This window comes from Athene noctua, chromosome 17 (assembly GCF_965140245.1).
Source record: "Athene noctua chromosome 17, bAthNoc1.hap1.1, whole genome shotgun sequence".
Taxonomy (NCBI): domain Eukaryota; kingdom Metazoa; phylum Chordata; class Aves; order Strigiformes; family Strigidae; genus Athene; species Athene noctua.
This window is the reverse complement of record NC_134053.1, coordinates 10,798,312-10,908,535: the sequence shown is the minus strand read 5'-3', so window position 1 is coordinate 10,908,535 and position 110,224 is coordinate 10,798,312. Positions and strand designations below refer to the sequence as shown.

Genomic DNA, 110,224 nt, shown 5'->3' with positions numbered 1-110,224 from the left:
TAGAGCACAAACGAGACTGTCTCTTTGATGCTAAGAATTAATTTACTTTTCTGTAAAGTCATACAAGTTTGAAACAACATAATGTGTGTTGTGTTCAGTTTTGGGCCCCTCACTACAAAAAGGACATTGAATGACTCAAGTGTGTCCAAAGAAGGACAACGAAGCTGGTGCAGGGTCTGGAGCACATGTTGTATGAGGAGTGGCCGAGGGAACTGGGGGTGTTTAGTCTGGAGAAGAGGAGGCTGAGGGGAGACCTCATCGCCCTCTACAGCTCCCTGAAAGGAGGGTGCAGAGAGCTGGGGATGAGTCTCTTTAACCAAGTAGTAAGTGATAGGACATGAGGGAATGGCCTCAAGCTGCACCAGGGAAGGTTTATACTAGATATTAGGAAGCATTTCTTTCCAGAAGGGGCTGTTGGGTGTTGGAATGGGCTGCCCAGGGAGGTGGAGTCCCCATCCCTGGAGGGGTTTAAGAGGAGTCAACATAGTGCTGAGGGATCTGGTGTAGTTGGGAACTTTCAATGGTAGGTTAATTGCAGGACTGGATGATCTTCAAGGTCTTTTCCAACCTAGAGAATTCTATGATTCTGTGATTCTGTAATGTGCATCTGACAGAGGAAAGAAATGCCATCTTAGCTGCTAATATCTGCCTTGCTTAGATGATACTGGGGGAGACACAAGCAGGCAATAATGTGTAGCTACCAGCATAGGACATTCCTTCTCAAATGCAGCCTGTTGCACATGTTTTCTTATGTTCTCTTTCACCCACTTCTTTTTGGTATACTTTATACATATTGTAACTTTTACTCTTTGCTCTTGTACTTTTAATTTAGGATTCCTACTTTTGGTAGGTTGTCTTCCTCCTCTAATGCCCTTAATGCATAATGTCTTTTGCATTTATGTTGATTAGTTACTGTACTGCTTCTGTGCTCTTACTATACTGTGCTGAGGCCCCCTTTATTAGATGTGCAGTTTCATAATTAGTGCTAACAAGTAGTTAGCAGATATCTTACAGATATCCTTTAGTCATAATTGTGGTCAGGACAGTAAATCTGACAACATCAGGGCATCTAGTCATTTATCTTGCAATTTTAGTGACACACGTGACACACGTATGCAAAGCCGTGCTAAGCCTTCCTTAATACAGGTCAGTTAGACCAGATCGGTGTTTTCTGTGTCTAGCTGACAGAAATTCACTGATATAGTTTTTAATTGTTTATATCTGCCTCAGTTAGAGTCAGTATTTGAGACATATCTTACTTATCAGCTGATGTCTCTGGAAGAATAGGTACATGAAGTGTTCCTGAAACTTCTGAATGACTGTCCTCTGTGTCTATCACATGTATATTTGAACCATACCTTTTTGCTGTTTCATCCCTTGACCAGACTGTTACCAGAATACAGCTTTTGCTCCACTGAGCACAGGCAAAGGTTGACCTGTGCTCCAAAGAGCTGTTCCGCTTCATTGTCACATTAATGTTCCATAGGGCATCTGCTTGCTTCCTGGTGAGGATCTTATGGGGAAGGCTCTCCTAATAACATCTAATGGATAACTGAGATCAGAGAAGTGGTTCACTGGAGAGTCATTCCAGCAGTGCTACACAATGCCACTCTGCTTACTTTTCCAAAGGCTTGGGGTACTGTTGTAATGGAATGAAGGATGTTTTCAGAATGACTGCTTAGGAAAGGAGAGTTCTGTCTTGCAAAAATTTGAGATTTTCTTTCTATATTGGTAGTTGTCTGCAAATGACTGGTAGTTTTAAATCATGTTACATGTATATGGAACACTACAAAATTATTGAGCTTTTCTGACTTTAAGGACACTTCATGTTTCGTAGATTATCTTCTAGTGAGAAGTCTTAAATGTACCTCAATACTAAAGACAGGAATAATGAAAAACCCCAATCATGGAAGGGTATGCACACCAATAACTTTTTTTCTAGTCAGCTGTCCCTAAGGGACATCCTGATGCTGGGAAAGAAACATTTGTGGAGGCCAGAAGTTTTATTACAAGGCAATCTGCCATTTTTATTATGTTTAACATTTCCAATTAAAAATAAGCAGCGCTTAAGATGAACAATTGAATTCATATTTTGAATAGCCTTATTTGAGTTGAAGTAAATATGCCAGTGAAAGCAGTATCAGAGATAAAAACACTTATTTTACTGTGCAAGTCTAGAGTTTGGATTGTAATTTGTATAGTGTGCTCCACTGTGAGCCTTAGCTTTGTTCAGATTCTTCCTCATAGTATTGCTTTGCTGTTAGGATTGTGTGAGCCTCTCATTAATAGAGATAAATGTGCAGAATATTAGACACTTATTAAAAGAAAAGTCCCATGAATTTGTATATTTCAAAAAAAGTTTCTGATTAAATTAATCCCTGTGGTACTTCACAAGATCACGCTATCCTATAAGGCTCACAAACTCTTTTTACCTTTAACTATGTATAGCAGGAAGAATTAGGAACTCAGTATCAGATTGCCTTGAGGAGCATTCACAGTCTGAGTGCCTGCAGTATGTGAACTCAAGCACAGATGTTGATTATACATCAGTGTAGAAAATTATATTGCATCCATTCCTACAACAGAGATCATTTGGAATGGTATAGCACACTAAATCTGGGAGTTAGAAAACTTACATATGATATGTTTTAACATATTCTCTCACTTTGTTTCCTTATCTTTGTGCATACTACATGCTTGTAAAAACTGGCAAAACTCCTATGAGAGTCTGTAAATGAAACCATAAATTGTTGTTGGAAATGCTTAAATGAACGCCTTATAAGTTCCTTGTTAGAATTACATTTCCCACTTTTACTGTAAATCTTATCTAGCTGTATGAATCTGACAAAATATTCAAGGCATAAAATGTTTAGTCATCTCTACAGCTGTCAATCAGCATCTACACTTGCAATGAAGTGTCTGTATTGATTACACATCCCTGAAATATGTGTATATGTGATCACTTCTTAGTCATGGTAGAGAAATACACCCGAGGCAGGAGCCCTGCATGTATCTAAGTGCTGGCAGTCTGTTGTACATACAGCAAGGTACTGTACAGATGTCTTTAAGAGAAACTGTAAAACAACAGGTATTCTGTTATAGCCAGGAGTTTCAGTCTGGGGCAGTTCTTCTGGAGTAAATTGGGTCCAGGTAGCCGAAAGGCAAGTAGCAGCTAAATTGCTGTGGGATTCACAGCCTATGAGATATCTGTGGGAATTCTAACCCTGGAAGAAGAGCTTCAGACTCAAGATAGCACAGAGCATCTAAAATGACTCCAGGCGCCTGTGTTTTATGGCAACTAGTTTCCACTCATGAGTCCTTTAGCTGTATTGCCACTGAAGGGCACTATCCCTTGAGAAGAGTTGTATAGGAACTTTTTTTCCCATACTTTTTCATGAACAAGTCTGAGCTTAGAATCAAATGGTTGAATTTTTTAGCAAAAAAAAAAAAAAAAGTTGAAGCAAGGGTGGCTCATGACATGGAAAACTTCAATCCAAAGGGGTTGAAGTCTGTAAAACTAGATACAACACAAGGACAACATGGCGTTATGCATGGGAACTGGGCAAGGTTTGATTATTCAGTTGAGTCTAGAGAAACAAAGAATTACTCTCCTATTCCACTAAATTTTTTCTTTAATCTGTTATGGATTGAACCCTAGCCAGAGATAGCAAGCCAAGAACTTCACTATTCCCATTTCAGGGTTGTAAAAACACACTCAGAAATCATAGAGAGAGAGGGGATCACAGGTCTTCCCTTTCTCTGTGGTCAGCAGAGTGTTTATAAATTCTACATGTAGTTTCAGTGTGTATTAGATGCTCTGTTAAGAGGAGATTTACACATCAGCAAATTAAGCCAAAATGCTCATGATTCACACTAGTCTATCCTGTTAATATCAGCATCATCCCTTTTCTAAGCTGCCCAGAGTGGAGTGCTTGAGAAAGGTGCTGGTTTGGCAAAATGGGAACCTTGTAAGTGACAGATGTGAAACCTGACAGTCCATTTGGACCAACTTGCTAGTCAGAAAATGACAAATGTCCTTTTTTCCTTCCTTCCTTTAAGAAAGCCTGACTCCCCTAACAGCCAGTTAAAGCCTGGTGCAGAAGGTGTAATCCTCTGTGACATGAATTGGAGTTGTTGGAATACACTTCTTTTTAAAGTTTAGCTTATTGAATTCTTCTGTGATTTCCACAATTGATTTCCCTTTTGTTTCTGGAAGGAACAGGTGGATAATTATCCCTGAAGTGAAAAGTACCCCCATAAAGATGAGGAAGCAGAAGTGCTTGAGTCTTTCCTGCAGGGAAGAGCAAAGTGAGAAAGAAAGCAAGATGAGCGTATCTTTTCTTTTGTCACTTTCTTGGACAGTTTTTGTCTTTGGGTCCCAAAGTACTTTGAATTTGTTAAGGAGTTCTTTACATTTTGACCTTTGACAATAATTTTAGTCTGAATAAGCATCTTTGGCAAATCAGAGCCCTTCAGTTGCAAAAGTGGACTGGGGAGAGCAGGTGACAAGGCCACTGTAAACTGACATGGCGTTGTCATCTCCTGGTCTTCTTCCTGCTCCCGTGGCCAGCTCAGGCTTAGTGCCCCTGGGGAATGTCCCACAGAAAGTCACTCACCACAATGAACGGGAAAGTTGTTCCGATCACAAAGACACCCAGCCAGCTGAGAACTGAGCTGATCACAAAGGCAGGTGGTCTGCATGAGAGTTTGAAAATTTCAGCCCTAATGGAAACTGTGGCACCAGCTGAAAGGAAGGAAGAATTATTACTTGCTGATGTGTTTGGTTTGAACATTTAGATTGAGTATTACTGTTACACAGTCAGGAGATAGATGCTACTGTCATGGGCTGGCATTCAAAAGGCTTGAGTATGTTAGTGTTTATTAGAAAAGGTTTGTGGCATCTTATAAACTGCTAGATATCAGCTTATTAAAACAGTAAATTATTCAAATACATTTATTGGGGAGATTAAAGAATTAAGTAGTTAACACTTCAGAAAGTGTGACATCTCATGAAAGGAGCTGTGTAAGGTTGGAATAACAATTATTATTACTAACAAGAATTTCCAGCATGATATTGCTAGATCACCAATGAGTGATCTTCTTGGATTCACCTCCTGGGCATTTCTGTTATGTTTTGAAGTCAGAGAACTTTGACAGCTTTGATTTAGGAAAATAAATCAGCCCTTCCATATGTGAAGGCAAATATTTTAAAAATGAGTAGGCTTTAAAAAAAGTAATTAAAGAAGAGCAAGTAGTATATGCTAGGAAAAGAATTACTCCAAAGTAGGTCTTCTGAACTGCTGTCTATGTGGGATGAAATGTAACATTATACAACACTGAATTTAAAAGGACTCTTGCTTTAGTTTTTCTTTCTTTTTTTCTTAGTATTTAAAAAAAAATCTTCTACCCATCTGCTTTTGCTCTATTTTTGCTGTATTTTTCCAGTGAGTACTTTTTCCTCTCTTCCTTTCCTCTTGTTAGCAAAACCCAAACCTTATGACACTGAAGTTTCTGGCCAGTGATTGGACCCACAATGTTTAAATGACTACAAGATTAAGTAAAATTAATTTACTTATGCTAAGTGTTATGCAATGTTATGCAGTATTTTCCTAGTCATATTAATAAACTCACATGATTAGATTCCTTTATTTCTTTTGAATGAAGTGCTCACCTGGCCCAACTCCAAAAACAACTGCAAACAAGACAATCAGACAAAGGCTGCAGTATGGCATCCAGAAATACCAGTCCTGGGAAAAAAAACATAATAAACTTTTGGGTGAAATCTGTTGATAACCATAGGTTAGAAATGCTGCTTGTTTTGCAACACCATCACCTCAAGAAAAAATATACAGTGTGGGTGAACTGGCAGAGAAGTGTAAGTGTTTTTTTCTGTGGAGGAAGCAGTGAGGTTTTTGTTAGGTGAGTGGAGAAGCAGGTTTGCTAGTGTAGAGCAGCTGTCAAGTTTAGAACCCTTCAATTAAAGGAAGTCTGAATAGTACTTTTGAACCCTGTCCTCCTTTCTTCTTGATCCCATGGTGCTTCCTCCAACCCTTAGAGAAATGGGAAGGCCAAATCATACCTTTCCTCACTTTAGTTAAGTGGTAGGTTCAATAACTGATACTGAAAAGGAACTTTCCTAGATCTTAGTCAAGAAGATACAAGACTAGATGCTTTAGAAGAAAAGATTTCGCCCTCCTGTGTTTGAGATCCTTCATGAAGGAAACAAAAGTGGAAGTCTGCTGCCACCTTGCTTCAAGGCTAATTTTACAGTTGTGCCTATAGTAATAGTTCTTGGATGAATACTGGTAACCCAGGAGACTTGCTTCTGAAGAAGCTACAGCAACGACACATTGTTATAGAAGTGAACTGGTCTCCAGCCTGTGACAGATATATGCATTCCCAGTATGTTCTGCAGCAAAATTATTTTCAAATTAAGCGATGCAGGAGTCTGGGTTTTTGTTGTGACTTGTTAAAAACTTCATGAATAGAAAGGGTCCTTTTCCTAGGACTGTATTTTGATCTATGCTGGCCAGTGTTCAGTGCTTGCAGTCTGATGAAATCAGGACTCAGTCCTATTCTCCCAGTGCTTTATGTGCTCCTTGCTGAGCTCATGGGATCATGTTGAAAGGAAGGCAGGAATACAGGAGAGTGCTTGCTGAGAGAGGGTTTAATCCTATGTATAGACAAGCTTGATCTTTAGGATATTCCCCTCTCAGAAGGTAAGCTGTTAACACAGAGGTTATTTTGGTACTTCTAAGCCTCTCTTTCCTTTCTCAGCAGCATGGTCATGCCTGTGAGCAGAGGTTATCAATAGAATAGATAGAGAAATCTGCCATGAAAAGGATTTCCTTACCTGAAGGGAGAGAGTCACAGTGATACAGGCTAGCAGTGAACCCATGATCCAATAGCCTCCTCTTAGGAGCACTTTCCTGCCCAGTCGCTCAATGATGGAGATCTGAAGGACAGAAATCACACTGGTGTCAGTGCCAGAAGAGCAAATTCTGACCCATTCCCATAGTAATGGGACTTACACAGACTACAGTAGCTATGAGTTCAGAGAGTCCAACAGAGAGGGTCATATAGTAGATCATTCTTTCATCAAAGCCGGCTGCCTGGAGGACTTCAAAAGTATAAAAATAAATCTGGAAAAAAACCCCATAAAACAGTAAGAGAAAAAAATAACTGATTTCTTACCCATACCTGTGTGATACTCTCCTGGATAGGAGCTGCTAGGCAAGAAACATGCAGCTCATCTTTGGAGTGAGCTAGAATTTTGCACTCTTTTTCATAGTATTCACTTTACTGGCAGACAAAAACATAGTAAAATGTAATTAACTAATGAATTAGATAAAAGATAAAATGCTGGGATAAAAGGACATCCAGCTGCTGCAATGTAATTAGGTTTGCAGAGTCCTGCTTCAGATGCTTTCAGAAACAGCCAGGTATATCATCACTTCTGGAGCCTGTCCCAAAACATCATTGTAGGATACAGTGTTCTTTCTCAAGAAAGAAGAGTGTGGGTTATGGCATTGTGAGGAGGTAAAACAAGCATCTTTTCAAGTATCTCTGCTACTGTTTGGAGTTATGCTGAGATGATTAAGATTTCAGTTTAAGCTGTTAGACTCAGCTGTGTATTTCCTTTACAGATGTTGCTGCATACTGATGTTAGAGGTAGAAAAATCATGCAGGCAATGGCAAAGCTGTGGCTTCAGAACACTTTCAGAAAAGTGTTGCTTGAGAAAGAGTGGAGAACTGCAGAAGCTGCCAGAACAGTAAGCATACTTGTTGACTAGCTTTAAAGGTAGAGTGAGCATACTGCCATCCCAACATCCTAGGATGATAATAGCTGGGGGTCAAATAGCAGCAGTTGCAGAGAGCAGTAATGTAAAACTACATTGCAGCTTTTGCCAATATAAGGTGGATTCATTTGTAAGAGTGCATTCTGGGGCCTTGTAACAGCTTCCAAAAATGTCTGTTAAATAAGACTAACTACTGAGGAAGGTAACTCTGACAAGGACCAAGAGGTGGGCAAAGGGATGTCACTTGAAGAGCCTGGACAAGCTTTGCAAACTGCTGCTGCTGCCTCTGTAGGAGGGCTGGCAGACAGCAAGTTGTGACCTGAGAAGCCTGAGAAAAAATGAGGGAGCTCCTGGGAGCCATGATGTCTCCTTTAAGGTTGTCAATAAGTGTTCTGAGACTGTAAGGGGGAAATACACTCAACTGCATTGATGCCACATAGCTGAACTGTGGCGGTCAGAATAACTATCATGTACAGCTGCCAACGGAAAGCTGGTTCTTTCATTAGCTCCAGGACACTCAAGATCTTGGTGTTTTTCATTGTTGCCTTCTCTTTCATGATGTCATCAATCTCTGCTTGGTGATGGCCTTCACCCCAAAGCTGCCTTATGGCTGTGGAGGAGAAGGAGAGCGAGACCTGCCATGTTAATTCGTCGCTGTTGTTTGTTGCCTAAGGAGTTTGTTGAGTAGGTGATGCAAGTGGCTGTGGTGTGAGGCAGAGATGTCCTAGAGTGTGTTCCAGAGCCCTGGTCCCCTCCAGCACAGAGGGACCTATTCTGACAGAGGGGCCTAGTGAGGTGCACAACGACGTCCTCCCTGCCCATGAGTCCACTTTTCTCCCTCCTCTCAGGGTATGAGCAGGGTACACAGACAACAACTAGAGCTGAGGGGTGCCCTATGGAGCCCTGTAGTGCAAACAGCCATTTATCATTTACCACCAGACTGACTGCTGAGATGGTGTCAGCTGAATGCAAAAGTTTTTTTTTAACAGAACTGTAGAGAGACGTAGTTTCATGTTCTATGTGGGGACTACAACAAAAATGTACTCAGTAGGTATTCACAGAGTCATCTTAGAAACGAGCATGGGGAAACTTTGTCCTGTTTATTTTTGTCCATATGGGGAGAACAAACATCACAAGCCAATTGAAAGTGAGGAACAGGAACCTGGAGTCCTCGGTTACCTTTTTTGCAGCCTTCCTGGTCTCCTTTATGCATGAGGAGATAAGGTGGGGACTCGGGGAAGAAGGGCAGAGTGACCAGCTGGACCAGCGCTGGAAGTCCACAGGAAGCCATAAGCATGGGCCACAGGGACTGGCTGCCCAGCAGCTCCCTGGTGGGGATAAAATGGGTGTGTAGAGTAAAAGGTCTTTGTGTTGGTTCTGAGGAGAGAAAGGAATAGATGGAAAAGCAGAGGAGGAAGCTAAAGGTAGAGGGTATTCAGAAATTAATTGGATGGGAAATCAATTGTATTATACCTTTGTCCTGAAATTTGCCCAATGACTTTTCCCAATGACCAGAAGAAAGAGGAAGTAGAGTTTGCAAATCCACGTAGCTTCCTAGGGGAAATTTCCCCAACATATTGATGATGTAGAGGAACACAAAGACCTTGAGGTGAGGAGAGAATTATGGGAGGGAAGAAAGAAGACATTCATAACCATTGGAAATAAAAATGTGTGTAAATAATTAAACATTATGGAATATAGCTGCCTCATGCACTAAATTATTTCTTATACCTCAATCCATGTATGAGATTTTTCAGTATTAGATCTTCTAACCCTGTTTACAAAAGTGGTTCCTGTCCTTTTTGCACAGTGGAGTTTCCTTATCTTAAGAAATGTACAGTTTTCCCTTTGGAGGGAATCATAGTATCTCTTGTCAGCCATAGAATATTTTAAAGGACACAGAGTATGCAAGTGCTGAATAGCTAAACACCCTGTAGTAATATTTAATTTGCTTGTAGTTAACTCACATAATCTCAGCCTTTTCTGACATGATGCTATAGAAGACCTGTATGGTAGGTCCATAGAAGATTAAAGCATACAGTGCTATATTCAATGTTGATTTGTACGTGATTTGGGGAGAGACACAACTACTTCTTTTCCACTGTCCAGAAATAATTTAGATTATTTCAGGCAGAACTGATGTTTCCAGCTATTAGTGAAGTACTTAATAACTCAGATATTCTGAAAACCAGTCTGGGAACAAGAGCTTTTTCCTGATGTAGTGGTTACAGCCCCTTTTATCTGTTTTGAAAGCAACATGCTCTTCTCCTGGCTTTATGTGATGGCAAAGCAATGGAGATACAAAATCTCTTTAGCAAAAATTAGGTCTTTGCATGAGTCACGATACATTTTCTAAATCATAGCAGGGCGAGTGCGTGGGTAGTTCTCAAAATACAACTGTTGTTCTTCAATAAAACTGTATGTCAGAGAAGTAATGTACAAAATCTGGCTATTTGAAAAATAGATGTTAATTTCTAATGAAGTAAGTTAAAATAGGCATCCCGGTAAATATCCAAACTGAATGGAAATGCAACTTTTTGTGTAGGAGTCAAATACAAGGCATACTGATACCAGCACAGGATGTTTTCAGTGCATGCGGTCTGCTTGCCAGGAGTCATTTTGTTTGCTTATGTCCAGCTCTTTGTACTAACCTGAAGGACTTACTGCTTTGAAACAGGCTGAATGCCCCTGTAGAACATACTTGAAATATGTTCAGAGTCAAAATTAAATGGCCTTGAACAGCCTGTTTCTTTGGAGCCTTATAAGAATACTAGCTTTAAACCTTATACCATATAATTTCCAGTATTGTTAACCAAAATTAATATAATATTAAACATATTTTTCCATCAGAATAAAAACTTGTTTCATATTGCATCAAAACATTCCTGACAGCCCTGAATATTTATGCCCTTGGAAAAGCTGAATTTCATTTAGTATCAGTGAAATTAGTGGTAATTATGTTCTTTATTGCTGGGTGTTATGGAAGAACTTCTGACAAGGGATCACTGACTTTAATATTTTATTTTCTAAGTGGAGGGTTATTATTTACTTTGAATAAAGATATACAATTTTGGGAGAGGCTGTTGACCTATGTGAGAAATCACTTACCTGCACTTATTCCACACATGAAGCGTCCAATTAGAATCATCTCAAAGGACTGGGCTATTTTACTGCAGCCCATGATGGATGCTGCCACTATCATGAGCAGATTGTTGCACAGGAGACATTTCTTTCTGTAAGTGCAAGAAAGTAAAAAGAGTTTTTGTAAATCGGAAAGGAAACGGCACTTAGGTTCCTGGCATGTAGGATGTGTTGGGTGAAATTGTCTTGCCAGTTTTGTGAAATTATACATATGTGGTCCAGGCCAAAAGTAGCCCTTCCACACTGTTGGGACTGGGTACTCTGGACTCACAGTGAGCCTTGGCACATGGCTGGACCTGGGAGTTTGGGAATACTCTGGGTTTCATAGTGGAGAAAAGTCTTAAAGCTTTTCTGCACTTGAAAAACCATCATGAAACACATTGATGTAGCATAGGTGCATCTCAAAGCTGCTATACTTTGAGTAGCACCTCCAAGAAACCCATTCTGTCTTCATCTGGGGGCCAAGACTAACCCAGCCTGAGTATCTGCATCTGTTGTGGCAGGCTGGCAGCACAGTTGATTAGCCTGTGCCACAGGACAAGAACAAGAGCAGCAAAATCTGTTGACCACTACTGCTAAACTGGCTGTATTACAGCCATGACTAAGCCTAAGTCTGTCTCACATTTAAAACCTCAACTGTCACTTCCTTAAGGTAAGATTCAATTGACAAATTGTCATTAAACATACATACTTGCCATACTTGACAGTCAGGTATCTACTTCCTGAAGAACCCAAGAGACCTCCTATACCAAAGATGGACACAGTGATGGACCATAGGAACAAGAGGTTATCCTGATGGATGGGGTAGCCATATCTCTCCAGCCAAGTTTCATTAATGAAAGCCTTAACATGCTGAGAAAGAAAAAAGAATTTTCAGTAGCAATAACTGTGACTCCAGTGCATGGATTTTATTATATTTAGAACATAATTTTGTTGCTTCAGGTAAAGTCGCTGGTTCATACAGACTCTAAAAGTGTGCATTACTTAATAGACATAGTGTAATAGAGTATGGTGTGTTCATTTTGCCATTAGAAGGAGTTCATTCTTTGTTTTTTTGTCCTTGAGACCTGAGGAACAGAGGCATGGACTTGTAGTGAAGATTACAGTCAAGCAAGACCACTGAAGTAGGCACATGTGCTGTAGGTTTATAGGGGAGACAGGTGCCACCCCAGTCAGTGTGTATCTTCTGAGGAACAGTTCTATAAACAACGACTTGCAGGTCTCTCTTTTCTTCTGTTTTCAACACTTTGACATGTTCTGCTTTACATGATAATATAGTAATGGGAAAGAATTGTGAGAGGGGAATACTGTGATTAAACCCTTGCTGACTTCCAGAAAGGAGCATCCTCAAGCAAGAATGTAGACTCAGTGGCATTGTTAACGAGTGTGCCTTGTGCGTCTTTGCCTACCTGAGACATGTAGGTGATGGAAGAAATTTGAAAGCCAATTTGGAATGTTCCACCAATCCCCAGGACAGTGATCATTTGAAAGAGTTCCCGGTACTGTACCTGCAGAGGTAAAACAGAATCTTCTTAAGCTTGTAGCCACATCAGGCTGTTCTTGGATTATGTCTTTCATTCTCCAGAAACATCTCAGTTGTTCAAGAGATTTGCAGATAGGCATGTTCCCTTTGCTTGCCCTGGTGTGAAGTGTATATCCTCCTGTGATTTCCCTACATCCAACTCAAGGAAATGAATCTTTTATCTGTGAAAACCACTACATTTCCCTCACCTCCTTGATAATTAGTCAACAGTGTAGCAAGCTGTTGACTAATCGAGGGCTAATATAGGTGAGAGTGATTTTGAGGAGGGAGGTCTTACTTTCTGCTATCTGGACAGTGGCCAGGCTATCTGCAGCTCAGACCTGTGAGCACAGGAGTGACCAAGTCCTCTGTACCCAGACCTTTCCCATCTTATCTGAGAGAGCATCTGCTGTACTAGCTACCCTTCACAGGCCCTTGAATAGTGGGCAGTGATCCCCCAACTCAGGTTTTGTGGCAAAGCCTCCTGAAATTGTGCACAGAAGCTAAAATTTAAAAAATAAATCTGATGTTGCTTGTAGCATGTGCTTCCACTCAGGTTTCTGTCAGTGTGGCAGCCCTTGGAAATCCACGGGGTTTTTACCTAGATGGAGAGGAGGGAACAGCAAGGAAAAGTCTCGGGGCAGAATTTCCCCTCCACACCGGTTCCGCTCAAGCTGTGCTGTAGGAGGAAAGTGTCTTTTCTAGCTCTTGCTACCATCATCAGTTCTGAACTCTTGCCTCTCCTCCTTGTCTCAAGCAGCATGGTCATCTTAATCTCTTGGGAGCTTTGGGAAGAGGCATCCCACTCTTTTTCTAGTTGGCTACAGATCCAAAAATACACAACCAGCAGAGTACTTAGGTTTACACTACAGCAGCTTTTGCAGCAGGACATAGTGAATATGCAGTGAATGAATGAAAAATTGCCAGCCTTTCAGAGGTTCCCTGCCATATTCCTCTTTCCTGGGTGAGAGGTTAAGTGTGCCCAGCAGGAGCTGGGAGCTCTTTCTCTAAGAGACATTGTCCTAACTGCAGGTGCCTCACTAATGTGTGAGAGTTCGAGACTCAGCCATAGTCAGGATATAAATGCTGCAAGCTCCCACAGACATCCCTGTCAAGATGCCACAGCTGCCAACATCCAGTCCTGTTCCCTGCCTTTCACAACCTCTGCCTGCCATCTCTTGCACTACAGAATTCTCGATATATTTAACAAAACTATTTTTTAGCAAGTAAGTAAAGCAAATTATGTTTGAGGGTAGGCGAATATTTTCCAGTAAATGAAAATATTTAAGAAACATTAACATATTGATAAAAATATGACAAAGATGGATGCCTGAGCATATGAAGTGCAGACATCTGTAATATCTCAAAATGGTGGGCAGAACCAGTTCTGAGGTGCTTTTCATGAATAGAAAACTTGTTTTTACTGAGATACTGACCTTGTTTTCTTTGAAACACTAGTAGTGCACAAAAAAGTCACAGATGTAACTACCCGACCAAGTACTTACCAGGTCTGATAGGAAGCTGGTCATCTCCGGCTAGGGGCTGGTTGTTCAGTGTGTGATGTGTCTTTGTCATCACAGGCTTCTGTGTCTGTCTCCTGCCTGCTGGTATGGCGGTGGGCATTTGGCTTCAGGGACCAGAGTTAAATTTTTACTATTTCATCTTCACTCACTTATATTTACTTTGACTGGCCAAAGTTAACACTGCTGGATTAAATATTTCAGGAAATAATTGCATCTAGTCCAGTGTGCAGGGGGAAAGTTTCAAAGCAGAGGAAGTTTGCACCTAGGGGGTAGCGAGGGCTTTGGAAAGGGAAAGGAGAACAGTTCAGGAAAAAAAATCTAAACTGTTTCCTAGGAACAGTAATTTTGCTTTACTTTTATGATACAGACCAATGAGTATATCTGCCATAATCTGCACAAAGCCAAAAGCAGCTGGTACAAGGTTTTGGTACTGTTATTCATTATTAAGTAAAGTGTGTGGTGTTATGTTTCAGATCAATTGATATAGAATTTATAGATGAAAAACAGGCAAATTTCAAAGCCTAATTCTACTGTTCTGGCTTTCTGTATCAGACTGTATTAAACTGTACTGAGGAAGGGTATTTCTTGTCTGTTGTTTATGGGGATGTTTGTCAGCCAGGTGTGGTGAAAAGGTGGTAAGAGATACTGTGCCCTGGCAGAGGCTTTTGAAGTAGAACATCTGGTCCTGAAGACTCTGCTTGAAATAGCCAGCAACTGTGACCCACTTACGAGAGTAATCAAAGAAGGAAAATATTCACTAATGATTTAGGATGGGACAAGTGGGATCTTAATCCCTCAGGTTTCAGCTTTGACACGGAACAACTCCAAATCAGTGTTGCAGCCATTGAAAAGTCACCTTTGGTTCCCAGAGGCTCTTCTCTTGTGAGGTGAAGCTCTAACTGTAGCTTTATGTGGCTTCTGCTAGAAACAGCACTTGGAAGAAAGAGGTTTGCCTGGGGTTTTAGTGTGTGGTTGATGCCCTGTTCTGTCCTGCTTTCAGAATCTTCTGCTTGCTCTTACTCATGCCAAGGGACTTTCCCCCACCCCCAAGGATTGGGGTGGGGGCAGATGGGGTAATGGGGTTGTACTAAAGCGCTCAGTAAATGCCCAAGCTCACCCTTGGGACTTGTACTTTCAGTTTATAAAACACATAATGCAATTATTTACAGAGGAGTTTACTGCAAATACTGTGAGTCTAAAGAAATGAGAAAAAATACATGTTAATAATAAAACCTTGGTTAGTTGTGTAATTCCAACTATTGCCTATATAACTTCATGGCAAATGCTGTTTATTCTGGCTTGCAATAGCGTTTAGAATGATTTAGCATTTTGGTAACTATTTTTCTTGAACACCCACAGTTGTAACATTTTGATCATACAAAAATACAAATTGCATAGATATTGACTATTTATTGTTTCAAAATGTTAACGTTTCCTTTATATTACATATTTTTCATCAAATCATATCAAAGTGTAGGGGAGGTTGTGTCATGAGGATTCCTACATTGCTTGAAAATAATTACTGAGGATCTTAAATGAGTAGCAAATTCCACCAGCTCACAGTGAAATTTCTCTTACATTTTTGAGGTTTTCTGGTGATTCTGAGCTCCACATGGCTATATAACATGGTACTGTTTCACTTTATCAGCAATTTTAGGAGGGTTTTATCCTAGGAGTTTACTCCTTGTTTTTGTCAAGTCAATAGAATTGACCATTTCTGTTAAAAATTTCACCTATATTCTAGGAAAAGCTCTGTTACACTATGAAAGTTGTGCATGGTTTCAAGTTTAAGAAATTATTACAGAGATAAGGAGATCTTTTAATGTGATCTATATAGAGCTGTAAGAAATGCTTGCTGTGAAATGGACAAACACATGAAACTCACTTTCATGAAGTGCGTCATAAATTTGTCTAAAGCAGTCGGAACTGGGCTTCATTCTAAGCCACCTTGATCTACACCATATAGCACATTGTGAATGACTGAAGCCATCTGCAGTTTAATTTCACACTGAGAGGAACTTGGTGGTCTCTTCTAGGTTTGATTTGAGTCTTTGAGTTTGTTATAATCCAAAACTCCAAACTGAATTCTGAATAGGAAAATCTCAGAGACTGGAACTAAAGAAGACATTTAGGTACAAAACATTTCCTAAGTGAAATCTGTAACTTTAGCATACCACATATGTTATGGTGACTTATTGATTATTGACTGCTCTCAGGTTTTTAAGGTGATATGAGAGTGACATTCATTCATGAAGGTTCCACTTGTGTCTGTGAAGGAATATTAATCTCTTTTGCAATAAGGGAAAACAAATAATTTGCCTTTGTTTTGTTTTGTAGTCTGCAAGCATCAGTCCTTTATGACCTTACTTAACATATGGTCATTCTGCTGACCAGTTAGAAGCTAGTGTAGGTGATATGTTCTTCAAGAGAAGTATTTCCTGTAAAGGAATGAGGTCTCTTCCTAAAATGTAAAGTGCCAAATTCTTCCATTATTTCCATAAGCAACTTCTCCTTTCTCTCTGAAAGGAAGAGGTAGCTGAAGATGCCTGAGCTGATGAGGATCCCAGTAAAGATAAGGAAGCAGAGAAGAGGTTTTTCTGGAAATAAATTAGAGAAAGATTTATCTTTTCTTCTGCTTTTACAGCACTTTGAACATGATGACAAAATGATAACAATGATGGAAAAGTTTCACTTGGTAGCTGTCTAGATCCAGTTTGTTTTGTCACTGTGACATGAAAGACACCCGTCTTTAGGTGTGAAACAGTAATGGAATAAAATAGTTAAAAATTTCTTCTAACTGAAGGGGGAGAGTAACTGTGAGGATAGAACAGTGCCAAGGCCATGAAAGTACAGCCCTTGCACAGCAGTGTCTTCCTGCAAAACTGCTCAATGGTAAAGATCTGGAAGGGCAGGAAAGGCACTCACTTCACTGTAAGCCCAGCTAAAGCCTGAGTAACAACCCAATACAGTGCCACTTACACACAGCTGAGTGGGAAGGAACACACAGAGACCAATCCCTAGTGATACAGTGGAAGAAAAAACTTGCATTGGAAACCATGGATTGCACGTGTGATACCACCTCTAACATCAGGACTGGTAAGCAAGTAAATGGGGTATATTTCCACCAGTGACCTGTCCTTTTTGCTGACTGTTGAGAAAATACTTCAAGAATGAGTTAGAAATAGAAAGCTTCTTTTAAAAAGCTTTTCACATGCTTTTAACAGAAAAAAACCTGCTATCATTTTAGTTTCAGTCCTGATCATCATCTGATGCAAGTCAGCTGTGGTCCAAAAACCCAAGAGATACACATATCATCACATACAGAAGTGAAAATAGAGGTGTTAATGATGGGTGAATTTCCTGAGGAAGATGAGGGAATTCACATGAAGCTTTTTCCTTTCTCTTTTCACTATAGGTACAGCTATTCTAGCCCCAGTATGTCCAGGCAGGCCCAAGAAAAGAGACAAAAAACCAGTATGAGGAGACTCTAGCAGACAGTCACTTGAAGAGGCTGTGCTCTGCCTTCTAGCCAGTTTTATTAGCTCTGCTGACAACAGCAACTGCTACTGAAGCCATAACATTTACAGAACACAATCTCCCTTGAACAGATGCAAGCATAACTCTGGCACACTAATGGCGATGCCACTGCTTGTGTTCACTTCTGTTGCATGTCAGCTGCAGCCTCATAACAGTGATTTTGGCCCTGATGCATGGACCTGTACTGAAATAAGTAAGACTACATGGCACCTGAATTTCCAACTTCTTCTTGAAGGTGTCAGTGATGGCAATGACACTGAAGCAGCAGTACAAAGATGAGAAAGATAGAAGATAAAAGTCTAGCTTACTTGTTTTATTTCTCCTTTTGAGTAAAAGATAGGCAGGGTGCATAGTCAAAATAATTTGAGATGTTGCTTGCAAAAATGTGAGAAAGAGAGGCCTTGGCATGGGGTTAAAACAACATGCAAACGTTAATATTGGTGGTTTAATCATCTACTGCTTGGTTTATCAGTAACTGCAAGAGATGCAGCGATAGTAAGCATTTGGGAGAAAAGGCCTCCTGAGGTTTGGCACATTGGATTTGTGCAGCCCCTGGGAGGATGAATGCTTAGATGGAAAGGTTCCTTGAGCCATGAAATAGTGAAGGTGCCCAGCAAGACTACCCGTGAAGGACTGACTTGCAGGAGACACTGGAGCTACATCAGCGTGAGCATGGCTGGACTTCATAAGAGAGGGACAGAGGGATCCAAGGCTCATGCATTTAAACCTGAGGTGGTGCTGTGTGACACAGATGAACAGTCCCTCTGCGATGTTCCAGCTGTGTTTCTGCTGAGACCGGTTCCTACAAAAGGACCAGCAAAGACAAAATGACACTGACCAAAATTACAACAGGAAATTCTCTCTTCTGTATGTGCAGAAAGGTTGGGACTCCTGAGAATAAGATAGGAAAAAGAGAAAGAGGAGAGTAAAATCCAAGAGAAGGAACTGACAATCGAAAGGGGAAGTTACCACAGCAGAATACACTATTGATCTCATACAGTGCCAATAGTGAACACCGATCCTGACATGTATTTTTCCATATGTCTGTTTAGTTAGCTACTCCATGGCTTTAATGTTTGTTCAGTGCAGTTCAGAAGTACTACCACTTGCAATTGCACCATGTTGTGAAATCTGTGCAACCTGGAAAAAGAACAGCATGAAAAAAGATCAATGTTACATCTGTGTTCCCTTTGGTCTCATGCTGCTCTTATTTTCAAATAGGCAATGCAGGCATTAGAAATTCCCCTTTACAATGCTGTTAGGGAAGCTGCAAGCTCTATAGAAGCACTGCCACAGAGTGGTGGGGGAAGAGGTCATGGTGGTAAAAAGAAGCATAAGATTTCATCCCAGATGCAGGCAGCATCTTGTCAGTCTTTTCGGAATCAATGAAGTGTGGGGACACAGGAGCTCTTGTGGGCAGGTTAACATACACAAGCCAGTCTGCCCCCAACGTCACTGAAGAATAAATATCCATAATTCAGAACTCCTTGGTTCATTTATATAGCACTTTGCTAGCTCAGTGAAGTTCTCTCTTTTTTTGGTAGGTAGATAGATAGTGAATCAAGAGTTGTAGATACCTGGGCAAAAGCATCCAAAGTCAAATCAGCAGCCAGCTGATGGCCAGGAGTAAATCTCATGACTGCCTGACTCCCACCCAGATACAACTTTTTTATAGTGTCTGCAAGCTTAAACGGCAGAATTTTTTTATGGACACCTAAGTGTTGTATTACTGTGTGGAGAGGGGAAGATGCCCAACTGCATTAATGCCAGAGAATTGCAGAGTTATGATCACAGTAACCAAAATTCACAGCTGCCAGTGCAGAGTCTGGTCTTCCATCACTTTGAGCACACTCAGGACTTTGATGTTTTCCATTGCTGCTTTTTGGTTTTGCAGGTTGTCCACTCCTGCCTGGTGCTCTCCCTCACCCCACAGTTTCTTCATAGCTGTGCAGAACAAAGAGGAAAGCTTGATACAACTGTACTATTCGTGCATCATAATATTTGTACATGCAGTTTTATTTAGATTATTAACTACTTATTCCCCTATAGTTTCAGACATCATGATATTAACAGGCATGGTATGAGAGGTATGTTTATATCCTGTGTTTGCAGTCTTGCAGAAAATAAGATCCTATCTCACAGTTGTCAGTATATGAACCTTAATTAGTACTATACAGTTGTTAGAACATCAGTATAGTCTCTGATCTCTCTTTCCCTGTCTGATCACATGGCTCTTGTACCTTGGAAGTGCATTCCTTGAACCTGAACAGAGAAACTATGGTCACAATCACTGACAACTTTTTGCACTGATAACATAGCATATTGATTCATTAAAGGGCTTTGTGTTTGCATGCATGTGTGTTTTCATGTAGCATTACAAAGACATGCTGTATCTGGACAGATTTCTTGGAAAGAATTTGTGGTAAATTGATGAGGTAGTTCATGCAGTTTGCTGACAAGATGAGATAGTTCCCAGCAGGTTATCTGCTATTTCAGTTAGGTTATTGCGGTACCTAAATTACCTCATTAAAAATTACCTTACATGATATCTCCTGAAAATTTTGACTGCCCGTGTTAACATCTGTTAAGTGCAGAGACAGACGTGCTTGTTACCTGGCCATGCCCACTCAAAGGCAGCTATAGCCTAGCTCTTATTCTTTTCTTCTGCAGAGGAGGGGGGTGGAAGGAGCTGGGAACGGAAAATCAATGGAAACAATTTGCAACTTATTTTGGGAAACATCCTTTACATTTTGACCCCACTACCAATGACTCCTGAAGAAGCTGTATCTGCTTAAACTTTTCTTACCATGGCCAAGTAGTTCATAGAGATTTGAAAGCCTGTTCTGAGGGATCTGCAAACTCACAACAGAAAAAGCATTACGAACAACCACTGGTACTGAACCTGCAAGGAATAGTACAAGTTCATCACAAAAGAAATGTGATATCATAGTCCCTGCATTTCTAGGATATCATCTTGTTTGATGATGCTTAAATAATCTTAGCAGAACATGCAAAGCATCAATGTAAAAAAAGATCATCCAGATAAAGTTTCCGGATTATCAGTTTTGCTACTCTTCACATTAATCAATTAACCAATCCACAAAAACTTTATTTTCAAATGCACAATTTCATATCACTATCAGGCTACTAGCTAGAAAAGCTTAACTGTATCACAACTGTACGTGGGTAGTTCTGGGAGAAGGTGAAAACAGTATGGAAATGCCTCACCATTTAAATACTAGAGGACTTTAAAACTTTTTTTTTAAAAGCAGTTTCTCTACCCAGCTAGAACTTCCTTCAAAGCTTTTGTGATGATTTAGTCCATAAAGTTAATTAACAAGTCTTTGTTTTGTTTTAAATGTTAGCTCTAATTTTTACAGTAACAAAATTAGAAGGATTTTTCACTGTCGACTCTATTACGTTGAAAAGTTTGGTACATATGTATTGTATTTTCTTTAGGAATGGTAATTGCAACAGATAACCTCTCAATTCTTCTGAAAGCTTAATATTAACAGGTGATACTGCCAGCTGTAGTACTCACCACTTCTGAGAGTTTCCATCTTATATTGAAAGGGTGACTGATCCCAGGCAGACAGAACTCTGTTAGACTGAGGAGGTGTTTTCTGTCATGCCTTTTCTGCACCTTCTGCTTAAGTAATTATCTGATTCTGAGACTGAGGTTAATATTTACTTTGTATGATTTCTGTTGACTGATGTTTTTTACAGCAATTGGACAGCACCTAAAAGAGATGGATTAAATATTTCAGTGACTCAAGAGGAGAGATCCCTCTGAATGAGAACATTTTGTAGCACAAGTGCTCCCTGCTTTGATACAGGGAGTGAAACCAGATCAAATATAAAATCTAAGTCAGATTTCAGTTGCTGGAACACACACTGACACTTTAATATCAGAGCTTCTTCTGTGGCTATTCCTTTAGAAGTAGCAAGCACGTTATTTGACATTTAAAAATAGATGATTCCCTAACCCTCAATACTGATTCAGTGCTCCGGCACAATTATAATCAATGTGAATGGTTAAACTGCAGAAAGATAGGGCTTATGGTCATACTAAACAGGAGGCATGGTACACCTTTTGTAACTGTGACAGAAAATGGAAAAAGGATTGTCCTGTATGAAGGTAGAAGAGTTTGGGGAGGGAAGTGATTAAATGCTGCAGTGGTCAGCAGGACTAACAGCTCTTTAATAGCAGCAGTACATGGGTGCTGTGAGGCACAGCAGTGGTAAAGTGTAGTATTGTATGCTGATGTGCACTAGTAGAGTGCAGTGTGTCCTAGGCCAGTACACAGCTATCAGACATTGGCTATCACAGCTTCTGTTTTGGTTTGGGTTGTTTTTTTAGCAGTTAATTATTTATAAAATATGCTGAATTTTCAAAGTGCCTACTTTCTCAGTAGCCTCTCAAAGTGCCTTACTCCCTGTCTCAGTCCAGGGCTCTGGTCCTCTAGCTCTCAGCACTGCCTTTATGTTTGTTAACCCTTGTGCCATCCATGAGGTACCCAGAATAAGGCTGAGAAGACTGCTTACACCACAAAAATTGCTCTAGGTTTTGCTGCAACTGGTATGCATGGAATGTGCAGTCAGTTTTCCCCAGACTGTGCAGTTGAGAGTGCTTCTGTACCAAATTCCCAGGGATCAGGGGTGATCCTTGACAGTCATTATAGAGACAATCAGGACATACAGCTACTGTCAGCTCAAGAAAATAGAAAAAAATTGAGTTGTCTTTGTTATTCTACCTGATATTTGTTCATGTGCAGTGTTCAAGATCAATACTGGGTCCTTTACAGTGTGATATCATGACATGAAAATTGTTTGCAAGAACTATGTTTATGTTTCATCTTCTCTTCATCCTGCTCTTAATCTTGAGCAGAGTTTTCTTACAAAGTAACAAACATAGAGACAAATCCTGCTTCTTTAAAATGATAGCAAAGGAGAAAGACTTGAAATAAAATTGATGTGTTATAACTGAAAATGTTTTCCATGTGCCAGTTCTGAGTTACTAATGGCTTCCTGCTACAGAGCTGTTCTAGGAAGGAGCCATTGTCTCACACCATGAAAAGCAAAGGTGAATATAAAATATGACTACCTGAATTAATGACAAACATTATATTTTGGATTACATTTTATTGAGAAAAGTCCATGCTAGGTTTAGCTTCCAGTTTGATTTTGAGACAGGGCTTTTTGTTGATGGAAGTTGCTTATGGTGGCCTATCAGAGCTTGGTGCAGAATGTCTTTTCTTTGGCAGCATTCTTCTCCACAGTCTGATGATGTTTCTTCTTAAATCGGCATGTTTTGAATTCTTCTGTGATTTCAGAGGTTGACTTCCCTTTTGTTTCTGGGAGGAACAGGTAGATGAGAACCGCTGAAATGACCAGGACAGCAATAAAGATGAGGAAGCAAAAAGGACCAAGAAGCATCTGGAGATAAAAATAGAATAAGATGAGTGATTTCCCTGACAACACTTGCCCCTATAGATTCTTGAAAATTGTGATTTGTCCTTGTGAAATGAGGAGTAAGTTGATTTTACATAAAGTGTATTTATTTATCTTTTCAATCTGTTCTTGAGGCAGCAGATGATGTCTGAAGTCCAGGGAAATGTTTTACATAAATGCCTCCATATGCCAGTAGCAATAAGGGATTCACAGCTTTGATCATCTACAAGGCATTTCATCCTACTCCCTGTCCAGAACAACCTAGAAAACTAGTTTAAATTCACAGAGTCAAAGAGAAGATTTTAATCAAATTACATACGACAGCAAAGGGAAAAATCATTCCAGTGAAAGTGAGGCCTAGCCACATGATGATTCCACCAATTACAAAAGCGGACGACCTTGTTGAGAGGGTGAAGATTTCATTCATGACAGATGCGATGGCTCCAGCTGAGGAAAAAACATAAAAAAGGAATAGAAACATTGTAGTTAATAATTTTCCTCAAAGTGCGTGAACTGATATCACAAACACAGCCCCAGTATCAGGCTACTATGAGATCATCTAAATTTGGGCAGCACAGTCATCTCTCTCTGAATTGCCCTATAGAACTATGGTCCATGGAGAGAGATGGACACCCACGAAGTCCAGTTTCTATTCAGCTGTGTAAAATATGGGGACAAATGGCCCTAACGGCCTATTTCTCTCCATTGCCCATAGGAGACACCTGGGTTCTGCTACTGTGGGAATTCTTTTAGGTTTTCAAGACATTCATGGTCCTTAAATACAGCCCTTACAATAATAAATGCTCTCATTTGACTTTGAAGACTATAATAATTGAAAGTAGTGTTTAGTCAGGGAACCTTCAGAGTAAATAGTGGTCTTAGGTGAGTGAGGTCCTAATAGAGAGCTATAAGTTTGCTTGTCTGGTGTTACCGATGTAGGTGATTCAGGGTGACATTAAGAGAGGATGAGAAAGGACAGAGAAATGCTAAAAGATAGATTATGCATGCTGTCAGGTATCATTCTTTAACAGAGTAGGATTTTACAGGTGAGTTGAGAAAACTCTGATATTTAGAAGAGGCTACCTCTGCCCTTAAGCAAAGACAGACGTGGACCAGATAAGCCTTTACGCACTGTACAGCATTCACACCCTCCAAAAACAAGTCTTAATAAATCGATTAACAAGTATTTTTTGTCTTGAATTTATAATCCAGTGAGAGAAAAGAGGGTCCTGATTCCTCAGGGTCTGAATCATTTCAAGCAATTTGTTAAAGTAAGTGTTTCTTGGGTCATTAATTCACCAAAAATTGGGGCTTCCCCAATTTCCATCCAAACTAAGCTGTTGATTTTTGAAGATATATTCACACAGTCTGGTTTTACTTCCATACATCCATGGTCTGTGCTTATCCTTGTGGTCCAAGGTGTCCTGTTGTTGCTTTTATTGTTCTACTCACCTGGTCCTATTCCATAGGCAATGATGAATAAAAAGATGAGACTAACACTGCAGTAACGCATCCAGAGGAACTGATCCTAGACAAAGGCAAAAGGAGGGAAGAAAATGAAATTTCATGTTATAGATGTAGCATGGCTGATGAAAAAATATAGGAGAAGCAATATTTATGAAAAAGCCCATGACACTGGGGTCTGTAGTAGAATTTCACCAGAACTACTTATCTTTCTGTACTGATTACAGTGGAAGGCCAGAAGCAGCCTGCAGTGTCATATCTACAGAGGTGAGCTGAACTGCACCCTGGTCTGAAAAACAGCTAACACATTCCAAGATAATTATAGCATGGGGAAAATTGTTACTGATTTGACTTAATTATCTTATTGAATTAGACAGCTTCAGAGAAATGTTTAAATCTCTTGTGAACCAGAAGTTATCTGTGGAAGAGAAAAAAGCTGAAAGATTGTGGGTGGGACCAAGATCTCAATGCAGTGCAAACCACTGGCACTACTGAAGCCGTGGCACTGGGTTCCTCACTACTTTACACCATTCTGACTGGAAGTAACTAGAGAGCTGCACTATGTAGCTGGATCACTTGTATCAAGGGTGGAAATCGGTGGTTGTTGGAAGGGCCACTACACACCACTTCCGCTGCAGGAGGCATGGGATAGCGAATGGGAAAGGTGACAGCAAGGGTGGTCATCTAGGTATTTAAAGGACAATGAAACAAGACACAGGTGCGGTTTGGAGAGGTCAGGCAGGCAGATTGCTGGAGGAAAGCTATGCCAGGCCAATGGTTTTACAAAATATTTCTCACTGACTTTTTGAATGCCTGATTAAAAGAGATGAACTACAAGGCAGGACAAAAGAAGCCTTGCAGAGGGGCTATGAGTTTGTATTCAGAAGATATTCTGATCTGTTATTTTGGACATGAAAGATAAGGCTGACTATCTGCTGTCCTGCGCAAAGAATTCTGATGCAGGTCTACTCCTAGAGAGACATATGCTTACACTTAGTAGAAGGCTTGTTTCAAGCAACACCAGTATCAGTGCCATCAGCAGATAACCGCCCCATAGGAGTATCCGGCGTCCAAAACGATCGATAATGGAGCTCTGAAGAATTAAAAAAAGTTACGTATCACTGGAAGCATGGCAAAATCCAGCTATCAGCTGTCCAACAGATAAAGCATTATTCTTGGGTTCTTTTTGCTTTAGAGAACACAAATCTTATTGGTAACAGTCTGTTATTTTACTGAATTTCCTCTCGCCTCTCTATGAATTACCATTGCTGCCCAGCACTGCAGCTACTTTTTCATAAACGCTGTAATCAATGGAAGCATGTTATGACTGCATACAAATATATAGATATACACAAATATATGGAAATAAGTATAGATGTTTATGTTTGGATGACATTTCATTTATATTTGTATGAATAAGAGAGGGATTTTTATAAGAAATTATGGAAAATGAAGATGGGATGAAAGATGTAAAAGGTGAGACAAAATTTGGAGTGGATGGTAACAACCACTCTACAGATTTATGCAGTACCACAGAAAATTTATTTAGTTCATAAGAGGAGAAGATTCTTTTTTAAGGAAGAATAGACTCAACTCACATGTACTTTAACTCTTAAAGCCTCAGAAGGGTCTGACTTACACAGAAGATGATAGAGATGAGCTCGGAGATTGCAACTCCTAGAGATACATATGGGATTATGCTTTCCTTCAGGTTGGCTGTCTGAAAAATTTCTGAGGTGTAAAAGGTGATCTGGGAAATAAGAAACATTTTCAAAATGAAGCATATCAATAGACATGATATGTGCTTATCCATCATCTTTTAGAACTAGATTTGTCATCACTGCAAAAGCATCAATACATTACTGGGGCTTAGTGGAGGTGACATACCTGCTTTAGATGTGAAAAATCAAAAGGTTAATGTAGATGAAGAAAGGGAAATTGAATCTCCAGTGGGGAAAAAAAAAAAAAAAAGAAGTTGAAAGGAGCATGCTCCCTGTAAGACATGAGAAAAAAGATGTTGTTTTGACAAGGAGGAAAAGGAAAGGGACAAGATAGCCACCTTTATGTGGAGACAACTGAAAGGAAATTACTTAGTGGATGAATCTCCTTTATCAAATGGAATGAAAATTGGATGGCAGTTGCTGGCCATCTGCTACTGCAGAAGTCAAAAAAAGTGGAGCTGGAAGTCTAGATAAACAGGTCTGTGGGTTGTCACAAGCCTTAGGGTCTTTATAACCCTTTTTCCTACAGAGTCTTTGGTAATACCACCAGGGGAATGAATGCAACAGTGCTCCTGCAGGAACTTATGCTGAGTTGGACCTTTTGTATTCCCACCTGAGCAGCTCCCTTAAAGGCATGAAGAATACTAGTGATGATACCACAGATCTTCACAGGCAGTGAGCTCTATGTGAGGAGGAATAATGTAGATCCAGGAGGAAAGTGCTAAGTTGGAATTGTGGCACTCCGGTTACTTAATGGTAGATATAAGCATGGAAATAGGGTATACTCAACTGCACTCAAGCCACAGAGCTGTAGACTCAGTAAAAGGAGGAGCATAGTACTCAGCTGTGGATACACGGATGGTTCTTTCAGCACCTCTAGGACATTCATGATCTTGGTGCCTTTTGTTACAGCCTTTTCCTTCATCAAGTCATCAAATTCTGTATGATAATTCCCTTCTCCCCAGAGTTGCTTCATGGCTACAGAAGAGACAGAATGAAGTATACTCCTCCATCATCTGTTCCACTCAGACTTCTATATTTTTAAATTTTTAATGACATTAAACCTTTGCAATTCAGTCCGAGTTTTGATTCATCAGCCACTGAGCAAAGAACTGAAACATCGCTTACTGGAACATGCTAAGACTTCCCTGGAAAATGGCTTTCAATTTGCTGTAGTTTTTAGGGGTGGATCTTAAGTATTTCTGATGACTTTGCTTAGTCTGGAGGACTTTAATCATGTAGTTGTGAAGAAATCTGTAGTTGACTAATAGAAAACCCGATTCCCTCTATAAGCTTCATTTTCCCAAGAGTTTAACAAATTAAGGATCTAAAGTTTCATTTTACCTTGCAAGCAACCAGCTTTGTCTCCTTTTTGCAGCAAGAGATAGGGAGGGGACTCAGGAAAGGATGGCAAAAAGAGCAGTTGAATTAATGCCACCAACCCAGAGAAGGACAATAGCACATTCCACATGTCTTCAGTTCCTAAAAGGTCCCTGTGAAAGCACGTTAGAGTGTATTTATACTCCAGTACAATTACAGTCTATAACTAGTTTGGTATTTTCTAGATCCTAGACTAGCTAAAGAGACACAATATACATATAGACCTTGAAAAGATAAATTGAAATAGATATTTTGTCTAGGGAAAGCAAAATAGACTAATATTTTATTTTTACTGCAAGACTGAGATTTTTCTTGTAATTTGAATATTTTTCTAAAGATCAGTGAAGTTTGAATATTCCCACAACAGCCCCCTGAACAAATACTTCAATTCTGCATGAGGTTATCAAGAAATTATCAGAAATTATCAAAAGTTTGCTAAGAGTGTTTACATACAATCTTTACTTATTAACTTCAGCAGAGAGACCGCCCCTCCAGAGATGGATTCACCCTTTCTCAAGAGAAGGGCCTTTCTCTCCCTGGTGAATGACATGGAAACCTCAGTGACTGCTATGGGCTAGATGCATCCTTTTTGACAGCTGTAGCTGAGCAAAGTAAAACCCCACCCTTAGTGTATGTCTGTTTCTAGGACTGGGAGAACAATACTTTCCTGCCATACAGAAGACAAATAAATAGAGAAAAGGATGAGAAGGAGTAGCACCAGTACCGTAATCCAAGAATTCTTGCTACAGCTTTTCCTAGTGCAAGAAACACAGAGGAGGTCACATTTACAAATCCGCGCAACTTCTTAGGTGAGATCTCTCCAGCATACTGAACATGAGCATTCATGTTTATTCCTAAAGTGAAGAAGACACAGGAGAGCTAAAGCTACAGAAAGCAAGAGAGATGGTCCCTTTTCATTTCACCTTCACTAAAGGTAGCTCTCTGCTCTGTCTTCCGAACTGTTTGCTATATATCCTCCACAATAATAGGCTGAAAATGTACCTTTTACTTCAAGTGAGATGCTTAGCTAATCCATCAGATCTCTCTCTCAACAAGACCTCTTGAAGGCAAAGGAGAGCTCATCTTACCTTTTCCCAATCTGTTCCTTGTTCCACTGGGGTTACTGTGCATGCCCGGGTACTCCCAGCAGGAAGATTTCTGTATCCACCCCAAAGAAGTCACACTAACATGGAGTAGTGGGGAGTCCTACCAGCACCGATGCCCTCAAGGAAGCGCCCAATCAGGATCATCTCAAAAGACTTGGCTCTCCTACTGAAGCCAGTATGCAGTGTGGCTATTATTAGGACCACGTCGTTGAACAGCAGACATTTCTTCCTGCAACAGCAAACAACACATGGGTATGATCCATGTTTTATTGTTTCATCTTTGACTAACGTCTGCCTGTTCTCTGGATACAGGAGCAGCCATGGTCATGTTTAAATCCATTTTTTGTAGGACAACCATATCAGATTATGAGAAGGCATGATGTCTTTGCGGGGGCATGGAAAGAGAGAAGCTAGATTCCCCTTTTCCGTGCTAACACTATGTGAGCATACCATGAGGCTGAAGGAAATTTCTGCAGGGTAAATGCTTCTTTTCACTTCTTTCCTGTGGGCAAGGCTCCCATCTCAAACATGTCACGTGTCCCCAGAACAAGGCTTCCCTGAGAACTTGCTTCAATGCCTACCTCAAGCTAGAGTTCTGGCTTTGTCCTTCATGGCCACCCTCAAAGAGAGGGTTCTGAATGTGGCCTGAGGGCCTTCTGCTTATCTTGCTGAAACTGATTATTCTTATAGAGGAATAAACCTGCACCAATTTTTAAAGTCTGTGATCAATTAAAAAACGAAAAATAATAAAAAAGCTTTTGCCTACAGAATATCTATCCCCTTCTCCACTACTGCAGTGTTTTGGGGCCCAGTAAAGAAATTTCAGAAATTTATTTGTTACTGAAATTTCAGCAAAAATACAGGAATTGTGTGGCACCAAAACTCCTGTGACAAGGGAGTCAGAAATTGTTGCATATTTTTGTCTTTAATGCACCTAGGTGTAGTTATACACACTGAGTAAATTCTGCACCAGAAGGGGGCATGAGAATTCTGACATTCATTATATTAGGTGAGTAATATTTAATTGCTTCCCTTGTTGCAGCCCTGATTAGCAAGCTGTTGGGAAATATACTTACTTTCCATATTTTGCAGTCAGGTACCCACTACACAGACACCCTATCATTCCACCAACACAGTACACAGACACGATGAAGGACCAAAATAATGTGAGTGTCTCCTGATGCAGCACAGAACCATATCGCTCCAGCCATGTTTCGTTGATAAACTTCTGAATGTACTGGGACAGAAAAAGAGATTTTCATTCCACTGAGGCACTAATCACAATTGTTCTTCATAATGTTTACAACTTAAAAAAATGAGATTAACAGTCATTGCTAAAAGCATGACTATGGGACTTGTTTGCAAATGAGGATTGATATTTCCTCCCATACATTCTGATAGTGTAAGAGAATCTTTTAAAAATTAATTATACTCTTTAGTCTGTTGAATCCTGGCTCTCCTACACCAAACTACTGGGACCTTTTATTGATTTTAGTGAAGGGCAAATGTTCTTGTTGCAGGTAGTGGATATGAAGAGGAAAGGGCTGAACAAATGTTTGAAACTCAGCTCATTTTAAAATCTTTTTTCTTCATGGCATAATCTTTAAGGAGAGTGTTTCAATGTATTGTTTCCACACAATTCTGTGGGATGTCGTCTTTGGACCATAGCTCCTAACAATCATGAAAACTCATTTTGTCCTTTGGCAGTGGACAGTATGGCATTGGAAAGAGCTGGGAATAAACTCACATAGCAACACCTAACATTTTTTAGAGCAAAGTGTCAGGCCTAGTACCATGAAGAGCAGTTACAGATATGATTTTATGAAGGCTTTGCTTACCACGGAAGTATAATTGATCACAGACACTTGAAAACCAGATAGGTGGGTTCCACCAATTCCGAGCACCATGATCATTAGCAATAGCTTCCGGTATTGAACCTGCCAAAGATGAAACACATACTAAGTTCCTGATACCAGCATGGCTTTCAGACCATGAGATAATTTATGAGATCTTATATCTTCACATCTCTATGATTAAGTAGCATTTAAAATGTGAAAACTAATTTTGCATTTTTCAATAATTAAGCAAGATTGCTGTGAAATTGTTAAGATACAAACCTGCACATTCCTTTATGTTCCTCTCCTGGTTATTAGCAGCCTGAAAAGATGCAGTCTCTAATTCTGTTAGTTCTGCTAGCTACAGAAATAAAAAAATGTAAACATAAAAGCCTTATTTGGATAGTTTGTGTTTGCTTTTGTACTAGTAAGAAGCTACAGCTTTCCTGAATTCCCCTTTCCCTTCAACTTTGCCTCCTAAAAAACATTGTTCACCAGTTTCCAGAGATTAATCAAGTCTGTCCTCTTAAAACTTATTTTTTCACATTTCACTTTTATTATCCCCATAGAAAACTGCATTTTCAGAGTCCCTGCTTGACTGACTCCTATTTGAAATGCTGTGTTTCCAGGATGTACACTGGATTTTAGACTACTCTTCACAAGCACGTATGTTTTCAGGCATTTGGTCAGGTCACACTCTAAACAGAGCAGTATCCTCAAGTATCCTTGAGAATGTAGGGCAGTAGAATGGGAAGGTTTTTTCTGGTTTGTTTTTTTCATTGCTACTATTTTCTTCATCTTCCTTAAAATGTCTATTCTTTCGTGGTTTCCCAGGTCCTCTTTTAAAACCACTCACTCTTTTGTATTTCTAATACGTTTTCTGGAGATGCTGTGTAGTCAGTCTTACTGCTGAATCAGTGTTGTCCCAAGCATGTGCTCTGTTGCTCATTTTTGTTACAAGAAAGACTGTTTGACTCCCTTTGCTGTAATCATTAAAGATCATGCTGCTGTTAGTGACTAGGGCTAGAAGACAAGAAGTTGGATACTCACCAGGTCTGAGAGGAAACCAGCCATTTCCCCTTGAAAACCTGCCTGCTCTGAGAGCCCTTGTCAAGTCTGTCAGATGAGAGATATGTTTTCTATGCTTAGATTATAAGAAGTTGGGATCATAGCACAGAAGTTAAATTCTAACTATGTAGCTTTTAGTGAATTGTGTCCTCCTGCAACACTGGCCAAGGCCTCTTCTTGCTGGTTTAATTATTCTAAGACCCAGATATGCCAGGCTGATTACAACATTGGTAAATGTTTATCCTTCTTGTATTGGGAGCACCCCCCTTACTCGCACTGCTAAAACAGCTGTGTGTTCCTGTGTGTGAGGAGTCAGGCGGTGCTGCCATCTTTCCTTCAGGGAAGAGAGTCCCTCTTCACCTTTCTGACAAGCAGCTTAAGCAGAGTGTGTTTTCCTCCTCTCCAGTCTACTACAGAGATAACTCATTTAGTATTGTAATTGAGCTGTAATGCCTCTACTTTCATGCTATAAGATTTTCAGTTGCTTGAAGTGATTTGAACACTTCCCAGTTGCAGGACATGAATTATCTGAATATTGGCATATTGGGTCCTTGCTAACACGCAGTTCTTTATAGAGGGTCACGTTGTTTCCAGAACCACCCAGAAGCCTCACTCTTACCCCTCTGTAACAATGGTGATAGCCTACTGTGTGCCAGAGTGGGAGGCTTATTCTGTTCTGGCTTGAGAATTGATTGTAACAAGTACTTTTCGCCTTAAAAAAAAAATTGATTTCGAATCAGCTAAAGACTATTTACAAAGAGTGTAAATTAATTCTTGCTTCCTTCGGGCTTTATGTATTACATGGAACATTTCGTACTACACTGAATACAACATAGTTCACGCTATGCTAACAAAGATTTAACTGTCTATGGTTAGTGCTGAAAGCAGAGGCGGGAGGGTGGGGTTACAGTTCTGAAGGTAAGTTTTCTCAGGAGCAGGGTGGAAGCACTGACATTCCTCCTACAGCTTGTTCTCCAGGTTACAGCGACTGACAACAGCCCCACGCTGCCCCCGGGCGTGTGCCCAGCAGCACAGGCAGCCTTGCTGAGTCACGCCCTGACCTTTCTCCTGCTGGATGTCCCAGTAATACTCTCTCCAAACCCTCTGTCCGGTGTCTTGTTGCACATCAGTACAGTGAAATAATTCAAGTTGAATTCTTTCCACCTGTTCCGTTTTCATCATTCCTGAAATCTTCATCACCTCCACATCAAATGAGGTTGTGCATTTCATTCCCTCCCCTCTCAGCACAGACTCCTCAAATGTTATTGCTTCCTCTTCTAAAACACCTCAGAATCTACCTTTCTGTTCAATTATTACTGCAAAAATCCCTGTCTTTATTTAGATTTTCTCTTGCTTCTTAAAAATTCCTTCTCTCCATCTCCAGTCGTTTCAACACTGGCCACTGCACTCCCCACAGGCAAAGATTTTGCTGTCACAGAGAAGACTGCAGCCAGATTGTACACCCTGTCCTCTCTCAGCTCCATCACCCACTTTATCTTCTTGGATCAGACCAGAACTGTGTCCAGCAGGGTATCCCAGAGCTGTCAGTCACAAACAGCAGTTGTAGGCAAAAGCGTAAGAACAGAGCAAGTGTGCAGGGATCTGTCCCCATGCAGCTTCCAGGTCTCAGTGATGAACAACCCTGGGACTTTGTTGGTCAGGGTGGTGTCTTTAAATGTGCTCCTTCCACACATTTACTGAGAACCTCTTTGAACTATTGTAAACCTTTGTTGTTCCTAACTCCTGTGGTGGAAAGGTCTAACGAGATACTTGAACAATCCAGTGTTTCTTCTTGCTTTCTGTCAGGACACATAAAAGCTACTTTTGAAATAATTACCCCACTCTTTTGCTGTTTCTGTCATTTTATCTTTCCTTTTAACTTCTGTTTCCTGTAACAAATCTGAATGTCATCTCTGTTTCCAGACCTTTTAATGTTGTACCATCCCTTGCAAGTCTATTTTCATTTTTCTTTTCCCTCTCAAAGGACTAACAGCAAAGTGTTTTGCTAGACTCAGACAGCAGGGTTTAGGCACCTTAGAGTGGGGACATGGGCAGGGAGGAGATGAGCTTCAATGAACTAGAGGGGAAAGGATTTGTTCTTTGAGCTGAAGATGGGAAGCTTGGCTGCTGGAAGGAAGAACACACATGGCAGCTCTGGGTCTTTCTGGAGAGTTTTTTAAAGACTCTTGTCTGTGGCCAGATTTTAACATCTGGTTGGTCAAACAGTCCCTGCAGAGCCCTGTTCCTCTTCCTCCTGCTGCCTGTGTTTCTCCCAGAATACTCATAGTGCTGTCTCATTTCTATCTGGCCTCACACTTTTGTTTACTGCTGTAATATGGAGAAAGAAATATTTAAATGCCTAGTACAGTTCTTATTTATTTTCCTAAAGAAGAAGACAGGACAAGTCTTTCCACCTAGGATGCAAACACTACAAGAAACGTGCTTATTCCAGACTCAGTACTCACCTCACCCCATACCCTTGGCTTGGAGGGATTTTGTTTTCAAAGATGCCATGTGTTGCACTTGTGTGATCCTGGAAATCAAACAGATAAACGGCAGATTCACATGCACTTCTTTAACCTTTATTCCCAATCCATGCCAGTTTACAGCAGTGTTAATGATTTACCATGTTTTCCCTCTTGCAGACAGTATTTACCAGTAGGAGGGAAGAAGGGAAGAAGTCAGGCATGCTGAACAAGATCACACTGTAGGAAGACATGTATAAGGAAATGAGTTTTTAGTGTCTTGTAAGGACTTAAACTCTTCTTTTCAACTGGACTGAAGCTCCTTCTCTGAGAAAGCTCAGCAGCACTGACTTGTTAATAGGAGCAGATAATTTCAACATGAAAGCTCTGTCTTTTTCTCTCTGTTTCACAAGTATACTGTACATCTGAACCTTCCACACTCACTTCCTCCAATAACTGTAGGGTCCTGGTTTTGGTAAGAAAAATAGTGGATCCTGTGTTTTCAGTTTACACAGCTGCTAACTTTCAGGGACTGGCAAATATTTTATTTCTTTATACACTGTGTTTAATTCTTTTCTTCAGAGGACTTAATTCAGCTCATATTTCAGCAGTTGGAGAGAACCACCAAGTTCATCCTGCACTCTGCACTGCAGGTGATTATTTTTAAAATACACATTTGTGCTGTTTGTGAAGCAATGAATTCTCTCTTGTTTAGTGAGGCTTCTGGGCACTACAGTAATAAAAGAACAAAATATGGAGTGAGGAGTTTGTTATTAAAGTCTAGTAACAGTCATCACTGAGCAGTTACTCTGCTGTAGGGCTGTCTGTTTCTTCTTTCCACGGTAATTCAGGTGGCTGAACTCCTCCATGACCTGCAGCATGGTCTTTCCTTTGGTCTCTGGCACCACCAGGAAGACAAAGATTGCCATGGATAAACAGTATGTCAGGAAAATGATGAAACAGAAACTACCAAGACCTTCCTATAGGAAAAGAAAGAGACAAAATGTTTTCATATAAATAGATCTAGATTTCTTTCTCTTACGATATGGAGTTTTTGGTTTTGTATTTACTAGAAAACTTGGTCAGAGAATCAGCTGATGTAAATACTGCTTGCTACCACCTGGGGAATTCCATCGAGTGATAAGATGAACTAATTCTCCTTTCCTGTTTTAAGGAGGAAAGTTGTATGCTCAGCAGAGACTGAATGTCATTGCTTGACAATTCAGAGAAGTGCTGAGCTTCAGTTACTCTTCCTTTTTGCTCTGTTCTCAGTCAGTGCTAGACTGGGGAACGTACGTAGCATGTTCACTCTGTCCCTCCTTTGAACAGTCCAAAACTGCAAAGGCTTTAGTTTCCTGCTACTTACTACTGCTGGATGAGATCTCTGGGACCACCCATTTTCCAAATTAACCCCAAAAGAGATGCACATACAGGACAAGAGGGGGAAAGAAGGGAGCTCTCATTACATTCAAATGCCATCTGACAGCATTGGTGCCTATGTCACCACTTCTGTCTTTGCCAGTGTCACACTCTAGCTGTGTGTAGAGTTAGCAGCATTTTGTGGTTCTGCTATGCTTTCGTTAGATATCTGGGTAAAAAGAAAGAGGCCATTAGAACTGCAATTAGTTTGGGCTCTGTCCTTTGCATGAAAGTATTGAAAAAGAGAAGTATGTTCTAGGTTCAAGAAGGGCCTAAACTCCTCTGAACTGAACCAAAACAGCCTACTTTGCTTACCACAATGAAAGGGAACAAAAGTCCAAGCACAAAGAGTTGGATCCAGTTTGTAGCACCGTTAAAAACATAAGCAGCTGGTCTGTATGACTGAATAAATATTTCTGTGGGCAAGGGGCATAATACTCCAGCTGAAAAAAAATGTTGGAGAAAAAAGAAAGATTAGAAATTTTGCAAGATGCTTCTGTAACTCACACTTCATATTGCCACAGAAGTTAATGGTTTAACTGACCTGGAAGTGTCTGAGGTGATGCTTGGCTCTTCAGGAGGAAGGCATGTAGGAATGCAATATGAAAATAAGTTTTACCTCCTACCAGTGCTGAATCAGGAGTAGGGATTCACACTAACTGTGGAACAGCTATGCCTGGGACCTCTCCTAAAGGCTGCAGTGAGGAAGGAACGAGTATATGAAACCAATCAAGTAGAAAATACCAACCTGGTCCAATGCCAAAGCCCATAATGAAAATAAAGATGAGTGCAACAGAGCAGTATGGAACCCAGGAAAAGGAATCCTATGGTAGGAAATGAAAAGCAAAATCAGAAATTACAATTTTATTTATCCAGCTCCATTAGAAACATTCATCACTGCTAAGTATGTCAATATTTAATATTGACGTACATCTGTTTGCTCTACTTCCAGAAACTTCTTCACAAGGAGATAGTCTTCACAGTGATCATGGTCATATTAAACGATTGGTTTTAATCTGTATGTACGTGGCTGTAAACAAGTCTCTGTTAGTATGATGGTTAGCCCCAAAAATATTTCTACCTCCACTAAAAAGTGATTTGCAGGGAGAGAAGTAGTAATGATATCTGCCATGCAGTAAAACATGAAGACAGGACACAGCTCTAATGCGTAAGTGGGATCCTACCTGTAGTGAAAGCGTGACTGTGAGGAGCCCTAGAGCCAAGGCCATGACTGTGTAGCTTTTCCACAGCAGTGTCTTCCTCCCTGCACGCTCAATTAGGAAACCCTGCAAACAAGAGGACATGCTGTCAGCTCCGAAGGACAGACCTTAAAGGCGGGCAACAGTGAGCTGCCAGGCAGGGGATCTCTGAAGAGTCGGGGACTGGGATGTGCTACTTCCTCTGAGAGGGTGAGTAAAGGTGTCTGGGGGGACTGAGAAGGACCAGGAGCTGCAGGGAGGGGGGAAAGGTGGAAAGGTGCAGGGCTGCAGGGAGCATTGCCTAGGCAGAGGAGGCCTGAGGTGGCACTCTGCAGGCAAAGGATAGCCAGGGAGGACAGCCAAGTGGAAATGCTTGCACTGTTAATTGCCATGAATCCTACAGCTGTGAGTCCTCCTGACAAGTGGACACAGTGATTGTCATCTGCCCTTCCTACAGGGGGGAACTGGGACTCCCAAGGCTGGCTCAGGCTGGGTTGTGATTTTGAGGGAAAGACTCTCCTGGCCTCCTATAAATTGGATATAAACACCCTCGTTTGCAGGGTGTGTGGAGATGATTTTGTGTAATCAGTGCAAAGTACTACAGTTGTCTTCTCAAAGCAGTTTGATTCCTGAAGTTCCATTATACAGTAGTTCTAAAGATTGAAACAAAGCACATGTTATAGCAGAAGAAAATTCAGCTGAAGAGCTGCTTACACACACAACTGTGGTGAGGATCTCGGTGATCCCAACTCCCAGGGAGACATAGTGGGTTTGAGCAGGGGGGATTCCGGCCTTTATAAAGACATTGTATGCATAAAAGTAAACCTGGAAAGAATAGAAATGTGTGAAGGCTGTACCTATGTAGTCATGTTTACACTAGCTTCTGTCTTTCTTTGACAGAAAATACCTAATCAGGACTTAACAAGAGAGAAAATCTAGATTTCAGTAACAAATCCTCAATGTTTTCACAAGGCTTATTTGTGCGAACAGCTTTTACTAGCAGATCTGTCTTGAACTCAGCCACAAATACAGCCTTTTTCATCTTTTTATTGCTTTCTTTTAATACTGCCTTTGTCTTATGTTACAGGTTGTAATTCTGACATCTTTCACATGTTTTTTGTGTCTTGTACTTTGGGTAAGAAGCATACAGAAATGTGGACAGTACATACTAAGCAAATAGTTTAAATTATCTTTCTACATCATCTTTAAGCCTTTGCAGTGATTTTGATAGTCACTGTTTTTCCAGATGTAAGCACTCCTAAAGCATAAGAAATTCCGCTATTAATATGCTCAATTTCTACTGGTCCTTCATGGTATAGTTACTTACGCACTAGTTGGTGTAGAAAGCGGTCTTATGAATCTTGAAGTCTTTCTGAATTTGTAAAATTAATCTCAGTTTAGAAACATTTATGCTCTTACTATAAGCTCATTTTATACAGTAACTATTCCAGTTCTCAATACTATCTACTGAAACATAGAGGTATTTCCAGAGAATAGATATATTAGAGAGTATATATCAGTAACTGTCACATATATTACTGGGATGTTGTAATTGTCTATAATCTGAGAAAGTGCAAAATTAAAGGATTTAGAAAGAAACCCAAAGATGTGAGAGTATGGAACTGCACTGTCCTTGTACATTACAAACCTGGCTCAGTTTGTACTGAAATGGCTGAACAATTTTGGGCAGTGCATTCTGGAGTTCAGAGACCCAGAGGCGGTTGTGCTGTTCTTTACTTGTTCTGTATTTGAGATTTTCTTTTATCCCCTTCCATTCTCATGTCATAACAGGGTAATCCATAGAGATGCCTTCAGATGACATTTGCTAAAACACCCATCTTGAGTTATTCCAGGTCCCAAACCTCCATGGGAAAAGATTATAATGAACAGTAACAACAGATCCCTCCTTACAGCCACTGTTGGAGTCAGCATTTTACTACTTGTTGCAGAGCTTACTTTTTGCCAAGAAACTGTAAGCAATCTAGAAAGCAGAGAAAAGTAGCACACATACCACATTGACGCCGATTAACTGCATGCATGAGGAGACAAGGAAGAGAGTGATGAACTGCCAGCGGACAGCTTTGTCACGGAAAAGATCACAAACACTCTTAGCCTTCTCCCCACGGATGGCTTCTTGCTCTGCCATCATGTCATCTATTTCGGCCATATGGTCACCATCCCCCCAGAGCTGCTTCACAGCTGGAAGGAGAGGAAGAGAGAAGATGACTCCTGGTCCAAGCTCACCAGTACAGATACGATTTCAGAGGATTACTTCCTGCCTTGCAGAGTGTCTTATTTGAGCTTCAGGCTTTTTGCTCGTGTGAACTTCCTAGAGATCTGGGTTCAGGTTAGACACAGATCCAGTTCATTGCTATCTATTTTTACCCATAAATCTTAATCACAACCTCACCTTTGGCCAACAGCTGCTTACAGCATTTCAGTGTAAATCACATCTAAATTCTTAGCAACCCTTTCCTGAATACCCTCCTGCTGAAGGTGCGGTTCTAGTGCACACACCAAAAGACAGACAAGGAGAAATAACTCCTACATTAAAAAATGTCTACATCCAAAGAGTTCTCTCTTTTGATTGTTAAAACCCCAAAATGGCTGTTTCTCTATGTAAGTAGATGCTGTGTTGGAAGTGTGGGAAGAGCAAAACAGCAAAAAAACCTGCAAAATGCACATTTCCTTAACACATGGTGCCCAGAACAAACACAGGACAGGGTGGAGATCCAATGATTTGTGCTGCCATGGCACCAATCAGGAACGTGAAGCAAGGTGGAGGCCACGCAGTCCTGTTCTTCCACTTTTCTCAAGGAACATTTGACATGACTATGCAGATTTATCTCCTGCTCTTCCCCTTCTCTCAAGGACCATTTTGCAGTAGTCTGCAGACCTTATCTCTCATCTTCCCTCTTTTTCTACAAAAAACAGCACACACCTTGCACCAAGGAATGTGCTATGTCGTTACTCAAGAACCAATAGCTTGACCACAGTCCCACCCACTGACACATACACGCTTAGATAAATACTACCCCGAATTTGTATCTAACTCAGAGGGATGATAATCCAATACCAAATCAGAGGGACAGATTGACGGGTTTGTGCTCCTCGCCCCCCCGCCCCCAGGAAGGGATGCGTTTTGGTAAAATTTGAGCCCTCAGCTACACTGAGTGATTCCCCAGGAATTAAGTGTGTGTGATTGCAATAATTTTTTGTGCGTAGTGCTATATAGCCAACCTGCAGTTTGTGCATTTATCACAGGCAATCTCAAAGAATCTGTAGATGTTGCATAAGAATAAATCGTGCTATTTGTGAACCTGACTGCTTCTCTTGAATGCAAGCAGACCTACAGCATACAGGCTGTTTGTGTGTCTGGTGTCAGGCCTATAGTTACGACCATAATTGACAAACCTATTAAGAGATAAATCCAGCCGCCCCCAGCCCGCTCTAATCTCTGAGGACCATGTAGAACACAAGGGGATTCATCTCTTACCAGATTAATTCATTACCTTAAATGCAACATGCTGTTAGGGTTATAGAGGAACTGGCATGCTTATGGATATGACTGTAAAGAGTATCCCTTTCTTACACAGAGCTAGAAGGCAGCGCGTCCATGCCCTGGCTATTCAGGGCAGAATCTGATTGATGGAAATACAAGCTCTGTGTGATCATGTCTCCTGAAGGATCCTGGCAGAGGGCAAGGGAAATACTAGTGTCAAGAGAGCACTAATATCAGATCAGAAGAGGCTGTTTTTCATTGAAACTGAAGGTGGTTTCAGAGCCAAAAGACCAAGAGTCTTTTTCCCAACTGTTTCTCTCTTCCAAGTTCCTGTTGGTCTTTATTTTCCACTTTTTACTAAAATGAATGCTTTGTGGCCCATTTCCTTACCTTTGATGCACCCCTCCTTGTCCTTTTTGTCAATTAGCAGGTAGCGGGGAGAGTCTGGGAAGAAGGGGAGGGTGAGAAGCTGAATGAGGGCGGGAAGCGCGTTGGCTGCCATGAGAAGAGGCCAGAGAGCATCTACTCCAAGAACTTCTCTGAAATAAAAGCAGCAGAGGAGAGGACCTGAGCAACCACGTGCACTGGCCATGTGAGCACACACAGACACAGGGTGGTCACTCGGCCCTGCTGCATCTGTCCGAGCAGCTCTCAGCCAGGACTCTCCAGCATTTCTCAGCCCAGAAGAATGAAAATCTCAATGGGAGCCAGAAGGGGAGAATCTGCAGCACACGAATTACACAGTGTTGCCACGTGTTGCTCAGCGGTGAGTGCAAGAGAAACTGCATCCTCCTGCAACAACTGGGGGCACGCATGGACAGACAGTGTCCTGGCATGGGCGCTAAAGAAAGAACCTGCAGTGGCTGATCCCTCGACTTCTGATACATACAGTCTCAGTTTACAATTCCGACAGAATCCACAGGTTATCAGCCTGTTACTGACTGCCCCAAACAGCAGCTGCTGGGTTTCCTACAGCTTTGATAATACTGTGGCCAGAATGACGTGTGCCCTGGGAATGGGACAGACCATCTTTGGCACAGGACAGGCAGAAGAAGTCAGTACTGGGGGGAATGAATCCACCATAGGTTTTTGGTTTTGCATGTGTGTTTCACGAGGGAGTGCGCTGGTTTGGATTTTCAAGGAAGTTTGGATAGATCTGATATTCCCTGCTCCCTTTAAAAAAATAAAAAGTAAAGGTCAATTGTTACAAAAGATGGATTTCTTTCAGACCCATTGAAATCCGTTAAAGGTTTTTATGATCCGTATTTTGATCTGTCTTTGTTAGGAAGCAACATCATTCTTAAGGATTAAATATTTAATGTGATTTCTGTTTCCATTCACTTAAGTCAGGAATTTGGGCTGAGCTAGTTCAGCCTGGCTGCCTAGGGTATCCTGAAAACACGTCTAAAAATAGTTGCTGATTTGCCTATCCATAGGCTTGCATTGACATATGGATATATTTTGATAACAGAATAAATTAAATAGGTCTCAGAACCCCTTACCTGAGACCCAGAGCAAATCCTACAAATTTTCCAACGGCAGTGGCAGTAGAAGCTGTTATGGAAATCAGCCCACGGAGGTTCCGTGGGGCACATTCTCCAGCATACATGAGATGGATATTCAGAGCTAAACCTGCAGTGACAAATGACTGTTAGGGCAATTCAGACTCCCCTAGGTCTGGTGTTTTGGAGGGGACCATTATGGGCAAAGTATATAGGGTTAGGGTCTGAGACAAGTTTTTAACCATGCCGAGTGTGTGTCTGCCTGACATGAAGCATGTTCCCAGTACCGCAGCCTTGCATATTGGCTAAATATTTCACTAAGCACGTATGTTCCCATGAGAAATCTGTTCCTCAGCAGGCTGGCCTTCTCTTACAGTTTCCTACAGCCACATGTACAGGATTGCTGTTGCTCCCTTTGATCTCAGATTACGTATTTCAGTGTCTACTCAGGATACTATGTGCCTTATTTTGTGCTCAAAACCAACAAGTTAACAAATGCTACATATTCCATTTGCTCAGTAGATTAATTAATATTTATCCTCTCTCTTGAACTTTTTTGCTGCTTAGAATTATCTTTATCCAACTGCTCAGGGGTTGAAAACACTAACAGAATGTAACCTTCTGAGACATCTGGAAATTAGAATTGTCCAGCTTGAAAACCATTCCCTTGTCTGCAATATGGAAGGCAGTATCAGCTGCAATGAGCAGCAACAGGAACAACAGAGGTCAGCTTTCTATTGAGTGAGCATGCTCCCCTGAAATACTGCATGTTTTGGCTTTTTCACAGGTTGGCAGTCCTTTTCATATGGATTGAATGTAAAGACAAAAGAATGAGAAATGGAGATGTCACACAATTAATTTAATTATGTTTGTGTTTTCTTATTTAGTTAAAAAGGCATTCACCAATCATGCTGTCTGCAAAATTTAGTAAAAATCTGTGATCTGTATACTCACTCTGGTAAATCCTTGTGACCCTCAGTCACTGCTCTCCCACCTATTTAATACTATAGGTAGGAATGCTAATTTACCTCCACACACTCCAGAAAATAATCTTCCAGCGATGATCATCTCAAAGGATCCACACAGCCGGCTGAGTCCCATCAGAGCTGCACTCAGCAGAGCAGGGATATTGGCAGAGAGCATGGCTCTCTTCCTGGAATTCATTTAAATTGATGTGAGCATAAATATTGTCCATGTGTCATTCACAGCCTGACAGAAATGGCATGAATTGTTAACCATGGTTAAGGACTCCGTGATGGCTTCTGAGATCAGCTGCAGTGAAGAAATATGCTATGGGAAATAGGAATGGGAAAACTTTGTCACAGACTGATAAGCTAGTTGAAGCTTTTGATGCCTCTAGTGGTGCCAGTATTTACACTGAAGAACAAGCTTTGTGGGTGGTTGTCTGTGAAATGCATGAACTCCTCATGTGATTTCTCTGGAATGGATTTGCTTTGTAATTTATAAGGGAGAAGGTACGATTTTCTTTGTGATCATTGTCAGATTTTGCCATTCTGTTTCTTTGCTGAACTGATCCTTCATCTGAAGCAGCTCTGGGCTGCTCACAGTACCACTTTACAAACAGTGTTTCTCCCAAGACACAGTCACTTATTTTTGCAGTTGTGGGTGTAAACAGAAAGACTAATGCAACCATTATTCCTACCTTCCAAATCTAACAGACAAATATCCAGCAGACAAGGACCCCAGAAGCCCACCGATGCTGTAAATGGACACAACAAAGGACCACATCAAAGTAACCATATCTTCTCTGGGAGAAGAGCTGTATCTCTTTGGCCAGGTCTCCCGGATAAAACTCTTGATGTACTTTAAACGAAAAAAAGAAAACCAAAGGACTCAGTCAACATGTATAATTGCACCTCTTTTTCACTTCTCTTACCTACTTACTGGCCTTTTTGATATGTGTCTATCAACACCTTGGTTGAAATCTTATCCCCAGTGAAATCAAAGGGAATTTTACCACCAGCATCCCTGAAGTTAATGTTTTAGCAGCAAGGTGCAATGAAAAAATCAATGAATAAATATATCAATATTAAATATCAACTGTGAGTGACACTAAGATAATGGCAGGTTGGTCTTCTGTTTATGTGTGAAACCTTGATTGTTTTGCTACCCAATCTTCCCTGACATTCCCACTTCTCTGTCCGTCTCTCTTGTCCACGTGCTGCATCCTGTCTGATGGATGCCTTGGGTGAAATCCAGGTTTGACTTCAGCTGAATTCAGTGGGATCAGGATTTGTCCCTTGATGTGGCCCATTGTGGGATCTCTCTGACATCTTGTTCATAACCTCCATGGCACCCTCACTCCTGATGAGGGTCCACAATGTGGTAATAGCATGAGCTCAATGTCATTGGCATCATTCAGGATAGCAAACACCTCCCCCAATTTTCCTTTTCCAGCTGCAGTATCAGCGCTGACCTCAGCTGCAGAGCTACAGTCCTTCCCTCTCCTATTTCACCTTACAGACAGTCACGTGGACCTAGTGTGTGTGGCACATGGTGCAAAGGACTCCCTGAGCACTTGAAAGAGGAGAATATCCTGTGAGTAATCCAACTCAGTAAGGGGAAAATGGCTGATTTTATAGATATTCCTCATTCTCCCCTTTCCTATTTCTGTCACACCAGACAGAAGTTAAACCCCCATGAAACACAACAGCAATAGCAGCTACTCTTAGAACCAAGAAAGTAAACCTAGTTTTGAGAGAAAAAGTGAAAATGTTAGTGATTGCATATAGAGGCAGAAATGCATGAGAATATTGAAATCCATGCTGGTAGCTCAATTTTTCGAGCTGTCCATGCTTACCTCAGCAGGAGAATTGATAATGGAGACCTGCAACCCATACTGGAAAGCTCCACCAATGCCCAGGATAAAAGCCAGGAGGAAGAGATTGTAGCTCATTTTCTGGCAGGAAATAAAAACAGCAAAAGAAAGCTGGTGCAACTATTCAGACGTGCCCCCCAACTGTCCTGTTCTACCTCCAGGAACTCTAACAGCTTGAGCAATGCCACACGCCTGCCTCCTCTGAGACCAAGGAGTCCGCACAGAGTGCAGTAGAAGACCACAGCTACTAAAGCACAGGACAGTGAAAAATCTGAGGAGAGAGAAAGCTCATAGCTGTCTCCCCGATCCCAGTTACACACTTCAGTGCTTCTGTCTTCAGCTTTGGCTGTCTTAATCTGCACTATCATAGAATAACTAGTTGTGGAGCATGGTGCAATGCGAAGCATTATGTGCACGATTTCCATCTATTTGTCCTTCCTCCTCCTTTCCCACTTGTTAAAAGGAAGATTTTTCTCAGTGACTTTGCTGAGACTAGGTAAGCATTTGGGGATTCATTCCAGGTTCATAGTTTATTCACCCTTTCTTAGAACTATATGTGATAGGAGGCTTAAGAATACCCCCACAATATGGTACTGTGATACATGCACACCACCTCCCTCCCACTCCCACCGCTCTCTGTTATTGAGTGTCCTAGTGATAGTCTGTCCAGCATGATGCTGCACTTCTATCTCTAGAACAGATCATAGTCAAAAGCAACGCTGAACAATGACTGCCAAACATTTATAAGCTGATTTCTAATCAGATGAGTGCCATTGATTGAATGGGCATCAAATTTATCCATGCTGCAACATCGCTGGCTTCAAAGGAGTCAGCTCTGAATAAATTTGGTATTTGTCGCATTCATATGTTAAATGACAAAAATCTCTTGTTTGACAAAGCACTAAGAAGAAATGAGATTCACAGTCTCTACTACTAGACATTCCTACTATCCTTTGTGCTCCAAAAAAATGACACACATCAGCATGAAACTTCCCATCAGCAAGAAAATCAGTAAGCCCTCTTCTAAGTGCAAATTTTGTATCACACCTACAGCCAATTTCTTAGTCTCCTCCCCACTCTGTACTATAACACCACTGCTTGATTTTTGTGTTGCATCTCTTGGGTGACTTTTCCAGTCTAACAAATTCAGGAAGATTTCTTTAACTTAATATTCTTTTTTAAAAACACTTTTGTTTTACCTTTTCTAGACATCTGTTCTAATACTTCCTTGACTGGAAAGGTTTGTTTTCCATCCTTTTGTGTTTACGTCTTTCAGATACTTTGTTATTCATAACTCTTTTATTGTTGAGGACTTTCTCAGTCTTCCAGCCCTCCTCCATCTATCAAATTATGTAGCTCTTTTTTGTTGCTGTGCTCTGAACTCCCTTGGTTTGTCTTTCCCTGTTATGTATCAGATATTAAATATAAATGTGCTCTTAAATCCAGTTTTCTTTACTTTTTAAAATAAGTTCTTGCAAGATATTTGATATCTTTCAGATATGACCTCATACTATTATTTTAACCACATCTAATTTAGATTTATTTTTTATTTCTGTACTTAACTTATGCAACACATCTTTTAGAATAGCAGAAGGGAAAAAAATATGTACTGCAAAATTCTATTTGGGGGGAAAAAAAGATAAACTTATACCAACTTGTATGCAAAGGTGGTCATCTCCACTTGCAGACTAGGTCTTTCCTGATGCTTTCTTTTGTCACTTTGGAAAAAGCCACTCTATATATAGAGAAGGAGGAGCCTGAGATAATAGTTCAACACGTCACTTAATTCTTTCTAAGTGTTCACACTCCCTTTGGTTTGTCCTGAAGTTCTTGTTATTTGGTTTGTCATTATTGTATTGGTTACTGATGAAACTGCAGATAATTTTGGCAAGCTGTGTATTCATGCCAGGTCACTAGGGAAGAGAGGCTCCAGCAGCAGCTGACAGACAATAAGAGCTGCAGGAGATGGAAGCCAAAGTCCAGGGACTGGTGCAAACTAGAGTGGACTGGCTTGGACTCCCCAAGTCATAGGTTGGGTAATCAGTTATCACATTTAAAGGAAAAGTTCCTGACTGCTACTTTCAGTACAGCAAAGCCTTCTGAAGCCTGACTTGACCAAACCTGACTGAGTCTGTGTATTCAACTCTTTAATTATGGGATCAGCTGGAACTTTAAGAATAATGGTCACTGCCTGAAAGTTCAAGCCTGTGTCCTTATAATACATGGTAGATACTAGGAAAGTTGAATGTCAATTTTAAATACTAACTGTAAAATAAATACACCTTTACTTTTATCCATAATTCTCAAAGCCTCTCTGAGCAGTCTCCAAGATAGTTCTGTTAAAAGGCTTTTACAAGTTATTCAAACAGCTTAGGGGGAAATTCCTTCTCCTGGTGAGTGGCTGCACTTGGCGGTTCCCCAGACTAGGATGCTGCATGTTTTCCATGGCTGGAAGAATCTCAACCCCAGCTGGGTTGGAGGTGGGATGTGACTTGTGCAGACGAGCATTGTTTGAAGACAGTGGCAGTAAATATTTTTCTCTGGTGTTGATGGTTATTAATCAATCCAACAGTGCATGGTGATTTGATTTGTAAACAATAATATGAACTGTGAGTCTCTGAGGATCACTTTTCAAGATGTATTTTTGCCTAACGCTTCACATGATAAGAAAATGGACCTGAACAAGTGTAATGTATTTTTTCAGTTGCAGGTATTTTAATTCAGTAACAATTAACCAACTTGTTAAATGCTTCAATTAAAATATAACTAATTAGACCAATTAAAATGTAACCATCGTTTGTCTTTGCTTAATCAGTCTAAAGACACTTGATTTCAGGCCATAGTCAGAAAAAAAATGCTAGAAGTTGGAATTAGTGTTCTCTGACACATGTGCTCGCAGGACTGGCTCTGAAACTCAACAAGTAAACGTGTGTCATTTCTGAACAGGCGTGTTTCATACTGCCAGGTGCAGATGGCCTCCGTCCTTCCAGGGCTCTGGGGAGAGGCACAACAATACTGACTCATGGAGGTAGCCACAAAGGTGGCCAAGGTGAGGAGCTCAGGACAGTGGAGGACTTCTCACAGTTTTAATCAATTCTTTTCTGACCTGTACATCCCAGCAGGGTGTGTCAGGCCTCTCCCTCTGCCCAGGCAGCCTCTTTAGTCCATCCCCTGCTTCCTAGCTTACATCTTCTCTATTGCCTTGTCTTCTTTGCTTCACTTCTGTCTCCTGTCCTTTCTTGGATCTTCATCAAAGGAATGAGAATATTTTGATACCATCATGATGCTACCAGCACTTTTGCTTTGACTGTGTTTTTTACTCTTTCCATGTGCCCCTCACTGCTCTCTCCAAACTGTAGAAGTGAAAAGAATCTCTGCAGGTCCCAGCTCCATGGAGTCCTGCTCTTGATTGTCTTGTCTCAAAATCCTGAGTATTTCAAAATCTCAATGTTGTCCAAGAGCAGAGATACCTGCTCTTGCCCATGTCTGTATACAAATGACTTCTGAAATAGCAGCAACCACAAATGAACAAAAGTTTAGTTTTATTTTTCCTGTTATAAACCTTAGGTAGTGAAAGATAGTTCTTGCACAGACTCCTCTTCTGAGAAATAGATCTGCTGCTCCACTCATGCCCTGCATGACAGTAATACACTCCAGAAATGTTTACAGTCTTGTCGTTCAAAAATGCTGGATTTTTTTTAAAATGTAGTTTAAAAATATACTGAAAGAAACTTTAACTACTTATTTTTAAAATGTATGTGTTCTTATTTGCTGCAACCATCAGCAGTGCTGTGACTTTCATACAAAAAAACCCCCAAATCAAACCAAAACAAGAGAGATGGCTTGATTGTGATTTTGAGAAGAAACTGGAAGAAACTTCACCAGTCAACCCAATGCCTTTGAAAGGCAATATTAAATAAGGAGTGTTGCCCTGTTCTGTACCAGGTTAGCTAGAATCACTATTACATCTGGGTCTTTTCCCCTGTGCTCTGGGGAGACAACAACAACATGCTGCAGAGAATGTTCTGCTGTGATCTAGATCTCCACATCCAAAATAAGCTGCGGCCATAGGAGCTCCTCACCACACTCTAAACTTAACAGAGCGCAGGTGTAAAACCCTACAAAATGCACTGGCAGTGTCCATGAGAGCAGTACACACTGGACTAGACAATTACTGGAAAGACAACAAACAAGCCATGAAGAAAACTAGTCCCAAAACAATGCCCAAAAGTCAGTTGTATAATAAGCCACTTAACAAGCACTAGAAGCTTTCTTCCTAATCCCTCTGTCACATGTTTTTATAGCTGAAAATAATTAACTGCTCACTATTGCTCAACAAGTAGAGATCTATTTGAAATCACTTAATAACAGAAACAAAGGGAGCACCAAGACAAAGTACTGAGAATTATATCTGGTGTCTGAAAACAGAATTTAACCATATTAATTTCTGTGTTAGAGCACCCAGACTCAGGGGCAAGGAAAGACAGGCTTCTGAGACGGAAGTTTCTGTTTGGGTGGAGGAGAAATATAGAAGAACTCGGGAAGAGATCTGCTAAAGCATTCCATGGTGTTGTTTGATAATAAGAGAATAAGGCATCATTCTGTTACTCTCCAATACAGATTCTAAAATATGTATGTGTTAGCACTAAAAACTGAAAACAGATTATTAAACTTTCTTTGGGATTTATCAGTTCAAGTGTATCTTTTCCAGGTGGATCTAAGAACCTAAGAGTAATATATTGTCCCTAACTCTACTTCTCTCTTTGTGTCCCTGAAAGAGAGTGTAGTCACTGCTGAATGTCCCCCAGCTACCATCCTCCTTTCTTCTTCTACAACATGGTGGATTTGATCTCTTCAGGGCCTTTATAAAAAACTGCATGGGTCTGAGCTTTGAAGTTCCGTTTCTTGAACTCCTCTGAAATTTCCAGGAAGGACTTTCCCTTTGTCTCAGGAAGGAAAAACCCAACGTAGAGTGCAGTGCAGATGCAGACCACAAGGAATGGGATGTAGCAGAAATGTGCTAGACTTTTCTGAGGAGGAGGGAAAAACCAAGACAGTGTTGGTGGCATTCTGTGCAATGACAAATAGGCCACTAATCCCTGTTCCTGCATGGACTAACTCCACCTGGGGAGTATTTCTGTGCACCCTGGTGAGGGTCTCACATGCATTGATGCAACAGCTCCCCAGCATTGTTTGGGAGGTCTGACATAGCAAGACAAGTATCTTAAAATGTCTTTTTCTGTCTTTCTCTCTATATATAATTGTATAGAATGGGGACCCACAGCAGGAAATAAGACAGATTGAATATTGTGGAGTTCTGCTCCCTTTTACTTCAGAAACTTAGGGAATGGTGCCAGGGTCTGGCCAAGGGAAATAACATCACATCTCTAGTCCCAGCTGTTCCCAGCTGAGGAGAGAGAAGGAATATTGGTCATACATGCCCGAAATTAATCTGCTTCCAGCCTCACATCAAAAATGACCATAGGGAACATGGAGGAAGTTTGGTTTAGAGGAGTTCTTTCCTCATAAAGACACTTTTCATGGCAGTGCTGTCTTGTTGTGTGTCTGCACCTTGTGATATTCTAGGCCCTATCTCTTTCCCTGGTAACTATCAGAGCCTCTTGCTTGTACAAAACACTGAAGAGCCTCAGGTGATTGCTTTGCCTTGGGGACCCACCACAATGAATGGGAAGGCTGTTCCGACCAGAAATAGGTTGAACCAGAGCAGAGAGCCACAGATCATGTAAGCAGCTGGCCGGGACATTTGATCAAAAACCTCTGTGGGCAGAACTCCTGTTACACCAGCTGGAAAAAGAAATGGCAAAAAAGTGAATAATACTGTTGGCATTATATTAAAAACAAGAAAACACATACTAACATGCAAACCCAACAGGAAGTATATGAGAACAGTAAATTATTATTCAGTGAATTATTCTCGCTAGTCGACAATGCCAGAACAAGTGGTAATAGAGATTAGGTGCAATGGGAAAGTTTTAGGTTAATTATTAAGGACTGGCTAATTATTCAAACACTCTCACGTTAGAATGAACTGCCGGGAAAGATTTTGTAATCCACATTATTCTCAACAGGACCCAACTGTGAGAATGGCTTATAATTAATTCAACCCCATGGCACTGTAGGGACTAGGACAAGAAATTACTGCTAACTCATATGGCATGTGACACTAGCAGCTTGGTTCTTTTCTTACCTGCCTTCCTTCAAGTTCATGTAAGCGAACAGAGCCTCACATCTACTCACACACTGAACAAACACCTGCACACAGAGAGCCTGTGTACTGCCCCCACAACCACAGAAACTAATGGATTCTGCCAAGAAAATGCATGGCAGTAGGGTAACAAATAGATGTGGAAATTGTGCTTCCAGGTATCTGCAACTAAATAATCATACGATGTAGCTGTCTAGGGTTAAAGTGAAGCATTAGAAATGCTGGTCTACATTTAAACCCAATAGGTTGGGCATTTATGACAAGAATCACCTCCAAGTGCCATCACAAGATGGCTGAAAGGAGCAGTGACACAAAGAACAGCACAAACTGTGCCTGCACAGCACTGACTTACCGGGGCATGCAAGCCCCCATGAAACAGCTGAAAACTGCTGGCAGGAATTGCCTCATTCTTTCGAGTGTGCTGTGGCTGAAGAGGGTCTGAGAGCTTTCCATAAGCTGCCTGCACACACCTCCAAGCCCCTGCAGTAGCCAAAAGTTTCAGTGAAAACACTGAGGGAACTGACCTGGTCCGATTCCAAAGCTCAGGATATAGGCGAAAATGCAGGCCATGCTGAGATAAGGCATCCAGCTAATCTGAGTCTACAGCCACAGAGACCAATGGAAAACCAGTGAGGCCACTTACACTTATTTGCTGCCACTAAACATCCCAGTCAATAAAAGGCAAAAGCCCAACTCCATTCCACTTAAATGAAGTAAAGTTTGTTACCTGCTGGCTCAGAGCAACCATGAAGACAATGGCCCATCCTGCCATGAAGATATATCCCCCCAGGAGCAGCGGCCTCCGACCAGCGTAGTCTATAATGATGTTCTGCGCAAAGTAACACAATGGAATAAAGCAAGATACTTAACTTGTGTTTTTATTTCTGCCTGCTCCCTCTTCCCATTTCAATACTCCATACTCCATGCCTAGTTTGCTCTACAACTACTTTAAGGATGTTGTCCACTTAGCAAAAAAAAAAAAAAAAGAAGTTAAAGGGAAGAGTTTGCTGGCAGGAGTCAGTCAAGAGGGGTGTTCAGGGGAGATATGAATGTCCTGGCTGCAGCCTAAACTCTGCTGCTGTCCGTACTGACATGAAACAAGAGAGTCACACGTTTCAGAGATTTCAGACAGTGATGATGATGCAGTGTCTGACAAAATACTTTTGCATTAACCTGTCTGGACATGACTGCCGAGAGACTGCCTGGCTGATGTGCATAAAGGGCTTCCTTGGCATGAAAAGCAACATAAATTCAAAATTTGTAATTAACAGCCTCCTCACTGTCAACAGAGTCTGCATGTCAGCAGAGTGCATTGAGAGTCTCACACAAGTGACAGATGTGATGAGTTCACAGCTCCCCGTGCCGATTACAACATATGGGATTTTATCCTGAGGAATTCCAGCCTCTTGGAACACATAAGCTGCATAAAAATACATCTGGGGAGAGAAGAGAGAAGAAAGCAATCAGGGAAAATGTCTGAAAATACATCCCATCATTTCTGCTGAAGGCCCATGCAGAGAAGGACTGATGTGCTGTCATACAGGCTATTTTGACAGCATCCCTCCGAGTCTTGCGATAATGCATAGGCATACTTTGGGAGCCAAGCATCTGAGGTTGGAAGATCTCCACAGGCAGAGCAGACCACTATTCATTCTGCAGCAGGAATGTTAAACCCAAGAGCTTGCACCCACGTCTCGTAACACAGCGCTGCCGCTGATTGCTGTGGCTGCCAGGCTGCTTACCGAGTCATTCCCGCAGAGCTGCATGGCGCTGCTCAGCACAACGATACTCATCAGCTGCCACCTCAAAGCTGGAGTTTGGAGGAGCTCCCAAGGGTTCTTCGCTCTCTGACCTTTAACAGCTGCCTGTTCAGCCAGCATCTCCTCCAGCTCTGCACTCAGGTCACTGTGGCCTCTGAGCTTCTGCAGGGCTGTAAGGACAAGGGAACCTCTTATTCCCTGACCTTTACCCGTGGTTTGCCTGCTCTGCAGGGTGAAGGACTGAGCAGCAAGTGATGGCTGCAGAAAGCTGTAGGACAGAGTCTGTGATCATGGTGTTACCCTCACAGAGATGGCCAGTTGTGGTGCAGCCACTTGAAGGATTTGGGAGGAGTGCAAATCCCTCACCATTGTTTGACAAGATATTTCCAATCAGTGCCATTTCAGCAGCCATGTTTCTAACTCATGTTATGAGTCTCATGATCTCATGTGACTTCCCTGGGAAATGCAGGCAATTAAGATGTTCTTGGCACACAGCACATATCTCCTGGAAACTAATTCCAGATGCTCTGTATATGGGGATTTGTATGCTACAAATCTAAGCAAATCCCTTAATATGAATTGGCTTCAGATTTGGTCATGAGCTCTTCAACCAGCATTTATTTCACTTCATAGTTGGAAAACATATTCACCATCGTAAACACAACTGCCACCTTTTGACCCTAGTACCATTGTATCAGAAAAGTCTTTTGTAGGAAGATGCCTTTCAGTTTTGTCAATATATCAAAAATATTTAAGATTACAGAATGTTCTTTAGTTTGGAAGGAGGAATTGATCATATTTGGAACTTGATATGACACTTCCTACATGTAAAAGTTGTAGCACCATTCTCAAAACACTGGGGCCCAAGTCTGTGCACAAAGGTAGGATGCAGAGAAACATACATTCATCTGCGTTCAGAATTACTGTGGCTGTTCACACAAATACATACCCAACCACCACCTGGGCACTGTTTAAGGGTGCAGCAGCTTAATTACAATTACAAACACTGATGGCACTACATATTTTGTACAGACCAAATATGGTCTTCTGGTTGAGAAAAAAATTATCCATGGCACTAGTGACATAGCCATGGTATTGGACTTAAAGCATTTATTTTCATCTAAGGAGGCTGGCACAGTCACCAAACAGAATATTTGAATCTCGTTTGGACTGAGCATGCTGGACTGTATGTTAAGAACAGGCAATCAACCTTCTTGCTGTTTTCTGTCCAGTCAGTAGATCTCACATGCTCAGTGAGAGGCTAACAGTCATCCTAAACTCACCAGAGATGCAAGATTCTTCATCTCCACGGTCAATCAAGAGGTATCTGGGACTTTCAGGGAACCAAGGCAGAGCTGTGAGCTGGATGAGGGCAGGCACCACATTGCTAGCTAAAAGGAATGGCCAGCTCTCCTCCCCTCCTAGTAGCTCCCTAGAGTAAAAAAAAACCCCATAATTTATACATTTTACAACCTGGTGAAAGCCCATCATCCTCAGCTCTAAGTGGGCACTGGAAAAGAAAGAAAAGAGAGGAATAGTAAAGGGAAAAAAAAAACAAAACAAAACGGGGGGGGGGGGGGGGGGAGGAAAGGAGAAGAAAGATTTAATAAGTATAAACTGGGCTTCTTGCTTTACATTACCTGAGTCCAACAATCTGCCCCAGCACCAACCCCAGGGCTGTAAACGATGCAGAGGTCAAGGCCACAGCTCCTCTGAGCTTCTTTGGGGCACTTTCTGCCAGATACATGGGCTGAATGTTCATGCTTACACCTGAGCAAGGCAGACAAATGCTGACCTCAGTTTGCAGACGGAGGAGACGAGGACAAATGCAGTCAGTCACCTCTTGAGGTTGTCAGCTGGACTCTTCTGTTGCAGGCCATGTGGTGTCTGATCTACCAGTGCTTATTATTCACCCAAATCTTCAATTTCACTCTTATTCATTGTATAAGCTACTAAACATACATTTCCATACTTAAAAGTAGTAGTGGATAATGGAACTGTAACCTGCCAGGGCCTCAGTCCTATGGTCTTTTCAGCACCAAATCCAAGGTTATAAGTGATGCTTCCCTCTAGTCCCTCATTGTTTTGGGAAAATCATATTTTAAACCACTTGTATCAATCATTATTTCCTTGGATGAACGTCTATAAAAGCCTTAATGTTGGTGCTCATGCTGATTAGTGACTGATAACATTCATACAAGCAAATAGGGACCGATTTTCAGCTCAATTTCTCCCAGGGCTCCCCTCCCTGTGTGCAGAGTGCACACAGATACTCACATGTGTATTACACAAAAAACCCCTGCCTGTGTATGCTTTTTTTTTAAAAAAAAAAAGTCCTTAGAAGCAAAATATAAAATCTGTATATACAAATTCCTCATTCATATACATGTGTATGGTCAGACTAGAGGATTAATTGCTTTAATGTCTTGGATCATTCCTATTTAACTATCTTCTTTTTCTAATTGATACTTGTTATCATGTTTGTCCTGTTACGTTTCTCATGTTGCCATACCTGCATTCACACCAGTCAAAAATCTGCTGAGCATAATCATTTCAAAAGATCTTGCCATTCGGCTGAATCCTGACAAGACTGCGGCTAGGATTACAAAGCCATTGTTCAGCAGCAGGGACATCTTCCTTCAGAGAGAAAAGACACAGTTGTGAGAACATGTGTGTCAGGTTTAGTTATCAAACATTTCACAGGCAGATCCAACCTGCCGTGTCTGGAAGTTCAAGGGGGGCTGCTCAGCTCCACCACAGGAAATCCTGGTTACCCGTAGTGAGTGTCTGTGTGTAGATGGCAGATCAGCAGTTTTGGTGTCTTGTAATAAAACCAGGAACGGGCACAGCCAGGTGATCCGCGCGGCGGGTACAATCAGCGCCTCTCCAGCTACCAGCACGACCACAGGGTGGCCCTGCAGCGCTGGCTCTGCTCGCACTGAAGGCACCGTCAGGTCCCCCCCAGATTCACGGCTCTTGTGCTCACAGTTTCCCATTTCAATGGAGAGGAGGATTCTTTCAGTAACTGCGTTTTGGTCTGAAAATGCTGATTTGTTGAAACAGGCATTTTTCATGTAATAGTACGATCCTTATGAAACTTTTGTCAGAAAGTTTTCATGTGCCCCAGGAGGAATTTCTGTCCAAAACCAGGAAAAAAAAGAGAGCTCTATTGACCCATAACAGCCGGTAATTCTCTCTAGTCCCAACTCACTGCCCTATCTGCTCTTCAGAAGACAGTTGTTTTGTGGTTTTTTTGTTGTTGTTGTTTTTGTTTTTTGTTTTTGTTTTGTTTTGTTTTTTGTCCATAGGATATGATTTTATTCCAAAGCAGTACAAGATGAAATCTCTAAACTTTTCACTGGATAAGAAAACCATATCCTTTCCATATCTTCACAGACATGAAACAAGTGAGCCATGGGAGACAGTCCTCCAGCCCCACCCCAAACCATAACGGTGCCTGTTTCATCATATTAGAGGAGCAAACCAAAGTGATGGCACATAGAGGAAAATTTGGGGGTAAAGAGAGATGGAGGCAAAATCTAACTTCCCATTAGTTTATACTAGTAACACTGTTTTTTTCTGAAGAGAACTGGGGATACAGCTGTGTATGAAAGAGGGGTGAGGGGAGAGACATATTTTTCAGAGACTCGAGCACAGGGAAAAAAAACAACTGTGAAGATTTAGCCAACACCTCCTGAAATGTTTCAGTCAAAAGGGTGGATACAGAGCCTGTGAGACATGATGACCTGGAATGCAACAACTGCTCTTTGCAAGCACTCTCTGCTTTTACAGTGTCATTTCTACCAATTCTCACAGTTCATTCTGAAGAAAAATGCTTGGTCTGTTCTGACATTATTTCCTATTTAAAAGGATGGCAGAAAACTGGGCACAAAAATGATGGTGATTATGTAGTTGGTTACTGTGACACAGAGTTGAGCTGAAAACTTTGTAGCACTTCAGCTGGGTCAGAATATGATGAGGAGGTAATGTGGGGAAAAGAACTGTTCCCAGTTGGGTTTTGAGACATGAACTACTGCCACAACAGGTAGTTTCTCCCTGCCAGCTCCAAATGCTAATGGCAGACTGATCTGTGATAGAAAACATGTTTTCATTAACTACAGTGGGTATTGTGCTGTAGGGCTCATCATTCCTCTTGGACTAATGGAAGCTGCAAAGCCTAAATTAAAATCCATCACCCTCTTACCTTCCCAGCATGATGGCCATGGGACCAGCAACAACAGCCCCAGTGAGTCCACCCAGAGGGTACGCAGAGACAGTGAAAGACCACAGCAGCAGGATCATGTTGTTTTCAAGGGGCACGCCTGTGCGCTCCAGCCAGGTTTCATTCATGAACACCTGGATGTACTGAAAGGGAAGGACAGTCCTGCATAACCATGATGTAGAGGTGAAGGACACTGAGAAATGTCAAGGCTTCCTTATTAATACATCTGTTTATTCTGTGTTGATGTCTCCAAACCCTTGGCTGAAAATGGCCTCCACTTCTTAGATGTGTTTTTAACAGAGGGTTAAGAGTGTAAAACTGTAGCTGTTGAAAAGTTGTACTTGGTTTGTACCAGTATGTAGCTGTCTTGGATAATTTAAAAATGTATTTCATGGGTCCAACTTTGAATTTAAGGGCAAAACTCAAAAAAAGAGGTTGCAGGTGGGAAAATTTTAGAATTAGATTTGCTAAAGCAGTTGAAACAAGACTATTGAATGAATGCATGTGACACTAGGTCCTGCTCAGGGGTGGCTCTTGACAACAAAGTCCTGTCACTCAGATGTGAATTATCCAGAGAGAACAACACCTCCTTCCCTTCTCACCCTCACTATTAGCAGACTGCATATTTTCAGTGGCAGACCAGTTTGTAGCCGGACTGAGGACACTAAGGAAGCGTCTGTCTCAGGAGGAGGCTCTCGGACTAGCAGTACTTACTGAAGTTGGAGCATTGATGATAGAGATGTTGTAACCATATTGGAAAGTGCCTCCAATCCCAGCAGCACATATTGTCAGGATCAAGATCTTGCTCTGAAGCTGAAGAAGATGGATAGAAAATGGGTGGCTTCCTTGCACAGAATAAAATGGCTCACATTTGTCCCATTCATGCTTTGAGTGGTGTGAAGATTAGAATAGGCTATGAATGTTGTCATAAAATGGGAGGACCCAAAGACAGAACACCCACCTCCCCAGTTTTAAAACTATCTTCCTCTACTGCGGAATGGTATTAATAATTCATTGACATTCACTAAAAATTTGGAACTGCTTTGGGGAAAAGGCCTGCAAGTGTATTTGGTTTAATATTTAATGTGCATGCTTACAAAAAGTCAGAGCAAAACCAGTAAAAACTGGTAGAGACTGGTATTATAGCTTCAATTAATTCAATTCATTACAAAAATATGTCCTCACACGATGAATTATTCAAGAAACATTGCCAATGTTTAATGACTTCTGCCTCATTTCTAGCTAAGCTCTGTTGGACGGAGCTTCTCTGTGGTATGGGGGATTTTCTCATGGCCTTTTATATCCAGTAGATTTCTGATTCATCGGCATGCTATTTCTTCTAGTTTTTCATGGTAATGACACTTATTTTAGTTCAAAATAGAGTCCCTTTCCTATGCTACTTCACATGTTATACAGAGCAGAAAATACCTCTTTGCTGAACCTTCTCATTACACAGTTGTTCCCACATGTTCTTGTGTTTAGCAGTCTGTAATTGTGTATTCAGCCAGAATATGTTCTACACCCTCAGTATTATGATATACATTAAATATGTGGCAGACAGTGGGTCCTATGCCATGTTCTGGTCTCTGAGGTAATTTCTTTGTCAGTATTGCCCATTGCTCATATTGCTGTCCAACACCACTGCTGTTTCTTCAGAATCAAGGGCAGATGAATGGGGCTGCTTCATACAGCATCATGGGATCAGGGTGTTGGTATAAACATGAGGTCTCTTGACTTTTTGAAGGGTGTAGAACAAGCTGTCTTGGCTGACACAGTATGGCAACTGAGAGCTCACTGGCAGGCCTGCAAGCAAAAAACATGCATATTTTCCCCTTGCAGTAGGATGCCCTGAATGTGATAGTATGAGTGTCCCATATCAGAACAACACTGGGGCTAACTGTGGAGAAACAGAGACACTCTATAGAAGCTTTCTAAACAGTTTTGTTGATCATTCCTCCTCTGTCATGTTTGTAAGCCTCATGTCATTCTTGCCACTCTTGTCCAGATGCTTTCCTGTGTGACTGCTTTCAAACTGACCCGCAGCTTCTGTAGAGCAGCACAGCTGAGTGTCAGCAGCATCATGTCTCCATGTTCATCTCAGAATCACTGAACATCCCTTCCTCATTGCAGCCACCCCACCCCGTTGTTTGGTCTCTCTCTGTGTCACCCTCCATCCTTTTCAACCTATTTTGTACCTGTGCCTTTGGTTACCTCACCTGAGATCCTGTGACTGGCAAGCCATGCCCTGATGGTGTTCTTGGACTGGGAACACTGCTCCATGTCTCAAGACCACTCTGAGCTTGCTGGGGGCCCCTGGCCTTTAGCCTGACACCTCCTGCACAATGTTCTGTGTGGCCCAGGGCCAGGTTGGCCTTTGCCAGAGTGGGACAGCTCTGTGAGTGACGCGAAAGGCCCATGCTCAGGCTTGGCTGTTTGCCAGTTAGTGCAGGGCACCTCAGGATAGATTGTGTTTTGCTACATGAATATAACTCCCTTGACCCTGAGAACAACTTAGATAACCCAGAGCTGGGAAGCTTTTTCTCCTCTACCTGTTCTTACAGAGATATCTACTAAAGAAAAAGAAAGTTTTTCCTAGATTTGCAATAGCTTTAAAATCACAAATTCAAATAATCTTAGATTTTTCCATTCCTGAAAGGCTTTTCTCGTAAATAACTTCCATATCAGCCTGAGACAGGATGTTCTCTCAGGACAGAAATTAAGCCAGACTGTTCCAACCCTGTGGCAGGAAGAGATCGAGCTCTCTTCAGTTAGAAGCAGGTACGTTTTGCTTACACTTTCCTTGGCTACACCACTTTCCTGTCTTGTTACTGAGACGCGAGCTAAGGATTGTGCACCTGAGATCCCTGCTCTTCCCAGTTATTTTAGTTCTCCAAGTGAGAAAGATTTTGTCTCCCTACAATAGCACATTTCTTTTTTAATCACAATGCCTAGGAATCTAACACTCCTGCTCATTTTCCTGCTTTCATTATAGAGTACATCCCCCACCAGGTCCCGTATCACAGAGCTCTTTTGTGGCCATGAGCTAAAGGAAAATGGTTTGCTTCTCCCTTCAGGAGACACCAAACAGGTCTGTGATCAGAGCTGAGTTATATTTACAGGGTGACCTTCCCAAACCTTCCTTAACACCCGGCTTCTGCACTACTGTCCCAGCCACAGTGGTGGCATGCAGCTGCCAGGAGAGCCATCAGTCCTCAGTTTTATCCCAAGAACTGTGAGGAGTTGGACATGATAGTACTTACACACTAGAACATGATAGTACTTACACAGACTGTGTAAGTACTTACATGTAAGTACTTACACTTACATACTAGAACATGATAGTACTTACACAGCCTTATAAAAATGCAAATTAAAAAAAAATGATCTATCAACAATAATAGTAAAATAGATGTTTTTTACCAGTCTCTGCAGCTTGTTCATCCTCTTTGGTAGGTTTTCTTCTGTCTGCTAAAGCCTCTGGTACTCTCAGAAATTCTCTAAAGGATTATTTAAATCTCCAGCATAGGAATGTGTATTTGGTCACCCATTACATTAGGATAAGACACTTGACTTGGCAGGTGTTTTGCCAGCTGATTTACATTCTCAAAATGGGGCTGCATGTTCATTAGCAAGACAGTTCAATTAATTTTGTTGAAAGTAGATGACAGGCTGGGAAATGAATCTGCAGGATTCAGAGCTGTCTAAATCCTCTTGAAGGCCAGTATGGTTTACAGCATAAATTCCCTCTCAAAGCGTCTGGCACAGTTGCTCAGTAGTGCTTGTCTGATTAAGTGTGATCAAAGCAGGAGTAAACTACAGATTTTTTTCCAACTGTATTTGACCTGGAACCCAATCTAAGATCTGAAAGACGTACCAGACTATTTCCCTTGGTGCTGTCAGTGACAGGAATGAACAAACCCCAGAACTTTCAAATCCCTCTTGATGCCAAGCCCTTTCACTCTACTCCTGTCTAGATTCCTGGTGACATACAGGCAATCCAGCTGTTGCTGACAAGGGACTGATGCACAGAAGGCAGCAATCCTGTTCCCTCTCCACAACCTGGCATCGAGCGAGCAGCAACACTTACAGCACTCAATTTTTTCATCAAATGATCACCTCTGGCTTTTGTCTCACAGGATCCAGAGAGCTTTGGTTTTACATATGCCATGTGACTTTTTTTGTGTCTAAAATGTATAATACATGATTTGTATTACATTATATGCTATATTAAAGTGCACATTACATAATATGTAATATATCTACCTAATATATAGCATTGCAGGTAAAGGTGGTGCTGATGAGAAAGCAGGCTGCTGGGGGAAGAATTACTATCTGATCAAAATGTTCTCAGTTCATTGTGAGTTGTCACACCCTGTCGCACAGCATTATCCTGCTGTTCTTAAAGCCTTGTTCTCCCTACAGCCTCAGAGAGCAGAGAGAAGAGCCCTTCTGAGGGCAACAGCACTGATTATACCAAGGACTATAACTGGGTTTGTGCTTGGGAGATATCGATCAAGGAATCAACTGAGCTCCACCACAGTTGTTCATAGAGAGGCATGGCAGAGGAGCCTTCATAGGATGGATTTGTGTGATTCCCTGGGAGTACAAAATTGAAACTCAGTTCTTTTTTAATATCTTGGTTAAAAATTAAATAACTCTGTGCAGTAGAAGCCCCTCCTCTACTCCCAAGAGGCTCTAGCTAAATTCTAATGAGTTGAAAAGGTTTAATCCCACTGTAATAGTGGCTTCTTTGGTGACCTTTCATCTTTGTCTTTTGGCTTATCTTTCACTAGCATGTTAGTTTTATACCCTTCCCTTGTTAACTACCCATCATTTAATCAGGACTGATAGCTGACAGGCCTTGTGTAATGGGTTTGGCCATGTGGTATTTGCTTATTGTTCCAGAAATGGTTCCCTTTTCCATGTAAGCTACAAAGACAGCAAGGCAGTAACAGCAATGACAGACAGGCTTGCTTATTTCTGTAAAATAGAAAGGCACTACCTGGCAGTGAGAAATGGTGTATCCCCAGGAATCTTAGAGATGGGACCTGGTGGAGATGGAGGCATATTGCATTGCCAGCAATAATTGTAAAGCTTCTGTTTCACAAAGTATCTGGCCTTTAGGAGTAATCATACTCTTTCATCCTGCAGAGGGCAATTTGTGAGGGGCCTGACAGATGTCAAAGTATTCAAAATAAGTAAAACTTTTTTTTTTTTAAATGTCTCTTTGTCCCTACTCAGGTTTTACTACACCCGAACGGAAATATAAACCTGTTCCACATCGCACTATTCTGTTATGAATGTAATGTGGTGCTGCATCATCTGCAGCCACTAAGTGGCAGAAGAAGCACGAAATTTCCTGTATTAGGCTCTGAATCCAACTTGCCAGTACTGTACTGCCTGTGGCGTGTGGCGGGGGTCAGAGGACTACTTCTAACAGCTTCCCAAATGCTAACTTGTTCACTGGGGAAATAGATGTAACTGTACGTAACTGCAAGTTAACAGCCACTGATGTATAATTTAGGCAGCATGTATCAAGAACAGTAATACATTCAAAAAGGAAAGCGCTAGTTTCTTCTTGCTGTCTATTCTGAATGAGACCACATTTGGCTAGAGCTCTTCCAGGAAGAAAAACACATATTCTGTGGTTTTCTAGTGAGAGCGTTCTCCTTTCCTAGCATATTATAAGCAGGGATCACCTAGCGCAGGTCTTTGTCCCCTCAGGTGATGGCGTACAGGAGTTTCAGCCTGCGGCTACTAGATGGAATGTCCCTGGTTGTTCTAGTCACTGTGTCATGGAAGCCTTTGAGGTAGATGGGGATTATTCCATTCAAGCTCCTTAGACAGGGGCCAACATGTCACAGCATGTCTCTAGTTGGATAAGAGGCAAAGGAATGCAGCTCACCCAGGCAGTCTCAGCTCCATCCGTTCCCTGGGCCTGAGCACCATGCGTCTGATCTATCTGTCTCATTTCTGTTGCAGTCAAATAAAGAAATATATCTTTCTGCAGTGACCCGTCAAGGACTGTCTGTTTGGACCATTGCATTGTCTTTTTTTTTCTAAGGCAAATATGTGCATTCTTCTATTTAACAGAAGATGAAGGCAGTATCCGTAACAGTCCAAAGGAAATCCTAGAGGCACTGGGCATCAATGCACAAGGGCAGGTGCTGACAGGGGATGTGTTTGCGTCTTCTGCTGAGTCTCCCAATGGGCGTTCCTCAAACCTCTCCTTATTTCACCTCTACCTTCCCTGAACTGTGCAGAGCCAACTTCTCCCTCTTCAAAACCCATTCCTGGTGCTTTTAGGTGGGGGTTAAACCAGAGAGCTTGCAAGCCTTGCAATGAAGTGAGGCAACTATGGCAGTCTCGGGTCAGAGAAGGGACATAGCAGATGAGCTCATGACAGCTGCAAGGGGTGACTGAAGTCCTGTGGGTGGGCAGTGAGATGCCATGGATTGTGGCACAGGCTGTTCACAAGCCTCCCTGCTCCAGAAGGGGCAAAGATTGGCTGTAGCTGTGGCTAGATCTGTGTGTGCAGCTGGCTAGCTGGAAGTGGGAGTTCCTGGAGGTTGTCTTTTGTATTTTCTAGTAACAGCCGCCTTGATGAGCAGTGGATGGATCGATTTTTTCCTCCTACATAGCATCTCAATGACACGTGCTTTGGTGCTGACGGGTGTTCACATTGATTGTGTGTCTAACCGGCTTCCTGCTGCACCTTAAAAAACCCCAGCATCCCCAATGTTCAGTCTTTAGGGTAAGTTCTCAGTTCCAGAGTCACAGCTGGTGTAGATGAGAAATCTCCAGTCTCAGAGTCTGTCACCAGGGTATAACCACTGCACTGCAGTTACTCAAACTCCTGGCTTTGAAAGCCTTCACATAAACCCAGCACGTTTCCAGCACTGCCACAGGGACCCACCACACTCTTCCCTCAAATACTTTTTCACTGAACTCAAACCTGTCATAATCAAGGTGAAATATGATGCCATGAGCACGGGAGAGTAGTTATTTGGAGAATGTGATGGCAGTCTCTGCTTGTAATTACCTGACTGCAGGAATAAATAGTAATCCTCAGATTAGGAAAGAACATCAACACATGCTCTTTGATCTGTCATGCACTGAGAGGTTCCTAGAGTGTTTTTACCCCATGATCGTCTGGACCAACTGCAATTACACTGCAAGATGAGAAAAGGGGCCTCATTTACATTTGTGAGGCTTGGGTCTACAGGATGAATATTCCATACAAATGCTACACTGTCAATCACAGAAGAGATTTGGAGCTGTTCCTTGCATGGTTTGTTGGCTATCTCCCACGCTCTAGCCTGGTTATTTCTGCAAACCCTTCTCTCTTTCCTGTAAGGACTGTCACAGGGAAATATGAAATACCTCTATCTGCTTGTTCTGACTCTTGCAGGAATCACTCAGAATACAGGAGACAAATAACATCATCTACAAACAAGCAACTTTCTCAAGAAACATCCAGGAGGTCTGTTGTTTTGTGGTGAAAGCAATGTTTATAGTACTTAGTTGTTAAAATGGATTTTCTTTGTAGGAAATGGGTGTCCTGCTGTGACACCATTATTCTCAGTTCCAGCAGTACACTAATGTTCCTTAGAAACAACCCACAATTTATGTAAGTTCAAGACACTGTATAAGAACTTCAGGAAATGGGCGTCATTGCAGAGGTTTCTCAGGGCAGGGACCCAGTGCTGACAGAGCTTCTGCTACCACACAGAGTCACTGGGATGCTTTCCAGACCAGAAGAGATACATGGGAGCTGAGTCCTCTGAGGACATGGTACAGCCAAGGGAACTAGCTGCTTTTCCTTGCCAGCTAGGATTTCTGGATGTCAGAAGAAAGGCTCTGTTCTGTGCGCTGGATCAGCAGTCTGCATTTTCATCCTCCTGATAAGCAATAGAGCTTCTCTGGGAAAACTGAGAAAACCCAAAATACTAAAAAAATTGAAATACCCTGTTCTCAGTTCATTTTGAGTTGTAGGTCATGCTGTGGCTGAACTATTCCTTTTCTTTCTTCTTTGTATCAGACACTGATGCAGGCAGTTAGTTGAAACTGTGTGACCTGAGGGCCAGAGAGTATAAACTGCTTGGCTGAACAAAATCTCTGCTCCTGCGTGTAAAAAAAGAATGTTTAGACTCTGCCAAATGGCAGTAAATGTTGCTGAATGTTCCTGTCAGAGGAGAGGAAAATATGTGCAGCAATGTCAGAGTGTCAGACTCATGCTTATTTCTTATTTAACACTCACTTCAGATAGAGCTTTTTATTAGAGTTCTCCCGTGGCTTATGGAGAGGCACCTGGACTAGGACACATGGTCCTGCCTCTGGTGAAAACCAAAGTACAAATACCATTTCTTGACTCCTTGTAGGGGTCTCCAACAGCTGACAGGATGCTCAGTTGTACGTGCTGCTATTGTGAGCTGATCATAGACATCTTTTTATAAGAAACAAACATTGGTTTTCAGTTCTCTTGTTGATTTGGCCACAGTGCTTATGAAATGGATGTTACAAAATAAAGGCCCTTGAAGGATATTCCCCACTGACAGCTGTGGGAGGTGACCTATGGTGTAGAGGACAGATCACAAGGCAGAAGAATTTAACAAGAATGATTAAGCACTGGAAAAAAATAACTGTGCAAAGAGACAGACGTTTTCTTGCTTGATGTCTTCAACTCATGATCAGAAGCTGTTTTGGAAGAGGTGCTTTATTTAGATATGTGATCAGGCTCTGCTCAAGGAGATTTAGTTGAGATCTTCTTTCTCATGATATGCCAGGCGCAAAGCTGTATTTTTTAACTAAAAAACATAGGAAATAAAAATAACATAAACTTTGATTTACAGCAAACCCTGTGCAAGCCACATGTCCTTGGCAGACTGAGCTCTAAGTGCTGTCTTTAGTTTCTTTCTAACAAACAAACAATCAAAAAAACCCCATCCAATTCTGCATGATTCATTCTTCTGACTTTAGCCATCACACTGTAGGGTTAGCTGATTTGGGACAGGAAATCCTTCAATGAAGGAGAAAGAATTTATATATGGCCATTAAACACTGAAAAGTAAACATCTCAAATGCCTCAGGCAGTTATGATTACACAGCTTATCTATGCACAGCCGGTTCATGGAGCCTTGTTTCCAGAACTGGCGCAGAAGCTCTTAGCATCTACTCTGTGGTGGATCTGGAGCTCTTGGCACCTGTTGTCCGTGTCACCAAGGACTGAATCCAAAAGCTGAAATAACCTTCCAGTAAGGTCCCACTGGCTGTTGTGGCTCACCTGTAGGTCAGTGCTGCTCTTTCTGAATCTGTTCCTAGTGCCAGTGTGTCAGTCATGCACCAACCTCTTCTACACCAGGGCTAACAGGGATCTCAGGCGTGGTGTGTCCTGGGGAGCACTGGGGCGGGTGAGACCTTGCACAAAGCTTGTGTAGCCTCATATCCTGGTTGGGGAAGTCTCTCAGAGTGGGTCAGGGGGCGTGTATCTTTGTTTTCAAATAAAAGAATTGGGGCTCTACTGCAGGGGGATGGAGCGTTTTACTCAAGCCAAGGGGCTTGGGGTTAGGTGGCCAGGGAATGAACTCTGCCCTATAGCCCAGCTGGAGGAGGTGCTCATGCGTCACCAGACCAGGTATGACTTGCCACAGAAGGACGCATTGCAAAAGGTCATCAGATGAGTTTACAAACAAAATGCCAGTGGTGTTAAAGAGCAGAGGGCACATGTCACTGGCTGGACCCTCATCAAGTGTGTGGCTGGGGGCTGGTTTCCTGCCCCATCAGCCGCTGACAGGGGTGAGCACCCCTGGCGAGGGCGCCAATGCTCGTTAAGGCCGGTGCTGACATGGCGCACAGCTCCTTTCATCCTGCGACCCTGGAGAGTGCTGTGCTGGGCAAAATGGGAGCTGCCGCCTTTAAACAAAGCATCTGTTTATTCTTGAAACAATTAGTCAGGGCAGTTAGATCTTGAACTCGTTACTGAGCCCAAAACAATTACGATAAAAACAAATTCCAGATGGGCTCAAAAGGAGTTGTTTTTGTCTTTACTAAATTAGAATGGATTCCATGTCTTCAAGTTTGTCTGGCATTTATGGACAGGAAACATGAATTACACACAATAATTTACTACAAACAAAAGAGATGAACACTGCAACAGCTCATTTATCTTTGCTCATGTGCCTTCTTGAGGTTTATGTGCTGTCTAACTCATGGGGAGAGTTAATAGCTTTTTCCTTTGTTTTCTAACTCTTTGCTATTTTGGTTTGCAGAAACTGAGACAGGAAGCGGTTGAGTTTCTGTTGCAGGGTTAAGCGTACCTGCAACCTGAGGCAAATGCTTGCATGTTCCTTAAAATGACCCCCTGGAAAACAAACCCAGAGGTGACAGGAGGGTCCAGCAGCGGTCTGTCAGTGTGTCCCTTTCAGAAAATACATATATTTTTAAATCAAGGGCCAAATGAATCCAAATGAAACCAAATTAATGAGTGTGCAACACACACTAGTTCTTTTCTGGGAATATTTTCTTGTGAGTTGGTTTGTGGATTGTAAACATTTGCAGTACAACAGGCTACTATCACTAAGCCTGCAGATGCAGAATGGGTAAATACTGTCTGGAAAAGAGAGTTGCCTCTGGTACCATCGTGTTTTAGTTCTGTGAGTGACTTGAGCAAAGGTTACAGATGGGAGTTCTTCCAATTAGTTCCTTTAGCAGCTCCAAGAGCCCCCAGCCAGATGCCTTTTTCAAAGTCCATCCAAAATGGACTGAAGTCTGGGCATTAAACATATGTTTATGGAAACTTTGAGTTTCTGATCTCTTGGGTTTTGAAACTGATGCTGCACATCATTGACATAAATTCAACTGCTTCCAGAAGGAAAGGGAACCCAGAAGATAGCAGAGAGCAATAGTACATCACTGCTGCCCAGACCTGTGCTTACATCTGCTTTGGGTGCCTGAGCAGGGGGAGGATAAGGCAGGAGGAGATCAGCAAAGAAACTCCTGAGCAGTGTTTCTGTTCTGGCAGTCCCTCATACCTTTGAAACAAAGAGTTTGGGTTTGCTTTTTGGGGGCTTTTAGTTAGATTCCATGATTTTACTGAAGGCAGCATGTCGGCATTACTACATAGGTGTACAATGTGAACTCAAATATGCAGCTAGGCTGATGTGAAGTTGTGGAAGGACATAATTCCCAAAACGCATAAAAAGAGAGAAGAATTGTAATAAAGACTAAAGCTGCCCCTGGGCGTGCTGTAGTGCATTAAGTCAGCTTGGCTGAGCTCCGAGGGGAGTGAGATCATGATCATGGGCAGACAGCAGCCTGGGAACTGGGGCTGTCACTGAGGTTTGTTTGGCCTCTTCCAGTGCGAGATGGTGAGCTTCCCAATGCACTTCATCACTTCTCCCCCTTCCTCCTATGAATCTAAGAAAAGAAGGCCTTAAGTAGAAGCCCGGAGAAGTAGTGTTTTCCAGTTTTGGCTGGCAACCAAGGAAAAAGAAGAAAAATGAGAAATGGATTACTTTTTTTTTTTTTAAGATTTCATGCAATGTCTGATTTACACATAGTCCTCCAGAGGGAGTAAATGGGATTGATTGTTTGGATTCTCATCTCTGTGAAACTAGTGAGCCCAAGCTCCAGGATGATGTCCTGCTTCCAGCAGAGAGGCTCCCAATGTTCATCTCAGCCTTGCTTTAAACAAGGAAGAAGCAGGAATCATAGTGCTAGAATTCAACTTCTGGCTGGCATTGCGTGCCTGCAGCAAGACCAGATAGGAAATCTCTAATCCCCCATCCAAAGGAACAGGATATTTAGTAATTTATTTCATTCGTCATTCATTTATTCATGCTCAGTTCTTTGACTCAGTTTCCCCTTCTGACGAGGCTGCGAGCCCTGCAGCATGCTGAAGGGCCAAGCTGCAGTAGCGGGGCATTTGGGCTGAAATAGCCACATGTGTGTGGGCAGCCCTTTGCAGAGGTACTGGCCCTGATGAGGTGTTGTCTTTCCTTGTAAGCTCAGCTCTTCTCACCTACCAGAGCTCTCACATCCATCTCAGCTCTCACCCAAAGCCTGTAACACAGGTTTATGGACACCTCTGCAGTTTGAAGTTCAAGTTCCCCCCTCGACTCCATTCTCAGGATCCCTAATGCAGCTCCGACCTGGAGGGGTTTCTCCTTCCCCCCAGAGTAGCCAGGTCAGAGGTGACTCTCGAGAAGCACCGCAGCGCCCGGGGTGCTCAGGAACCTGTCCCCTGGCCTCACGGGTGCCTACCTGTCTCTTGTCTTCTCTCCTCTCTCCCCTGATGTTGCTTTAACCTCCCGTCCCCTCATCTTCCAGCTGGGTTTTGCTCTTCATCAAAGGGCAGTCAGAGTGGAGGTGGTGGAAAACACAAAGCCTCCCTCCCCCACCGGTGATTTAATTTGCCATTAACCGAGAGTTTCAAGGGAAATCTCAGGGCTCATTCAGGCTCTGATGACAGCTTAACCTTCTGCAGAAACCCAATACCTGGCCCATTCCTCCATTTGAAACCAGGGTGGCTGTAACGTTAGACCTGACTCCTGAGCACAGCAGACAGCTCTGAAAAACGCAGTCAGCACGAGAGGACGGCAGGTTTATGCAGCCCTTTATCAGATCAGCCTTTCAAAGAGGGTTTTGTCATGTACTTGACACAGTTCTGTGGGGAGCAGAGGCACTCTGCTCCCTCCTCGAGAGCTGAATGCCCGTGCTGTCCCCATTCCCCAGCGCGCACCTGAGCCCCCGGCGGCACCTCTCCCCTTCCAGCCACCTCACACTGCTGCTGCCATCGCGCCTCGTCGCTCCGACCAGGAGGAAGCGGAGGTTTTGGCATGAATCACTGAAAACCCGAAGCCCTTTGTGCATTAGGGAAGGCAAGACCCCTCCGAGCAGCCAAGCACCAGGCACACCAGCCAAGGCGCTCACGCGGGGGCCCCTTCTCCCCGCGCAGCTCTCAGCAGCCTGTCCGCTACCTCGGAGCAACCGGCGGTTCACGGCGCAGAACAACCCGCGGCCGAGGGGACGGGCCTCGGGGGAGCGGCCCCTGACCCCGGCCGGCGCCTCCCACCGCCGCACGGGGCGCGGCCCGCGGAGGGGGCGGAGCCGGGCCCCAGCCCCTGTGACCCCCTTCTCTCACGCTGATTGGCCAGCTCCTGCGAGGCACGTGACCTGCTGTTGTGCTCGCCCCCTCAGACACCTGTCACGGGGATGCGCGTCGCCATTGGCTGCGGGGTCTCGCCCCGCCCCCGGGAGGCGGCACCCCAGGGGCTCTCCCCTCCCGGCCCGTCACCTGCGGCAGCGGGTCCATCCCGGGTTGGCGGCGGGGGGGAGGCCGAGGGCATGAGGCGCACTCCGATTGGCCAGCTCGCGCCGCCTGTCGCGTCGGGATTGGCCGGGCGCGGCCCGCGGGGGCGTGGCGGCGGCGCGGCGGTGGGGGGGCGTTAAAGGGCCCCGCGGCGCGGCTGGGCGCTGTCGCTGTGCGCCATGGCTTACCAGGGCTTCGCGCAGGAGTACCTGGGCATGCCGGCCGTGACGCGGGCCTACACCACGGCCTGCGTGCTCACCACCGCCGCCGTGGTGAGGGCGCGCGGGGCCCCTGCGGGGGGGGTGTGGCGGGGAGGTCAGGGTCCCTGAGGGGGTGCCGTGGTGGGGGAGCCAGGGGCTGGCTGAGGGCAGGGGGTGCCCGGCAGCGGGTGGCAGCTGCTCTGCCTGTCTCTCACAGCAGCTGGAGTTCATCACCCCCTTCCAGCTGTACTTCAACCCCGACCTCATCTTCAGGAAGTTCCAGGTGAGGCCTTGCCCGGACTTCGGGGTCCCTCTTGCCCCTTCCCAGTAAGGGGTGGGTGTGGCAGGCTGGGCCCCGGGCGTCCTGCTCCCCAGGGTGGTCAGGGAGCCGTGTATGATCCCAAAGGGTTCCCGCTACTCCAGTGTTCTCTGACTGGCGGGAGCTGGTTGCCAGCACAGTGTTCCCTCTTGTCACAGATGCCTGGATGGAGATAACTTCTTCCAGCCTTTCCCTGCCATACACCATCTTGGCATTTCCTTTTTTTCCTTTACTCAAAACCTGCCTCTTCCTTTTCTGTGACACAGAGATGTTTGGCCATCGGATGTCAGGCTGGGTGGGGAAGGCTTTATGGTAGAGCACAAACAGTGATTTACTTTGGCTCTGGGTGCTGAATTGTGGCTGTTCATCCCTTCCAGAAAAATAGAGAAATCTTCTTTCCCACACCCGGAAGGGCAGAGTACTCCGGTGGGGGCAATGAAGGGAGGTCCCGTGTGAAGGTGGTGCAGCTGTCTGGTGTCCTGGGGTAGTTCTGAGTGGACAGGTGCATGACTGGGTGTCTCCAGTGGATAGGGTGATGGGCTGCTGTACAGGTGATGGGGAGAGACCTGTCTGTCCACCTCCTTTTCTCCCTCCTCTCTCTTCTCTTTCAGATATGGAGGCTGATCACTAACTTCCTCTTTTTTGGGCCCCTGGGATTCAGTTTCTTTTTCAACATGATATTTCTGTATCCTTTGGTCTCAGTGAAGCTCTCTGCTCCTGTTACGGCTTAGTCGCAATTCCCCCCATCCATCTTCCTCCCCAGGCAGTCTAGGGCTATGGATTCTTCCCTTGGCTCTTCGGGTCTGAATTGAAGCCATTCCCCTGATAAATGTGGCCACCTTCTGCACCTCAGTCTCTGCTTGCTGCAGGGCAGCCCCTGCCAAAAGGCCAAAGAAGCTGGCAATGCTACTGTATCTCATGCTGGAGATCAGTGCCCATTCCTGGGGTGAGCTCTGGCTGGAGCACAGCAGACGCCTCTCTCTTTCCCTGGGGTCAGTGGTGTAAGGTGAAGTTTACACTGTTCTGCTCTGGGGCTTGGACACTTGGCTGCCAGCTTCCAGTGATGAAACAGCTTGCAGCTGGCTTATTCACCATAAAGTCATGCTGTGGGGACGCAGGGTGGCCAGCTGTTAATTTCCTATACTGCAACTCCTCCCTTCTCACCTGCTCTCAGGTACAGGTACTGCCGCATGCTAGAAGAAGGTTCCTTCCGTGGAAGGACAGCTGACTTTGTCTTCATGTTCCTCTTCGGAGGGTTTCTCATGACGGTATCCTTTTGAGTTGGTTAAGGCTCTTCAGTGTCTTCTGAGATGCTGTGGGTAGTGTGGGGCTTGTCTGCTAGCTCTCTGTATCCTGTGTTTTGTGGCCTGTAGCAGGTACCTGTCTGCTGACCAAGACAGATGGGTTGTGAACCTTCCCGGTGCCATGGGGCAGAGAGCCTTGAGGCTTGGGAGAGCTCTGCTGAGCATGTGGAGTAACTTCTGGCTGTTTGGGACAGCTTGTGCTTCTCGCCTTGCCCACCCTTAGTTGCCTGGCCTGTGCTTCACCCAGTATGCTTAGAGCAGAAGCAAAATACAGGAAGAGCTGCCAGTACTTGTGTTGGTGTCTGCAGAAGTGATGACGCACCTGGCGAGGGGATGGGCTGCCTGATCCCAGAAGAGGATGTGTGGCAGTGTGCTGAGGAAGCCCAGCCTCAGAGGAAGCCCCTTGTTACGCTCTGTGAGAAGCCGTCCAGCTGCCGCAGGGCGATGGTGGGTGGAGCACACCGGAGCACTGCTACGATTGGCATGAGGGTGGCTCAGAAAACCAAGCTGCAGCTGAAGGGAAGAACGCAGAGCCATAAAGACAGAGTGGGGTGCCCGTCAGCACATCAGGTAGTGTGAGCCCAGCATTCTGTACTTGTGACCTGTCAGTGGCTGGAGATACTGTCACACATCTTAGAAGTTCTTTTACTGTAGGACAAAATGGTCTGGGTGGGGAGAAATATCTCCCTCCCAAGCATAATACCTCTTCTGAATGTCTTGCTGCTGTTTTATGCAGCTGGTCGAGAGCATTGCTCTCCCCGTGGTGCTCTGCATGAAGCTGTGTGAGCTCTTGTGGCTGTTAGACATCCTTGGGTGTTTGGTTAGTCAGTCTCCATGGGATGTGTGGCATGTATTAAAAACTAGCTCACAAGTGCTGTAACAATGTGAAGGCCCTTCTCTGAAGGTAATTTTTGATTGACACTTTGTAGAGGTGATTATATGAGCTCCCCAGTCTTTGATGGCTGTAGAAAGTAGCTTAAGGAGTGATCTGTATGTGCCACTCCACTTGTTCTGGGGTGGCAGGGAGGGAAATGCAGAGTGTTGGAAGGGGATCTGTACATCTCAGCCAGCCTGAGAAAGATTTTGTGGCACGGGCAATGTCTTGCACACTATGATCAGCTGTCTGTAGTTCTGGGTTTCCTAGTCACAAGTCACCCTGTGCTGCCTGGATGTGGTGCACAGGGTGGGTAGGTTTTTCCTTGACTCAGTAGTTCTTAGCTATTTGGACTCTTTGCCAGCCTGTTTTTCCTGGGCCAGGCTTTCACCATCATGCTGGTGTACGTGTGGAGTCGCAGGAACCCTTATATCCGCATGAACTTCTTTGGGCTTCTTAACTTCCAAGCCCCCTTCTTGCCCTGGGTTCTGATGGGATTCTCTCTGCTCCTTGGCAACTCCATCATCATCGACTTACTGGGTAAGTCAAAGCTGGCGGGTGCTGGGAACGAGGGCTCTTTGCAGCCACAGTGCTCTCAGTTCTCATAGATGCTACTGGGGCACTAGCGCTGTCTCTTGGTTTCATCTTATTTAAGATGGTGGGTTTCCTAAAGTGAGCTGGCTGAGGCTGCTGGGTGGACAGCCTCGTGCCTGAGCTCTTGCTTGTGACCTGCATCTGGCTGTGTCTTCCCCAGGGGCAGAAGTTGGGTATGGTGAGCTCTGCCTGACACTTGTGCTGCGTCTGGTCTCCTGGGTGCCCGGTGCTGCCTTCAAACTGACGGGCTCCTTGCCTGCTTGTGCACGGACCACAGCAGACAGGCTGGCCCTCTGGCACTGCAGCACAGGTGGCTTTGGTGGGAGCTGTCCTGTGGGTACCCAGCTGAGGGATTCTTGGAGCTTCATCCTGCTTAAGCTCCCAGCAGCTCTGGTTCAGCTGGCAAAGGAGTCACAGCTGGGCCTGACCTTGGTGACATCTCTCCCCAGGGATTGCAGTGGGACACATCTATTATTTCTTAGAAGATGTTTTTCCCAACCAGCGTGGAGGAAAGAAGTTGCTGTTAACCCCTGGCTTCCTGTAAGTAAAGCTGAATCTTTCTGGGCTTTGCTGTGTTGCTTCCCAACCTGGGTCACTTTTATAGCAAACTGTAGTCTGTGACAGCGTGGGGTGACCACAGGACATTGTTGCATGCTGATAGCATCTCAGTTTGACAGTTTATGCCTCTGCTACAGAAAGCACTGGTGCTTTGCACATTATATATGTATGTACACAGGGTCCATAAAGCAGTTGCTGGTACCTTAAGCTTTGCTAGTTGAAGTGTTCTTGCTGCTTGTGGAAGTGCTAGATGCAGGTAAGATTTTTTTTTTTTTTTTTTTTCTGACATGTTTCTGTAGTTTAAGAAAGCAGGGTATGTTCTGCTTCATGCTGAGGATCAAAGTTGACCTAGAGATCAAGGAAGCAGGTATGGTCATTGTTACCTATTGACCTGAGCAAAAGAGCAGTTGGTGCTGGTGCAGTTGGCAGGTGGCTGTGGCAGGCGGCCAGGCCCTGCGGAGGGCTAGGATGTGCCTAGGAGGACTGGAGGTTTGGTCCTCGGCTCACTTCCCTAACCTGCCTGCCTGGTGGGATGGGCATGTTCTTTGCCAGGAAGATGGTATTTGACACACCTGAAGAGGATCCCAACTATAACCCTCTCCCTGAAGATCGTCCAGAAAACCAACCTAGAGACCAAGACCAGAACCAGCAGTAGCATCCACAATAACACAGGGGACTTCTTCATGTGGCCAGATTCCTCTCTTCCGGCTGGACTTAACGCTGTGGCCGAGATCCGACTGGAATAACACCAGTTGCCATTCCGATGTGTAATGTTTCACTGTTTGTATGGGTAACCCATCTTCCCCTTGTACCAGGTGGTTCCACAGAGCTTTGCACTTAAGAACTGCTGAATGCTTCCAGAGGTGTTCTAGGGACAGGGACTGGAAGTTGTGATGTCTCCTCAGTTACCCAGTGGGGAATAAGTATCAAACGGGGTGTTAAACCAGTTACTCTCTCTCTTCGTGTTAATGACTTGCTGTGTGCCAGGTCACTCTTGCCCTCTGTACAAAGACTAGTGCTCCTGGCTCTCACTGTTGTGAGACCTCTTCGTGGGCTTTCAGTGAAGTAGTACTCCCTACTCTACCATAGTAGAATTCAGCTCAGCCTCTCCCTTCCCTCTGAGTCTCCCCCTCTTTTTTTGGTTGTTGTTTCCAAAGAGTCTTTACATTAAAGTCTTTATTTTTCAGTTGTGTGTCCGTTTCTGCTGGGGGCAGATGCAGCAGTTCACCAGTACTCAGCAGGACTTTGCTCAGAACTGCCAGGCTGCATGCTTGGGCTCTTTTTTTGGTGGTCAAACCAAACTTCAAGCTATCTGGAAGATGTCTTCCCCTCCTCTGTCAGTGGGACTACAAAGCATGAGGAAGGGTGTGGGGATGTCTAGTTGGAGAAAGGGGTGCCTGGGAAAGGACAGGGGACAGAGCTGGATGCTTGATCCAGGCAGTGACTGGAAGTAGCACTTGACCCTAGTAATAAAGGCTGTCTACACAGTGTAAATCCACTCTTGCTGAATTTTTTAGTTCCAAAACTTAAACATCTGAATTTTAGGGGAAAACTAAACAAGCTAGTCCCTGCCATGAGCAGCTGTACTAAATGGATTTAGTCATTCTTGCTAAATGCAGTACACACCTGTGCTTATACCAGACCCCAAAGCCTTGGGAGTAAATTTGCAAACACTGTGTCTTAGGATAGCTTGTTTGGTAATGTTGCTGTCTGCTCAGCTAGACAAGCTTGCAAACCACCACTAAAACTACTAAGAGAAATGTGAGTAACCAGCATCCATTTAAAAATGATACAGAAGCCTTGTGGCAAAGGAAGATTGAACCACAGCCCCCCACTCCTGCCTCCCTTGTAGGCTTCCTTGAGGGGTTCCCATGAAAACACCTTTTTTTCCTATGAAAAAACCAAACTTAGTTTGAACAAGCTATTTTGCTGCACTTGTTTCCTTCTAGGAAGGATGAAAGACCTGCACAGATGGTAATCTTGTTCTAGAAGACACAGTGGTACCAAGGGCTAAGCAGCCTCAGACCCAAAAGGTACTTGCTGTGCGCTTCACTCATGACCCAGTAACATGGAGCTGGTGTCCCTGGGAGTTCCCTTTAAAGGCTGCAGACATTCTGTTTTAAATTGCTTCTGAAATGTGACTTTGAAATGCAAAAGCTGAGCTACACTTTAGCTGGAATACTAGATTAAGCTAAGGAATTGTGATTATAGATCCCAGCTGTTCCCTAGTGGTCCTAATACACAGAGAAAGCTGGTGGAAGTCTTTCTGGGACTTGCCCCCCTGGACTGTCCTACCTTGCTCCTGGCTGCCTGGTGGGACAATTCCAGAGGCTGTAGCTCTGGGGCTTGAGAAGCAGAGGGAGGTGCTTGTAAACCAGCTACAGAGCCTGCAGTCCTTGCGTGCCCATACCTTGTTGTGAACTCTGGGATTAGGTAAACACAAGCTTCACAGCAATTCAAAAATTGCACCACAGATGCCAGTTTAAGGCTACAGCAGTTACATGCTTGGTTGAATTCCCTGGAGAAGCTGCTTGCAGAAGTACCTGATCATAACAAAGAGAGGCTGAAGTGTTCTCAGGAAGAGTTGGAGTTTTTATGTTCATGAGGCAAAAATCTATGTTCTACATGGGAGGCTAAGATGCAGCAGGAATCCCAGGTTTTGTCTGGCTTGCCAAAATAACCCTTCAACCTCTCTAATAAGGAATAATGGATAGAGTACCACTCTGGCACAGGAGCCTCAGATAAGACTCTAATAATAATATTGCTAAATTGCAAGTTTTTGGTTTATACAGACAAACATCTGGAAAAAGTTCCCTCCCACCTAGGAATCAGAACTGGCTGTGTTATTACTCAAGTCTAAACATGATAAATTAGGGCTGGAAAGTGTTTTTTTGACTGTGCTAGCAGTGTGGGTGGATCAGCAAGGACTGTAAAACCTATTGGCTTTATGATAAAGGCCTGAACATACTGTCAGGCTGCCAGCAAAATCTGCCTCGCTTGCAACACTCGTCAGTTCTGGCAGTGAATGGTCGGAACTCTATCAAGAGCTGGTGTACCTCAACAGCAAGGTAGATTGTAATTAGGTTTTTAAGCAAGCTTGATTTTTTTTTTTTAAATCTCACTTCAATGTATTTTCTGTTTTTAAACTCCCCAGGGAAAGACAGGTTGTTTCTAGGGTTGTAAATCCTGACAGTGCAGTGCTAAGGGTATTTGAGACACCCACTTTACTTTGGGTGCTCTGTGCACTGTACCTGGCAGCTGTGGGTGCTGACAGTGACCACAGCAAAGGCCCCTGCTGAAGCAAAGCGGCAGGCTTCAACTTCTGTACCAGTTCAGAGATGCTGCTGTTTTTCCAGATGCAATCTTCACAGAAAAAAGGGTTCAGCATGCAGCAGGTTGACAGCTGACAGACAGGAATGTTAAGTTTATGACTTCATTTAAACTGTTCTATCCTTGTTAAGGCATCAGCCAAACACCTCCCTGAGTTCCTTACAGACTGCACGGTGTGCAAACAGACCAGTCCTTTAGAGAGTCATTTTCTTCTTCTAATTTTAATCTTCATTCTCACTTTCTCTTGCAGCAGAAGGTTTTGGGCTGTTTTATCTGTTGAAGGAAAGCAGTTTCCACCATGCTTTAGGTAAACTGACTGCATGTGACTGTTCAGCATTATACCCAAAACCATTAGTATCAGGCCCCAGGACTATTCAAGTCACCAGAATACCACATGGTGAGATGATACACAATTCATTCAAACTTACTGAACTCAAGTAGTATGCATTCCTTTTATTTAAAAAGTTGTCCTAATAGTGCATGTTGCACCTATACAAAAAAAAAAAAATCTTTACACTGTCCACACACAGGTATATAAGGGCTTCAACAGCTGCCACAGGTCTCGGCTAGATCACGTGCTAGCGCAGCATTCTTGCTACGTGGCATTTAGGTGGAAGGGATGGGGGCAGAAGTCAGCAGTACTGGGAACTCTTGGCAAGTGGAATGTGTGTCCCCTTCAGGGACAGAAAGACCCCTGCCAATCCTAGATCCATGTGGGGAGAGGAGTAGGGATAAAGTCTGTAGGAAGAGCACCAGCGTCACAACAGGAAGATTACCAGGCTGGAGCAGTGTTGGCCAAACGTCTCATGCGCCTAGGAGAGAGAGAAAGAGGTACAGTGAGTGCTGTGGTACAGTCATGTGAAATCTTATAAAGCCAACGCTTCTGGGGAGGCTGCTGCAGCCTTGTGAATGCTGCAGACAGGTTTATTCCCTACACAGACTTCCCTGGTCACCTGTTGATAAGGCTAAGACACTAGTCTCAGTAACAGCTTTTAGGGCACTTTTGCTCACAAACTTGGATTGAACTGATCCCTGCTGAAAACTATTCAGCCATAGCAGAAAAGGAAAATAATTATGAATCTGTTGATCACCAGTAAAAAAAATAAATCCTGGTAAAGAGCTGAGCCAGCATTATCTACTGTTCCCACAATGTATCTTTTGGAGACATTCTAGCAGTTCATTTTTATCTGCCAGGAGCAATGTCGCCAAGTAGGAGCAAGTGCTCTCAACTGCTTGTCAAACATCGCTTAGCAGGTCTCTGGTGCACAGAGCTCCTGGAATCACAGCAGTGCTCCCATGCTGGCATCGTCAGGCTGGGGCTGGGAGCTTGCCCACTCCTACATCAACCAGCACTTTACCTAAAAGGAAACCTTGTGGCAGAATTCCAGGTAGCATGACAGTGCAAGAAACACCAATATTTTTGATGAATGCCTTCCTATAGAAACAGATTCCCCCCCTGCACAAGCTGAGAGCTCAAGAAAAAAAACAAAAAGGAAACTTTGCTTCAAGCAGGAGATGGTTAGAGATTTAAATGTTTGTGCAGCAAGGTGCTAACAGTTTAATATCCTGAAGCTAAAGGGATATGAGTTTCTGTTGTGGTGTGCAAGCTTGAAATCCTGCCAGTTGGCTCTCAGCAGAGAAAGACAAACATCAAAGCTTTTAAGTCCTGTCTTAGAGACAGGCCAGGAGGAGAAGTGTCTGAACCAGTGGCAGCACCTTGTATTTCTGTCCTGGTCTCTGATCTTCTTCTCCATCTCGGCATCTGTGAGGGTTTCCAGGAGAGGGCACCACTGGTCAGCATCGCCCGTGTTGCGAATGGCAATTTCCACCGTCGGCAAGGGGTTCTCGCTGCACAGCAGGGTAGAAGGCAACAAAGCAACATCCATCAGCGGTCCCAGAGCACTCCTCTGGGTTACCAGCCCAGATGCAAGACACAAGGACAACAGAGCATCATTTACAGTGTCTCAGGCTTAAGCATTCAGTCTTAGCCCTGCTTCACACAGCCTTGTTCCCAAAGCACATGAGGAGCTAATGTTACAATCTTGAGGAGCCTGAAGTTTCCAGGAGACCAACTATTACCATCTCCTTTCACCACCAGAGAGGGGTTTGTCAAAGCAACTGTGGCTGACATGGTTCTCTCCCACAAGGGCCATTATGTACCTGGCTGACAGTAAGCCCAGGGAAAGTTCATACCAGTTTATTAGTGCTGGGAGCGCTTCTCCTGGCACAGCAGCTGAGCAGGGACTGTTAACAGGGCTCTTTGTCTAGCTTTGCAGTCTAGTTCTGCAACTCTGACTTCCTAGCTGCAGTTTGCCTAGCACACCTCTGACAGCTCTTCTCTGGCAAAAGTTTGATTTTCTGGGAGCCTGACAGTGGAATGAGCATTGTTCTCCCAACTGCCATGGAAAGGCAGTTTAGGAAAGTCTTTTAGGACCTGCTGTTGTAACCAGCAGCTATGGCTACTGCCTGCACAAGCACTGAAAGACCAGACTCTGTTCCAGATCACAAGATCTGCTCCTCAGAGATCTCTCTGCCCTGACCAGCTGTATTATCACATGCACAAAAATATTTACTGTTTCACTAGCCACTTTTCAGTAAAAGTCAACAGGAACTGACCAGGAGTAGCTTCCCAAATGTTGACAGTGGAGCGGAAGCCCAGCATAAATATAGAGGAGCCTCAGAATGTAAATGTTTGCTTTGAATTCTATGAAGTGGCTGCACAAAGTGTGTGTGCAAGAGGAGCCTTCGGGCAGGTGTGCACACACATCTGGCCCCCTCCCTAGGGACATGCCTCCATGCAGAGGATTTCAGTGCTCATGGGCAGCCCTCTCATTCCCCCAGGAAGGAACTCAAATCCTAATCACCACAGGAACAGGCAACATCTGCATCAAAGCTATTAGTCTAGAATAACAACGCTTCAAAGTAATGCTACAATGAAAAATTAATCCAAAGCCTTTGGTATCTGATTCTGGGAGGAAGCTTTAATCAAATCTAATTTCAGTACTGCTGACATCCGCTAAGTAACACTCAAACCCAGGAATTTCATCTTAGCCCCAGACTGCTACACATTCCAGGCTAAGCACTAGATCTTAATTGGCTTTTCTGACTCGATAGCATGGTCTGTGCCTCATTTATTATACTTAACACTGACCACCCACTAGAATTAAATGAGAATTGGAAAGGCAACCTCCTATGTGTAACTTCATTACAAGCCAACTCAGATACTGTATTTCTTTAGCAAAGAATCAAGAGATAAACTGAAAAAATCCTAATCTCCTAACCTCCATAGTAAGACAGTTCCTCCTCCCCTGTTATTTTCTGATGAAGAGGTCAGTGCTGCTGGCACAACAACCGAAAGGTGCTGTCAGCTGCAGGATTCCCAGTAGAGCAGGACACTCCCTCTGCTAGGGCATAGGCCCCTGGCAGTAGTGTCACAGGCACACCAACAGGGCAAGGAAACGTCGTCTTTTGGAAAAGCTGACTCCTCAGGCATGTTGGTTTGGTGTGAGAGAGAACCTGTGCCACCACTCAGGTCTTGAAGGCAAAACTCTGGCTATGAAGTGCTGTGTGCTGCCACTACAGACACTCGGTACCAAGGCAGGAAACATGGCAGCACACCATCCCCTGAAGATCCTGTAAGCAGCAGTCACCTGCCTGCTTCCAGTCCTGCCCTTCCCACTGGGCTTTCAGGCTCTCCTTGTTTTGCACAGAGCAGGCCAGCTGAAAGAACTGCCCTGGCTTTCATCAGCTAAAAGACAGTTTCACCTCTCTCTCAGATGATTAAGAGGGACATGACTTCTCAAACCCCCAGTCCCTTGAGATATTAAGGTTCTTTTGATACATCTAAAACAGACCCTTTCCTTACATCAGCGGAATGACTGGAGCAACCACCGCTCCTGTGGTTTGGGAATTCAGGAGCTAACCAGCCACAGAACCCAAATATCATTAATCACTGTAAGGTTTCAAAAGTACTCCTTTGCTGGAAGAAAAAAGGGAAGAGGAGGATGTGTTTGTACTATGACACAAAACAAAGGTTTAAATTAGATGTTTTTTCCTCCCTGAATAGCTCATGTCTACATACTTTGTTCTGTTGGGGTTTCCTTCCTAGTTTTTGATGCCCCCCCTTGCAATATTGCCACAGTCTAAAGAAGGCCTGAAATCTATCTGTTTGAACTCCCTCTAAAAGGAAGCACTTTTTAGGAACAACAATCAGATACATGTTTTGAGAGAGAATAGCATAGAGTTGGGATTGATATATCTGAGAGAGCCTGGGCAGCACTGACTAAAACCTGACACGTTGCATGTTACAGAGACTGATAGAAAACAAAGGGAGAAATGAACCTCCCTCGAGACAGATAACATAGGCACAGATTAATCTGTTAACTCTGGTATCTGCAATACATGAAGGACAGAGAACATTTAGTGTCCACTACATGTGGACAACACCTGCCTCTGATGCACCAAGTGACAAGAGTTAGGAACCAATGCCCTGTGGGTTGGGAGGCAGTATGCTAAAAAGTTGTTGAAGTAAATTAACTGGGAAGGTAAATAAACTATCAGTAGAAAAGAGGGCTTCCTGGCCAGCATGGGGTGAAGAGGGCTACCTCTCTACTTCAAGGACGATATGAAGAGGAAAGCTCAAACTCCTGGGAATGCTCAGGCAACACTAAACTGTGTGGCAATGAACTCACTCCCTGCCATAGCTAGCTTAAATGTCAGACTAAAGTCTACTTCACACTGGCTCCACAGACTACATCTACCAGCAGGGACACTTTCACTTTCTGCCACTGCAGGCCATAATGCAGACAGTGCAAGCTCACTTCTCTCATAACACCCTCACAGCAGGGAAGAAGAGGCAGTACTACAGGTATCGGATTCCCATCTACCATCCTCCAAGTTCCCATCATTTCTCAGGAACGCACACCCACTGTTCTGTTGCTACAGCTGGATGTGGTCCCATGCTAGATCTGCAAATACCAGTCAGCTGTTGTGGATGGAAAGGTAGAAGTCACCTCCCCACCCCTGTGAGAAGGGACATCAGCAGGATGGACAGAGTCTAACAGTTTCAGTAGAAGAGTTTAAGTCCTGTGTGGGAAAGGGCTCCTTCCCATTTTCTAATATGAACCACTCTGGGGCTCATTTTAGAACCAAGTAGTTGTTGTAGAAGATTTTCAGGATAAAAACAACCTCCAGAGGAAGCAGAATGAGACTAGAGGAAGAACAATTGGTTCAGAGCAGATCAGCGCCTGTTTTCCACAGAAGGTTGACCAGACAGGAAACATTCAGGTGGAGAAGGAGCAGAGCTCACGGCAGCCTCCAGCTCCTCCTTGCTCACCCCTACACCAACTACTCGTTGCCCTCTCCATGAGGTAGGACAGGGCTGGGCATCTTTCCCTTTGCTGCCCAGGCAGGTCAGCCTGCTTCCCTGAACTGACCTCTACAAAACTGGTGTCAGCAGTGCCATTCCCTCACCTCTGCAAATATGTCATTTGCTGAACTCTCAAACTTCCTCAACTGTTGCCATGACCCGAGGTCAAAAAACCTCACAGCACACATTAAGGGACACTTGGAGTCTGCAGACTCAGCAACACGCTGAGGATAACATTAGTAAAGTAACTCACTACAGAACACTGCACAGCACAACTGGAAATGATTATCGTTAGGAGACAAGTTACAAAACTGACTAATCCAACCTGACACTGCTGCATTCCAGCTGTGAGAAGAGCCTATGATCAAGCCAACTTTAATGTCAGCCAGAGTAGAGAGCTACAGTTTCCATCAGTCTGAGTTCAAAACACCAAAGCTTGAGACAGTGGATAGCCCAAGTCAGGCAAAGCCAAAAAACCCAAAATGTGTCTGGGTCTCATCATTAGCATACATTAGAAGAGGGAAACACCAGGTATTCAGTCACTGTTAATTACAACAGCCTTTCATTCTGCAGCAAAAGCTGACATTTCAGTACTTGGTCCTGAAATGTATTAGACCCAACAGGAAAAGATACTTGAGCACAAGCACAAAAAATTGTGAGGAGGACAGAACAAGTGCAAGCCATAAGGACCAATTTCAAACAAAACTCTCTGCATCAACTGTTCTACAATTCACTGATGCAAATGCCCATGATGTATGAACACACACACCCCCCCCAACTGTACGAGGAAGTTGACAGGTCTGTACCTGAAGGCGTAGGTCTTCTGATGCCAACTCAGCTGTCCCCGGATGCTGTAGGCAATAGTAGTGACAAACTCCCCACCCAGGCCAAGCTCTGAGCACAGCTTCAAGGCAAACTTCTCTGGTGAATTCTCCTTCTCCGACATGTCCCACTCAAACTGGTCTACAAGGGAGATGTTCCCTACATGGATGTTTAGCTGCAGACAAGGGAAGAAACAGGTCATTTGTTTCCATTCTCACAATAGTTTCTCAAAGGTAATTTAACTGAGGAGGCAAAGGCTGGAGAAGAGAAGCAGAGTGGTAGCTCCTAGTTCCCTGCATCTGCAGAGCTCCTTAACTTGAATTCCTAATTCCAATAGCATGAAGACAACTCAGCTCTGCTCACCAAGGTTCAGCTCTTCCAAACAAACATGACAGTGCTTTAATTGAACTATTTCATCATGTCAGGGGCTGGCGCATTAATCTGCCACCTTGGTTCTATTCTCAATACAAAGGACAAAGCACAATCTGGAAGCAAGACTGGAATTGAAGACTCCTTTTTGCTGAGGGAAGCCTTTGTACTCCTACTCCCCCATAACATAACCAGAGAGACACAAATGGTTCAGCTCTCATTCTACTGCCTTCCTGTATTACCTTAATAATAACTCGTTGGTCTGACTGATCTTCTAGGATACTGTCAGTTGGGTATGACTCGATCTGTTGTCGGATGGCAGAGGCAATAGCAGGGACAAAGGTCAGAGGATTCAAATCCAGGTCATCACAAAGAATCTCGGAGAACATTTCTGGGGTCATTAGCTTTTCTGATACAGAACAAGAATGAACAGAGTGTTAGCTTTCTCAGAAATCAATGTCTGCACTTACAGAATACACACAGCGTGACAAAAGGAATTCCAAATGCACCACCTTTTGCTTTTATAAGGGTGTTTTGTATCAGGTTTGTAAGGATGTGCACACTGACACAGGGACACACAGCCTTCTTACTTGCTCCATGGAGACAATGTAGCTATGGTCTAATAATCCACACAGATAAAGGAGCCATACACATTAACTGTTTTGTATTTGAGGTACCTCAGCTAACAGATAGTCTCAGACTGCTGAGCTGACGAACTGGGTCAGGAGAATAGGCCAGGTAAATGCTTCAGATTACATGTGTCCAGGAATGACTGCAACCCATGGAGGTGGCAGAGCACTCGCTAAGAGACATAAGAGCTGAACAGAGTCCAGAGTGGGAGAGCTTTAAAGCTTTGTGTATATGGGACAAGGACATGCACACTCATGCTTGTTCCCTCTTCATATCTGGTGATGGGTACAACTGTATCTCTTCAGCCTCGAGAAACTCTCCTTCCTACATACCATTCATGTTCCACGTAAACGCATCTCTGAGTTTCTGCCCATCAATTTCCATATCAAGCCTGATTGGAACCAGAACCTCCGGCTGGGACGCGTTCTCATGGATCACTGCTGGGTCATGGTCATCAAAGCTAATACGAAGAGCAACACCACAGTATATGCAACTAGCACATGACACATCTGGCATCCATAGAGGGAAGGCAAGGTTTGTTGGAAGCAATCCCCACACTCCATCTCCCCCATCAGTCTTTAGACAGACTCCTCAATGCAAGCTTACAGGGCTATGGCAACCAATACCAGTTTATCACCTTTTATTATATCTATCATAATACATTTCTGCAAATAAAACAGGGAAGCTTTCCAGGATTACAATTAGCTTGTTTTCCTCAACTATTATAATGAAAAATAAAAGTTAGTCACAATTCACAGTAGCATTTTCCATTGAAGAAATTAGATCAAAGTTACTGGAATACAGCAGTGAGGGGCAGCCTGTCCTTCACAGAGAGGGTTTGCAGGCTCCTCAAATGACATCTGCTCAGTAAATCAGCAGAAAGTAGAAGGAACTCATCAGGAAAAGAATGAACCATTTTCCCGACAAAAGGAAAGCCTCCTCTCTGAGCCATGGCTGGCTGCTCTAAGGAAGAGCCTCAAGACATACAGTTTAACTAAGAACCTCCACATTAGCGACCTGTATGTATTTTGTCAGAGATGAATCACATAACATTAACTGATCAGCCCTACCCTGGCAGCATGTCATTTTGGCAACTGTTTCCACTTTGCAGAAGCAGGAAGCTGTCTTACCACAGAGGGAATGTCCTCTTCTTATCCCTGCCCATGCGATTTCTGTTAATCGTTGTTGAGCATGGCACTGCATCCAGGTGGTGAGAGCTGTTGGGCAGGGTTGGCACCCACTGGTTGTTCCTCTTTGCCTTCTGTTCTCTGAAGAAGGAGACTGTATGTTAAACTCCAGATCCTGAGTGCTGCTACTAAAAAGGCAGCAGAATTTTAAACTTTAAGTCCCATTACGAGCTCCTGCTATTTTCTTCTGGAACCCTCGACAATATTTTCCTACTGAGAACTCATGTTCCACACTAGCCTCTGGGAAGCCCATTCTCCAGCTCACAATTGTTCATTAGATATGAAGCCAGGTACACCATTATAAATACCAGGTTCATATTTGGATTTTCTATCTATAAAAGGATTGCTGAGAAACACAAGGTCTCCAGAAGGCAGTACGTGCAGGGAGTGTGTTCTGCAAAACATCTGGTACAGCTGGAATGCAGCAATTGCAAAAAGAGCTGTATCATCAAACACTTATGTTTTTCTTCCTGTTGTATGTGGGCAGTAACCCAATCCTTACGCTCTGGAGATCTTCATTTGCCCAACACTGCAAACGACTCTTGGCACAGACTGGCCAACACCCCCCTGCACAACAGCCAGGGTTTATGCAATTTCTTGTGCTTCCTGCCCAAGCTGACATCTCCCCAGCAGCTCTGCTCTGATCTTGGCCCTCATGGATGCTGGTTACCTGAGGTAGGTAGGAGGTTCTGTGCTGATAGACACTGCCTTATACTTCTCATCATTCCCATCCAAGATCTCTTCCACTTCAGAGGCCTTTAACAGCGTCACGCTAGTGGCTAACGTTGTATAGCCATGATCTATTATCAGGAAAGATGCCAATAATTAACATGGGAAAGTACCACAGAGCACTGGAGCATTAATAGGCTGCATAGTGAGAAGCCCTCCTTGCCACTGCAGGAGGGACTAAAATAGGTTATGTGGTATGAATGTGTGCCCCAAAAGTCCTCTGGGCTTTGTTTATCTTCTCATAGACATTTAATTTTCAAGAAAAGTTTTGACATGGCATTTTGTACACATGGGATAAATTAAGATGACAAAATTTTCTACAATCATTTCTGAGCTGCCAGAAGCCTCTACTCTCCCTCACACACCAGGATGCTCTGCGACTGGGGTAGATTACTTGCACTGGAGTGACCAGAAACCCAGCCACATTGCCTGGCACTAAAGAAATATAACCTGGTTTTGACACCCATCTAAATAGCAGGAATAAATATTACTTTCTTAGGAGCAGGGGTGGAATGTCTCAGTTAAGGCACGGCAATCCCCACCACAAAGTCTAGAGAAGAAATACAACTCAAAAGAGAAGAGCAGTACGACACCTTGAAATGGTTCCACAGTAATAAAGCAAAAAAAGGCATCAATCTCTCCTTCCCTTGTATACCTATCCTGTTCATACTCTATTAAAAATGTCTTTCATTTGGGCAAAGAGTCAGTACACAGGGAGGGTTAGAATGACATGAGCTTCCCTCAGGTCCTACCACTGGATGAACCTCATTCTTCCAGGGTGCAACTTATAGACTCTGGTCATTTCTGTTATGAAATTTACTTAAGATGGAAAGGAACGCTACAAAAACAAAATTTCAGAAAAGAAGTCCTTAAATCCTCATAATTGTTAGCTAATTTTTAAATCTAATGTGCTTTTAATTCAGAAGAGGAAGAGAAAAACAACTCTTTCCTACCCTGAGTTGCCCTTTGCCATCACATGGTTTAGCTCTGCACACCTACATCTGCCAAAATGTAAAAATCTCTTCCACAGCCCTCTGGGAGGAAAAGCCCAGAAAACAACAAATCCTCAGAGGACATAAAGCTTGGAAACAGAGAGGCAATGACCAACAGAAAAGCTGATAAGACTTAGGAAAGGGGGAGAAACCTCAGGACAGCTCTTATTGAATAACAGAGACCATCTGCAGTTGAGAGTCACACTAAGGTTCTGAGAAAGGAGAGTTGAGCATGTGATCAGGATGCACAATTAGGGCGACCACAGGGAGAGATCAGAGGAAGAGGATTAGACATTAATATATATTGTAACAGAACCAAAGGTCACAATGGAGATTCTTCCTCTAGCACAGCTAAGAATAACACACAGATAAGACTTACATCTTCTGGGACTATGAGACCGCTGATTTTCTGTTGGGAAGAAGAAAAAAGCAACAGGTCAGCAGGATACTCGAAGGAAGGAGACCTAAGTCCAGAATAAACCATTTATTTTTATTATGCTTTAGTCTAAAGAGTGTACAAGTCATACTGCTAAGAAATTTAACTGCTTGTTATTAGTCTCCCACAAAAATAATACCAAGGCAGCTATATTCTTACTGCAGTAGTCACATGAGTGGCAACACATCAGAAAAAATTCTGGCAGGCAGAAACATTCAGTCCCTACAAGAAGCAGAGTTAAGCAAAGACAACCATTTTTAATGGGGCATGTATTTGACAAGAGAGACAAAAATGTCCCTCTTTGTCTATAAAAGTCTCTTCTGGAATACGGTATTGATTTTGAGATGTGGCTTTCGCTTTAGGATGAATGCAGCCAACCCCAGGAAAGCCATGACGGATGTTTTGATTTTAGGACACTGTTGATCAGCTGATGCTTGCTGCTAGGCTGAACCAGGAGCTACTGGTGCTACCACTGCAGAGCGCTCCATCACTGGGACAATCCGAAGTCATACAAACCCTAAAGATGCACAAGCTTCTGAATTGCCAGAGACAGTTTTTCTCAACACAAGATTTCAGATAAACATTACTGGGAATGTTTGCTCATCTTCTCACCATGTGAAGAGGCCACTATCTTCTTCCTTTCTTCCACTGTGGCTAGTCGCCTCCAGAGTGAGGGATATCTCTTGTACAGGGAACCCCGGAACATACGCAAGTAGTTCCCCACCTACAAGAAAAGTGGAAAAGTGGCCTGCTATTCCATTTAAGAGATTTTTTTAGAAGAAGCTGAAACAAATACAGCTCCTTGTGCTAAGTGGAACCACTTAAGTTTTTGTTCTTCATGACAGACTGACTGCACAAGGTTTGGCATCATATAGCATTGCAATTTTTGAAGCAATACAGAAAACAAAACTTTTATCAGCACTTATTTCAGTAGCCACCAAGAAAAAAAATTCACATCCATTGCCAATAATCCATTTAATAGGAAAAAATTCTCCAGTCATTTTCAAGCATTTTTAACAACCTAGGCTTCTTTACTTCTGTTTCTGTTCCAATGCACAATGCTCAGTAGGAATTAAATGAAACCAGGTACCCAGTTCTCTGACAGTTATAATTTTTACTGTGAACCTCTGTGCCATCCAGACATTGCTTGAATACAGCAAATTCCAAGAGACTTGTATTTTGGTTTAAATCCTTTGAACATGTAAAATATGATTGCTGCCAATAATCCTTTTTCAAATTTACTGAAGATCTGTAAAGCACTTCCATTCTTCCTGGCACAAGATCCTCACCTGGGCTGAAGGCTACAGGAGGACTCGCTGAACAACAGAACTATTTCTAGGCCACGAAATCAAATTTTTAGACTGGTAGTACACTGGCAGACTGCCACACAGTTAAGGTTTTTACTCTTTGTTTGACAAGACTCATTTTGATCTTAACATCTATTTTCAGGTAACTTTTAATTGTATCTGTTGCTCCACAGTGCTCATCAACAGACAGAATTAATGGTAGATAAAAAAGGCAACCCTTTTTCTCCTTCCATGTGCCTGGTATGGCAAGCTCACAGATTAGCTGACTGCAGTTACAGTTCTTCTTTCAAACTGTATTTCACATTAGAGCACAAGGGAACTTTAGCCCCTGCTCAACCTATATAGCTGGCAATTTAACTTACCCAATATTTCCTTTTTTACGCTGGTGGGCAGGAGCTAAAACATTTTTTTCCAGTTTCCAACTGCGATCATTTCCCTGGTGCTGAGGCACCAGTTTCATACTTCAATAATTGTCTTCGGGGAGGCAGAACAGGCTGTAGCATCAGCACATACAATGGGGTGCTACAATGCTGCACACAGGCATCTGTTGGTAACTCATGGGCACAAGGCTGAAAGAGCCGTGCGGGCGGATTTTGGTGGTGTTACTAAGCACAAAGGCCTAGGTGTGGGCTTAATTACCTCACGGCATGTGAAAGAATCCAAAACTCTGAACAAATGGGCTACAAAAATTCGTGAGTATCAGGGAGCGGGGCCTCAGGCTGCTATCAGGCGAGGATCCAGTCTCTGCGTACTCGTGCGTGTCTCCAAAGGCCGCCCTTACTGGGAGCACTGGTCCCAGCGCGGCCGAGGCTCTCGGGCAGCGCTCACCGCCCGGCCCCGAGCGGAGCCCGGCCCCCGCCGCCCCTGGCAGCGCCCGCAAGCCGGGGGGCAGAGGGGACCCGCAGGGCCTGGAAGGCCGGTGCCCCCCCCCGCCCGGGAACCCGCCGCCGCCCATGCCAGGGCTCCCCTCAGCCCCTTCCCCAGCCCTTCCCCAGCCCGCCCGGCAGCTCCTCCAGCCCGCCCGCCGCCCCCGCAGCCTCCCCGGGCCCGCTTCCCGCCCGGGCCGTTGTGCGCGGGGCCGCACCTCGGAGCCGATCATGTAGAACTCGCCGTCCTCCTCCAGCTGGAACTTGACGGGCTTCTGCCCGAAGGTCTTGCTCAGCGCCATCATCATCATCGTGGCGGCGGGAGGAGGGCGGCGGGAGCGCCGGCGTCCTGAGGGGGGGCCTGGGGGGCCGCCGGCGGCAGCGAGCGGAGCGACAACGGGCGGCGCCGCGGCCTACTCCAGCCGCCGCTCTGCGCATGCGCCGGCGCGTCCCGGCCGCGGAGGGCGGGAGGGCCCCGCCGGGGGAGGGAGGCGGGAAGAACGGCCCAGGCGGGCGGCGCTTAGAAAAGAGGCGGTTTATTGGTGCGGGGCGGTACATAAATACACAGACGGTACTCACGCGCGGGAGGCACGGACGGGGGGGCGCGCTGTACACGCTCTATAAACATTTACAGGTGTGCTCGTGAGGGGCCGGCACCGGGACTCTCGGGCGTGGGGCACTGGGGCGGGGGTGTCACCCCCTGGGCCCGCCCGCCCGCTGCGGTGTCTCCGGCCGGTCACCTGGGGCAGGGAACGGCGAGGGGCACGGGTGGGCTGGAAGGTGAAAAGGGAGGAAACCGGCCGCTGCCCCTTTGGGTTTTTTTGGCATAAGGTTATGTAGCAATGAGGGGTGTGCAAAGAGCTGGAGTGGGGCTGTACGATGTCAGCCCCCAGCCTGGTGTCCAGGCAGCCTGGGAACAGGGGTACAAAACCGATCAGTGCAGTCGTGAGCAACCCAGGATGGGGAACCTAGCTCGGTCTGAGCCCAGGGAGCGACGGGGCAGTGTCCAGCACTGGCACCCAGCACCGTGGAAAGAAGGGGGCCCCTTGTCTATATACAGATCAGTATAAAATCCTAACGCGTACTAGTGATACAACATGAAATTGTGTGTAGGGCTGCGGCAGGGTCCTGGCAGTCACCACTGCAGCCCTGGTGAAGTGACCCTGGCAGCAGCTGTACATCTGCATTCCTTCACAGTCAGTGTCCTTCCCAGGCCCTGGCTGAGGCTGAGGCAGGTGGCTCAGAGGAAGCCTTCCTCCCAGGCCAGCCTCTGGAGAAACGAAGGGCTGCTGTTGTGCGCTATGTAAACACAGGAAATGCAGATCAATTCTACATGATGTGGTCCAGGTTAATTAGGAGAGTGTGATCCCACTCCAGGCTGGCTTGATGGTTTTTGGGATGCTATTGCTAGAAGAGCGTGGCCACATGAAGGGTTTAGTGGCTGCTCTTGCCTGCAAAGAACATGGCAGATGCTTTTACATTGATAGCAACTGAAGCTGAGGCTGCTGGAACTGGGGAAGAGAAAACTTTGTCACTTGTCATGACAGACACCTGTTGTGTCAGATGCTGAGCCTGGAAGGAAGGCAGGAATAGCAGAGAGGACCCTCTGTGTGGCTGCTGGAGGTCCAGGTGATGAAAGGGGAGCATGGAGCACACAGGCATCCCCCTCATCTGAAGGAGTTGGAGGAAGATGTACAGCTGAAGAAGTCCTGGCTTATCTGGCGTGGGTAGCCCTCCAGCACTTTGACCTGAACTGGATCGAACTTCCAGTAATCTCGGCCTCTCAGGAAATAGGCAAAACCTGTGAGTGAGAGAGGAAAGGTTACAAAAGACAGGGTTCACGTGGCTCAGAGCTCTTTCCTAGCATTTTGTCTAGCTAACATAGGAGCATGTGCAGTACCAAAAGAGAGCCTGGAAGAGGCAGGAGATGCTACATTCATCTCACTTGAACTGAGACCTGTGGCTTACTCTGTTCTTTCACGCTGTTTTACTTCTGATGGGAGAGTAAATAGGATTAATTTTATTTTATATTTCTGGTGGTTTTAAATATGCTGTACCCATGTAGTGACCTGGTCCTGAGAGGGCAGAGGACATCTAGGACCTGAACAGGGCCTATGACAAGGAACTTGTAAAGACCTGCTGCAGAGCATCTGTTACTGTGGGGAAGCTTCCCTGGGATTTAGGCTCTGGAAGCAGTGGGGAGCCATTCCACCACATCCTCTGGGAGGAGAGAGGCATTCATGGCACCTGTCATCCCAAGCACCCTGGCTGTCCCCGGTGGTTCTGTGGCACTGCCATACTGTCTTCAGGATGGGGCACATCTGGGAGGACTAAGCAATACCAAAAGCAGCCTGTTCATTCAGGACAGCTGCCTAGGCCAAAGTGTGGGCAGTGTTTCTGCTGTCTTCTCATAATTTTCTTTGTTGGGAGCAGTAAGAGCTGGGTGGGACTCTGTCTTGGTCAGAAGTCTGAATTCTCTCTGTCAGACACTTAACTGTTGATTGTTGCAATTAATAATGATAGCACTTCTCACTTTTATGGGAGAAGCCTCCATTCCCTACCCCCTGGGGGGAGCTGCCCCTCTGTCTACACTATATGGCATGTGCTGTGTCTGGGAAGTATCCACTACTACCAGAAGTCTACATCTGCCCGATTCTTCCCGCTGGGCAGTGCTGTCAGCCTGAGCACCCGCCCCAGAGCCAGCCATGGCCCTGCTGCACTGACCAAACTCATCCTGAAAGGCCGCGTCAATCTCCTGAGGGACGCCGCGCCAGTCAGCCATGGTCCGGGGGTAGATGTTGTCCACCTGGCGGGTGTGAGGGTTGAAGCGCCAGTAGTTGCCTCCACTGAAGATGTAGATCTTGTTCTTCTCAGCCCCCCACACCAGAGCTGCCTGCACGGGGGATGCAGGGAGGCCCAGCTCCACAAGCGGGGTGGGACCAGATACCCGTCTCTCGCCATCATAAATCCAGTACTGAGAATCTGGCAAGGAGACAGAAAAGGGAGACAAGGGGTCAGAAGCTCTTTGGTGTCTGATAATTTGGCAGTGAACTGTGCAACTGGTGTCTTGGCAGAACTCCCAGGGAAAGCTGTGCCTGAGAGGCAAAACCCCCAGCAGTGTCATGGACACTGTCACTGACGGGTGCCCAAAGTGCCATCAGTGCAAGGAGTTGACTTCCCACCTCGGTCCAACCCGAGGGTGTCAGTGGTGGGACAAGGAGGACCGTTTTAGCAGCTGTCTTTTCTCTATTTGTGGAAGTTATAATAAAAGACTTGGCTGGAGGGACCAGCCTCTACCCTGCAAACTCAGCGCTTGGAGGAGAACATATGTGGGCATGCACGGGCATAAAGGGGCACGCAGCTGTATAGGAGCAAGCTACAGAAACCAGGAAAAAGTTGCCAAGCTGAAATAGAGACTGGAAGCATATTTCCAGATTAGATTAAAATGGGAATCTCTGTAATTAGCTGATGGCATGTAATACCTTCCCCTTATCTCATTTTAACTCATGGTAGGAGCCTGCCAATTTTAGCACTGTAAGTCCTTGTGTGCAGGTCAGGTGCTAAGTAACCTGTTCATGCAGGAACCCTGCCTGCAGAGCCGCGCGGGGCGCTTTCTGGTACGCGGCCTCGTGCTGTGCAGACGGGGTGTGTGCACCCAGGGCAGCTGGGTGCCTCTGTCATTCGGCATCTTCGAAAGAACATTAAAGAAAACAGGGAAGCTGCAATGGGGTTTGTTGCTGGCCTTGAACTCCAGAGCTGGCCAGGAAGAAGTTTGCCCTTGCCACGGGTGATTGGTTTTTAATCCCTGTGGTGGTTGGAGGTGGCCTGGCTCTGCACACAGGCTCCCTGCAGGCTCATTCAGTCTGGGGGTACTACAGAAGGTCCACACCCAGGTCTCTGAGGAGCAGCGAAGATGCTGTCCATCCCCTGAGCAGGCCTTGGGGGCACAGGCGCCCGAGTTTCACAACTGGTGAAGCTGCCTGGGGCTCTCTTCTGGCACAGCTCGGGAGATGGAGCAAGTGTTTCCTTCCTCCTCCTCTGCCAGCAGCATTGCCAGGGCAGAGGCTCAAAACAAATGTTTATGTTCCAGAGGAGGAGAATGGGATGTTGTGGCTGTGTCTAAACTGAAAGTGACTCCTCCTCTCTTCCTCCTCAGTATCTGCTAAAAGTTTCAACTGAACAGAGAAGCAAACAAATAACAAGGGTTGCTGGATCGCTGAGGTTGCCCAGAAGGTTTATCCTCACAGGAACTTGTTGGGTCCTGAATACCCCTAAGTAAAGGAGATGCATTTCTGAGCCGTCTGATCCCAGTCCAGCTCTTACCTTGGAAAAACCAGATATTGCCCAGAGGGTCTTCAAAGGTGGCATCGACAGAGCTGGGGATCCCCTGCCAGTGGCGGGAGGCCAGAGCTGGGTAGCCGTCCTGCAGCTTTCCAGCTCGGAGCCGCCACACATAGCGGGACTTGAAGAAGAACAGCTCCCCTCGGATGGTGGATGCGGCGTCGAAGGCTGTGTCACAGGCGTCGGGCTGCACAGACTGCCAAAGCACAGCCTGTCAGGAGCTTGGACTCGTGGGAGCCCCCCTCGCCCAGGCTGGGTTCAACAGACAGCAAGTCCCTGTGTCCAGGCAACTGTCCTGCTTTCAGCCAGTTGTGGGTGGGCACATTCTGCCCAAAGATCCCCTCCCCACGCATCCCGGGCTGGCTGGCGGTGCCAGCCGTGGCATCCGGACCTGGGCTCAGCAGCACCAGACACCAAACCACGTGTAAGCCTGCTGCTGGCCTCCCGGTGAGGGCAGTCCCAGCCGTGGCGTTAGAGGATGACGTGGACAAGCTGTTCACTCACCTCCACATTGGTGATCTCATTTGTTTCGAGGTCTGGCTGGGGCAGCTCTGCTGGCTGAGGTGGGGTTGGGTCGGGATCCAGTTTGGGTTTCCCGTAGAGATACTGGATACCTTGCTTGTCATCCTCACTCAGGCTTAGCGGGTAGCGGAAGATGTAGAAAGGAGACATCAGTGACTTGGAGACAGCCGTGTGCTGCAGGCCCAAGACGTGGCCAAACTCATGAGCAGCCACTTGCAGGAGGTCAGTGCCTGCAAAGGGAGGAGATGGGAGAAGCTTTTACCTGCTTGTGTGCGATGGGCAAGCTGTGCCTGCAGAAAGGACACCTGCCTCCTGGGCTCACTCTATCAGTTGCCAGCCACTGACAAAGCACTGAGGTACGTTGTAGGAGTCTAACACGAGGAAAGATAAATCTATCTCCACTACAGTGCTCGCAGGTTGTTCCCAGACTTTTCCTGTGTAGCTCTACACCATGGTTTTTTAAAGAGTCAAAGGGCATAATTAAGGGATCCATTGGTTCAGGAGCACCATGAGTGAATTCAGACACTCAGGTAATAGCCTGGGCACGTTGGTAATTTGTAATTCTGTCACCAGGGGCTCCTGCACCTCATTGGCTACCAGGAAGGGTTTTCCATGCACTTTTGGAAAGGAGAAATTTGCACAGAGAAAGAAGTCTGGCCCATAGACGTAGGTGGCGGGGTGGTAAGGTTGGTTTCTGTCCACCCAGCCTTGCAGCAGTTGCTGGCTACAGCTGTAGTGTATCAGGTCCCATTTAGTTCCACTGTGGAAGATACCGGCATCAGCGAGGAAACGCTCTGAGATTAAAACTTGCTAATGGCTGTTGTCACACAGACAGCAGAGGGAGCTCATTTATTGCTTGTGTGTAGACTGTGTCAAGAAGGTGACATTTAGAAATAAATCCATAAAAAATTATCCGGTGTCAAGGCCTGGGCCTTCTTCACCAGACTCCAATAGATTTATGGGAGATCATGTTTTAGGAATACATGACCTTGGAGCATCTAGAAAAGGAGGGGAGGGAAAGTGGATTTCATTTTGCAAAAGTGTGCCATTTGGCAGGTGTTGTTTAGCTTCCAATGGATGCTTTTTGAAGTTGATGATAGATTTCAGTGAAAGCTGGAAGAAAGGCACATTAAGCAGCAAAGCCTGTGAGCAGGGCTGTTTTGTTGACAAGTCCCAGCGTATTCGTTCACTCGCCTTCAGCCAGAAATCCTCTGAGCTGCGGCTCAAGTGATGAGAAAGGCAGGGATGTGAGTCAGCCAGCCTCGCTGCTCCAAGCAGGATTTCCCTGCTGGCTCCGGGGGAGCAGGTCACCTCTCAGCACCTGGACGGGACAGGGGGGGTGCACCTGGGGGGAACGCCTGGGAAGGGCGGAGGGGAAGGTGAGCCCCTGTCTTCCTCCGCTGGTCAGCTCTACATTGAAGCGATGCATTTGCACAGCACTGACCCAATTAAATCAACACATCTAGGTCAGCTGAGAAAGTGGGATTTCTGTGTCAGGGATTTATTACAAACTTTCAGACGCTTCTGTTTAGCTTGGCAGGCTCCTCACTTGATGCTTTCCAGTGCTGGCAGATCAGCTGTGCTATTGTCACATTCTCTGGGGGAGGTGAACAACAGCACACCTGAAGGAGCTGTGCTGGGGAACATCACTCTGTCCCTCACAGAGGGTCCTTCACGTGGAGTACCGCTTCCTGCAGAGCTCTGGGGTGAGCCCAGGGCACACCTTAGCCCTCCTTGTACTTCTGCTCTCCTGGTCTCACTGACAGCTGAGTTAAGGACTTATCCTTGTTTATATCATAAAGCTCTTTTCACCATATTAAATGGCAATTAGCTGCAAACAGCTTTTACAACATTTATTTATGGAAGACATAGGGGGGGAAAAGGGCCATGGAATAGGCTGGATTCTGATGGGAACTGGCATTTTCAGATTCTGGTTTGACTCCAACACTGTCTTTGTGGGAGAGTGTAGGAAATCCTTCAGCAATACGGGCAGCCCCAACAGAGGGTGGAAAACAGCAGAGCCCACCCTTCGCTCAGGAGCAGAAATGCTTCTGCAGAAAGGTCTGGTGTTCTGTGGTTTTTGTTTTGGGTCAGCATGAGCAGGGTTGGAGACACAGTGGTCCTGTGCCCCATGCAGAGAGTCCAGTTGGCATACAACTGACAATGATGTGGACTTTGGGGGACCCTGTCTGAGCCCTGAACATCTATCAACATGGGCAAAACACTCGGGAAACCCCAGAGCGGCAGGGTTTAACTTGGGCTTTGTGATTGTTTCTTTGCCCCTGTAGATAAACTGGAAAAGAGGAGGAGGGGCTGACCTGGGTTAATTTTGGTGGGTCTTGTGGAAACTGATGCTTTGGCACCGATCCAGATGGTCCCTGGCAGTACTGCAGTATCTCATGAGATACTGTGACACCAGACCCTAAGTGCCCAAGCAGAGAGCTACCAGCTTGGATCTATTATTAGCAAAAAGGAAAAAAAAAGAAAAAAGAAAAAAAGGAGAAAAAAAGAGTCTTGACTCCATGTGGTGTTGTTTATGGTCAGAGCATTCCCAGGCCACAGGGACAGAGCTGGAGCCTGGGTAGTTTCCCTTTATGGACTTGTTTGAGGGCAGATGGTGAACAGTGCGTGCAGGGACTGGGGCTGAGGCTGTTCTTTGGAAGACAACTATGTCACGCGGTGCTTGAGCCTCAGTTTTCCTTCACTCTTTCCCTGCTTTATTTCTAATGGCTCCTGCCAATGCTGGGTGCAACTCCCAAGTGACAGGGCATGTGGCTGGGCAGAGGAGCCGTCTCTCCAGCTTCCCCCACACAAGGGGAGTCCACTAGGAAGCCACAGTCCTGGTGCTGGGCACAGGCTTTGCTGTGGCTGAAAGATGACAAGAGAAGACCTAAATACTAACAGTAGGCTGGTAAGTGGTGGGAGATGACAGCGCACACCACAAAAATAATTGCTGACTCTTAGTTTTACAGGGTCTGCGTTCACACCACAATGAAATAATTTCCAAAGTGCATTGATAAGCATCCTGGGGCATCCACAGCTGCCCTTGAAACAATACTGTACCCAGATTGTTCCCAATCGTCCAGGTCTCGTCATAGTCGAAATGGACGTCTCCCTCCCGGTGTGTCTTGGGGAAGAACGCGTGTGCCAGGATCCCTCCAGGCCCGTCAAAAGGCAAGTTGTCTCCATGCCAGTACCTGGAGGGAAGACACACTGCACCTCAGCCAGGCAGCCGTGTGCCTCCAGTGAACAGCACTGTATGGCCAAAGGTGGGGAGCCACTGCGAGGGGACAGCAGCTCTCACTCCCATCCCAAGCTCATCCCACCAGTCCAGATCGACTGCTCGGAGCCCTTCCGATTGCCACAGTCCCGGTTCTGCACTGGGGCACTGAGGAAGCGTCACACCAAGTGCTGAGGAAGCAGAGCTCAGTCACAGCAAGCCCTGGGGAGTTTGTATGTTTTCTCAGGGATTTTTCCCTCCCACCATTCAGCTTCCAGCCCAAAGCTGCCCATGAAGCCTAAAGAATTAAGGAGGTGACTGCTCAAGCCAAGAGTAAGTTGACATAGCTGAGTGGCGGGGGGATGCAGAGGGGCAGCCAGCAGTGAACCCAGCCAAACTCTCAGGTCCTCACTCAAGCCAAGCCCACTGTTGAATAAGGAAGGAAACCCATGGGAGATGTGGCCACTTTAGAGAGCTGAGGGAGGCACAGGCAAATACACAACATGCAAATTGCATCACTGCTTGGACGGTCTCCACTGCCTTTATTAGTTTTGTGCAAACATGCAGCAGAGGGAAGTCTTTGCCCCCGTGTATATTTTGCCAAAAGCAAATTTCAGGAGCCAAGATTCATTTAACCAAGAAACTATATTTGTCTTTGGGCAGACAGTTACGTCTCAGTCAAGGGACAGGATGGAGGACCTGAAGATGGAAAGTCAAAACAAATGCTTAGGAAAACAGCCTGTGGGCAGAGAAACATAAATGTACCAGAAAAATTAATGAATGATCAGTAACGGTACTATGCACAGCCCGCATGGAACAGCTGCATTTACACCGAGCAGCCCACAACTGACAAAAAAATAACAAAAAAAAAAAAATCCCAGTGCCTGAAAGCAGAAATTTGAGCCTCCATTTAAGTGCTTAAGTTGTGTGTTGACAGCTCTCTTCTCTGGTTAGAGGCTTGGGGTTTTGCATGCAAGGTTGCTTCCCTGGGAAGAGGGTGCTGCTGCCCGCCATGCTCACCGTGTGAAATCAATGACAATGTCAGCCCGTCCCTCCTGCACCTCAGTGAAGGTCAGCGGGGTCACATTGCTCCAGACTTTCAAAGCTTCCTCAATGGTCCTTCTCACTTTAGCTTTTACAAGTTGCCATGGGAACCTGATAATTCTGAAAGGCAACAGACACGGGATGAGAGAGCATCAGCCACTGTCCCATGGACACTGCTGTCGTGAAGACACCAGCTGTAGGATCAGCATCACTAGGGCTGCCACTCTCGGCACCAGAACATCTCCAGTCCATACAAGCACTGCTCTGCTGCCTTCTTCCAAGCAACGTGTGCAGCAGATAAATCCCATCAGTGTTGAAACCCTCTGGCTGGTGGGTCCAGAGGTGAGCTCTCTAGAGAGCTTTGCAGATCTGCATTTTTCTGGAGTCAAGTGCTACAGCATTTCCCAGGTCTGTCCTCCGCAAACCCCCCCCCCCCAGAGGTGCTTGGGAGTGGTGTGACGTCGTTTCTCCTCCTCAGTCTCTACATATTTTGCCCCGGAAACCTGAGCTCACTCAGAGCAGACTGTAAGGTCTGCCACAGAGGGAGCTTGCTTTCTCTTCCATTAACAGTTTTGGTGTGTTCATCTCTGCTGTGTTCCTTTAACACTGTTGACCAAAAAAAAAAAAATAAAGGAAGAAGCCTTTCTGTTATCTACAGCCCTCTAATGCTATGAGGAACTGTCTTCTGCATTTAAACAAAAGATGATTTACATGCTGTCAAGGTCCATCCGTGCTCACTTCTCTACTCATGCCCCTGTGGGCATCTGGGGAGACAGCACAACCCCCCGTAAGCCTGTTGAGCAGATTTGCAGTTGAGAATGTGTGGGGTGATCTGGGCAAAATTTTACACTGAAGTTGTGTTTATGGGAACATCAGTAACAGCTGAATAAAAAGGTCTTTTTAAAATAAACTGTGAGGTGAGCCCACAGCAGGCTGGCTGCGGGGGCAAAGGCACAGCAGGAGAGGGCTGGTGGTGGAGGCTCAGCTCAGCACATGTCAGGGGTTTGATGTAGGGAAGTGAACATATGTGCACGGGGGTGTCGATGCGGGACGGATCGAGGGGTGATGCAGAATGTGTCTGGGCAGGGGTGGGTGGCAGCTGTGTTTATGGGATGGTGTGCGTTAGGGGATGTGGAGGTGCTGGGTACAACCCCGCTGGTGGTTTAGCATGTGGCTCCCTGCCCCCTGGCCGCCCTCCAGCTTTTATGGTCACATCACAGCGTGCTGCGCTCCAGGGAACACCAGGCTGAGAGGTTTGGGGGAGGGAAAAGCAAACCAGCCTGACTCCTGTTTTGGGCCTCTCTTACTTGTAGGTGAGATCAGTCTTGTCCCAGCGTCCACCGGAGAGCACGAACCGCTTCTGCCGGTTCCGCCCGTTCTGGCCATCCGGCAACCCCGGGAGGTCCGGCACGCCGCAGCGGGGGGGGTTCCAGCGCGCCGCCGCCTCATCCACACCCACGGGGAAGCCCTTGGCGGGCACACCAGTCCCCACAGTGTTCACCAAGGAAGACAGCCAAGGACTCTGCTCCTTCCAGGTGTGATGCTTTCGAGACAGGTCCTAAAAGGGAAAAGCAAAGCCCTGACGTCAGTGGTCTGGGAAGAGACGGCCCGATGCAGAGTGGCCAATGTCTGCCCACAGCAGTCCTGCAGCGGTGAGTTCCACCTCTGCCTGGGGCTGTTCCCCCGCTGCTAGGGCACAGACTGCTCCCCACAAACATCCTCTGTTCCCTGGGCTCTGCCTGCTGCGAGGCCAGGTCACACCTGGGAGGCACTGTGTCATGCCCTGGCACCCCCTAAGCACTGAGTTATTTTTGGTCTGCTTTTCCTTGGCAGCTGGCCGGCAGGAAATGTTTTTGCAAGCTGTGGATGAGAACCAGACCCTTCAAGAATGAAACAAATCACTAGGGAGTAAATTCTCGCCCTTTGCCCCACACCCTTTATTCCCTCCTGGCCCTGGGTAGAGCTGATATTAATGGGAGAAAGACTTCAGTCCCCAGCAGAGAGTTGTGCTCCCTGCTGTCACTTCTGTGGTGTCCCCTTGCTGTCATGGCATGGTGAGCAGGCTCTCAGCATGGCTAGGGGATATTGCAAGCTGGAGAGCAGGACAGGGATCTGGGGGGTGACTTAACCCAGCACATGGGCCAAAGAGAGCAGTGTCTGTCCCTGAAGCCCCTGAGGTCACCTGTTCTGCAGAGGGAGGGAAAGGACCGTACCCCCTTGCCTCACTGCACCTGTGGCTCTGCTTGCAGATAAGATCACCTGGGCTCTCCCACACTTAGTTGGAAAAGTACGGTTCCTCTTGGCAACATTGATTAATGCTAATTAGCTGACTTCCACTGGTTTCCCACCTGACAGCAGGACGATGGGGCTGCCATGAAACATGACCCAAGCATAATCCTCAACCTGCTGTGATGTGTGTGTGGTGAGAGGCACTTGGTCCCTGTATCACCATGCTGCACAAGCCAGAGGTCCAAACACAGACTTTTGCCTGGTTCTGTGCAGGCAAAAGGCATTTGAGCAGCAGGAAGAGCTGAGGTGCAGCAGTGATACACCTCTACTCAGATAGGCAGGCTCCATACTACAGTCCTCCAGAGTGAGGACCTGGGCTTTAGGGGTCCCCTTCCTTCCCCTGAAAAATGCTGCCTTCTTCCAGGCCAGCTCTCCTGGCTGCCCTGCTGGGGACACGAAGGTCAGCATGGCACGATGCCAGAGCTGCCATGATGCCGTGTAATCCGCGTGCTGCCGCCGCTCCGTTCCCTACAATGAGCCCATTCATGCAGGCTGGAATGAAGTGTGAAGCCCTTGGCATTAATTCCGCTATCGAGCTCCCAACTCTGCAGTAGCCCCGTGCCTCTGAGCGATGCACAGATGGACAAAGGAGCCAGGGAGGTCACACAAGGTGCAGTTTAGGTGTCTGGCTTTTCATGTGTCTGTCACCACCCCAGCCTGCTGGCTTGTCCTCCGCAGACAGACACACTTGGTGGTTTGGCACCTGCCAGCCTTTGCCTTAGAAAAGGTGTCCCAATGCACTTTCAAACACCATGAGAACCATACCATGCACACGTGCAAAGAGTCATTTTACATCCTGAACAGCTAAGCCTACCCAAGCCACCAGCCACAGCACTGAGAATCCATCCAGTGTGTTAGTGGAAGGGGGGAGTAAGGACTGGCCTGCCCCAGAGGAGGCTGCACCGGTCCGCTCCTGCTGAACGCTGGAGCCCTGCCAGGTCGGAGGTACTTGTCTCTCTTAAAAGGAGCTCTCTAAGAGCTGCCTGGCACCCTGCCTGGGCTGGCAGCTAGTGCCTGAGAAGGACAGCTGGCAGGAGGAGCTGATAAGGTTCATCTCCTGGCCAACATCTTGCTCTCAGCCCTGATGAGACACTCTGCCAAGCACATAATGGCAGCTGTGTCACCAAAGCCCAGCCTGGAGAGCTGCTAAGCTCCTTGCTCCTGGGTGTGCTCCAGAGCACCCACTGCGCCGAGAGGCGGGTCCTGCTGCCTGAGGACTTGTGGTGATGAATGTGTCTGGTTTCCCAGGATCAGGAGGTGTGGAACAGCTGTTCTGAGGCACACGGGTAGAGTGGAGATGGACCCTGGGGAGAGCCCTTGCTGTGGAACTGGGAGCACTGGGAAACCCTCAGGAGTTTCCCAGGTAGGTGAGCAGGCTGAGGCTGTCCCAGATGTGCATACTCCTGGGTTTTTTTGTCTCAGCTGTGCTAAGCATATTCCCCCAGTCTCCTGGGAAGGCCAGTTGTTTTGGTACTAGCTGGGGGCACTAGCATAAAGTGCAGATTACCACTCTCCAGAGTGCGGAGCAGAGAAAGGAGGAACTGCCTGTTTCTTCTTGCCCTGAGGGTTCCCATGTTCAGAGACAGACCACAGGTAGGTTTTCTCTCTCCTCTTTGGTTAGCTTAACGCCACTGGCATGAACCCAGCTTCCAGCCATCCAAACTCCACCTTGCCTTAGGCAGGATCCTCCTGCTTCACCTGCCTGCCCTCTGCCAAGACCAGGCCCTGGGAGGGGACACAGGGTGGCCCTGCAAATGGCCCTGGGTGGAGGCAGGAGGAGGCAAGACCTGCCCTGCTCTCCCGTGTGCTCGCTGTGCCCCTAGACAAACAGCAAGTCTCCCTGTCGTCACTGCGCTGACATCAGCACCGTGGCAGGAAAGGGCTGGAAAATGCCACTGCAGGCACAGCCGGCAAGGGGAAATATGACAGGCAGAAACCACTTGCCAAACAATGCTCAGGAGACACATCAGGCTGGAGATTTCGGTCTCCTTGGTTGGACACACCTTGCTGCAGGCACTTCCCAAGGCTTAGATAACATGTCCTCTTGCTTAAGGTTGCATCCTTCCCACCCAGTCCTGAAGCCACCCGCTCTTGGGGAAATCCTGTTTGTTCTTCCAAGCTGTATGCTTAGGGGCTTACTTAGGGCTGTGCTGCTGCTGAAGCTAGTACAGACTGCTGAGGTGAGGATGAGGAGGGCACTGGCTACTGGGTAACTATCTAGGCATCCCCACTCTGCCATCCCACCACCAGAGGAGAAAGGATTCCTGAAGACAAGAGCAAAGGAAAAATCCCTGCAACCCCCGGCAGGCATTCAGACCAGCTGAGTGCAGAGTCAGATCCAAGCCTCTGGCTAAGTGTGTGCAGCCACTTGCATTGCCCTCCCCAGTATAGCCCACAGTCAGGGGTGGCCACTGTGTGTGGGGACAGACAGTTTTTAGGTGAGGGAAGAGGGCAGGGCTTCACAATAGAGACTGAGCAGCAAAATGCCCACACAACACAAGTGCAAAGGGGCTGCCAGGCCTGAAACCAAGGGTTAAGGGCAGTGAGGACAGCAGAGGAGCAAAGCTCTACAACAAAGAGGGCTGTGCTGCAGGCTGGGCACAGCTCCTCGCAAAGAAGGTGCCACTTCCTGCAGCATTGTGACCAAAAGGCTGAGAGGGAACAGGAGGGAAAGGACAAATCCCATGGGAGAGCAAAAACCACAGTGGAGATAGACAGCCCACTCAGTTCCTCGCAGCTTTATCAGCCCTCAAGTGCTGCAAAACAACAGCCATCACCTCTGGGTCTGCTGGGGCCAGATGAACTCCAGCCAAGCTTCCCAGGAAGTGTCTCAGCCATCCCGAGGAGCCAGGGGCATCTTTAACCTCATGGTGTTGGGCTGCACTCCCCCTCTGGAACCTGCCAGGAGGAGAAGCAGCTGAAGCAGCACAGCTACAGTGGAATATCAGCAACTCTGTGTTTAAATAACCTCAAGAGTGAGGCCAGTGCCTGGTACTGACGAACTCAGTGCTCTCCTCTCTCCGGGTCCATCCTCTGCTGCCTGCCTTGAACTTAAACTTGTCTCCTCTGTTGTGTACCCAATTACCTGGGCTCCTGTCTGCTTCTGCAGCATGGACATGAAAGGAGATCCCCCCCTCCCCGTCAGACGAGAGTGACTGGACAAGTTACAACGTGAATCCCATCAGTCTTGGATACTTCCCCTGTCACTGGGGGCTGTTTCCTCTTCTGCTAAGGGATGAGCTTATGGGCTTTCTCCCCATCTCCCTGTCCCTCTGCTACTGTTTTTCCATTTCTCCCTGCTTTCTTCTGCTACTCAAGAGTGTTTGTTGAGGCCCTGGCGTTTGCTGCCTCTTTGGCCAATAGCATTATCCTCCTCTCACCTATAAGTCTGCACCTCGGAGCACTCCTGCCCTTAGTTCAGTGCATGGGGAAGGAGAACAGAGATGCTTTCTCCTGCAGTTCTCATACCCCACTTCTGTCCACTGACGGGTGGCTGGGCCCAGGGGCTCTGCACCCCCCAATAGGATGCAGCAATGTTCCTGCCCGAGATCAGCACTGTTGTCCTGGTGCACAGAGGACCACGGCTGGGTTTTTGACCAGCCTGCCTCTCAGCCCAGCATGGCTTTGCAAGGGTTGGATTTGAAAGTGCCGCTACAGCTGATGGTTAATGGTAAAACCGGAGCCAGCTCCACTCTAGTCAAGTTGTGTCCCAGAAGCAGGCCGGCCTCAGAAAGTGCTAATGCTGCTGCCAGAGTTTCATGGCAGAAACAGATCATGTTTGTGGTCCAGTCAGACCCTGAGCTAAGTGTGCTCCTGGTCAAGGCACTGTTAGTGGAAACAACGGAAGCTCAGTGGAAACAATGCCTAGGGAGAGCCACCAGATTATCGATCCTACCTCCCCAAGAACAAGGCAATGTCTCCCAACACCTCTATGAATTCTTTGCTTACACAAAATACTTCTGACTGGCTCCTTCGTGCTGAGCTGCAGCTCGGTCCTGCTGCAGACCGAGCCAGGGAGAATATAAAGGCTGAAGCCAAACTTTGGCCAAACGGGAGGTGCCGCAGAGCCTGCCCGTGCATACACAGTTGGAGGTTCCTCTCCGCTCACTTCCCATACCCCGTGGCACTATTAAGCACTACCTCCTGGGGCCTGACCGTTTATTTCCGGATTATTTGGTGGTAGTTGTTGTTGGCAACAAAAAAAGGAAAATGTTTGTTTTTCCTAAGCAACATGGAACATGAAACATTATGGACTGCAAATGTTTATGCCCACAGACAGAATGAGAAGACCCAGGCTCTGATGTAACAAGAGAAAGCAAATGAATAAACACTGGACTATTTCTATTATCAGACACTTTAATTACGTGACAGTTTTAGAGTCTAGTCCATCAACAACACCACAACCAAGCTCCTGGTGTCACCCAAGCAGCAGTTTGCCAGAAACAGGAGTACTTACAAAGCAAACAAGCCCCAGGATGTCGGGATAGCAAAAGGTTTCAAGAGCCCTTAATCTGATGACCTAGAAATCCCCTTGAAACCAAGAAACCGCTCTAGGATGTGACACACTCCAGGCAGAGGAGGAAGGGTGTTGAGACGTTTTGTTCATCGTGCAATTGCATCCAAGCTAAGGTGAGCAATGAGCTATCTGTGCCCAGCCCAAGGACAACAGCCAGGACATCTCCCACTGGGTATGGCCACCTGGCACAGAGCAGCCCTCTCCAGAGCTATGGGGGGATGTTGTATCCTCAGGGAGTGTATGCTGCTCAGATGTGCAGGCTGGGATCTCCAGCCCACAAGACAAGCACTGCCCCTCTGCCCAATCTCCTGGAGATGCCTGGAGATTTTTCTCCCTCCGCTAATTTTCACAGACCCACTTTTGTGAGATGTCTCTCTCCTGCCCAAATCCCTCTAAGAGGAAGAGGTCTGGTCACCTGTCTGTCCTTGTGGGTCTCGCCTGCACTACGATCTCAGTGAACCTCTAAAAACATGTCTGTGGCCCTCAGTGAACCCCTGAAGCACTCTGCTTTTCATTTTGCTGGACAGCTATGTTCAGACTCAGCAGTGTGTCCATTCATGTTACAGGCTGAGCCAAACCCAGTGTAAGAATATCCAGGAACCCTTCATTTACCTGTCTGTGTACTTGGGATTAGCAGGAAAGAGCTGACAGTGTCTCTGATGTGAAAAGTCTCTGCAGGACAATTTTTCCATGGAAGATTTTTTTTTAACAAGACCTACACAGTGCACCCTTCCTCTGCTGAGCCCCCAAGTTACGGTGCCAGGGTGTATGGATACGCATGGGGGAAGCAAGTAAAGTGCAGTGTGAGCTGGAGTGGGGGATCTTCCGCAAAGTGCTTCTCTCCTCCCTGCTCTCTGCTCCCTCCCTGTTCCGCTTTGCCAGCTGCGCACCCCAAGTCTTGCCATGCTGCAGGGTGCACACGTGTGTTCCATGTGGAAGCACAAACACAACAAACCCAATGGAGAATAACTGCTTGCATGTGTCTTGAGTCTCTCCCAGAGCAGAGGAAAAACATGCCTAAAATTACCCCAACACTCACTTCGGTATTTAAATAGCCAAGCCAAAGAGTTGCAAATCAAACCCTTCCTGCGGGAGCTGCCTGAGCCCTGAGCGAGGCAGGCGGCCTCCCCTCCCGGCTCCTGGCTTGCGGGGAGGGCAGCACCGTGATTCCAGCCGGGAACCCGCTGGGTTTAGGGCGAGAGCTCCCAAGGGATTACGCTGGCAGCTGGGAGGGTGCCCACCACTTCTTCACTGAGAGAGAGTTTCCCAGCAAATGGACTGACTTTGATTTCCCAGGGGAGCCGAAAGCAATGCAGGAATTCAGTGTCTGCGCGTGCACTGCCCCGAGGACTGCAGATCTTTTGTTCTCAACTTTTACAGTGGACACCAGACACAGCCTGTATTCTGCTCTCAGTTTTCTCTGTTCTTCTTTAGGCATTAATGTAAAAGTGAAGGAGATCTACGGGGTTTGCTACAAAGAACACAGGTCCTTCTGAAACTTGCCCTGGGTAGCCTGGCTTTAAAAAAAAAAATCAATCTTAGCCCCTGATTCCCTCCCCCCTCAGTTCCTGCTGTTGTGGCTTGCTACTGGAGCACCAAATAGCCATGGTGCAGGACCCTGCTGCACTGAGGGCAGTCCTTGCCCACCCCTTGAGCACAGCTCAAGGAAGTCACTGCTGTCTCTTGTAGGAGTGTGAGTCTTTTCCCATCTCAGCCTCTGAGCTCCTTTCTCATTTGTCACCCCACAGCAAAAGGTGCCCAGACAGGAAATTAGTTGCTGTTAGACACAGCGAAGCATCTCTTTGTGCAGAGAGACTCAGAGTAGCCAGAGAACTGAACATGCGATGGCATGGCAGAGCTCTCTTCTAAGAGAGGGTAGAGAAGGATTGACACCAGAAACACATGCATGGGCCACTGTCAGCCCAGCAATCCCCCTTCAGCCATTCTGTGCTGTTGTGTGTACCCCTGCTGAGAGAGGAATGGGGTGCACTTCTGTCAACTTAACATCATATGTGAGAGCAACCACCGTGATGCTGGCTTTACCTCAAGAGGTGGTAGAATAACCTTCAGAAGACTTGACGCCAGATGAGGAACTCTAAAGTACAGCTTTTTGGGATGAGACAACTGCTATTTGAAAGGATTGGAAATCATCTGTCCATTTCCAACCCCACAGCAATGCAGCCACCGTCTCTGCAAAGACTGAGTGAAATACATTGATCTGAAACCCCGAGCTCCACATGGCTGGTCAAACACACGAGCACAAGATGTTCCTGAACAAAACATCCTGTAGGGGCATCACCTGGAGTTACTCCAGCGAAGAGGAAAGTATTAGCACTCATGATGCAGAGCATTAGCCTGGGATGAGGAAGAAACCATCTCTGGGCAGCAGACTGCCAACTGGGGGGACCTTCTTCAGGGACGTGGTGGTGAATTAGATGGACCAAGAGCCTGAGCAGACCTGGACCCTTGCATTAACTCTGTGCTCCTCGGCAGTTTGGTGGATTCCCCCCATTCAAGGGTTGCTGGCCAAGGCAGATGAGCCCCAGCAACCTTTGCAGTCCATCTGCAGCTGTGAGCACTGGCAAAAGGAGATGAACAGTGCATGTTGCAACTGGACCGGACCCAAGCTCAGATGGTGTGAAAGCCAGGCTGGCTCTCCCTTCCCTGGGGATCTCGCACGGGTCCTTGGTGGCAGCAAGACCAGGACCAGAGGCTGTGCAGGTCCCTCCAGGAGCAACAGCTTCACGACCGGCACACGGCAGAGCGTGAGGCAGCCGCCAGCCCAGGCAGCCCCCCCGCAGGAGCCAGCCGTCTCCGGCTTTACGCAGGCGGAGCTCTGCCCTCCCGGCCCACCACCTGCGCGTTCGGATGGGGATGAAATCTGCAGAGTGGTGTCATAGCTGGGGTGCAGGGTGCCACCGCTCGAGTGCCTGGCCTCACCTTCCTCAGAGGCAGAGCGGAGCCAAGCGCAGTGACATTTCGTTTGGAATAATACCGGCACTTTGGGGGCCAAGGCTGCCCCGTGCCAAGTCCCAGCCCACAGCATATTTAGCAGCCAAGTTAGAAAGTACTCAGATGACAGAGCTGATAATAAAACCATCGACAGAACCTGAACTAATCCCCTTGGGCTGCTACCGGGCATTTGCTCTGTCATTATTTTATGGCACACTGGCGAAGCGCATGTATATAATAACCCGATTACGCAGGCACGCATTCCCAGCACAAGGAGCTCTCTGTCTTCTCCCGTCCCCCGGTCCCCTCGCACGCCGCGGCTCCTCTCCGGCCCGGCCGTCCCCGCTGCTGGCGGCTCCATCCCAGGCGCTGGGCTCTGGCAGGACGAAAGAGCCCCGCTGCTCCCCTCCTGCCTGCGCGTTTGATTCATCCCTTTCGTCTCCTCTCCCTGTAACGCTTCTCGGAATTGCCAGCACAGCGTGTGTGTGTGTCTGTGTGTGGGGGGGGTTATTCGCAGGCAGCCGCCTTTAAAGGAAGGGGGGATCCCGTGTCCTCTCGTAAACCCTCCTTGTCCCCGGTCTTTTGTTTTTTCCCTTGCTCGCTCCGCAGAAAGAAGCACACGCCTGTGAAAACTCCCCCAACGTTCCAAAAGAAGCCAGAGGAGCGGGGGTGCCCGGGCGGGGGACACCTCAGGGGCATCGCCGGGGCAGGGGCAGCTTCGTCCCCCGGCCGGTGACTCCCGGCAGCGCATCGCTTGCCTGTCTCGGCATCCCGGGGCTTGGGGGGCGGCTGGTCCCGCTCGGCGGAGGTTCTGCCGGGGAGATGCTCCCCTCGGGGCTGCACCGGAGAACCGCGGGGTAAGGGCCGGCTGGGACACGGAATACCGTGAGGGGACGGGGCGAGGGGAAGCACCGGGTGGTCCCGACTCACCGGTTTGTGTCTGCGGGCGGGCGCGGCGGGCGCGCAGTGCAGCAAAGCGGCGGCCAGCAACGCGGCGGCGGGGAGCGGCGGCCGGGCCATACCGGGCGGCGAAACGGGTTCAGACATAGGGTGGAGATTGTTGGGGAGGAGGGGGGGGGGCTCCCCGCTGAGCCTTTTATCCCCCCCCCGTGGCTGCCTGCCCTCCTCCCCGCGCCTCCTCCCGTTCCTGCCTTTTGTTCTCCCCGAGCCGTGGCTCTACGGGCCGGGGGGACACGGCACGGCGGCATCGCGGGAGGGGGGTCCCTCCCGTCCCGCCCCGCTCCGCCCCGCCGCCCCCGGCGGCGGGGCGGAGCGGGGCGGGACGGGCGGGACCCCCCTCCCGCGCCTGCCTGGCCCCGGCCGCTGTGCAACCGTGTTGTTCCCCCGTCCCTGGAGCCATGCGCTGCTCCTCGAAGAGGAGGGATACTCTGCCTCGCCGGCCGAGTTTTAGCATCTCCGAGCAGCGGCTGGAGTTACCGACGGCCGGTGTCAGGGCTTCCAACCC

General features: G+C 45.3%; 7 protein-coding genes across 13 annotated transcripts; 1 reads left to right on the top strand and 6 right to left on the bottom strand.

Moving 5' to 3' along the window:
- Positions 1-4,084: 4,084 nt before the first annotated feature.
- Positions 4,085-14,015, bottom strand: LOC141967416 (solute carrier family 2, facilitated glucose transporter member 11-like). Its single transcript, XM_074921191.1, has 12 exons — positions 13,968-14,015; positions 12,350-12,448; positions 11,632-11,792; positions 10,908-11,032; positions 9,273-9,402; positions 8,979-9,127; positions 8,222-8,409; positions 7,032-7,142; positions 6,854-6,955; positions 5,672-5,747; positions 4,617-4,744; positions 4,085-4,291 (listed from the first exon to the last, which is right to left on the bottom strand). The coding sequence occupies exons 1-12, from the start codon at positions 13,989-13,991 to the stop codon at positions 4,085-4,087; spliced, it is 1,500 nt and encodes a 499-aa protein (XP_074777292.1). The 5' UTR covers positions 13,992-14,015.
- Positions 14,016-22,751: 8,736 nt separating this feature from the next.
- LOC141967418 (solute carrier family 2, facilitated glucose transporter member 11-like) lies at positions 22,752-31,553 on the bottom strand. The gene is made up of 12 exons (XM_074921192.1): positions 31,530-31,553; positions 30,483-30,581; positions 29,721-29,881; positions 28,749-28,873; positions 28,263-28,392; positions 27,503-27,651; positions 26,949-27,136; positions 26,077-26,187; positions 25,429-25,530; positions 24,426-24,501; positions 23,293-23,420; positions 22,752-22,958 (listed from the first exon to the last, which is right to left on the bottom strand). Exons 1-12 carry the CDS (start codon positions 31,551-31,553, stop codon positions 22,752-22,754), a joined length of 1,500 nt encoding a protein of 499 aa, XP_074777293.1.
- Positions 31,554-34,785: 3,232 nt separating this feature from the next.
- Positions 34,786-44,551, bottom strand: LOC141967379 (solute carrier family 2, facilitated glucose transporter member 11-like). Its single transcript, XM_074921102.1, has 11 exons — positions 44,456-44,551; positions 43,298-43,458; positions 42,663-42,787; positions 41,635-41,764; positions 40,523-40,671; positions 38,642-38,829; positions 37,345-37,455; positions 36,616-36,717; positions 36,180-36,255; positions 35,747-35,874; positions 34,786-34,992 (listed from the first exon to the last, which is right to left on the bottom strand). Exons 1-11 carry the CDS (start codon positions 44,549-44,551, stop codon positions 34,786-34,788), a joined length of 1,473 nt encoding a protein of 490 aa, XP_074777203.1.
- Positions 44,552-49,302: 4,751 nt separating this feature from the next.
- On the bottom strand, positions 49,303-60,122 carry SLC2A11 (solute carrier family 2 member 11). The gene is made up of 12 exons (XM_074921100.1): positions 60,102-60,122; positions 57,396-57,494; positions 56,664-56,824; positions 54,972-55,096; positions 54,100-54,229; positions 53,743-53,891; positions 52,442-52,629; positions 52,025-52,135; positions 51,427-51,528; positions 51,224-51,299; positions 50,151-50,278; positions 49,303-49,503 (listed from the first exon to the last, which is right to left on the bottom strand). Exons 1-12 carry the CDS (start codon positions 60,120-60,122, stop codon positions 49,303-49,305), a joined length of 1,491 nt encoding a protein of 496 aa, XP_074777201.1.
- Positions 60,123-70,099: 9,977 nt separating this feature from the next.
- DERL3 (derlin 3) lies at positions 70,100-75,025 on the top strand. 5 transcript variants are annotated; one of them, XM_074921050.1, is made up of 8 exons: positions 70,100-70,262; positions 70,411-70,473; positions 71,121-71,194; positions 71,684-71,777; positions 73,032-73,227; positions 73,731-73,821; positions 74,139-74,206; positions 74,392-75,025. In XM_074921050.1, the coding sequence occupies exons 1-8, from the start codon at positions 70,170-70,172 to the stop codon at positions 74,583-74,585; spliced, it is 873 nt and encodes a 290-aa protein (XP_074777151.1). In that variant the 5' UTR covers positions 70,100-70,169; the 3' UTR covers positions 74,586-75,025. The 5 variants fall into 5 exon arrangements, with proteins under 5 accessions (XP_074777151.1, XP_074777154.1, XP_074777149.1 ...); XM_074921053.1 differs by lacking the exon at positions 74,139-74,206 and adding an exon at positions 74,018-74,095 and having other exon boundaries at positions 70,408-70,473; positions 74,392-74,524; XM_074921048.1 differs by having other exon boundaries at positions 70,101-70,262; positions 70,408-70,473.
- Positions 75,026-77,602: 2,577 nt separating this feature from the next.
- SMARCB1 (SWI/SNF related BAF chromatin remodeling complex subunit B1) lies at positions 77,603-90,304 on the bottom strand. 3 transcript variants are annotated; one of them, XM_074921327.1, is made up of 10 exons: positions 90,094-90,304; positions 88,315-88,426; positions 87,646-87,675; positions 86,216-86,345; positions 85,489-85,626; positions 84,691-84,818; positions 83,971-84,137; positions 83,344-83,534; positions 78,886-79,017; positions 77,603-77,981 (listed from the first exon to the last, which is right to left on the bottom strand). In XM_074921327.1, the coding sequence occupies exons 1-10, from the start codon at positions 90,184-90,186 to the stop codon at positions 77,942-77,944; spliced, it is 1,161 nt and encodes a 386-aa protein (XP_074777428.1). In that variant the 5' UTR covers positions 90,187-90,304; the 3' UTR covers positions 77,603-77,941. The 3 variants fall into 3 exon arrangements, with proteins under 3 accessions (XP_074777428.1, XP_074777429.1, XP_074777430.1); XM_074921328.1 differs by lacking the exon at positions 87,646-87,675 and adding an exon at positions 85,161-85,181 and having other exon boundaries at positions 84,691-84,851; XM_074921329.1 differs by lacking the exon at positions 87,646-87,675.
- A 168-nt stretch (positions 90,305-90,472) lies between these two features.
- MMP11 (matrix metallopeptidase 11) lies at positions 90,473-109,794 on the bottom strand. Its single transcript, XM_074921169.1, has 8 exons — positions 109,690-109,794; positions 100,310-100,560; positions 98,979-99,122; positions 97,802-97,935; positions 94,721-94,968; positions 94,199-94,412; positions 92,600-92,857; positions 90,473-91,676 (listed from the first exon to the last, which is right to left on the bottom strand). Exons 1-8 carry the CDS (start codon positions 109,777-109,779, stop codon positions 91,543-91,545), a joined length of 1,473 nt encoding a protein of 490 aa, XP_074777270.1. The 5' UTR covers positions 109,780-109,794; the 3' UTR covers positions 90,473-91,542.
- Between the last annotated feature and the right edge of the window lie 430 nt (positions 109,795-110,224).

What these genes read in the sequence shown, in the direction of transcription:
- LOC141967418 (XM_074921192.1), bottom strand. Translation starts at nt 31,553, where the DNA reads ATGGCTGGTTTCCTCTCAGACCTG. An exon ending in AAACAAGCCTTCTACTAAGT is followed by an intron (nt 24,502 to 25,428) that starts GTAAGCATATGT and finishes GCCTTTGTCTAG; the next exon opens with GATCAGTTCCTCTGGATGCG. An exon ending in TGATTTTTCCCTTTGCTGTC is followed by an intron (nt 22,959 to 23,292) that starts GTATGTAATTTG and finishes TTTTATCTCCAG; the next exon opens with ATGCTTCTTGGTCCTTTTTG.
- SLC2A11 (XM_074921100.1), bottom strand. Translation starts at nt 60,122, where the DNA reads ATGAACAAGCTGCAGAGACTG. An exon ending in TCATCAATGCTCCAACTTCA is followed by an intron (nt 56,825 to 57,395) that starts GTAAGTACTGCT and finishes CTTCCCTTTCAG; the next exon opens with TACATCCAGGTGTTCATGAA. An exon ending in GGGCAGATTGTTGGACTCAG is followed by an intron (nt 53,892 to 54,099) that starts GTAATGTAAAGC and finishes TTTTTACTCTAG; the next exon opens with GGAGCTACTAGGAGGGGAGG.
- SMARCB1 (XM_074921328.1), bottom strand. Translation starts at nt 90,186, where the DNA reads ATGATGATGATGGCGCTGAGCAAGACCTTCGGGCAGAAGCCCGTCAAG. An exon ending in GAACCTCCTACCTACCTCAG is followed by an intron (nt 85,627 to 86,215) that starts GTAACCAGCATC and finishes CTCCTTCTTCAG; the next exon opens with AGAACAGAAGGCAAAGAGGA. An exon ending in ACCAACGAGTTATTATTAAG is followed by an intron (nt 83,535 to 83,970) that starts GTAATACAGGAA and finishes CCTTGTCTGCAG; the next exon opens with CTAAACATCCATGTAGGGAA.
- LOC141967416 (XM_074921191.1), bottom strand. Translation starts at nt 13,991, where the DNA reads ATGACCAGCTTCCTATCAGACCTG. An exon ending in CATGTGTGGAATAAGTGCAG is followed by an intron (nt 9,403 to 10,907) that starts GTAAGTGATTTC and finishes CCTCACCTCAAG; the next exon opens with GTCTTTGTGTTCCTCTACAT. An exon ending in AGCTATGTGGCATCAATGCA is followed by an intron (nt 7,143 to 8,221) that starts GTTGAGTGTATT and finishes GTTTTTTTCCAG; the next exon opens with ATTTATTTTTATACTTTTGA.
- MMP11 (XM_074921169.1), bottom strand. Translation starts at nt 109,779, where the DNA reads ATGGCCCGGCCGCCGCTCCCCGCCGCCGCGTTGCTGGCCGCCGCTTTG. An exon ending in GACGATTGGGAACAATCTGG is followed by an intron (nt 94,969 to 97,801) that starts GTACAGTATTGT and finishes CTCCCTTTGCAG; the next exon opens with GCACTGACCTCCTGCAAGTG. An exon ending in GGCCTTTCAGGATGAGTTTG is followed by an intron (nt 91,677 to 92,599) that starts GTCAGTGCAGCA and finishes TCTCACTCACAG; the next exon opens with GTTTTGCCTATTTCCTGAGA.
- DERL3 (XM_074921048.1), top strand. Translation starts at nt 70,170, where the DNA reads ATGGCTTACCAGGGCTTCGCGCAGGAGTACCTGGGCATGCCGGCCGTG. An exon ending in TGCTCACCACCGCCGCCGTG is followed by an intron (nt 70,263 to 70,407) that starts GTGAGGGCGCGC and finishes TGTCTCTCACAG; the next exon opens with CAGCTGGAGTTCATCACCCC. An exon ending in TCATCTTCAGGAAGTTCCAG is followed by an intron (nt 70,474 to 71,120) that starts GTGAGGCCTTGC and finishes CTTCTCTTTCAG; the next exon opens with ATATGGAGGCTGATCACTAA.
- LOC141967379 (XM_074921102.1), bottom strand. Translation starts at nt 44,551, where the DNA reads ATGAGCTACAATCTCTTCCTCCTGGCTTTTATCCTGGGCATTGGTGGA. An exon ending in TTGTCTGTTAGATTTGGAAG is followed by an intron (nt 42,788 to 43,297) that starts GTAGGAATAATG and finishes AATGAATTCCAG; the next exon opens with GAAGAGAGCCATGCTCTCTG. An exon ending in GGGCTTTGGCATTGGACCAG is followed by an intron (nt 35,875 to 36,179) that starts GTTGGTATTTTC and finishes ATTTTTTTTCAG; the next exon opens with CTGGAGTATTATGCCCCTTG.